The 142,579-nt window shown below is 37.5% G+C and overlaps 5 protein-coding genes and 1 long non-coding RNA gene across 11 annotated transcripts; all 6 read left to right on the top strand.

Moving 5' to 3' along the window:
* Positions 1–26,523: 26,523 nt before the first annotated feature.
* Positions 26,524–28,141, top strand: LOC113115548 (uncharacterized). Its single transcript, XR_003293904.1, has 5 exons — positions 26,524–26,705; positions 26,789–27,070; positions 27,143–27,235; positions 27,364–27,417; positions 27,851–28,141. It is a non-coding gene; the product is annotated as an uncharacterized LOC113115548 (long non-coding RNA).
* A 2,269-nt stretch (positions 28,142–30,410) lies between these two features.
* On the top strand, positions 30,411–38,079 carry LOC113115186 (uncharacterized). Its single transcript, XM_026282586.1, has 10 exons — positions 30,411–30,635; positions 32,741–33,085; positions 33,419–33,514; positions 33,666–33,722; positions 33,813–33,869; positions 35,655–35,684; positions 35,831–35,893; positions 35,999–36,061; positions 36,147–36,206; positions 37,516–38,079. Exons 1-10 carry the CDS (start codon positions 30,572–30,574, stop codon positions 37,551–37,553), a joined length of 873 nt encoding a protein of 290 aa, XP_026138371.1. The 5' UTR covers positions 30,411–30,571; the 3' UTR covers positions 37,554–38,079.
* An 8,987-nt stretch (positions 38,080–47,066) lies between these two features.
* On the top strand, positions 47,067–77,548 carry LOC113115183 (clathrin heavy chain 1-like). Of its 4 annotated transcripts, XM_026282578.1 has the most exons (34): positions 47,067–47,594; positions 49,298–49,505; positions 49,949–49,951; positions 51,866–52,134; positions 52,260–52,421; positions 52,545–52,658; positions 53,206–53,379; positions 55,141–55,338; positions 55,429–55,629; positions 57,195–57,347; positions 58,387–58,509; positions 58,647–58,784; positions 58,878–59,042; positions 59,213–59,393; positions 63,189–63,352; positions 63,455–63,580; positions 63,692–63,834; positions 64,264–64,498; positions 64,611–64,733; positions 65,104–65,249; positions 65,338–65,521; positions 65,650–65,842; positions 65,958–66,115; positions 66,490–66,654; positions 66,799–66,906; positions 67,990–68,157; positions 68,449–68,598; positions 68,696–68,827; positions 68,908–69,018; positions 69,121–69,291; positions 69,881–70,102; positions 71,562–71,582; positions 75,376–75,451; positions 76,450–77,548. In XM_026282578.1, the coding sequence occupies exons 1-34, from the start codon at positions 47,553–47,555 to the stop codon at positions 76,578–76,580; spliced, it is 5,058 nt and encodes a 1,685-aa protein (XP_026138363.1). In that variant the 5' UTR covers positions 47,067–47,552; the 3' UTR covers positions 76,581–77,548. The 4 variants fall into 4 exon arrangements, with proteins under 4 accessions (XP_026138363.1, XP_026138364.1, XP_026138365.1 ...); XM_026282579.1 differs by lacking the exon at positions 49,949–49,951; XM_026282580.1 differs by lacking the exon at positions 71,562–71,582.
* A 688-nt stretch (positions 77,549–78,236) lies between these two features.
* LOC113115185 (vacuole membrane protein 1-like) lies at positions 78,237–88,776 on the top strand. 2 transcript variants are annotated; one of them, XM_026282584.1, is made up of 12 exons: positions 78,237–78,353; positions 79,040–79,141; positions 79,455–79,587; positions 80,006–80,096; positions 80,293–80,403; positions 82,336–82,503; positions 83,523–83,654; positions 84,432–84,512; positions 84,849–84,965; positions 85,335–85,396; positions 87,238–87,340; positions 87,888–88,776. In XM_026282584.1, the coding sequence occupies exons 2-12, from the start codon at positions 79,063–79,065 to the stop codon at positions 88,029–88,031; spliced, it is 1,221 nt and encodes a 406-aa protein (XP_026138369.1). In that variant the 5' UTR covers positions 78,237–78,353; positions 79,040–79,062; the 3' UTR covers positions 88,032–88,776. The 2 variants fall into 2 exon arrangements, with proteins under 2 accessions (XP_026138369.1, XP_026138370.1); XM_026282585.1 differs by lacking the exon at positions 78,237–78,353 and adding an exon at positions 78,368–78,602.
* Positions 88,777–94,837: 6,061 nt separating this feature from the next.
* LOC113115184 (ribosomal protein S6 kinase beta-1-like) lies at positions 94,838–103,620 on the top strand. The gene is made up of 15 exons (XM_026282583.1): positions 94,838–95,074; positions 95,766–95,809; positions 95,939–96,059; positions 96,660–96,728; positions 96,811–96,958; positions 97,290–97,347; positions 97,572–97,672; positions 97,769–97,859; positions 98,009–98,099; positions 99,617–99,724; positions 99,835–99,897; positions 102,188–102,265; positions 102,356–102,463; positions 102,557–102,669; positions 102,740–103,620. Exons 1-15 carry the CDS (start codon positions 95,006–95,008, stop codon positions 102,984–102,986), a joined length of 1,509 nt encoding a protein of 502 aa, XP_026138368.1. The 5' UTR covers positions 94,838–95,005; the 3' UTR covers positions 102,987–103,620.
* A 2,071-nt stretch (positions 103,621–105,691) lies between these two features.
* On the top strand, positions 105,692–137,743 carry LOC113115182 (sorting nexin-19-like). 2 transcript variants are annotated; one of them, XM_026282576.1, is made up of 12 exons: positions 105,692–105,809; positions 106,297–108,051; positions 108,913–109,051; positions 109,134–109,234; positions 109,338–109,457; positions 109,531–109,652; positions 109,737–109,830; positions 110,007–110,184; positions 111,472–111,601; positions 131,848–132,032; positions 134,015–134,102; positions 136,193–137,743. In XM_026282576.1, exons 2-12 carry the CDS (start codon positions 106,468–106,470, stop codon positions 136,314–136,316), a joined length of 2,865 nt encoding a protein of 954 aa, XP_026138361.1. In that variant the 5' UTR covers positions 105,692–105,809; positions 106,297–106,467; the 3' UTR covers positions 136,317–137,743. The 2 variants fall into 2 exon arrangements, with proteins under 2 accessions (XP_026138361.1, XP_026138362.1); XM_026282577.1 differs by lacking the exons at positions 131,848–132,032; positions 134,015–134,102; positions 136,193–137,743 and adding an exon at positions 122,372–123,891.
* The last annotated feature ends 4,836 nt before the right edge of the window (positions 137,744–142,579 follow it).

Here is a 142,579-nt window from a genome sequence, read left to right as displayed (position 1 = left end):
GCCTTCCTGGATCTCCTTGAGAAATCGGCAGAGGCTTGAGGATGGCCCCCCGGGGACTGGCCCATGCGACTTATCCCTCTTCTGTCAGGAGAAGTGCAGGTAGCCACCCACCAACTGCCAGTCCAAAACCTCCTAGTCTACCGGGACCTCAAGCGTGCCATCCTCCAGCGGGTCGGTTGGACCCTGGAGCAACATCGCCAGAGGTTCAGGACCCTGACCCTGGAAGAGTGATGGCACAGCAGCTTCGGGACTCCTGCCGCAAGTGGTTGATGGCCGACAGTACGTCATGGATATGATCAATCGTATGGTGCTGGAGCAGTTCGTGGCCAAGCTGCCAAGAAAGACGGAGCAGTGGGTCCAGTGCCACCGCCCGACATCGCTGAACCAGGCCATCCAGTTGGCAGAGGACCAAATGGTGGTGTGTCCAGGGGTCGGCAATCCCCTACCATCGGCATCTCTCTCTGTCTCTCTCTCTTCCCCTCCCCTCTCTCTTTCCAAACCTGTCCCTCTTCCTAGGTCCCGTGGAGGGCTTCCGCCTAAGCCAGCACCCAGGTGGAGGACAGGTTATGTGGCCGAACCAGCAGCGGCACCCCCGGCTCCTCCCAGGGGAGGGAGTTCACCCACGGGACCCTTCACACAACCCATGCCCTCTCCGCTCTCTCCACCCCAATCGCTTGACCCACTTCCTGCCGCCAGGGCGGCGGTAAAGTTTGGGCCGGTCTGTTGGCGCTGCGGGGATCCAGGACATTTCTTTGATAGATGTCCATTGATGGAGGTGGGGACAATGATTCGCGTCCCCGACGCCCCACATGTTGCCCTCGAACAAGCTGGCCTATACCAAATACCAGTGAGTATCAAGGGGGTTACATATCAGGCTTTGGTGGATTCAGGATGTAACCAGTCCTCCATCCATCAAAGTCTGATCCATCCGAGGGCATTGGATAATAGCCGCATGGTTAAGGTTCGGTGTGTACACGGGGAAGTGGTGAATTATCCTATTTTTCCGCACCTCCGGCATCCAATAATTTTGGCTACTAATTGGCCCTTATTTAATAAATTATTGGGGTATTTATGTTCAGATGCCTCTTGGGGAAAAAGAGGTTGCGCAGTTGGGAGAGGCTGAACCATAACCTCTGGAGCCTGTTTCAGGGGAACAGAGTGCTCTGGAGCGGAACATTCCCGGGATGAAACGCTGAAAAACGCCTTTGATCAGGTTCGTTCTATCGACGGGCACCTTCTTTACCCTGATCAACCGATATCCTATCCTTATTTTTCAATTTTAAATGATAAGTTGTATCGGGTGACCAAAGACGCCCAGACAAAGCAAGATCCAACAAGTTACTGATACCTAGAAGCCGTCGGGAAATGCTTTTCCAGGCGGCTCATTGTAATCCAATGGCCAGGCATTTAGGGCAAATGGCTACATTAAACCGTCTCATGGCCCGTTTCTTTTGGCTGGGCATTCACGAGAATGTGTGCAGGTGGTGCGCGTTTTGTCGTGAATGTCAGTTGGTGAATCCACCCGCCACCCAAAAAGCACCATTGTGCCCCTTACCTTTAATGCAGGTCCCCTTCTAACGAATTGGTATGGACCTCATCGGGCCATTAGAGCGGTCAGCGCGAGGACATCGCTTTGCATTAGTTCTGGTGGACTATGCAACGCGATATCCTGAAGCAGTGCCTCTCTGCACTATTTCCGCTAAAAGTGTTGCGAATGCACAAATTCTGGTGGGGATTCCAAAGGAGATCTTCACGGATCAGGGCACGGCGTTCATGTCACATACTATTCGCGAGCTCTACAAGTTATTGGGCATTAAATCGATTCGAACAAGCGTCTATCACCCACAAACAGATGGGCTGGTCAAACGATTTAACCGCATGTTAAAATCCATGATTCATAAGTTTGTACATGAGGACGCCAAAAATTGTCGAGCTTCTCTACGGACGTCCGCCCCGCAGGGACCTCGACGTCCTTAGAGAGACTTGGGAGGACGGACCTTCTGATAGCAAAAATGAAATTCAATACTTCATGGACCTGAGAACAAAACTCCACACGTTGGGGCGGCTGTCAATGGAGAATTTGTTACAGGCTCAAAACAAACAAAGTCAGTTGTACAATAGGGGGGCTAGAATACGTCAATTCGCACCGGGAGATAAAGTGCTTGTATTACTCCCTACGTCTAGTTCAAAATTACTCGCGAAGTGGCAAGGACCCTTCGAGGTCACACGGCGAGTTGGTGATCTCAACTATTGCTGCGTTTCCACCGAAATTACCTGGAACATTTGTACCAGGAACTTTTTTTCCCAGGAACTTTTTTCCCCTCAGACCTGTTGCTTTCTGCATTTCCAACGCGGTGTAAAGTACCAGGAAGATTAGGCAAATAGACTTGTGACGTAGGTCTGCGCGCATTTCTCAATACAAAGTACGCTGATTTTGGACGTGCATCCTCAGTAGTTCAGATTTTGCTTATTCGACTCGGGAGTGTGATGTCCTCGACGACGTGAATCCGATAATACAGCAAACAGCAGTGTACTTCATAACTTCAGTCAGCTCGTCTTGGTCACTGCAATTTTCCTCTCTGTATATTTACAATAAAACTAAATAGGATATCAAATACCACTGCCTCCTTTCGTTTTCATTTTAACATAAGAACAGCTGCAGAAATGTACTTAGTTCAGGGATATATATATATATATATATATATATATATATATATATATATATACAGCCATTATAATGAAATGAAATATTATATAAATTTGCCTTTTTTATTTTCATTTGTACATATAGATAAATTGAATACAGACCAAAGAAAACCTGTTAGATTTACCCCACAGCTAAATTATATTTTATGTTTAACCACTAAGGAGACATCAGAGCCAGCGGCACATATCAGAAGGTCTAGCCGAAGTGAGGCTGCTTCTCGGCGGATAGATGATCACTGAGCTCTCGCTGATTGTGTGGAGCTGACGGTCTCTGAGATCGGCGAAACACATTTTTAAATAGGCGCTGTCTTTATAAATATATAAATGCAGGCCGGATGGCTCCCTGGCCTGAGTCGGGTGGTGGGGGTATGTGGCGAGGGGGGCGTGGTTTGGCAGAGTCTGTAACGGGAGAGAGATGATGGAGCAGAGCAAGGCGTAAGTAGGTCAAGTGCAAATAATGAACATGTGTGTTTGATTTCAGTAATTGGCGTGGAGAGACCGGATATACATTTACATTAACACATAAGTGCTATAACAAGTCTCAGTAAACACAGTAAACGTAGCATGGGATTTTAAATAATATAATAAATAAAAAGAAAACAGATAGAATAAAAAAAAAAAAAAATAGAGCAAGCTAGTTAGAGGTCTTTGCACATACACACACACATACATATACAATTGAATAATAAATGAAAAGAAAATAGAATACAAAAAGATTAGAAAGGTAGTTAGATTTTTTTAAGAATAGAATTAGAATAGTGAGTTTTAAAGTTAGAGGGTCAAATAAAGATGGGAGAGATGTGTTTTAAGCCGATTCTTGAAGATGGCTAAGGACTGAGTTGGGGAGTTCATTCCACCAGAAGGGAACATTTAACTTAAAAGTCTGTAAAAGTGACTTAGTGCTTCTTTGGGATGGCACAATCAAGCGACGTTCACTTGCAGAACGCAAGCTTCTAGAGGGCACATATTTCTGAAGTAACAAATTTAGGTAAATGGGTGCAGAGCCAGTGGTAGTTTTGTAGGCAAACATCAATGCCTTGAATTTTATGCGAGCAGCTATTGGAAGCCAGTGCAAATTGATAAACAGAGGTGTGACGTGTATTCTTTTTGGCTCATTAAAAATTAATCTTGCTGCCGCGTTCTGAATTAATTGTAAAGGTTTGATAGAATTGGCTGGAAGACCTGCCAAGAGGGCATTGCAATAGTCCAGCCTGGACAGAACAAGAGCTTGAACAAGGAGTTGTGCAGCATGATCCGAAAGAAAGGGCTTGATCTTCTCGATGTTGAATAAAGCAAATCTGCAGGATCTGACAGTTTTAGCAATGTGGCCTGAGAAAGTCAGCTGATCATCAATCATAACTCCAAGGCTTCTAGCTGTTTTTGAAGGAGTTATGGTTGATGTGCCTAACTTGATGGTGAAATTGTGATGGATCGATGGGTTTGCTGGAATCACAAGCAGTTCTGTCTTGGCAAGGTTGAGTTGAAGGTGATGGTCCATCATCCAGGAAGAAATGTCTGTTAGACAAGCTGAGATGCGAATAGCTACCGTCGGATCATCAATGATATCATATATTATTATATTATATATATAATATATATATTATATTATATCGTCGGATATAAGCCGGAGCACGACACAGAGAGAGAGAGAGAGACAAGCTGGTACCTCGTGGCAATGCTGGGGAGTGACAACGACCAGAAGTCTGAGTTATTTGAGTAATATTGTGCAAAGGGCACACTGATCGCGCTTGATGTGCATTATTGTTTATTATTGGAAATAAAACGTGCATACCAGCCTCAAGCCAACCCCTGTCTTCTTCCTTCCTGATCATAACTGTGTCGAACCTCATCACAAACAGCCAGTTTGAAGGTTTTGGGTACATATCCTAATGTCAATGAGGAATTAATAATAGTCAGAAGAGGATCTATGACTTCTGAAGCACAACTTTTAGGAGCTTAGATGGTATAGGGTCTAACATACATGTTGTTGGTTTAGATGATTTAACAAGTTTATACAATTCTTCCTCTCCTATAGTAGAGAATGAGTGGAACTGTTCCTCAGGGGATCTATAGTCCACTGTCTGATGCGATACTGCAGCTGACGGCTGAATGGTTGCAATTTTATCTCTAATAGTATCGATTTTAGAAGTAAAGTAGTTCATAAAGGGATTACTGCTGTGGTGTTGAGAAAAGTCAACTCTTGTTGAGGCTTTATTTATCATTAATTTAGCCAGTATTAAATCTAGAGTATGATTTTCGACAATGATTAGGTCCTGAAACGTGTTGTCTAACCCCAATAGAGTTCAGAATGTCTATAAATGCTGGTCCCAATGCATCTTTTTCATTATCAACATGGATATTAAAATCACCACACTGTAATGAATTGCTGTAAAAATTACAGCATTATTTTACAGCCGCGGACTGTTTTTTAATAATACAGCATATTGCTGTAAACTGCAATGCATTCTGGGGTCACGTATAGGTCTGACTGAAATTTACAGAATTTTCCTGTAAATTTCAAATCTTCGGAGCCGCATCGTCAACGGTCGAGGAGATAAACGTTAAAGACAAGAGGAGTGATTCACAATTGTGGTAAGTGACTTCAGTTTTTTATATTTATTGTTTGGTAGTTTATAGTATATGAATGTATCTACATTCGCGGATTATATTGGTAACCCCAGATTCAAGCATCATCCGTCCGCGGGGCGCGAGGCAGAATTGCGCGGGGTTTCAGTAGCGCGGTCGCGGTAGGATTTCACACATCCCCCGGCGCTATAGCAGCCATGGACAGACAATCTCTGGAATCCTTCGTTATGAATGACATGTTTCAGTGCTAATAGTTTATATTCACTGTAACTTAGTGTTTATCAGCACACTTCGTCGTGATTATTTTATGATGTAAAACAACTTTGCACATGCAGTCATCTGTTAACACGGGCGCCGAAATAAAACGCGTTTCTAAAGCCTCGCGGTCAGTCAGGGTCGCTCACGGAGGATGTGTGTGTCATATAAATTCTCAGTGGTGCTTTTCTAAGAGGTTAACATAACCAGTGAGATGTAGATTTTTTTTGAGCATTTGCTAACTTCAGGTAACATTAATGTGAAAACTTTAACAAATCTGTTTGATATAAAGTCTGCTTTGTATAGTTAGCCTAATTTATTACCTTAGGGCGACCAAATACGTTTTCCTTGAAATTATTAAATATGCTATTTATATATATGTGTCTATATTTATGTCGGCCGGCAAATCTTGTGTGTATTTTGGCACAGGGTGCACAAATGCTCCTTATCAGTGCGGTGACACTTGAACAAATGAACTGATCATGCGCGACACTGACCAATAAACAAACGAGTTGTTTTATTGCGTCTATGACTTGAATCTTATCATCAGTTGTAGTGATGGGAAGTTCGGATCATTTTACCGAATCGGACTTTTGAGTCTCGTTCAGCAAAATGAACGAATCTTTTTTCGAGTCATTTCAAATGAACGAACAACCAGAAGGTTCAGGAAGAAAAAAACAAAGTGCTTGCAGTCTGTTTCACATTAGGAGGCATTTTGCTGCATAATCGATCCACCACAAACCATATGCAACTATGGAAGCTCAACTTCCATTAAATGGACTGAAAACGCTCAAGTAACGTTATAGGTCTCAAAACGCTTGCTCTGCGCCAGTGGATACACACCATAGACAGTAAAAGAAATATGTGCATGTCACAGACTGTCTGGGCATGCACTTCCGCGTTTCAGAGATCCGCCTTTTACTTTCCGTCAACATTACATTAATTAACGTTTAGAAAATTTATTTTTGACATTTGTGAATCAGTTCAGAATCGTCTGCTTATGCATTGCGATACATTTAAGAATCACATTTTTATCCCACCCCTACTAAATATAGTATGTAATGTAAATGTAAAAATCTGAAATACAAAAAAAAAAAAAAAAAATGGTATAGGTATTAATTACTATTGTGATATTGATTGTTTTAGGAGACACTTTGACAAGTGGGCACTGGATGCTGAGTATTGAAGGCGAGGTGGTGTGTGAGGGCACTCAGCCCAGTTTCCTGTCCGGCCTTGCCACTCTGTTTGCTGCTTATTACTAGTTTAATCTTGAGTATCAGGAGGAAGCAGTGTGTACCTTGGAGTTCATTCAAAGGTAATGGTTGAATTCTAACAACTTCAGAACCAGCATTTTATAGATAAGTTATATCAGAACATTCCTTTTAATAATGTTATGTAATAAGTGTTATTTCTGTTGAGGCCTTTAAAACAATGTGTCTTAACTCGAGAAGAGAATATATTTGTCTCCCTATTTAACACCAGCAAGCTATTGGGTTAAATATGTTTTTTTTTTATTATTAGTGGACATCTCCAACTTTCTTGGAGGTCCTAAAACCGCTCTTAATTACATATTGTCTGTTTCATGACCCTTTAGGTGCTTTGTGGGCATAAATCCAGAGAGAGGATCCAAAGCCAAGGGAAAAGTGACATCGAAATAAAAGCAGGACAAGTGATACAGAAGAAAATGTGTGGCAGTCAACCCACATGTTGCCACTCTTCTGTGCAAATTCCAATGGAATTTCTGAAATGTAAGGATACACACACACCAAGATTTCGTCTTCCTTTAATTGTTCTCTATCTGCCTTTGACTGTACCTCTCATCCCTCTGTCTCTCTCTGACTGTACCTCTCATCCCTGTATCTGTCTCTGACTGTATCTGTCCTCCCCCTATTTGTTTCTGAAAGTATTATTATGTTTTGTAATATATCTAATGTATTGTCCTCTTTACTCTTTTCAATATTTCTAGTCACACTTTGAATCCTGGGATGGAACTTCATCTGGAGCATAATTGTTATTTGGTTGATTTTTATCTGTTTGATGGAAAGTTTGTATGACTTCTGCAAGTGCGCGGCTCCTTCCGGTCAGTCATGCATCACTTTTTTTTGTATGACTTGTTTGGCAATATTGGTCTATTCCTTAATGATGATAGCTATCTGAAAATGTCTTTGTGGTTTTTAAAGGATTAGTTCACCCAAAAATGAAAATTAAGTCAATAATTACTTATGTCGTTTCACACCCGTAAGATCTTCGTTCATCCTCACAACACATAATAAGATGTGGCTCAGTGAAGCGTGCATTTCTAGCAAGATCATTTCTTTTTTTCAATGCCCAGAAAGCCTCTAAAACATTTAAAACAATTCATGTGACTACAGTTGTTCAACCTAAATATTATAAAGCGACGAGAATACTTTTTTTGCCAAACCCCCCCCCCCCCCCACCCCCATCTCCCAAAACAACGATTTTATTCAACTATATCTAGTGATGGGCGATCTCAAAACACTGCTTCATGAAGCTTACAAGCTTTACGAATCTTTTGTTTCAAATCATTTGCTCAGAACGTGTATCAAACTGCAAAAGTCACACGAACCATTGAAATTTCAAAACACTTATGACGTAACGAAGCCTCATTTACTGAAATCATGTGACTTTGGCAGTTTGATATGCTCTGATTTGAACTGAAAGATTAATAAAGCTTTGAAGCTTCATGAAGCAGTGTCATCCATCACGAGATACTGTTGAATAGTCATTATTTAGTTTTTTGGCACACAAAAAGTATTTTCATTGCTTCATTACACTAAGGTTGAACCACTGTAGTCACATAAACTGTTTTAAATATGTTTTTAGTACCTTTCTGGGCATTGGAAAGGGAAATGATCTTGCTAGCAATGTAGGCATCACTGGGCCATCAGGTTTTATAAAAAATATCTTAATGTGTGTTGTGAAGATGAACAAAGGTTTTAAGGGTGTGGAATGACATGAGGGTGAGAAATGACAGAATTTTCACTTTTGGGTGAACTGTTTTAATATGACCATGTTGGTCATGTTTCGGTTATAACGCAGTTTGAATATTTCTTTGTGTCAAGGTCCATGATGGCCATTATGTTCCAAGTAATAAAAAAGAAATCATGCCAAAATTTCATATCCATTTAAAAAAAAATGAAATAATTTTAAAATAAATAAAAATGAGTTCAAAATAATATACTTTTTATGTCATTTTTTTATGTAAATTTGAAAGTGATATATAACATTTTGACCTGTTTTTTTTTAGATTTTAAAAATGTTATTTTTTTATATTTTTTTGGTGAATTAAGTTATGCATTATATAACACTTTATGCAGTTAAAGTTAAGTCAGCAATAGGGAAAATATATTGTATGCTATCATTTTACATACTTTAAATATAGCAAATACACATATGCTTTTTTTCAAAGAATTGCTTTGCACAGTAAACTACTTGAAAGTGTGCATTTGCTATTTAAATAATTGTTAAATGCCATATACAATGTATTAAAATGCAGTACATAATATATTTTTTTGTAAAAATGCAGTATACAAAATATAAAAAAATTACTGTAAATTTTACAGTAAAATACTGGCAGCAGGGTTGCCAGCCAGTTACTGTAAATTTTACAGTAGTCTTACTGTAATTTAATTTACAGAATTTTACTGTTATTGAGAATACAGGAAAAATCTGTAAATTAAATTACAGTACGACTACTGTAAAATTTACAGTACCTGGCTGGCAACCCTGCTTCCAGTATTTTACTGTAAAATTTACAGTAATTTTTTAACAGTGCAGCTATTAAAACTTTATCTGCAGCCAGACTAACTCAGATGTAAAATCACCAAACTCTTTAATAAAGTCTGTATGGTGCCCTGGTGGCCTGTATACAGTAGCCAGTACAAACATAACAGGGGATTTATCATTAACATTTGTTTCTCTGGATAATGTTATATGAAGCACCATTACTTCAAACGAGTTATACTTGAAGCCTGCCCTCTGAGAAATCCTGAAAACGTTATAAATTGAAGCAACACCTCCCCCTTTGCCTTTTAGACGCGGCTCATGTTTATAACAGTAATCTTGGGGTTGGACTCATTTTAAATAATGTAATCATCAGGTTTTAGCCAGGTTTCTGTCAAACAGAGCACATCTATATTATGATTAGTGATCATATTATTTACAAAAAGTGTTTTCGTAGAAAGGGATCTGATATTCAATAAGCCAAGCTTTATCTTTTGTTTATCCATATTGCATCTGTTTTTTTATTTGTTGAACCTCAGTTAAATTGTTAATCTTAACTTGGTTTGAAAATTTTTTTATTTTCTAGTTCGGGGAACAGACACAGTCTCTATAGTGTGATATCTAGGTGAAAGATTCTCTATGTGCTGAGAATTAGCTGACCTCTGTGACGTGAGGGAGCTAGTACACGTCGGTTTAGCCAGTCTGTCTGCTTCCTGACCTGGGCCCCAGTTAGTCAAGTATAAACACTAAGACTATTTGCCATATTTCTAGAGAGAAGAATGGCGCCACTCCAGGAGGGCAATGATATACATAGCAATGATAAAAAAAACCTTAAGATCATTAAAATTTGAAGGGCACTTTAGAGGAAAAGGGAGTTTTAGTTGCAAAATTACAGGATCCTGGTATTGTTGTCAGTGAAGTAGAAGCTAAAAGAGATGGCGTTACGAAAACAAGAGTTAGATCTGGAGGTAGAGAAGTGTCGTCCAGAACATGAGTTGAAAAGGAGTTGGAAAGAGAACTAGAGCTGAGGAAACTTGAGGGACAGGAAAGAGAGTATGAGCGTGCTTTTGTCCTTAAAAAATGGAGTTGATTTGGCAGGCAGGACACCTGAGGGACAGCCGCCTGTTTCACCATTTGTGGTACCCTCGGAGTCTTCTCAAAGGGTAGAGCAAGTTTTTGATAATGGTAAGCATATTAACATGGTTCCGCCTTTCTCTGAAAAAGAAGTAGAGAAGAATTTTTCCCACTTTGAGAGAGTCGCTACGTCATTGAAGTGGCTAAAAGACGTTTGGATGTTGCTTTTACAGTGTGTACTTACAGGTAACACTCAAGAGGTTTATTAGTCACTTAGTTTAGAACAGTGCTGTGTATGATACAGTTAAAACTTCTATCTTTCATGCATATGAGATAGTACCTGAAGCATATCGTCAACGCTTTTAAAATCACACCAAAAGTGACAAGCAGACGTTTGTAGAGTTTGCTCTGGAAAAGGAGATCATGTTTGTTACGTGGTGTGCTTCCAAGCAAGTGATTCTCTTAGAGGACTTGATTTACTTAGAGGAGTTTAAAAATTGTTTCCCAGCAGTTCTGGCTACTTAAATGAACAAAAGGTTTCCAAATTGGCTGATGAGTTTGCTTCAACCCATAAAGGGTTATATGGAAACCGTGACCTAGGAAGAAATTATCAGGGTCATAGTAAACCTGTGGTAGCAGGATCTGACTCTGTTCCAATTCCCTCTAGCAAGCTTAGTGCTGTTTCTCCAAAGACAAATATCATCTGATTTTATTGTAAGAAACCAGGGCATAAGATATCTGATTGTTTTGTTCTTGGTAATAAAGCTAAATCAACCAAGCCAGTAGGATTGATTGCTGCATGCCATTTTCCTGTACAAAAAAGTGATGAGTGTTTTGAGTTCAAGTAATCTTTGGAGTCAAGACTTGGGAGATTGTGATTATGCTACTGCAGATTATGCTACTTTTCTTACAACAGGAGTTGTGTCTCTACCAGGGCAAGAAAGTGGTGTTCCTGTTAGTATCCTTAGGGAGACTGGTGCCCCGCAGTCATTACTACTAAAGGGAATTTTATCTCACTCTGACAAGACTAGTACAGGAGCTCAGGTGCTGGCAAGAGGAGTTGAAATGGGTTGTGCTGTGGTTCCCCTACATAGCATTGAGATAAAATCACCTTTAGTGTCTGGTAGTAGTAGTGGTAGGTGTGCGGCCCTATTTGCCAATTGAAGGGGTTTCTTTCATTTTAGGCAATGATTTGGCTGGTGTCAGAGTCATTCCTAATCCTCAAGTTATTGAGGTGCCTGTCTCAAGCGGGAGCTCTGATCTGTCTCATTCTTTTCCTGATGTTTTCCCAGTATGTGCTGTGACCCATGCCAGGTCTAAACAGACTTGTAAATCCTGGGATAGGATTTGAAGAGTCTTCAATTACCAGAGATCAACTCATTTTAGAGCAGAGTAAAGAGTCTTCTTTGATTTCTCTGTTTGAGGAAGTGAGTAGCGAACAAGCGGTAAATGAGCTGTCATCTGGTTATTTTCAGAATGATGGGGTCCTAATGCGAAAATGGCACCCAGAATCATTATGTAGACAAGAAAAGTGGAGCAATGTCTTTCAGATTGTGGAACCTCAGGTTTTTCGTGAAGAGATTCTCAAGCTAGCGCATGGCAGAACATCTTGGTGTGAATAAGACGTATAATCGTATATTGCAACATTTATATTGGCCTGGTCTAAAAAAAGATGTAGTAGCTTATTGCAGGACCTGTCATGTTTGTCAGGTAGCTGGTAAACCAAACCAGACAATACCCATTGCTCCTTTGCATCCTATCCCAGCTTTTGAGGAGCCATTTGGTAGAGTTTTAGTAGATTGTGTTGGTCCTTTGCCTAAAACCAAAATGGCAACCAATATTTACTGACAGTTATGTGTGCTTCTACTCGCTTTCCAGAGGCCATTCCATTAAGGAAGATAACAGCTTCTGTTGTAGTGCAAACCTTGCTGAAGTTTTTTCAATTTTCGGGCTTCCTAAGACCGTTCAGTCCGATCAAGGATCCAAATATGTCTAGGATTTTTAAGCAGGTGCTGGATCAGTTAGGAATTTTGCAATGCCATTCTAGTGCTTACCACCCAGAGTCCCAATGGGCTCTCAAGAGGTTTCAGCAAACCTCGAAAGCAATAAAAACATTGAGTCTTGAGTTTCAGCGGGACTGGGATGGAGTATATCTCATGCTTTTTGCAGCCAGAGAAGCTGTGCAGGATTCTCTGAGGTTTAGTACTGCTCAATTGGTCTTTGGACATAATGTCCGTGGTCCACTGAAGTTGTTGAATGAGAAGTGGCTGGCTGAAGCAACATATTCTACCAACTTGCTGGACTATTTTAGCCACTTTTTATATCGGCTTAGTAGAGCCTGTGAAATTGCTCATTCTTATCTGACTGGCTCACAGAAAAAGATGAAGGCCTGGTATGAGGAGTTCCAATTTAACCAAGAAGATGGTATTACCTTGTGCTTCAGTCACTTCAGAAGAACTCAGTGAAGTCGTGGTTCCTGAACCTCAATTCAATAATTCTAAAATTCATTTTAATCTTGAGGCTCATCTTTCTTATTTGCCTGAGGTTGAAAGTTCTGTTATTGAGGTGCTGATTAGTTCCTATGTTCCATTGTTTCCAGATGTACCTAACCAAACTAATCATGTTGTGCATGGTATTGATGTTTCAGGAGCTGCTCCCGTGAAGTAACATCCCTACCGGGTTGGTCCTGAAAAGTGTGCACTGTTGAGTAAGGAAGTTTCATATATGGTTGAACATGGAATTGCTGTTCCAAGCCAAAGTGCCTGGAGTTTTCCTTATATTTTGGTGCCGAAGTCTGATGGATCTATGAGGTTCTGTACAGATTTTCATAAGGTTAATGCTCTAACCAAAGTAGATTCTTATCCTTAGCATCGATTGGTTGACTGCATTGGCCATGTGGGGTCTGCCATGTATGTAACCAAGTTAGACCTTTTAAAAGGTTACTGGCAGGTTCCCCTTTCTGACAGAGCCCAAGAGATTTCAGCGTTTGTGACTCCAGATGGGTTATGGGAATACCAGGTTATGGCTTTTGGAATGCAAAATGCCGATTCTACCTTTCAGAGGTTAGTTTACCAAGTGATATCCGGGTTAGACAATTACGAAGCATATCTACTCGATGACACCCCTTGGCTGCTTCAGTGCTTGGCTCTCCAGTGTTTGTACTGTTTTTGTTCGTTTTTCCTGTTTTTTGTTTAACAAACACGATCGGTTTCACCAGGGATGAACTGCTGAACATTCGGCAGAACACACCACAAGATCTTTTACTGGATTTAAATTCAGACGTTTTACTGAACGTTGTTATTGGAGGAGCGGCGGCGCTGATCAAACGCTTCAGGACGCGCAGATGGGGGAAGCGAGCAGGAGCGCTCATCAGACTCAGGAAGTGCGGATTTCGAACGCCGTTGCCTAGCATCCATCTGGCAAATCTCCGCTCTCTACCCAACAAAACAGACGAACTCCTTCTGCTCTCTCGGACAAATAAGGATTTCTCACACTCTGCTGTTCTGTGTTTCACGGAAACCTGGCTGAATGACGCCATACCGGACAGCGCGCTCCATCTAGAAAGGCAATTTGTCAACTGCAAGCCGTTCTATTCGCCGCGGGAGTTTCACTCGTTCATTCTGGTTAGTGTTTACATCCCTACACAAGTAAACCTGGCTTTACAGAAACTCACTGATCAGATCACAGAGACAGAACAACAACACCCGGACTCTGTTTTAATCATTCTTGGGGACTTTAATAAAGCCAATCTTTCCTGTGAACTACCAAAATACAGACAGCATGTTACATGTCCCATCAGAGACAGTAATATACTGGATCACTGTTACACCACAATAAAGGATGCATATCACTCTGTTCCACAAGCAGCTTTGGGACGTTCTGATCACTGTCTGATTCATCTTATACTGTCCTACAAGCAAAAACTTAAATCTGCTAAACCTGTTGTAAGGACTGTGAAGAGATGGACCAGCGAAACAGAGCATGATTTACAATCTTGTTTTGACATCACTGATTGGAGTGTTTTTGAAGCTGCTACCACCAATCTGGACGAACTCACAGAGACTGTAACATCCTATATTAGTTTCTGTGAGGATGTATGCATTCCTACCAGGACTTTTTTAACATTCAACAATGATAATCCATGGTTTACATTAAAACTCAGACATCTTCGTCAGGCCAAAGAGGATGCCTACAGAAATGGGGACAGGGTCTTGTACAATCAGGCCAGGAACACACTGAACAAACAGATCAGAGTGGCTAAAAAGACCTACGCTAAAAAGTTGGAAGACCAGTTTACTTCCAGCGACTCAACTTAATTATGGAGAGGACTGAGGGCCATCACAAACTACAAGACAGCATCCCCTTGCACTAATCAACGGCTTGCTAACGACCTGAATGAGTTTTATTGTAGATTTGAAACCCCCAACACCCATTGTGACCATCTCCCTACACAACCATTAACACCTCCTGCAATCCCCCTCTCCACACCTCCTGCTCTTCAAATCTGTGAAGATGATGTGCGCCAGGTCTTCAAGAAGAACAAAAGAAGAAAATCACCAGGCCCAGATGGCGTTACACCAGCCTGTATGAAATTCTATGCTGACCAGCTGGCCCCCATCTTTTCATCTGGCTCTAACGTCTGTCGTCATGAAGTCGTTTGAAAAACTGGTTCTGGCTTATCTGAAGGACATCACTGGACCCTTACTGGACCCCCTGCAGTTTGCTTACTGAGCAAACAGGTCTGTGGATGATGCAATCAACATAGGATTGCACTTCATCCTGCAACATCTGGACAAAACAGGGACTTATGTGGGGATCCTGTTTGTGGACTTTAGTTAGGCTTTCAACACCATCATCCCAACAACCCAGCTCTCTGTTCCTAGCTCTATCTGTCAGTGGATCACCAGCTTTCTGACAAATAGGCAACAGTTAGTGAGACTGGGGAAATTCATGTCAAACAGCTGCACCACCAACACTGGCGCACCTCAGGGATGTGTTCTCTCCCCTCTGCTCTTCTCCCTGTACACCAACGACTGCACCTCTAAAGACCCCTCTGTCAAGCTCCAGAAGTTTGCAGATGACACTACAGTCATCGGCCTCATCCAGGACGGTGATGAGTCTGCTTACAGACAAGAGGTTGAGCAGCTGGCTGTCTGGTGCAGTCTTAACAACCTGGAGCTAAACACGCTCAGCGGAGATGATCGTGGACTTTAGGAGAAACCCCCCTGCACTTTCCCCACTCACCATCATGAACAGCACTGTGACTGCAGTGGAGTCATTCAGATTCCTGGGAACCACCATCTCTCAGGACCTGAAGTGGGACAATCACATTGACTCCATTGTGAAAAAGGCCCAGCAGAGGTTGTATTTCCTTCGCCAGCTGAGGAAGTTTAACTTGCCACAGGAGCTGCTGAAACAGTTCTACTCAGCCGTCATTGAGTCTGTACTGTGTACTTATATAACTGTCTGGTTTGGCTCAGCAACAAAATCAGACATCAGAAGACTACAGAGAACTGTTCGGACTGCTGAAAGGATTATTGGTGCTCCCCTGCCCACCCTTCAAGAACTGTATACATCCAGAGTGAGGAAAAGGGCTCATAAAATCACTCTGGATCCCTCACATCCAAGTCACCCCATTTTTGAACTTTTGCCATCTGGCCTCAGAGCCGCAAATACCAGAACAGTAAGGCACAAAAACAGCTTCTTCCCCCAGGCAATCTACCTCATGAACAGTTAAATGTTCCCCACTTATGCTTATGCAAAAAAAGTGCAATATCTTTATATTTATTTGTTACCCCTCCATCCTAGAACATCCCTGCATCTTATTCAATCCTATTCCATTATCTTTCCATTCCATTATCTTTCTGTGTGTTGGTGTCTCTGTGTACTGGAAGCTTATGTCACTAAAACAAATTCCTTGTATGCGCAAGCATACTTAGCAATAAAGCTCTTTCTGATTCTGATTCTGATCTAGATGATATTGTGGTGTATAGTACTGACTGGAGTAGTCATGTAGCTCAGCTTAAAGCTCTTTTACACCATTTGTTGGCTGCTAACCTGACTGTTAACCTAGCCAAGTGTGAGTTGACCAAGGCTACCATTACCTATTTGGGCAAAATTGTGGGGCATGGTCAAGTTTGAACTGTGATGGCTAAAGTTGAAGCTATGGATCGTTTCCTTGTTCCTCAGTCTTGTAAGGATCTGAGGAGATTTTTTTTTAAGTCCAAAAACTGTCTTTGTGTGGACAAATAGTTGCCAGCAGGCATTTGATAATGCCAAGGCCCTGTTGGTCAATCTTGGCTGCGCACATTTTGAAAAGGCTTTCAAACTGGCAGTAGATACAAGTGAAACTGGTACAGGAGCCGTTCTTCTGCAGGGTGATGATCAAGGTATTGAACATCCAGTTTGCTTTTCTAAAAAGTATTTAAACTGGCATTTTGGCCACACCTCAAATGCTCAATGACCAATTAGATATTGTCTTTGCTCGAGTTATCATAAATCATATGTTATCTTATCAAGCACGTGGTCTGAATTTTCCCGCTCTTGCATGGTATAATTTTGGACATGATTCCTATCATAAGAATATGATACATTTGACAAATAACTGCTGGTCAGGAATGTTTCAAGCAAACAGATTCAAACACATACATACTAAACATGAATATGTTTCCTTTAAGCTATCCAATAGTTAATAAAAAGACATACACAATAAGTGATTATAAACATGATAGTCAAATGTGTGGGTTACATACAAATTAATATGGAGTTAAGCAATGGACTGATATTCATTTAGAATTCTTTTTGAGTTCACTTTGGTGAATCTCCATCTATCAAAAACAGTTTCTGTGCAATTCTCTGACATAAAGATTACAGGTTAAAAGGTCCCCTTAGGAATTTCAGTCTGGTTCTGCTAGGTGGGGGGAAGTCAATCCAATGTTCTTGTTTATTACTCTCATGGGTTTTCTTGTGAGGGTCGGCTGCGCATTTCTTTGACCATCCATTTTGATTACTTTCCCCAAATTTGACTATCACTCTTCTTCAAACTGAAATGGTCAATAATCGCTCTAATGGTGTTAATGTTTAAAGCTGTTTTGTGAAGTTGGTTGGTTGGTTATCTTGCATCTGACTTGTGGTAATAGGAATTGATTTACAACATCCTGTTGACCTTCTGAGGAATTCAGCTCATGTTTCATCCATGGTCCTGATCGACTCTTTAATTTGTCTGGTCCGGGTCTGATACGCTATATTTTTCTTTAACAACAAAGAACGGAAACCCACGCTTCTTGCCTCAGCATGTCATGTTTCTTGTTTTTTTTTCCCTGTTATTTCGGGGTGGAGTAGTCACAACAAATGAACTACTTGTCACACATGGAATGCAAGACTCAAGCATGCAGAGGTTAATGGGCTTTTTATTAGACTTTTATAAAAAAATAAAAAAATAAAAACATGCAAGGGGGATAATCACAGTCCAAACGGCTGTGGCAGGACTGGAACTCAGACACCTGCGAGTGAGCTAATGCTCATCCATTTGCTCACAATGGAAGAAAAACACATGGAGCATGAACATCTAAAGCCTGACTGTGAAACAAAACCAGTTCAGAAACAGATTTCACGTTCATGGACAGAAAAGAGCACAGCCCAAGCGTATGAAACAGCACACACAGCTCATTGCTCAATGAGTACACTCATAAATGTTTTGCTGGAGTTAGGGGGTTAAATATGACATATGTGACCCTGAACCACAAAACCAGTCTGAAGTCGCTGGGGTATATTTTAGCAATAGCCCAAAAGACATTGTTTGGGTCAAAATGAACAATTAATCTTTTATGCCAAAAACCATTAGGATATTGAGTAAAGATCATGTTCCATGAAGATATTTTGTAAAATTCTTACCATAAATACATCAAAACCTAATGTTTGATCAGTAATATGCATTGCTAAGAACTTAATTTGGACAACTTTAGAGGTGATTTTCTCTATATTTAGATTTTTTTCACCCTCAGATTCCAGATTTTCAAATAGTTATATAGCAGCCTACCTAATATTGTCCGATCCTAACAAACCATGCATCAAGGTAAAGCTTATTTATTCAGCTTTCAGAAGATGTATGAATCTTAATTAAAAAAATATTGACACTTAAGAAACTTAGTTTTGGGGTCAGGGTCACATATATGTAATATAACATATATTGTGTATTGCTATATAATGTTTGACAATTATATTTAAAGTGAAAAGACATTGAAAAGTTTCTGCTATGTTGACGTTTTTGTGGTTACCATAGTAGTGCTGTCTATGGGAAATAACTGCACCACTAACAAGTATTATCACACTTCTTCTTTACATCCACACGCTACATAAGTTGCATTGAACATGTGTTATACTAGCTGTTTAACTGCAAAATATAAGATGAATTGGTTCTAGGCCTACAAATCTATTAGTTTGAGCAACTACTTGAATATCTTAATAATCAACTTACAAATATATGTTTATGCTACAGATTACGTCTTTCTAAAGCAGTATAGTTTGTTGTTTGAATAATTTAATTAATTTATATTATTATTATTATTATGAGTAACTAGTTTTGCAAAGGGACTTGTTTATAACCATCTAAGATGCTGACTCTTTCGCAGGATGTGGTGAATATGTCTAACACTGCCTTTTTTACTGTTTATGTGGAACCGGTTTGTCTGTGTTTGTGTGTTTTACCATAGTTTAGCAGTGTCCATTTCTGAAGCTTAGCCAGTTATGCAACTAGGTCACTTCTAATGGTGATTTAATGGCACTAATATGGAAGTAGAAATTAGTATACACTACATGAACAAACGTGAGTGCTCTCTGTCCCCAGCAGACAGACAGGCACCAGTGACCTGAGAAATGAACAGGAGAGAGTTGGGCATCAGAACTGTTGGTTATTAATACTGACCTTCTCTCTTTAGATCATGAGATGGCTTTTGATTGGGTTGAACACCTTTACCTGTGTCATACCTAACATTGCTCTTGGTTTCACTCTTGGTTTTAGATATGATCAATGTATTGTAAAATTGAGGGGTGCATAATAAAATTGTGTTTTGAGAGCCCCATTTAAAGTACAGAGAGTAAACTCTGTACAATGTTAGTAAAAACTGTCCTTTTGAAATGAAAGTGAGAATGTGTTTCATTGTTTTAACTGACTTTTCATTCTATTTGAATCTGTTTCACTGTAAAGCTGCTTTGACACAGTCTCCATTGTTAAAATATAGGTGAATGGACATAATTTGAAAGATGGATTTTCTTTGCACTCTATTATTAATGTCATTTTGTTTTTATCATTAAACATTAGCTTCATGTTTCATCATGTTTCTTCAAACAGCCAGTTATATGCAAATAAATAAATTTTGGTCCAAAAATAGCAAAAACTACGACTTTATTCAGCATTGTCTTCTCTTCCGTGTCTGTTGTGAGATTTCAAAACAAAGAAGTCTGTGATGTCCGGTTCGCGATCGAATCACTCGATGTAACCGGATCTTCTTGAACCAGAACTTATTTAATGTGGCTGACACTCCCTCTGAGTTCAAACAAACCAATATCCCGGAGTAATTCATGTACTCAAACACTACACTGACTGAACTGCTGTGTAGAGAGAACTGAAGATGAACACCGAGCCGAGCCAGATAATGAACAAAACACTGACTCATTCACTTAGTTTTTTTTTGTAATCTTCATCCTTGCCCACTGATTGCTATATTTGGGATTCCTGACCCCTCACTTGCACTTAACCCTGCACAAAAGGACATCATAGCTTTCCCATCCTTGCTAGCAAGACGCTTATTAATGTTACATTGGAAGTCTGTTAAATATCCTTCTATCTCCCGTTGGCTCAGAGACGTCATGTATTTTTTAAAACTTGAGAAAATTAAATACACGGTTAGATGATGTTCAGCCAAATTTCTCCATAAATGGCAACCCTTTATTTCCTATTTCACTAATATAGTGGTACTACCCAATTGAATGTGTGCCTGTTTTTGATGTTCTGTTTGTGTTGCATAAATAACCAGTAATATGTGTGTTGGTCGTGGTGAGCTGAGTCAGGGAGTGGGTGGGGGGTTGTTCATTGTTTAATACACGGTACTCTGTAATCTAATTTAATTATTTTCACCTACTTTCTTATCTGTGTTTTTATTTTATTCTTTATTTTTTATGTATAGGCTATATGTATCCCTGTACATATATGTTCAAAAGAAAAAGAAAGAAGGGGGGAAAGAGAAAAAGGGATAACTTGTTTTATGAATTAAGATAGTTTTTTTTCTTTTTCTTCTATCAAAAAAAAAAAAAAAAAAAAAAAAAAAAAAATATATATATATATATATATATATATATATACATATATATATATATATACATATATACATTCATATATATTTAAATATATATATGTGTGTGTGTAAATGCACAGACACTATTTAAACAGAACAGAGATGACATAACTGGATTCAATGATGAACTGCCTTTAACTTTTTGCATTATTGAGACACTGTTTTCCAAATGAATGTTGGCTTTGACTATATATATATTTAATGTGTGTTAGACCAGGGGTTCCCAAAATTTTCAGTCCATGACCCCCAAAAGTGGTAGTACCCCAGTGGTTCAAGTATACAAACATTTGCACAATGGCACATATGCACTTAAAGCATATGAAAACACAATGGAACACAACAGTCTATCAACAACAATATTATTTTATTGTAATTTAGTCATTACTTACTTTCAACATTAATCTTACATAATTAATTGGGTGGGCACAGAGCCAATCCTCCCTATAGGCAAAATACGCAAGCTGCGTAGGGCCCCTGAAACACTAGGGGGCTCCCTTTGCTCTCAAAGACGATTTAATTATTATTATTTTTTTTTTGACCAGCTGTTATGAAAACATGAATGATCATTTCTTTTTATGCGGTGTGCTTTTCATTTCAATGTAAAAATTAGTCAAATCATGTAGAGTAAATGTAGTACATTCTTACACCAGACTAAAAAATGAGTTGAAAGCATACCAAGCTGTAGAAGGGACACTGTTTCTATAGTGCTTTCCAAGAGCGCAATTCAAGACAGAGTGAAGCACAGACAAATGCATTTCATTCATTCTTTCATAACCACTCATACACCATTTCACTGCCCAACCTCTGCTGACACAGTTATGCAAAAGGCCCTCAGAAGTCTAGTATAGGCACTGGGTGGACAACATGAAATGAACACCACCACATGAAACACAAAATTTGTGTCACTATCAATACTATTTGCCACAACTGTATTTATTAACTTTTTGTTAATTTTAAATTTATGTTAGTACTTATCAATTATGTGATGTGATGTGGTGTTGTTGTGTTATGTTATGTTATGTTATTGCATTTTCAGAATTGTTAAAGTTCAAAAAACACATTATTTTCCACATAATGTACATCATTGTTTCTCATATATGCCCCACCTTCTGAAATGCATCGATTTCTACAAAGCTCATCCGTCTGAAAATGTCACGTTCGGCGTTGCAGGAATGAAGCGAGAGAACCATGTGCAGGTATGGATCTTTATTATGGGTAATCCAATCAGGTAAACAAGCCAAGCAGGGTCAAAACCAGTAAATCCAAAACCAAACATAAACAGGACACGAACACAGGGCAAGGCAAGACAAGGCAAGAGTTGACGGACATGTAACGCTCAGACAATTAACAAGGACTCCGTAACAAAGACAGAAACAAACCAGGTATTTATAGACAGGGACAAACGATGAAAGTGGAAACAGCTGAAAACAATGAACAGTGACGATAAGGGTAAGTGAGACCTCTAGGACCTCTGGACACCCAGGGATACACAAACCAGACACACTGTGACATTACCCCCTCTCTAAGGAGCAGCTACCAGATGCTCATCAGACACACCAAACAGAACAAAAAGTACCAGGAGGGAGGAGGACCGGAGGAGGTACAGGGGGAGGGACGGAGGGCCGGAAAAGAAAACTAGGGGAACAGACACCAGAAGTGGAAACACAAAACAGGAAGACCAGGAGAGAGGAGGACCGGAGGAGGTTCAGGGGGAGGGATGGAGGGCCAGACTTACTGAGGGGAACAGACAGAAACATAACAGAAACCAAAACATCAAACAGAAGTCCATGAAGGGCATGATGAGGCGCCCACCAGGGCGGAGCAGAGGACCACCACAGCCGTGTGGTCAGGGCGGAAGCTCCCCAGGATGGAGCAGACGACCCCCACAGCCATGTGGTCAAAGCCAGAGCCCTCCAGGGCGGAGCGAAAGACCACCACAACTGTGTGGTCAGGGCGGAAGCCCCCCAGGGTGGAGCAGAAGACCACCACGTTCTCGAGTTCGCCGCCAGAGTCCCCCAGGGTGGAGCAGATGACCACCACATCCTCGTGGTCAAGGCCAGAGCCCTCCAGGGCGGAGCGGACGACCACCACGGCCTTGTGGTCAAAGCCAGAGCCCTCCAGGGCGGAGCGGAAGACCACCACATCCACATGGTCGCCGCCAGAGTCCCCCAGGGTGGAGTGTACGACCACCACGTCCTCGTGGTCAATGTCCGAGTCCCCCAGGGGGGAGTGTACGACCACCACGTCCTCGTGGTCAACGTCGGAGTCCCCCAGGATGGAGCAGATGACCAACACGCCCCCGTGGTTGAGGCTGGAGTCCCCCAGAACGGAGCAGCAGACCACCCAGTGACTTGACTTGGCTCTGGAAGGTAATCGGTGACTGGCCCTGGCTCTGGAGGGTCATCGGTGACTGGTCCTGGGTCTGGAGGGTCCACAAACACCTGACTCGACTCTGGAGAGTCCACCGGAACCTGACTCGACTCCTGAGAGTCCCCCGGAACATGACTCGACTCCGGAGAGTCCACCGGAACCTGACTCGACTCCGGAGAGTCCCCGGAACCTGACTCGACTCCGGAGAGTCCACCGGAACCTGACTCGACTCCTGAGAGTCCACCGGAGCCTGACTCGACTCCTGAGAGTCCACCGGAGCCTGACTCGACTCCTGAGAGTCCACCGGAACCTGACTCGACTCCTGAGAGACCACCGGGACCTGACCTGACTCCTGAGAGTCCACTGGGACCTGACCCGACTCCTGAGAGTCCACCGGGACCTGACCCGACTCCTGAGAGTCCACCGGGACCTGACCCGACTCCTGAGAGTCCACAGGGACCTGACTCGACTCCTGAGAGTCCACCGGGACCTGACTCGACTCCTGAGAGTCCACCGGAACCTGACTCGACTCCTGAGAGTCCACCGGAACCTGACTCGACTCCTGAGAGTCCACCGGAACCTGACCTGACTCCGGAGAGTCCACCGGAGCCTGACCCGACTACGGAGAGTCCACGGGGATCTGACTAGACTCTGGACTGTCTGTGAAGACCTGAGGCACCTTGGCTTCGGGCACTGTCTCTGGAACGGTCTCGGGCACCGCCTCGGTCAAGGCATCGGGAGCGGCCTCGGGCACCGCCTCAGCCTCCAGAAACGCCTCGGGCACCGCCTCGGCCACCGCCTCGACATTGGGCACCGCGTCGGCCTCTGGAACAGCATCGGTCACCATCTCGGCCTCCAGAACAGCATCGGGCACCGCATCGGGCACCGCATCGGGCACCGCATCGGGCACCGCATCGGGCACCACCTCGACCTTTGGAACAGCATTGGGTACCGCCTCAGCATCGAGCACCACCTCGGCCTCGGGTACTGTCCTCCTGGACAGAAGCGGCCCGCTCGGGAACGTCCTCCTGGACGGCAGCGACCCACTCGGGAACGTCCCCCTGGACGGCAGTGGCCCGCTCGAGAACGTTCTCCAGGCCTTGAGGAACGGTAGACGCCTGTCTCCTCGTCCTCCGCCCTCTATGACGGCGAGTCGGTGGCACCTTGACTGGCGACTCAAGCGTTGAGTCGGCCATCTTGTGCTGTGGTGCTGGGTTGGCGGCCATCCTGTGCTGTGGGACTAGGCTGGCGGCCATCTTGGGTTGTGGCGCTGGACTGGCGGTCATCTTGTACTGTGGCGCTGGACTTGTGGCCAATTTGGGAATTGGGCATCCTTCTCACCTCTCCGTCCGCCATGGTGAGACGGTGGCTCTGACCCATTCCAACGAAGCCCCGGATCGAAGGGAGGCCATGGTTGAGAGCGATGCCGAGTCTCCTCTCGACCACTCCCTCCTCGGCGACCTCCCCTGGTCCCCCGGAAAATCACCAGGCGAGTTCCCTCAAAACCGCCTCTGTCCCGCTCTGTGGCTAGGGATGAGGCATGAGTAGACATACCGCTGGTTCTCTGTTTGTGACGGAGTCCTTCTGTCACGTTCGGCGTTGCAGGAATGAAGTGAGAGAACCATGTGCAGGTATGTATCTTTATTATGGGTAATCCAGTCGGGTAAACAAGCCAAGCAGGGTCAAAACCAGTAAATCCAAAACCAAACATAAACACGACACGAACACAGGGCAAGGCAAGACAAGGCAAGAGTTGACGGACATGTAACGCTCAGACAATAAACAAGGACTCTGTAACAAAGACAGAAACAAACCAGGTATTTATAGACAGGGACAAACGATGAAAGTGGAAACAGCTGAAAACAATGAACAGTGACGATAAGGGGAAGATAGACCTCTAGTGGACCCCCAGGGATACACAGACCAGACACACTGTGACAGAAAAGTGAGGTGTGCTCTGATTGTCCAGCGTTCCAGTGCGTGGTGATTGGCCGAATACCTCAAGCGTGTTACAGAAATGTTACGCCCCTTAACATACTGTGATGCATGTCCCGGTATGACCAAACAAAAACAATAAAACCCATTACAAACGAAGTGTTCAATGCATCCAGTGGGGACATAATTAAGAATTAGAATGACTTAGACTGTGTATTTACGCATTGCGTTGCGTATCGCGCTGCGTAAACTTAAAACTATGTCTGCATTTGTTATCTGAGAAAAAAACAAACAACAAGAGCTACTCTACACTGCTCAAAACTTGTGTTCGAATCATCAGTGCAATGTTGGACAATTGAATCACGTAAACATACTAACAGACTGTGAGTCAAAACAGCCGACATTGTAGTCTACTGTCCCAGGATCAGGAAACAGTCCTCCATAAAATGGGCTGCACAGATCTGAATATTTGGGTTGAACTGTTCTGGAACAGTGTTATAAATACAACTTAACCACTTGTTTCTAGTCATATCCTCTTTTGGAAGTCCAAACAAAGTTCATTCATGGTGGAAGCCGATCAGGCACTGGTGGCAACAGTCAGAAGAAAAGTTACGCCTTCTTTCTTTGTGTGAACATTTGGGCGGCGTTATGCAAATCTTCCCACATTGTAACGTAGACATGGGAGTGTGTTAGAACGAGCCGTTTTAGGGGGGCGTGGTTGTCTCTTAATTTTATAAAGAATATCTCTTTGGGTTTGAGACTTTATTCTTTGCAACTTTACAGATCTTCTTTATGCACCAAGAGCTTGTAACACTCCAAAGAGCAAGGAAAGAATTTAATTGCATCATATGACCCCTTTAACAGAAAAAGTTGGCAGTCGGCTTGAAGAGTCCATTGCAAACAGTTTTTATTCATAGACTATTTAGCTCCCAGCAATTAAAATAATAATTTTATTAGAGGAAGGGGAGGAGGAAAATATTAATAAACTTTTAAAAAGGTCCATTTTGATTACTACTTTTGTACATGCATAGTTTTGGTGGTTTTGAGACCCCAAACGAGGAAGTTCATCTCAACATCGGTTAGAGGAAATTCTGCTGTCAGCCTAGTTTCAGAGCTGTCACATGCTTTGTGTAGACCGGCAAATAAATAAATTAATTAATGAAAACAGCACTTGAGAAGGACTATTGTGACTATTCCGAGCACTATTGGATCAAATAAATTTGCATGTCTTATGTTGCTTATTTTATTTTTCCACTTATGGGAAACTAATGGGAAAATTTCCCCCAAAATGAAATTGTCATCATTTCCTTACTCTCATGTTGTTCCAAACCTGTATGACTTTATTTCTTCGGTGGAACATATTTTGCGCTCGGCACAGGTTTGGAAAAATATGAGGGAGAATGCAATGTTAACAGATAACCATACTTCTTTTAAAGGCTTAAGGAGTTGTGTGTGAAATCAAAACTAGATGGCCTTATGAAGAGCAGTGTGTGTGTGTGTGTGTGTGTGTGTGGTGGGGGGGGCACTTGTACAGGAAATAACAAGTGACTATTTGACTTAAAAGGATCCTTTGAATTAGTCGCCCATAAGTCCTTGATGATTGGCACTGACAGTCTTGCTTGACCAATATGGTGTACGTTTCACAGTTTTGGATATTTTTTGGTGCACTGTTGTCTTCAAATGGTAAGATAGAAGCGTCTATTTTGTTTCAATGTGAGAGACGAAGTGCTGGATAAGTAAGATTTTGATGCTGTTCTTCATTTTAGCTCAGTACCACAGGAAAACAAGATGCACAGAGGTCGCCGTAAACGCTTCTCTGAATTCTGAAGTCTTTCTCCCATGTCATTTTAATATAAGCCATCTCAATGAAACCCAGGAAGTGATGTGGAGACACTATTACAGTTTTGTAAGGATCATGATTAATGGGAGAATGTTCTTTGACAATCCTACTGAAGGACGAGTGAATGTTTATCCGCTTCTGTCTAAACATGGAAACTTCTCCATCCTCATCCATGATCTGCAGCTTTCAGACCTCGGCACCTACGAATGTAAGCTCAACAGTGAATGCTGGAGGGTGAAGATCACTGAACTGCCAGATAATAAGATCAGTTCTTTTTCAGAAACGGAAGAAAACCCTAATCACAACTCCTGGTCATTCTTTTTTGCTGGAGTTGGAGTATTTCTTCTTCTTTTTATTATATTCAGTCGCACTGGTAAGTATTACTTTTCAATAATTATCCACAGTAAATTCCATGACCCACTATTAGCCAAATAATAAATACTCCTGTTTATTTATTTAAACAATATTCAGGCTTACAAAAACGTTTGATATCTTTGACAGAAAAATGCATGAGATCATCCAAATGCACCTCTACTAATGAAGAACACCACGAAGGTAAGTTCAGTAAAACAATAAAAGAATAAACAGGTTTATTATTGGCATTGAATGGCAGTTGATATATTTTTGTAAGTAAATGAATATTTAATTAAATTAGATTGCTGTTTGAAAGCAATAAATACCTGCTCATATTATTTGTATTTTTTATTCTTTAATTATGTGTTTTTTGTTGTGTCTCCGTCATTCTGTTGCACTGCGGAGCTTCTGTCAAGAAAACATATTCCTCCTATGTGTAAACATACCTGGCAATAAAGCTCAATCTGATTCTGATTCTAATAGTTTATTTATATTATGTGATATCAAAATATATTATATATATTCATAGTAAACTTTTTTCTCAGTGTGGTAAGGCACAGTATTTGTTTTAAATTATAAAGTTTAGAATATTATAATAACAAAAGAATAACAAAATATCTGCTTGATGTTTCAGTCTTTTTCAGGCAATAGTTCAGTTGAGAAGGTGCTGGCAGGAGGGGGAAATGAAATCACGATTTCCTATTTTAGATAACAATTCTGTAAGGCTTGTCTCATACTTTTTTATATACTCAATCATATGTCATCTGTTTTTTTTCATTTATTGTATAATTATTTTTAGTTTTTAAAATATTTTTATTTTCAGATAACTGAATACTTTTGTAAACCACATAGCCTATGGAAATGTAAGTGCAAATTGTCATTGTGGATTGTCATTGACCTTTCCTTTTGAAATTATTTGTTATTATGTGTAAGATTTTGTGCACAAATCATTTGAGTATAAATAAATAAAAAGACTCAAATGATGAACAATATTTACTGTATCTATCTTAGTCATTCTCGTACCATTTCTGAAAAAGATTATATTTTAATTCCATTTTTTATTTGACAGTTGATGAAAGCTGTGAAATGATATATATTTTTTAATAATGATGGCATGTCATCGCCTACAACAAGCTTGGAAAACGAGAGTAAACTTGTTCAAACCGGTTAGCGTCAGAAGAATCTTGCTAGACTTTCCAATAGATGGCGCTAATGAAATTTAGTTAGCTTTGAAAAGAAATCCTTTTTTTTTTCAACTGTTTACACACATTTCAAAACGTTGTCTCTTTTTCCAAAACTTTACACATAATTCCAAATATTGCACGCGCAAACTGTAAAATGCCTCACATCTCTTGAAAAATGATGCACTTCATTCAAAATATCACAAAAGCAAACATTTGTCTTATGTTGCAAACACCTTTGCCATAATATTTTTGGATAGCCTATATCATACGCACAGTTATTAAAAACAAGAAGCTCTTCTTTCATGAGCTGAACAAGATAGAAAGTAATCGGCAGAGAGATGTTGAAAAATTAATGGTAAACTTTAAAGCAAGATTGGAACTAATCAAGGACTAATGGAAGACAAATTCAAAGAAAGTCAAATAGTCACTTGCTATTTCTTGTAGTGGGCACGCACGCACACACACACACACAGACACTGCTCTTCATATGGCAATCTAGGTGTGAGTTCACACCCAACTCTTTAACCTTTAAAAGAAGCAGAGTTGGCAACCCTGAATAAGTATGGTTATCTGTTTTTTTTTTTTTTTTTTTTTTACTGTAAGAATTTGTGATTGTGAATACAGTATTACATAGTACGAAGGAAACTAAATAAATAAACCATATGTAGTGTAGATGTGAATTTATAGGCCTATTCTAAGCCACAATTGCTTGGTGTTAAGTAAAGCCACCAGAGTGTTCCACATGTGACTTAGTGTGAGGCACTGACAAATTATTCTGCCACTTTGATTGGTTGTGTTTGAAAAAGCAAATCAAGATACTTCCCAAAAGATTTGTGTGTGTGTGTGTGTGTGTGTGTGTGTTACATAGAGAACTGTGTGTTGTATTTTGCACACAAACAGTTTTATGAAATTGAAAACTTGAGTCAAAGGCAAAAGATTAGTGTATGGTTTTGGAAATTTGGCGTTTGTTTCTGGTGTTTGGGTGCCAGCTTTCAGAAACTGTGTGGCAAGTAAAGTTTTTTTTTTGTTCAAGCAGTTTGTGTAAGCAGTAACTGTAACCAGTAAATGTTAATAAATATTTATAAAGTGTACATGTAAGATTTTATAATATATTATTATGAAACAGTTTAATAATTTTTTATATTAATTTATGTATTTAAAATATTGTTAGTTTACACACATATGTTGCTAAACCTTTAAAAACAAATGTAACCTTATTTATTTTTATTTTTTTTTAAATCTGCTTAAAGACAAACGTGTGATCAAACTTTGTGTGTGTGTGTGTGTGTGTGTGTACATTTTTTTTAAAGGTACCACCCCAGTATCAGCTTTTGGACCTTTTTTTCTGAAAGTGAACCTGTAGTTTTACTTTAAGGCCATTTAGGGGAAACAATGTGGTTTGCTATTCTCAACATTTACAGATGCTTGTGTTGTGGTTGTCGCAAGCAGATCTTAAAATAAACGATGCAGTGAGCAAATATATAGGCTATACCTGCAGCCTCAGAACTGGGGAAAACCTGCTGCTTTGGCCTGAACAAAATCTTGATTTCAGTCAATGTGCAGGTTTGATGAAATAGTGGACCCAAAATTGTTTATAATCAAGAACTTGATTTTCAGTGTATTTTTGCAACAACTTTGCAAAATATGCTAATTAAGGCAGAGATTGGTTAGCAGTTTTCCAACAATATATCAGTGCTGTCATAAGAAGAAACTGCATGACATCAGTAGCCTCATTAAATACTTAATAAGTAAGTTGGACAAGAGTCATTTATGTCAGTTATTTTCTAACAGTCACATGCATAATAATCTGAGGTGCTCTCGCTTTGCTACAGGATGTGGTAAAAATGGAAACCTGTTGCTTGAACTGAAGTAAGAAAGTAGTCCATCATTTGACTCAAAAAACACATAACACTCCCATGCAAAAGAGCTTTAAATGTTATCAAAAGCATCACAAATCACTTTTTTTCACAGTTTGGTCACAACTGTTTGATCACTAATCTGCCAGTAGAAAATCATATGTCAGTTATAAGTGACGAGGTACTGATGCTGTGAGATCGCAGCCCCAGACCACCACATGTAAGAGTCTGTGCGTGTGTGTTTACAGGAAATTTCACGTGAAGGACATCAGCCTACACATTCTCTGTCTTGGTCTTGCAGCTTTGACACCTTGGATGTCATGCATCATGCACATTTCACGTCTTTGGATATTTTTTGTTGCTTTGGTGTCTTCAAATGGTAGGTTCAAAATAGCAGTATTTAATAGTTATTGTCAGTTATAATGTGGTTTATATGGTATAAAATGTTTATCATTTTGACTATATTTTAATTAGTGCTGTCAAACTATTTTTTGCTTCCAAAAGAAGTGTTTTGATTACATAATATATGTGTGTGTACTGTGTATATTGATTATGTATATATAAATACACACACATGTATATATACAGTCATGGGCATGGCCATAAATATCGGCACCCTTGGTAAATATGATCAAAGAAGGCTGTGAAAATTAATCTGCATTGTTGATCCTTTTGATCTTTTATTTAAAAAAAATCACAAAAAAGTATACTTTCATTGGATAATAAGAATTTAAAAGGAGGGGGGGGGGTATCATTATTAAATAAATTTTTTTCTCTAATACACATTGGCCACAATTAACGGCACCCTCTTATTCAATACTTTTCAAAACATTAATTTGCCATTTAACAGCTAACAGTTTGACAAATTTTCTCCTGTAATGCCTAATGAGGTTAGAGAACACCTGACAAGAGATCAGAGACCATTCCTTCATCCAGAATCACTCCAGATCCTTTAGATTCCCAGCTCCATGTTAGCATTCTTCTCTTCAGTTCACTTCTCTCACTTTCCATATGCTTCAGGTCAGAGGACTGGAATGGCTATAGCAGAAGCTTGGTTTTGTGCTCAGTGACCCATTTCGGTGTTGTTTTTGTGGTTTGTGTTTGGATTATTGTACGGTTGGAAGAGCCAAACATGCCCCATTATAAGATTTCTAACAGAGTCAGTCGCTTACTGATTTTTATCTGTTGGTATTTAATAGAATCCATGATGGCATGTGTCTAAACAATATGTCCAGGACCTCCAGCAGAAATATAGGCCCATGACATCAAAAATACAGATGTATATTTCATCGTACACATGGGGTACTTTTAAATCTCTGTGTTACCAAACCCATCTTGAGTGATTGCTGCTAAAAAGCTCATTTTTTAGTTTCATCTGACCATAGAAGCCAGTCCCATTTGAAGTTCCTATCGTAGCTCATAACTGAATATGCATTAGTTTGTTTTTGGATGAGGTAGGAGAATTTTTCTTGAAACCCTCCCAAACAACATGTGGTGATTTAGGTTCTGTTTGACAATTATTTTAAGGTTTTCTGATCCTGAGACTCAACTATTCTCTGCCAGCTCCAGCTGTGATCCTTCTGTGCCTCTTCCAGGCAGTTTTATAACTTTTTCTGTTGATGTGGAATTCTAAATTATTGCCCTGATGGTGGAAATAGGAATTTTGACTGCTCTAGTTTTTTTCTTAAGACACTTCACTAATTTGTGAAGCTCAATTGTCTTTTGCTGCAGATCAGAAATATATTCTTAGTTTTTTCTCATTGTGATGGATGATTAAGGGAATTTGGGCTTTGTTTTCAGCTAGCCATGGCTGGATAATTTCATTTTTATAATCACGCTGGAGTGCTCAAAATTGTGAATATGAATGGGAATATACTTCAGTGATATTTTCCTCATAATAATTTCTAGGGGTGCCAACAAATGTGTCCCACGAGTCTTTGAGAAAAACCTTTATTTAATAATGATATTTCTTATTATCCAATGAAAGTATACATCGTTGTGAAGTTTTTAAATAAAAGATCAAAAGGATTAACAATGCAGATTAATTTTCACAGTCTTTTTTAATAATATTTACCAAGGGTGCCGATGTTTTGGGCCATGACTGTATATTTAAGAAAAAATGTTATGTTTATATTTTAAATATATTTATTTTAATATAAATATATACATGTGAAAATTTTCTAAATATATACTGTATGTGTGTGTGTTTATTAATATATACATAGTAAATGTACACAGTACACACACATAGTTTATGTAAAAAAAAAACATTTATTTTGGATGCGATTCATCATTTGACAGCACTCCTTTTGATTTACAATAGTATTAATAAAAGAATGCTTAATAATAAAAAAAAAAATGTTTTCCATACATTTATTTATTCCCATTGTTGTGTTTAAACGATACATGTCTTCAATATCATGTATGTTATGTTTGGTAGCAAATTAATCTTAATTAATCTTAATTAATCTTTCTTCATTTTAGCTCAGTACCGCAGGAAAACAAGATGCACAGAGGTCACCGCAAACGCTTCTCTCAATTCTGAAGTCTTTCTCCCATGTCATTTTAATATAAGCCATCTCAATGAAACCCAGGAAGTGAAGTGGAGCTACTATTCTGCTAGTCTTGTAAGGATCATGATTAATGGGAGAATCTTCTTTGACAATCCTACTGGACGAGTGAATGTTTATCCACTTCTGACTAAACATGGAAACTTCTCCATCCTCATCCATGATCTGCAGTCTTCAGACCTCGGCACCTACGATTGTAAGCTTAAAAGTGAATGCTGGATGGTGAAGATCACTGAACGTCCGCACAGTGAGATCAGAGGTGCTATATATAACTACACTAGCATACATACAGACAAATGTTAATACAATTTATTTTAAAAAATCAGTGGTTTAAATATTTTGTCACATTTTACATTCTTGCAGATTCGTGACTTTTTTGTGATTAACTGCATTTTTTTTCGCAGAGATATGCCATTTGAAAGCATGTTCCATGTGACAACATGCCAGGCTGTCAAAAGCGTCAAGTTTAGCTCATGTGCAGAAATAGTGTTCATTAATATTTGTGTATAGACACATATATGGTTAATGGTCAAAACGGTGTGATTTTGTTACACTGTTACATTATAACTGTAATGTTTGTATTTCTTTGTAGAAATCAATGAGACAAACCCCTGGATCTACTTTGCAGCTGGAGCTGGATTGTTTACTCTCCTTTTTATTGCATTCGGCCTGTTATCAATATTCTATGGTGAGCATTGTTTCTTTACATTATTTAGATAGTATAATTTAAATAGGATATTATCTGTATATTTATTATGTAAAATAAATAAAAAGTAATAATGTATGGATTTACTCAAATAGATCTTAGATCTTACTTAAATAAATCTTCCCTTGGACAGGAAAGTGTGTGAATACATCATCCAAATCTGATCTCATTAATGGTGTACAGAGTGAAGGTGAGCGGTATAACACACCTGACCAGTGTTTGACGTTCAGTGACATTCTCTGGAGTTTCCTGACCTCTGTGTAAATCACATGACTTTTAGGTATTTCCCCCCAAGAAACACAGAATACAGGAAACAGTGGACATGGAGACATGAGGGGTAAGAAACATGCTTTACTTATCAGGATGTGGTTTTAAAAAGCACACTATTGCACTTACAAATCAATGCATGTCATTGAACTATACAAAATATTAAACCATGTTTGCTTGGAGCATTTGAGAGAGAAAAAATCTAGATGTGCATTTTGTTTTCTTGGACAAATTGCATTGATTTGATAAAAAATATGGTAAAACAGTAATATTGTGAAATATTAATAATTATAAATATTATTGCTTATATTATAAGTGTTTTCTGTTTTAAAATGTCATTTATTACTATGATAGCAAAGCTTTTCATTAGCCATTATTCAAGTATTCAGTGTCAGAGTAAGACTGAAAAATAACAAAAAGAAAGAAATGAAATTATTTTTTTTGTTGCATATAATGTATCAAAAGCAATAAATACATAACACTACACAAGTTTTGTTTATGATTATTTTGTGTTTCAAATAAATGCTAAATTACTTTTTTTCAGTTACATTTATTCATTTAGCAGATGCTTTTATCCAAAGTGACTTACAAATGAAGAATACAACTAGAAATTCATCATAAAGAAGCAAAATGAACACAAGAAGTGTTTGTAAAACACAGTTTCAGACATGGTTTAGAATAGTACAAGCTAGACCAGGGGCCTGTACCATGATGGTAGCTGAACAAATTCAGAGTTACAGGATTAGTTTTGAGTTGACAAAACCAAACCTCTCCAATCCAGCTTTGTTGGTACCATGATGCTGTTCATCAACTTTCTTTGTCAATTCAGGCTTTGATTCTGAGTTTGTGGAGCGCGTGCACATGAATGTGTGACATCACTGGTGAACAGCCAATCACAAGCCTTGCAACACAAAGCATGTTTGATTTACTTCTCGCGAGAGACCCAGCGAGATTCAAAACTGAAGGTTAAAGGTTTTGCTAAAGGTTAAGAGATTGAAGAACATGACAAATTTAAATGTCATATGTAAAATGAAGGAGGACTAATAAAATAAATGATCTTGCTCCATCAGTGTAGTCACAAGTGGAACTTGTTAACTTAGTTTAGACATTTGAAAATATATAGTGATAGAGACTTGAACATGTAAGTTCAGATTTGTAATTAAAATTGTAATTTAAAATAGTTAAATCTTTTGATACTACAGCTTATTTATATTACATGATCTGTATACATTAATATTTATTTAAAATAATTTATATAATTATATATAACTGTTAAACTAAAATTGCTAGTGTGTAAGAGATAAATAATAATATGAATCACAATAATTATATAAATCATAAAATGACTCCGTTATTATCATTAAAGCCAGACTTCTATTTTTTTTTTTTTTTATAAGCGTAAGTGACCTTTAATTTGGAGCAAGATAAACTGGAGTGACTTTGTGTCGACATGTGTCACTTCTCTCACTTCTGATTGGTTCACCTTCAGTTTGAGATCTCTAACCCAGAACACAACCTGCCCCGGAGCAGGTTAACCGTGCAGCGTAAGATACCATGGCAACGAACACCGATTAAAGCCGAGCTACTTTCATAGTACCTATAACCCAGGCTTGGCGGAAACTAAGCTGAAACATAGCTGGCTAGCCACCTAATCCAGCTTCATGGTACAGGCCCCAGGGAGGGACTGAGGACAGGTGAATCACATAAATCATTATTCCTGCACTATGGGATGTATTTTGCGATTTCAGCAGACCAAAATGTTTCTGGTCAAAGAATATTATGTTACAATATGGTATTATTGATAAGATTACCATTAAATAAAAATGTTGTTTGTCTGTTGATCTTATTCCTGAAGGTGTGAGGAGGAACCCCACAACTGTTTATGGTATGAATTATGTATCATATATGTACTGTTTTCACTGTGTGAACATTGGAGTTCAAGTTGGTTTTAATAATTTTTTTTTTTTTTTTTTGCATTATTTGGGGTAAAATATATATATGTATATATATTTTTTGTTTTGTTTTGTCCAGAAAATGACATACATGCTCCACATCCAAGTTCTGCTGCACGGCAGGGGCAACATCCTCAGAGAGGTAAATCATAATTTTTGGTTCTTGATTTATTGTTTTACTTTACAAGATAAATGATGCAAATCTAATTTTGAATTATTTTTTAAAATAATAATAATAATAAAACAGCATTCCGACCTGCTCCTGAGCCAACTACAAGTCATCCTTCAATTGAGATATTACCATATTATGGTAAGGCAATATTTGTGCTTAGAAAAGAGATTCGCTGTATGTGCTACAACTGAAGTAAACCAAAAATTTGTTTGAAACATTTCAGTCAACCAGGCGGAGCTCTCCATTCCAACGAATGCTGGCAAAAAACGAAGAAGAAAAAAACGTAATTACTTTTCATTGTTCTTAAATGTCATTTATTTTTATATTAAAGGGGGGTGAAATGCTCGTTTTCACTCAATATCCTGTTAATCTTGAGTACCTATAGAATAGTACTGCATCCTTCATAACTCCAAAAAGTATTTCGTTTTATTATATTCATAAGAGAAAGATAGTCTGTACCGTTTCTTCCTGGAAAAACACGACCGGCTGGAGGCGTGACGTGTGGGCGGAGCTAAAGAATCACGAGCGCCAGTAGGCTTTTGCGTTGAGAGCGTTTGGAAGCGATGACATTATCGTGAGGAAAAATACATCATCCAAAATAAACCATGGCTAACAGTCAGATTCAGCCGTTTATTTATGATCCAGAATCAGATCCCGACGCTGAAATGTAAGTGATCAGTCAGTTATAAGTGATCAGTCTTTAAGAGAAGGACTACGTGAGAACCACTATGGATGATAAATTCGCTCTGCTGCCTTGTTATTATTTTGTCTTTAATTAATTTGTAATGCCAAGAAAGAGTTAATCTCTCACGTTTGAGAAGAGCCTATGCCGTGTAGCAGCCATTAAATGTGTTGGACACCAACTCCATTTCTCTTTCATTTCATGGATTTAATGAGTTATCGAGTCAAAGCGGACCACTTCAACGACTACAGGCTCTAATCCTCCTGCGCTCGCGTGCGCGGTGGGTGTAAGGTGTACATGTGGAAAGTGCAGTTTGATGACGACATCGCATGTTGTTTACTTGATGTGATTACGCGCCAATAGCTAAGTTAACAACACAGAGATATTTTAAGCAGTTTTACTCACCGCCTGCGGTTACAACACACGATTGTGACCTTTTTTCGTTGGGACTGCATTATCCTTAAGAAATAAAGGATGTGCAAATCCGGCGTCAAACTGGGACTTGTTTGTAAAACAAGCATCTTTGAAATGCAGGGAACAAACAAAAACACTTGAACAACTCCGTTGATGCTCTGTAAAATAAACTCCATCCACTGGTCCCTTAATGCTGTTTTTTTTTTGGTAATCTGTGCAGGGTTGTCTTGCCCTGGCAACCAAAAACACACTTCTCTTTTTTTTTTCTCTCGCTCTGATCAGTGAATGTCTCTGCTCTCAGTGCTCCGCGCTCTTCCGGCAGACGTGCCCTCAGGATCCATTTAAGGAAATTAAATTGAATCCAACTCTTTAACAGTGTAAAAAACTAATTATGCATGAAATAGCATTTCACCCCCCCCCCCCCTCCTTAATGACGTTTTACTATGACAGCCAAGAAAAAAAAACTTCATTGTGATGTTTTCCTTCATTTCTCCAGAAAATTATCAGTTTAAAAATCCAATATACAGTGACTGAAGTGATCAGAAGTCAACGACAGAATCCAGCTCCACAGAATCCAGAATTTCAGACGGTTCAATATCTCAATAAATGCTGATGTTTAACATAGCTCATGGAAATCACATTCATTTCATTAAAATAAAATCTGTTAAGTGAAATACACAAATCCCCCACAAATCTACTTTAATGTATTTATTTTGAACATACAAAATATGATGCACACACATTTTTAACTAACAGCTGCTAGTGAACAGCATTGAAAACCTGCAGTGAACGCAGCAGTGCTATGTAAAGCAAAATAAATATGATCTGCATTCTTCTGACTTCCATTTTTCCACGCTTACACTTCCATGTTGTTTTCTCTAAAAGCACTGCAAGCCTGTGAACTGTGATTTGCAAGTGAAAACATCAGCTTAAAGAACTGCAAAACGGATCTACTGCATAGAACCAGCCTGTATGTGTGAAAAAAAAAACTGTTGCAAATGTCTAAATGACTTGTTGTGCATGTGGGGCAAAGAAATCCCGAAATAAACCGATATGTCCAGCTCCGTCTTTCTATTTTTTGCGCTTGCAATTTTGGGGGAGGGCGGGTCCACCTTCTTGTAGCCAATCACATGAGACTCTTTTTGACGCTTCATTTACTCTTATTTGGTTCAATAAACACAACATATGCCAAAACATTAATCTTAATTTAGTTCATTCAATTCATTTAGTAAAAAATAAATAACAGCTTGATTAAAACATGACTTTATTTGTGAAAGTCGTGACATTTGCCAAGTATGGTAATCCATACTCTGAATTGGTGCTCTGCATTTAACCCATCCAAGTGCACACACACAGCAGCGAGAAGTGAACACCATGAACACACACCCGGAGCAGTGGGCAGCTATATATCCAGCACCCGGGGATTCAGTGCTTTACTCAAGGGCACTTCAGTCAGGGGTATTGAGAGAGTACTGTTCATTCACTCCCTCCCATCTACAGCTCCTGCCAGCACCGAGACTCGAACCTTTGACCTTCAGATAACTAGTCCAAGTCTTTTACCATTAGGCCACAGCTGCCCCACCTAATGTAATGTACCATTAGGCTACTCGCATGTTCATACTGAAGTGGGTTAGTGTAAACATTATTGAATTGGTTTGGCTTTACATTGAATTTTCATATAATCTTCATACACCATTGAGCTGTTAAACTTACAATCAAAATGATGTTAATGTGAGAATGCTCAGCACTAAAGTATCAGAGTGCTATACTGTGTAAAACCTTTTTACTAAACCAATAAAGCTACATAAATCTGAATTAGTCAGCTTTTCAAACCTTGTCTATGTTTACGGTATTTAACACTCAATTGTATAATTTTTACATTTTGATAATTCTAATTACTTTCATATGACTGATCAAGCTATTATAGGAAGCAAGTATGATCAACAAAATAGTTTATTTGTGTCCAGATTTGACTAGCGCAAAAACTAACACTTCAAATCAAAAATTGTAATTTTGGTAAAAATTTATTTAATGATGTATAAATATATATATATATATATATATATATATATATATATATATATATATATATATATATATATATATATATATATATATATATATCCAAATTAAAGTAACCAATTATTTGGGAATCCAACGTTCCCAGCCACTAGGGAACGCACACAGCCATGTTTATATGTTTATTTATAGAGCTAAACAGCCATCTAGTGGTTACAAAATGGTGTTACAGATGAAGGTGAATAAGTTCCCAATAAGTAAGAGATAATAAATATTTTAGTAATATTTAGTCAAATCCCCTTAAATGACAACATGTTAAAGTAAAACCCAAAAAAGTATAATAATAATAATATGTAGTTCTGAGAGCATGAGGTGCATATTTAGATTTTTTTCAGATACATCAAGACTCTACAATTTTCATAGTCATGAAAATAAAGAAAACTCTTTGAATAAGAAGGTGTGTCCAAACACTAAAGAGACATCAGAGATGTCATAAGGACTAGCCGAGTTGAGTGCTCTCATCGGTAACATGAGCAGTGAGCTTCCTCTGATCGTGTGGAGCTAACCGCCTCCGAAATCTGTGAAACACACTTTTAAACTGTATTTATAAATAAAACGCAGATTTGAGTTTAAAACAACTACATTCTCGCCTGAAATACTTTTAAAGACACATTTCATGACACAATAACAGTAACATTTAGAAAATTTTACGAATAAATGGGGGTTGAAATTACAATGCTGCGTGAACTCAACTTGCAGATGCCCCTCCCAAATTCGCGTCTGTTGTGAAGTGAGTTTGAGGCGCGAATGAAGCAAATTTCACAAGCAAATTAAGCGCGTAAACTGAAAATGTTCAAGCATCCAACTACGCGCCAATAGCATGATTTATCCGTGCAAGTCGCATCTGGTGTGAATGCCCCGTCAAGCTCGCAAAACTCAGTTAGTGAGAGAATTGAAAAAATTGTAAGCGAAGAGAAAAGAAAGACGGAGCTGTACTTATCGGTTTATTTCGGGAACTTTTTGACCCACATGCACAAGTCAATTAAACATTTTGTTTTTCTATTCAAAAGAATGCAGATCATATTTATTTTGCTTTAGCATGAAGCTACAGTTTCACAAAACTTAAATTTCACTTATGAGTAACAGTAAAATGCTGCAAATATTTTTTTCTTAAGATTTACGTAAGATTTACACCTTTACAAAGCTTCTCTTGTGCATGCAAATTTAAGTTATGCTAACAGTTTTATGTACACTTCCACAACCAATAGCCAGCATATATGCAAGTCTTCTTGACATTAAATTACCTCCATACAAGGTCCTCTGTGCCAAAATAACGTGTGATTATGACTTAGGCCGGGTTCACACCGCAAGTTTCAGCAGAGCAGAAGCAGCGCGTTAGCAGCAGGTAGGCAGAGCAGAAGCAGCGCGCGCCTATTTTGCTTTCACACCGGCAGCGGAGGCAGCGCGCAACTGAACAGCAGATTTTGGTCAGAGTGCTCTATAATGGGTACGTTCGCATTGCTTTATTTCCCATTTAAAATACATTTAAATAAAAAGACTAGGCAAGAAGCTTTTTTAATTAATAATTTAATTGTTACTTTTGTTGGATCTTTGTTTTGCTGTCTTTGTTTTCCGTGCAGTACGTGTTGTTGATAGAAGAAAGGTCATCGCGCTATATTTGTTATTAAGGAGACTAAAAAGACCCAGACTTTGGGTTCATCCCATTAACCAACGTAGGAGAGAACATGGTGCATATTACCATCTTGTCACTGGGTTTGTTTGCAATCAAATTTACCAAAAAACACCCTGAAAACCAATTTAATAAACGGTTTTAAATTATGTGTATTGTAAATGGTTCACAGCCTTGACTTCCTGCTCATCTTGAAATCAGCATTTACTTGTTTATTATATATGCATGTATCACCTGCTTTTGGTATTTGTGTGCTTATGTGTAATTTAGAAATTGTAAATAAATGGTTCCAATTGAATCAATTTTGAATCAAATATTGAGTTGTTTGCTCGTGTGCCAGCAAAAACACTATAAAATTAATTACCATCTGCAATAAGAGCCGCTGCAACTTCATCCCATGCTTTTTCCTTCTCCTGCAAGTCTTTATAAAGTACATTGTGTGGATCATAAAGAACTTGATATTTCTCAACTTCCACAATGAGACGAGTGTCGTCCATTATTGTCTTTCCAGGTGCACTCTGAAGACCACCGCCTGTGACACCACGTGCTGTTGTTTATGATTGTTAGCATGACATCCGTTCTTCTGCCAATACATAGTCCTAGTTAAAAGAATAGGACAACTACTAATAATAAAACAATCTCCAAGGCTAAGCTAGCACTATAAATTATTTAAAGTTGTTTTTGTATTTCGGCAAAAAAGTCTATTTTTGGATAGAACTGTAAGTAGCCTACTTTAACAGATTTTGTAAAAAAAAAAAAAAAAAAATTAAAAAAAAATTATAATAAAAAATAGAAAAATATGTGGTTTTAAATATCATACATTTTTATGTAATTCGCTAAGAACACAGTAGATATCATTAATGCAAATTTTGGACAAATTTTCGTTTAAGTACATGTGTATTTTGGCCATGATCATGATCATTTTGGCCATGGTCACTTTATCTTCTATACATATTTTTTTATATTAATTTCCTTTTCGTAACATAGGCTACTCTAGTTCTTGTTAAAACACCCTAGATGTGCTTTTTGTGCAGTTAGAGCACTTTTTGTGTGAAATCGTATTTATTTTGTCCATCAAAGGTGTACTTTCACTTTAACTGAGCGTCAGCAGCGCTGCAAAAATAGACCCAGCGCCGAAACGATCGCGGCACTGCTGCTTCTGCTCTGCTTCTGCTACGCTCTGCCGCGCAGCCTCTGCGTGCGGTGTGAACGCTCTCATCTGTTAACATAGGCACCGAAAAAAATACGCGCTGCTTCTGCTCTGCTGCAGCTTGCGGTGTGAACCCGGCCTTAATATTCTACTGAGCTTTTAGTAAACACATGAGGTGAACTATAAAGCTAAGCAATGTTTAGGAAGTGGATAAACGGCGCATGAATGGTCAAAGACATGTCAAAATTGGAGTAGAGCAGAGAAAGGAAGGAAAAGTTTTGTGAAGGAAAACACCTTCCTGATTGTAACAGGTGAAGCTGGCATCGAAAAGACCACTCAATGGCCTCAGTGCTTGTGTAAAGCAGGTATTGTTATGTAAGTACATGACCATTGAACTGGAGTTGACAGGCAGGTTTGACTCAGCCAAGGAGGGTTGCAGCCAGAGGGTGTCCCATGAGATGGGGGTCAGGCTCGGTGAGGAGGTGGGATACCAAGTCCTCTTTGATGGCTGCTCTACAAAGGTACGAGATTACACTCTTATTTAACACTTCAACATTTGTATCTCAGAAACAAAGGTACAAAAGCTGCAACTGGGGCTTTTCCTTTTTAAAAGTTATGGTTTTGTAAATGTAGTTTTTACTTTTAAAGTGTGACTATAAGCCAAAGTAGGCTACCTAAAGCATAAGAACCTTAAATATCCATATTAGTACCTAAATATTAAAGAATATAAAGAAATCTGGGAAATCTCAGCAGCTGAATAAACAGAAGATATGCTTTATCTGAGTTCTTATTATAATTTTCATCATAATAAAGTATATCTATAGTGAAATGCTAATCGGCATAGCCACTGCTTAGAATACAATGGAATATTTTGTGCCTTAATTATTCTGTTTAAGAAGCCATATCATCTCACAGAAGGATTTATTTTAAACACTCGACTTTACTTTACTTTATACTTTATTGTCAGACTGTGTCTGAAATTTTTCTTGCATAACAGTATTTATGTTTACAACATTTAACATACATTCTACATTGACATTCAGTCTAGCACGTACAATTATACATTTCATTCAACATTTATACATCTGCAACACCGTCCCAATACTCTTGATCTCTGATTAGGTGTTTTTGTTCAGTGCAAGGATTGCCTGGTGCACAAAATAATTTTTCAGCTTCACTTTCTTAAATTTGGGAACTCTATACCTCCGTTGTGACGGTAATAATTCAAAGTCTTTATGCAGTATATGTGTAGGATTTAGAGACTATATTGTTAGCAAGCCTAAGCATCTTCTTATGATAGGATGAATCGTAAAGCTTCTCAAGCGGCTGACCTACTATCTTTGAACAGATTTTTAATTGATTGCAGTAAGCTCATTATCACAGACCTATAGAACAACAAAAGAATCTGCCTTCTTACTCCAAATGACCTAAGACGGCGAAGAAAATAGATTCTCTGCTTTGTTTTTTTACATAGAGTATCAATGTGATCTTTCCAGGACAACATGTCATCTGTAATTACTCCCAAATATTTATAGGTCTTAACAAATCTATGTTTCTTGTCTCGTTATGAATAGAAACAGGAGTTATATCCGCCGTAGACCCGAATACAATCTCCTCAGTTTTACTTGTATTAATGATAAGGGCAATATTGTCACACCACTCTATCAATTTAGTTACACCTTGTTGATGAACCTCAGAACTGTCTGAGTCATTCAACACAGATATTAAGACAGTGTCATCAGAGTACTTCAGAATATACTGATTAAACATGTCTGTTCTACAGTCGTCAGTATATAAGGTAAAAATTATAGCAGAGCTAACGCAACCTTGCGGTACTCCGACATTTGTAATGATTTCAGACGACACGGTTTTATTCACCATGACTCTCTGAACTCTATCAGTGAGAAATGATCTATACCACCAAATCAGATAAGGATTTACCCCCAGCTGTGCAAGTTTTAACACCAGTCTGTCAATCTGTATTGTGTTGAAGGCGGAAGAGAAATCCAAAAACAAAGTTCTTACAATTGTTTTGGGTTTGTCTACATTTTTTGAGATAATGTGCACTAAAGAAGCAACTGCATCTTCAGTACTACAGCCTTTCTTATAGGCGAACTGCCAGGGATCTAATTTATCTTTAACTACCATAACCAAATGATGGAGTAACAGTCTCTCTAGACATTTCGCAATTACAGAGGTAAGAGCTATTGGTCTGTAGTCTTTACATTTTTTGGGACATGATATTTTTGGTAGTGGTTTTATTTATGCAGTCTTCCATATCACAGGAACAACATGTGTGTCGACTGAAGATTGAAATATTGGTTGCCACATAGGTGCTAATTCATGAGCAAAACTTTTTAAAAGGCCTGCACTACAACCATCAGGACCCACAGCCTTTTTTGTATTGATAGATTGAAACATTTTCCTAACATCTTCAACCTCAATGACAATTCTCTCTGATGATGCTAGAACTACATCTGTTGTTTCTATAAATTTGTCTTGTTTGCCTATTAGTTCAAACCGGGTAAAAAAGGTGTTTAATTCATTCCCAAAACTAAGTTCATCATCAGTTACAATGGATTTTTTTGAAGATGACAATCCAGACATAGTTTTCACAATGTCCCAAACATTTTTAGTATTATTAGTTTTGAAGGCTTTTTCCAGACACTTCTTATGAGCTTCTTTTGTTTCCTTTAGTTTAATTTTTAATTCTCTTTCCGTTTGTTTAAATACCTTAATATCTTTATCCTTGAACGCTACTTTGCTCACATTTATCATTTCTTTAATATCTTTAGTCACATATGGTTTATTATTTGGAAAAACTTTAATCTCTTTAGTAGGTATGTTCAGCTCCACACAGAAATTGATATAGTCATTTAACACTGTAGTTATTTTGTCCAGTGAGCCTTCATCAACGTTATGAAGTGAATTTGGTGTTGAAACATGCTGTGGTATTTTCACTTGCTCTCAAATGGAGCAGTATTTAATACACAGAGCCATACTTCAATGAGAAGATACCCAAACAGCTGACATTATCACGAATGATTTTGTTGATTTCATAATCCTACGATTAAATCGTCTGCAATTATGAACGCGATTCTGCATAGCTTGTCAGAGAACCACGGCTCTGTGTAGTAAATGCCGCTCCACCTGAAAGCAGATTTACTCCTAATCACTGAATCACTAATAAAAAAAAGGAGAAATCACAGATGATAATCGAAATTAATCGTGTTTGATTAATCGTGCAACTCTAGTAAGTTTGTATATTTTGGAAGTCGTACCTATATCAAAGTGAATGACCTTGGAAATTCCAGAATTTATCAAATTTTTAAATTAATTTTTATTTATTTATATTGCCTTTATTTTAAAGGTAAACCAGAAGAAAAAAATGAAGCAGAGATCATAATAGTTTTAGTCAAACACTTGCTTAAACTTCTTTTATTCAGCTCTTTGGTCAAGAATTGCTTCTGGACTGGATCATCATCCATGATGTTTTGGTCACCTCACGGGGGTGTATGTCAGAACAGTCAGTCCCAACCATTACGAGTGGGTAAAAGACCTGTTGTCGAAGCTGCATGAAATCGATGTCTATGAGTTGAGTAGTGTTATAGGGAAGAGGTAACCGATGAAGAGATGGCGGAGTGGAAGAAGAAAGTGGCAGCAAAAAGACAAGCAGGTGCGTTTGTAGAGGTTGAGCATTTTAATGTTGTGAAATTGTTTCATATTTTTGTAACACATTTAAACAGAAGTCACAAAGAAGCTGGAAATGCAAAACAATGAAAGTTCAATCGCAGAGGCTTGTGCTCGCTATTTGGAGCGAAAACAGATTCATTTGCAAAGAAATGGGCACATGAGAGGATCAAATATTCACCACAGATACTGCAGCTGCTGAATACAAATATGAAAGACTTCATAATCTGAGATTTTCAGAACATAATCCTCATTTACTGCCACAGCACTCTGGTCCCTGTGGATTCTGAATATGGCTCCAGTCATAACATCTAATAAATATTTGATATCTTTTATGTAAATAGATTGTTCATTTTTGTTTTTACTTTTGATACAGTGTGTTCTTTTTTTCCACATCCAGTGCATTTATGAAAAAATATGAATATTTTTTTTCTGTTGAACACAATATTTGAAGAATGTTGATAACCAAACAGCGTATGGTAGCCATCGATTTCTGTAGTAAGTTTTTTTTTTCAATACTGTGGAAGTCAGTGGCTACCGTCAACTGTTTGGTTAGTTACCAACAGTTTTTATAAATATCTTCTTTTGTGCTAAACAGAAGAAAGAAACTCATACAGTTATTGGACAACTCTCCATACTAGCATGTGGCAGTAGTCTTTATGTGTCATTAAAAAATTGAAACCTAAAACTAGGACTGCAGATATACAAACTATTAACAGAGAATTGCTAGATACCTTTTTCTTGCTAACCACAGATGGACTCACTGCTTCAGATATGTCTGATGACTTGCAAATGGCACTGTCTTCGTCAGTCTTTTGGGCCAAAAAGGAAAGAACTGAAAGTGAAAAATAAGTGGAAATAGATTTATCACTTTAGTTGTTTTTTTTATTGTGCAGTGGTTCGTTAACATCCAGTCAGACTGGTCTCTCTTACTGATGGGCTCAGTTGCTGATCCAACATGCACATTTGGCCAAAAAGCTACAGACACGGTCTGACTAGTGCCAAGGGTGCAGAGCACAACGCAAAAACTGAGCCAACAGGCATTCAACACTGGCTCAACATTGACAGGCAATTGGATTGGTGTGTCCCTCAGCCCTAAAAAACACCCAGTTTTTTTTATGACCCATGATTAAAGGAACAACATAAAATTTACAAACAATATGTTGACTAATTTCATTCACTAACAAGATGTTCATCTTAGGTTATTCAGTGCTGTTCTCTTGTTCAGACTTAAAAAATATGAATTTTACCGAAAAATACAGAGGACCGAATAATGTTATCTTGTTCTGCAAATTTATCATCATTTCAAAAAGTTAAAATGTTGTATTTTCAATAGCTAAATTCCCCAGGCATCATCCAACCAATTCATTATGCTCTTAACAACCAGAATCTACTATTTTAAACGCTTAGCCAGAAAACGATTCAGCGAACGACTCAAGATTCATTCAAAAACAACGATTCGTTCCCGAAAGAACCACCACCAAGAGCGCAGTCGGAAATGACGTACATAGAATATGAAGAACTGAATGATGTGGCAAAAATGAAACGAATTATTTAATACTGACTAGACTACTCATACCGGCACTAATAAATCAAATCTAAAATTTGAACAGCCCGAACGCTCACATACACCAAATCAGAATCTCGCGCATCTCCTGCTTGATTAACAAAATCGCGAATGTTCTTCCGCCGCAAAGTCCGCGCTGCTGCTTCCGGATTGTCAGTCTGAGCTGTTTCCGCCGCCATTGCGGGTCTGAGCGAGTCCCATCCGTGCAGAGAGGGGAGAAAAAACATCAACCATCTGGCGGATTGGCTTGACACGACCGAAACGTGACACTTGCATTCTCTGTCTAATAAGCCAACAGTCCTGTATCTGATCTTTTGCTCGGGGGTGTCCGCGGAGAGGAGGTCGTCGCTCGCTAAAGCTAGCCAGAAATTTTGCGAGGAGTCCGGCCGGGAGGATTGAGAACAGAAAGCCCAAACCATGGCTCAAATCCTGCCTATCCGCTTCCAGGAGCACCTGCAGGTGGGTTTTTATCACGGCTAAACCGTACGATTCTCTTTCACAGCATTAATAATTATTGGCTGTGCTGTTACAGAGGTGACAGTGCTCGTTAGCTTTAGCGCTAGCTCAATGAATGACCTCCCATCCATTTCAATGGCTGTGTTTCAAAACCTCAGCATCTTTGAACGGTGGAATTCACTGCTTGTGGAATTCTGAAAACTGACGGATGTTCGAATTTAAAAGTTCGAAACCACCGTTTAGACGGAAAATACTAGATGTTCATGAACGAGTTTATAGTGCAGTCTGGGTAACGTAAGGCATGTCACTAGGTTTTTGGAAATAATCTATGCAGGTGGATGCAGCGATCGGTGGAGGATTAAACCAGCTTTATCAAGCTGCATACCTGATGCGATTGATTTTATCGCAAATGTGTCCCTTAGATAAAACGTGACTTGGATGGTCCACGTTACCATAGGGAAAATCTCTTCTCTTGCTGATTTAAAGGGATTGTTAACCCGAGAATGTATAAAAATAATAATGATCGTGATCTCGATTGGATTTCCATTATTTTCTAATTCGATTCGCTTGTAGATATGTCAAATACAGAACTCGTTAATTTTTCTTAAGGGAAAAATCGCGCTATGTTGTGAACTACGTTACAGAAATCCAAATTACATTGCTATCTATTTTTAGATCTAGCAGTCAGAACTCAAATAAAAATAGTTTTATCCTAACATTGAAAATAATAATTTATGTAAAGTGATATGTTTTTTCACCCGTAGATTTTTATTCCCAAACTTATATTAAATGAGAACACTAACAGGTCAAGTAAATTACGATGTAATTTGGTGCATAGACTGTTTTTAGGAGAATGCTCCTCAGTAGAGTTAGTTTTTCTCTCTAACAAACATGATAGGGACATAAAATAGCTTTCATGAGGTAAATGCTATTTGACATTGTTCACAAGCTGTTTTATTGACATCTTTTCAGACTGAAACGTGTGAAACAGATTATGGTACGGTTTACATACCTTCTGATGTTCATTCATTTTTTTTCATGCTATAACTAGTAGTAAAGAATACTATGTGTTGCCACATTAAAGGGCATCAAAATGACATTTAGTACTTGAATTTCATGATAAAATGGACAGAATCTGAGTTGAGACTTTTTCATATAAATAAAGCACAAAGCTTATTGTTTTGATCACGCATCAATTGAAAACAGAGGAAATTATAGGTTTTGGAACTTAAGAATAAACATCAGTTCATCAATATAAAGGTGGAGTAAAATCAATTATTTGATATTGTCAGCCCATCCCTAGTAAAAAAAAAAAAAAAGTTAGTCAATGCTGACTGATGCTGCTACTCTGCCTAACATTTTACATGAACTGTCCCTTTAAATAATCTCTTAAGATTTTGGATAGTGTATATATGTATAGAATCGGATGGTGTTTATCAACATAGGTTCCAGTTATTGGCATGTAATGACTTAAGTCTTTACAGTGTATTGTGTTATTGCGCAGGTGTATCACATTGGGGGAGGATGCTGGGACTTGTACCTATAGATCCCTATTTACATCTCAAAACATTCTATAAACATTGAAATAAACTTGCAGCAGACACATTTATGACCTCCAAACAGTGTATTAAAAAATCAAGCAAAGCTATACCGCATTTTGATGCTGTATTTAACAATGGTAAATAATGCCTGTCCACCACTTACAGCTCCAAAACCTGGGCATAAACCCAGCGAACATTGGGTTTAGCACCCTGACGATGGAGTCGGATAAGTTCATCTGCATCCGGGAGAAGGTGGGCGAACAGGCGCAGGTGGTGATCATCGACATGAGTGATCCTAATACGCCCATCCGCAGACCCATCTCTGCAGACAGTGCCATCATGAACCCAGCCAGCAAAGTCATTGCTCTTAAAGGTAAGACATGGGGACATTAGACATGTGAAAAGTGGGGGGAAACATTAAGGCATAGATTTTTGAAGTGTAATGATAATATTTGGCATGAATATAGAAATTTCCATGAGGATGAGTGTTCCTGCAACCCCCTCCCACCCCCTCAATATATAACATGACTACAATATCTTTAGCTGACTGTGTTTCCATCGAGACAGTTTAATGTAACAATGTATGACTTTTGTGATGTCAAATGACATAATTATTATTATTATTACAAGTTTATGTTCATATTCCCAGCCATCTCTGTCTCGTTACGTAATAAAGCTTCTTGCTGTAATATTTGGGTTAAGAATAGCTTTTAAAATGCTCATTGGAAATGTCTTGCCGTCATAAATGCTTTGTCTGTTCTTGCTTGTTTTTGTTCTTTTTTATTTTTGTTTCTTACTGCTTTCTTATGTTTGCAGACGGTGAGTTCAATTTCATCTATCCTGAGTTGTTGGATTTGAATTGTGAAATGTGGGGTCAATCTGAATGCCTTTGTTGAATGATAGGTTAGCCATGTAAGGAGGGGGTTGGGATCGTCTAACATGCATGTAACATGTTTTTTTTTTCTTGTTTAGTGTAAAATTAAATACATTTTGTTGTTAGATGAAAATACAAAATTCAGCTCTTTATTTGATTTCAGTTTTTGGTTTGGCACTTGGCAGTACACTGTTAATGCAATGCAAAGGTGTAATATGTCTGTAAACAGATAGATTCTAGATATATTTCACTCTGCAACTCAACTGTAAGAATGAGAAGGTGAATTATGACCTTGAAAGTAATGAGATTGATTGAATTTTGTCTTATTTTGCAGTGATGATTTGTATATGATTATAGTCATTTTGGAAATAAGCATTCAAGAGTTTGGGGTCAGTAGGATATATATATATATATATATATATATATATATATATATATATATATATATATATATATATATATATATATATATATATATATATATATATATAATTTTTCTTTTTTTTTTTTCTTTTCAGCATTTATGTTACTAACATGTTTCTTGAGCAGCAGATTAACATTAGAATGATTTCTGATACTGTAGACTGGAGCAATGATGATGAAAATTCAGCTTTGCATCACAGGAATAAATAAAATGTCAAAATACGTTACAATACGTAGAAAACAGCTATTTTAAATTCTTTACAGTTTTTATTGTATTTTAAATAAATAAATGCAGCATTGGTAAGTGTAAGAAACATCTTTGGAAAAACATCAAACTATTTTTGCTGACCCCAAACTTTGAATGGTAATGTATTTTTACTGAGTGCAGAAATGTATCATGTATGTTGTTTTAAACCCTTGAATTTCAATAAAATATGATTTTTTTTAGTTATATTCAGAATTGTTAGGCTTTTTCGCCCTCATTAAATTGTGGCATTGATTTTTTTTTTATTATATAAAATCAATTACTAACAGTGATTAACAGAAAGTAAATCAAATATACATTGACCCCCATAAATATTTGGACACTTAAAAAGTCAGAATCCTGTCACATTAGAGAAAATTATCAAATCGAGTGCAAACCAATCATAATTCAGCTTTTCTCAAAACTAATTTGTTTTTAATGGTTGTTTGAAATCTGCTTTCCACAGTATTAACTAACATTTGATAAATATAAAGTGTCCAAATACTTTTTCTTAATTTGATTTAAATTAACTGATTTGTTTTGTGCTTCTGCTAATTTTCTGTAATACATATGCTACTATTTTGTTTTTATCGCAGTGATTGTCATACATTAAGTGTGGCTTTAAGTGTCTCAATGCATTTTGGGGCCACTGTATTTTGATTAAAAAATAATAAATCTGCAGATTTTGCCAGTTGCAGTTTGCATTTTAGGCTAAAACTTTTAAACATGTTTATACATGTTTTAGCAAATTGTATTCCCACATACGGTAAGGTGATAATTAATGTGATTGCAGGTGAGAATAATAGTTTTTTTTAACTACATTAAACAGTCTGCATTGCATTTTTTGTAGTTCAGAGTAGAGATATATGAGTTCCTAACTAACTAATAATTGATAAGCTTGCTAGATTAAGAACTTCACTAAAAATTGTCCAACTAAATGCAGATTAAAACTCGGCTTGATGTTTGTAAATGTTTGCAGTGTTTGTCCAATAGCTGTTCCTTCTGCATTGTATCTGCTTTGTCATGTTGTCCATATCTTTGTTGTTTCTTTACACTTACGATTTAACATACCATTGTTAGCATTATGCTTGATGTCTGAATGCTAACTAATTTAAATCACACCATTCATGAACTAGACAAGAAAGAAAAATGTCGCTGTTTTATTCAAGTGACCTCTGTTCCTGAATTTCAGCGGCAAAAACCCTTCAGATTTTCAACATTGAAATGAAGAGCAAGATGAAGGCCCACACCATGACCGAGGACGTTACATTTTGGAAGTGGATCTCTCTCAATACCGTAGCACTTGTGACAGACAATGCGGTCTATCACTGGAGTATGGAAGGAGACTCGCAGCCCATCAAAGTCTTTGACCGGCATTCCAGTTTAGCAGGCTGCCAAATTATTAATTACCGCACTGACGCCAAACAGAAATGGCTGCTTCTGATTGGAATTTCTGCACAGGTACAAAGAACGATTTGATTTGCGATGTTTAATGCACAAAAAAAATTACCTGATCGTTTCTCATTAACCTGCATGTCACAGTTGTTGGTATTTTTCTGCTGAAATTCCATTTTTTTTCCTGTCAGCAAAACCGCGTTGTGGGCGCAATGCAACTTTACTCCGTGGATAGAAAGGTGTCGCAGCCGATCGAAGGCCATGCTGCTGGCTTTGCTCAGTTTAAAATGGAGGGGAATGCTGAGGAGTCCACACTTTTCTGCTTTGCTGTTCGGGGGCAAGCTGGAGGAAAGGTCTGGTTATTTAAAATTAAAAATTTAATGAACGTCCGTGTGGAAGAAAATAGTAATTATGTCTTTGCATTGAAACAGTTGTGAACTTAATGTCGCTTGTGTATTTTTTTGTCCCTGCTGTAGTTGCACATTATTGAGGTTGGAACACCTCCGTCAGGAAATCAACCCTTCCCAAAGAAAGCAGTCGACGTGTTTTTCCCACCAGAGGCACAGAACGATTTCCCGGTTGCAATGCAGGTATTCATAGTTTTGAATATTTAATGAATATTATTAAAATTTTTCTTGTGGAGGAGTTTAACCACAGAATTTTCATGACCATCAGAACAGAAAAACAGCTTTTTTTTTAAATATATAAGAATAAATTAAATAATGTATAATCTGAATAATAAATTAAATGTAATTAATTATAATTTATAATGATAATAAATTAAATGTTACTATAATTATATATTGGAGTGTGTGTGTGTGTATATATATATGTATGTATGTGTATATATATATGTATGTATATGTATGTGTGTGTGTGTGTGTTTTGAGAAATCGACCCTTATGACTGGTTTTGTGGTCCAGGGTCACATTTATTTAATACATTTTGGCTAGTGTTCCTCTAGCAATGTGCTATCAAGCGCAAGGTTGGGGGTTCGATTCCCCGGGAACACAAAAATTGATAGCTTGAATGCACTGTAAGTTGCTTTGGTTAAAAGTGTCTGCTAAATGCATAAATTTAATTAAATTTATCATTAATTTAATGTAGAAGACACTCTCTTGTCCTGTCTTCTTCTAGATAAGCTCCAAGCATGATGTTGTCTTTCTCATCACCAAATACGGCTACATCCACCTGTATGACCTTGAGATGGGCACCTGCATCTACATGAACCGGATCAGTGGAGAGACCATTTTTGTCACCGCTCCTCATGAAGCCACATCTGGCATTATTGGTGTGAACCGGAAGGGACAGGTACCGACCGCTTTACCTGCTGTCTTTGCAGACAGAAAGAAGAAAGTGGTGCATTGGCTTTGTTTTAGCTTGAACATTTAGGCTTGCTTGGTCAGCACATTTGAATAGAGCAGCTGAGCTTGTTCCAGACAGACACCAGGGGTTTGTTTCCTTATAGTTAGTCTGTGCAACTATTAAAGTCTGCTGTAACAGGATGCTATCAGTTGATGAATTATTTTGGAGCTCAGACCCAAGAGTGATTAAATATGCAGAGAGAGAGAGAGCACAGAAATATGATTCCTGCTCATTGTTACTCTTCGTTTGTTTCCCCCTCCTCATTAAATAAACCGCCCTTATCAAACCACAAAACTGTCAGTCCACTCTTGGGTGGGATGATATATTGAATGTTCATAGTGTATTTGTCTTGATTTAGCTGGCAATATAAAATGAAGCAACACAATTTACGATGTGTTTCCCATCCATCCATCCATCGGAAAAAATAGGTTATAGGATATAGGTTTTTGCCAGGAAAATAACCTTAAAGGCTGGCATGACGTTAATAATCAAACAAACAATCCTTTTCTCATGATTCATAAGTTAAGCAGTGTTTTAATAGCATTTCATACTGCTGTATGTGTTAGAGTTGATAAGTTTGAATCATTTCCATGAAAAGATTCAAAACGGAATTATTCAAAATTGCTCATTGCAGGTCATGTCATATTACTATATTATTTACATTTTTAAATGAAATGAAAGGTAGGTAATGTAAATGTAGGTGATGCTTTATATGTATTATTATATTGTTGAATATAATGAAAATGTGAAATATATAAGTTTCGTTAATTTGGCAAAAAAGAAAAGAAGAACACCTGGAAGTGGCTATATTTGTTTGAAATGTTTTTTCTATAAATCTGAAAATTCAGTTTTAGTGCAAATACAATATTGAGCTGCCAGTGTATGAATATTCATGAATTAATATATATATATATATATATATAATTTTTTTTTATTGTGGATATGGAAATATTAAGGAGTTTTCACTCTGCGTTAACCAAACCTGTAGAAAATATGAATATTATTTTGGTTTACAAATTTGATTATTTTTTCTTTTTTTCCCCTTTTTTATTATATATTTTTTATATATTATTTACTTAATTACCTATAATTACCTATAATTATCTAATCTAGCCTGTGAACCATAATGCATTAGGATGCTGTAGCTGAAGGAATCCCTGTAAATAACCGCGTTAGTTGACCTCTCGACACGTTTAGTGAGAACAGCGTGTGCCGCTCAGGAGGAGGTAGAGACAGCTGCTGTAATCCTCTTACTGTTATGGTGCGTGTGTTCACTCTGCTTCACTCACTGACTGATCATCGGCTCTGTCACAGACTTGTGCCCTGCTGCATACTTGAATAAGTGTATAATGGGATACCGGCCCATTCATTTATGTATTACCCTGAGGGTCGCTTTAGGTGCTTCATGGGGCCAGATCAGCATCATTTGGAGCCAATCAGTGCATTATTAGGGACTTATGAATAGAGATAAGCCAGATTTAGCACTAATGTGGAAATGGAGCAGATTATGGGTTGGTACACAGAGATTTATTTTTTTGAGAAAGACAAATGAACTTCACAACAAGCATTACTGATGCTAAAAGCAGTTATTTTTATATATATAAAAAAAGAAATGATGAATCCCAAAGTGTAATTCTGTTTATTTTGTAGCATGAATTATGCTGTTAGTGTCTACATTCTGTGTCTGACACTATCATTGTTTCTCAGGTGCTTTCTGTGTGCGTGGAGGAAGAAAACATCATCCCTTACATCACTAACGTGCTGCAGAACCCTGATCTGGCCCTCAGGATGGCCGTCCGCAATAACTTGGCAGGTGCCGAGGAGCTCTTCGCCCGCAAATTCAACAACCTATTTGCTGGTGGCAACTACTCTGAAGCTGCCAAAGTGGCTGCCAATGCACCAAAGGTACAGCAGACTGCGGCACATGACCTGGCGCCTTATTAGTCATTGTCAGGCAAATGTTGGGGTTTCTGATTGGCTGTTGGCTTCTTGCAGGGCATCTTGCGCACCCCAGACACCATCCGTCGGTTCCAGAGTGTTCCTGCCCAGCCCGGTCAGACGTCTCCTCTGCTGCAGTACTTTGGGATTCTGCTGGATCAGGGCCAGCTGAACAAGTTTGAGTCATTGGAGCTTTGCAGGCCCGTCCTGCAGCAAGGCCGCAAACAGCTCCTGGAGAAATGGCTAAAGGAAGACAAGGTATATCCTCTTCTGAATAAATATGTGACCCAAAGTTGAATTAAATTCAAATGAATTTATTGGCAGTTGGCGATTAACAAAGCATCAATATAACACAAGCGATAGATTTTGTAAAGCCATGTAAACTTCAAAATTATAATATTGTGTTTTTCATGCATAAAAAAAAGGAAATGAACTGAGATGCACAGATTGCAATTTTCCAGGCCGAATCAGATTTCAGTTTTTTTTTTGTTTGCTGATACCGATTTTCGACAATTCTGGTTTTCTATGAAGAACTATAATTGACAGCATATACAAATCAAAATCTATACTTTTTTTCAATGCTTAAAAAGAAATTACGTAATAAAAGACATTATTAAATGTTGCAATTCCCCAACTCTGGACTAAGTTGCAGATGTTCTCTCACTTTAACAACTATTAAAATAAAGTGCTCTGTGACTGGAAAGCGGAAGAAATAAAACCACCGGTAGAGTCATTTAGTCATTCGTTCAACTGATTCATTCAAACAGCTGATTCATTCAGAAACGAGGCCAGTGACTGTCTTTATTGAATGGGTTACTGAATCATTGACTTTACTCAATTTGTGAAATTTTTTTTATCATTCGCTATTTACACGGAATGCAATAAAATCTTAGACGTTCTCTTGAAAAGCTTCAGTGCTTCCGTAGTTATTTTTCTTTATTGACATTTTAATCAGACTTCTTGTCCGATCGGGGAAGTAAAATTCTCTCTGGCTTGCTCTTTTAAAAAATCTGCTTGTCCCAAACTAGCGTAAATCGAGCCCTGTGATTCCTCCACAGTTTACTTGGGCCCTACACATATTACAGATTGCAAACTTTGTGTCTTCTTCACTCACAGAAGAACTTCCATGCCAATGACAAGCAGATGTGAGCATAAGTGACTGGTCCAGGCCTATCATGGAGAAATTCTGGTCCCTGGCCGGTTGATCAGTGCATATCTAGAAATTAATACAATTATGGAAAAGCCATGGAAATTGCTTTGAAGAATTGACATTTTCTAGCTATGCTGTGTGGTAAAATATTTAACCTGTTGAATATTTATTTGTTTTGAGTAAAAGTGACGCCTTTTTTAATTTCTTTTTTTAGGGATTAGTTCACCAAAAAATGAAAATTGTGTCATGTACTAACCCTCATGTTGTTCTGTGGGACATAAAATTAAATATTTTGATGAATGTTGATAGCCAAACAGTTTTGATTCCTGTTGACTTCCATTATATAAATAAAAATCTTATGTTAATTAAGTGTACCCGAAATTGTTTCAGTCGTAAAGCTTTGGATTAGAAAAATATGAGAGTAAAAATTCTGATAGGTTTTAATTTTTTGCTGGACTGTCACTTTAACAAAGCACATAGGCTGATTCATTAGCTAATCAGTCTTAATCTAAATTATTTGTAATATCGTATTCTTTTATCAAAAACAACTGGAAAGGTCATAGAAATTAATTTGTCAAAGTGTGGAACCCTCTTATATCTTTCCGACTAATGTAAATTTTGTTATTCAGTATTATGTTACATAATGAAAATCATCTGTTTTTGGTTCCTACAGCTGGAGTGCTCTGAAGAGTTGGGTGATCTGGTGAAGTCTGTGGATCCAACTCTTGCTCTTAGTGTTTATCTAAGGGCCAACGTTCCTAACAAAGTGATCCAGTGTTTCGCAGAGACCGGGCAGTTCCAGAAGATTGTACTGTATGCCAAAAAGGTGAGTTTAAATGTGTTTCCTGGAACTAAACATGTCAGTATTCGGTAATGTGATGGGGCACTTCAAATACAGTGAAATAAACAAGCAGGTGTTAGAAGCGCATGATTAAAGTTCTGGATGAAAGCACACTTTCACTCTCTGACAGCAGATGGCGCTAAACAGCAGAAATGCAGCCGTTACCCTGAAAACCCCATAAATAAAGCAGCTGTACTACTTTCTATTTCTGAAACGTGCTTAAATTATTTAAACATCATTCAGATTTGTGTATGCGATATTGCGTTCATCACAGCACCAAATACTTAAATATTTAAACTTAATATGCTATTTATTTTCAAACTTTTTTACATTTTAATCTGGACTTTCAACATGCCCTTGATATTGTTTGAAAGTGTTTTGATTTCTTTATTGTTCCGTCACACTTTATATTAGGGCTTCATTAGTTGACGTTAGTTATTCATTAGTTAACAAACTGCCAATGAAAGGTTCTTCTGAACATTGGTTAATCTAAGGTAATTCCAATATTTAATAACATGTTGTTAAAATTTGCAAACTAAGTGCAATGGTGCTATTTAATGAGCTAACATGAACTAAGAGGTTTTTTTTTTAAACAAAGAATTATAACTTCTGTAACAAATGTAGCTATTGCTCATTGTGAATGTTAATGCATTTACTAAGGTTAATTAATGAGATCTTTATTGTAAAGTGATACTTATTGGTCTTTAGAATTATATCTTTAATCCGTGTCAAATATTTTACTTTGTTTTTTTATGTATTGCATTATTATATTTAAATGTTCAGTAATTTTTGTTCTAAGAAACAGGTAATAAACCTGTTATACTGTATTGACAACCCTTTTTTTTGCTACTAAAATTCAATATCATGATGATAAAAGTATTAGCAATTAATTGCAGCATGAAAATTTAATACTGACATACCCCTACCGGACTCTAAATTTCACACTGCTCTGTAAGCTGCTCTGTTTGTGTGAGAGATTTAATATTTGAGCTCCATCCTCTAATGCGTGGCCATCTGTGTGCAGGTTGGCTACACTCCAGACTGGATCTTCCTGTTGAGGAACGTCATGCGGATCAGTCCAGAACAAGGCCTGCAGTTCTCCCAAATGCTCGTTCAGGATGAGGAACCTCTGGCTGACATCACTCAGGTCTAATAGCATTTTGTATTTCCTCAGTTGTATATCTTGTATTTCTTGTACTGTATACAAATTTGGACTGGATGTAAGCATTTCTGATGATAAAGTAGGTGAAGTTTTAATAACAATTTTTTTTGCTTATTCTACAGATTGTGGATGTGTTTATGGAGTATAACCTGATCCAGCAGTGCACTTCTTTTCTGTTGGATGCCCTGAAGAACAACCGCCCCACTGAAGGTCCTTTGCAGACTCGTCTGTTGGAGATGAACTTGATGCATGCCCCACAGGTGCTCACTACAAACATCAGCACCACGCACCTCACTTACTTTCCTATTTTGCAAAGTTTTGTATAATGCCATGGTATTTCTTGCCCTGTTTAGGTTGCAGATGCCATCCTGGGGAACCAGATGTTCACCCACTATGACCGGGCCCATGTGGCTCAGCTGTGTGAGAAGGCAGGTCTTCTACAGAGAGCTCTGGAGCACTACACTGACCTGTATGACATCAAACGGGCCGTGGTCCACACCCATCTGCTCAATCCAGAGGTATGTCCCACAATTTGCTTCGACTTTTGCACCCAATGTTACTGTATCATTAATTTGCCTTTATTTGAATGGAATAAGACTCTTAAATGTTGATAGTTGTGTTGATGGCCGTCAGTGTTTTGGTGCTTCTTCTCTGATTGATGTGGTAATATGTTGTGCTCTGGTCGCAGTGGCTGGTGAACTTCTTCGGTGCTCTGTCGGTGGAGGACTCTCTGGAGTGTCTGAGAGCCATGCTTTCTGCTAACATCAGGCAGAACCTCCAGATCTGCGTCCAGGTGGCCTCCAAGTATCACGAGCAGCTCTCCACCCAGTCGCTCACAGAGCTCTTTGAGTCCTTCAAGAGCTTTGAGGGTAAGAATGCTGAAACACTTTCAATGCACTGTAACCGGTTTTCCTGAAATTAGGGCAGGACAATGTAGCTTAAAGGGATACATCACCTTCAGCTGCTCCTCTTTGACTTGAATAGTTTTTTTTCCCCATTCTATGGAACTCAGTGGGGACCGGCAACAGAAGATGAACTATCCCTTTAGATTAGTTTTGTTTTAACCACATTCATTGTGTACCTCCATATTTGTATATTTGGTCTGACTTGTCCAAGTAATTTTAATAACAGTGCATTACTGTATTTACATTAAAGTGCTAGAGTTGTTCCGATACTGATGCTAGTATCGGAAATATCACCGATACCACAACAAATTCTGGCATCGGCGAGTACATGAACCCATATACCGATCCGATACCATTTTCTTAAACAAGACCTAGTTATTACCGCTAGCTTTGCCTAACCGCTGCACGGTTCTTCTTCGCTGCTCAGAATGCGAAGCGAAGAAGAAATGAAAACGCGTTAGCAGTATGTCCACTGTTTAGCAGTATTTCATACTGGACCAACCAGACAGTAAAACGGCGACTAGGGATGCCACAAGTACTGGCACTTCACTACCAAGTCGGTGCTGAAAATTAAAAAATGTGATTATACCAGCGTCTCTGTAGTAACGGTAGTAAGTTACAGACTCCCGAGTATATTTGGTACCAGCAGCTGCGTTCAGTCGCTTCCGTGATAGTCTAAGCGCAGGGCTCCTTTAATATTCGCAGAGTGTCTGTGAATATTAAACTGCAAAATAATATTTAAATATTACTCCTGCAAATTCTACATCTCTGTGGGTGACGGGCGCAGATGTGTGGGAGCTCGCTGTTTTGCAGCCTCTGCCATGTGTCACTATGTGAGGACAGGAACGCATAAACCGTCACTTCATGAGAATTTACCGTTTCATTTCAGAAAACAGTTATATCATAAACACAGACAAGACACTCAAAGATCTTCATGGCAGCCCATCAAAATAAATGTTCGGTTTAACGTGGGTAAATTGACAATATATTAAGCTACTGTTATAGCTTACAGTAGATTTAGCTATGTCTATATGTAGTAATAATAATACCAGTGTTGTAGTCGAGACCAGCTCATTCGAGTCCGAGTCCAGATCGAGTCCAGAGAGGGTCGAGTCCGAGTCAAGACCGAGTTCAGAAAGGGTCGAGTCCGAGTCAAGACCGAGTTCAGAAAGGGTCGAGTCCGAGTCAAGACCGAGACCAGAGAGATTGGGTCTGAGACAAGACCTAAAGAAATCTTCAAGAGTATGTCAAATGTTTGGTGGAAACAATAAAGGTTAAAAGGGCCACATAGTATGTGGTGTAAAGGTAATTTTATTAGTATTATGAAGTGTTACTTGTCAATATTAAGTGCTCATTTTCACATAACACCGTTGTACCACTATACACATCCATATAACCTTTCTAGTACACATAATATTACTGTACCACTATACCTGTAAATGTTCAACTGTAACAGCTTTTACATAACTTTTAACCTTGAAGCTTAACTAATCACTGCTAATATCCTTACAATGTCTTGGATTATGTGCACTTTAGATGTTGTGAAGATTACAGATGGGCATAATTACTTTTCAAAAAAATAAGTGAGGAGACCATCCTGCTACCCAACCAAGCACGATGTGGTCTCATGATCAATCCACCCCAACTAAAAACACTCTCTACTGGTGCAGAGGAAGCGGGGACTGACAACAGTTACCATTTCATCACTTTCTGTAACAGCAACGGATAATCTAATGCTAATTTCACTGGATGGTGCGTTTTAATGCAGGGTAAAATACACACTAGTCGAAGTTTTTTTAGTTACGGAGGGCATACACACAAAGTGTGTATGTGCCAGGGGAAGAAAGCTGGATCAAATGCCATATAAATTCAATGCATTCTGTCAGACATTTTTGGGGGGGAGATGTTTAGTGTTGAGACAGTTAGTCTGTGTCTGTATTCATTATATAGTTTAATTAAACAATATTTGTTTTTTTTCTGTGACCATTTTGTCCTACTTTGTAAAAATAACACAGTTGAGAGAAATAATGTAGCAATGTGGCTTTCTGGAAAGCGGGATCACTACAGGCGGATGGCAGGAGGGTAACTTAAGGCCGGTGACTGGCTGCGTGGCATCTCTACTGCGTGCCAGAAGCGTGGTGGCTGCTTTGCGTTTTCTGTGTCTTTACACACCAGAAGCGTGCCTGCACGCGGCGCTTGGCGCGCTGCTGCGGCTGTAGGTGACATAGAGGGAGGCCGCCGAAAAACCAGGATCTTGTCTTCATGACAACAATATCAACTTTTTTTTTTTTTTTTTTTACACACCTACTGACAGGACACCGTCAACAGTATTGACGGCAAAATAGAGTATGTTTGACAGGTGCAATATTTGACAATCGATCATTATTAATTTATTTTTAAAATTACATTTATATCTGAATTTATGTCAACCTATAGACTTTCAAATATCTAAATGTCATGAATTAACATGTATTTGTGTACAAAATGACATATAAACATATTTTCCTAGTATATTTTGCCTGGAAACGCTTCCAACATGCACGCGTGTGGCGTGAAAAATAGGCGCCGGTTCTATTTCTAGCATGCACGGGTTTTCCGCACGTCTCACGCAGGCAGTCTGCAAGATCTAACCTGTTAACATGTGAGCCGAATTAAAAACAGACACGCCACGCATTGTGTTGCTGGCCTAACGTCTCACGACAAAAGAAAATCACCAGTCATTGGATGTGTCAATCATACATCAATTTAAATAAACATTAACATACAGTAGAATAATCATGAAATATTTTGATTGGGACTCGAGTGGACTCGGGCATAAGTCCGATTCCTAATATGTTCGAGTCCGAGTCAATACCGAGTCAAAATGCACACGAGTCCATGACAAGACCGAGACCATTAAAATACGGTCTCGAGACCGAGTCCAAGACCGAGTCCGAGTCTCGAGTACTCAACACTGAATAATACGTCTCTATTAATAATAATAATTATGCCTAGACGGTTGCTTGTTTTTTGCTTGTTTTATGTAAAGAGATTATCTGATTAATATATCATTTTTTATATTCCTAAACTTATTTGTTGCATTTTTCTATGCTTCGGTATCGGGAAGAGAAAAAGGATATCTGAACAACTCTATAAAGCGCCACATGGTCACTTACCTGAAAAAAAGTTCAAACTAGGGATGCATCTATACCACTTTTTTTCCCAGAACGAGTCTTTCAGTGCTTTAATTTTTTGGTACTCCCAGATACGATACCTTTTATTTGCATTTGTAATTTAAAAAAAATATTGGATACCCTATAATTTTAGTTTGTTTTATATTTACAATTTAGTTTTAATCCAGATGATGCATGTGCTAAGGGAGCAAACAGAAGTCAAGATCAAGCAACAGAAGTGCACACTCTCTTTCTCTTTAACAACCAATAACTCTAGTAACTTGTTTTTTTGCATTCGTTTACTCACTTGCTTTTTTTGACGCATCTGATGAACTGTAAATTTTCCAGTGATGTCTGTCAGAAAGGGATATTCCGTTCTACTCTCAGTTTGTTCTGTTGTTAGTGATGCTTTATCTGGACACAGCTCTGTTCACACGCTGTGTGGTATCAGTTAATTTTTACCAATATGAGTACTGGAGTGCAATATCAGGCCTGATACCAATATAGTTTAATACAGTTGTTTTAAATTGGTTACTTGATTTCCGTTTGAACTAAATGATGGAAATGAATCCGATCTCACGAGCATGTGTGTTCGGTTGTCCTGCAGGTCTATTCTACTTCCTGGGCTCCATTGTAAACTTCAGCCAGGATCCAGAGGTTCACTTCAAATATATCCAGGCTGCTTGTAAAACTGGTCAGATCAAAGAAGTGGAGAGAATCTGCAGAGAGAGCAACTGTTACGATCCTGATCGTGTGAAGAATTTCCTCAAGGTATGACTCCTGAAGGGCTCTTGAATTTGTTTAGGCTTTTAATAAGCATCTTGAAATGAAGTTAATTGTGCCCTTAAGAACAGTATATCTTGTCTTTAACAGGAAGCCAAACTGACCGACCAGCTGCCCCTCATCATTGTGTGTGACCGCTTTGACTTTGTCCATGACCTTGTGCTCTACTTATACCGCAACAACCTCCAGAAGTACATCGAGATCTATGTTCAGAAGGTACTCGAGACATGATTGCAGCGACTCTTGTGATTGTCACGTGATCTCCTCGGCTCTCGGTGTGGTGTTTCTGTGGCAGTGGCTGATTGAGCGATTAACTGGTTTTGTCAGGTGAACCCCAGCCGTTTACCCGTGGTGATTGGAGGCCTGCTGGATGTGGACTGCTCTGAAGACGTCATTAAGAACCTCATTCTGGTGGTCAGGGGCCAGTTCTCTACTGATGAGCTTGTGGCCGAGGTGGAGAAAAGAAACAGGTGTGTTCTGTTGGCCAGTATTACTCCGCTAAACTGAGTCATGCTGTAGTTTTAATTGTACTAAATAAGTAAAATATTTAACACTGTTCATGTTAATATAGAAAGTGTTTTATTGCTGTGATCCATTGACAAGTAACAGTTCACACCGTTTAGACTTGATACATAATATTTAAGAAATGATTAATAAATATGAATCAAATCATAATATTAGGATGTTCATCAGCTTAAGAATGAACACTTTTAGATGGTGGTCTAAATGTATAAATCTGCTAAATCAGGCACAGTTACACACAATTCAAATATTGCCAAATTTCTATAATCATATTGGCCAGTAATAGTGTTTTATATTGTTGTGGGCTGATTTGACTAAAATTAGTCTGGTTCTGGTTTGCATTGGTCTAAAATTGACTATTTTGATCTCTTTGACAGACTGAAGCTGCTTCTGCCGTGGTTGGAGGCCCGTATCCACGAGGGCTGTGAGGAACCTGCTACCCATAATGCCCTGGCTAAGATCTACATTGACAGCAACAACAACCCTGAGCGCTTCCTCCGAGAGAACCCCTACTATGACAGCCGTGTGGTGGGCAAGTACTGCGAGAAGAGGGATCCTCATCTGGCCTGTGTGGCTTATGAGAGAGGACAGTGTGACCAAGAGCTCATCCATGTAAGGAACAGGGGTGCAGAATATTTGAAGAGATTTTTTTGAGTGTTTATTGATAAAGCCAGTTCCTAAAATGGAGGGAAATTGCTATTTTGCTTTTCTTTGACCTTTACAGGTTTGCAATGAGAACTCGCTCTTCAAGAGTCTGTCCCGATACCTTGTGCGTCGTAAGGACCCCGAGCTGTGGGCTAGTGTGCTTCTGGAAAGCAACCCTTACAGGCGACCCCTAATCGACCAGGTGCAAATTAGAAGATATCATAAAAGTCAATATGAAGATTTATTTGCAGCCCATTTTAGTTTCTTCATTTTACATCTCCCAGCAGAATGGCATAACTTTGAAAAAAAATCAATTGATAATTGGAGTTACATACTAGAATGTAACCAAATGGTTGAAGGGGAGGAGCTTCACAATTGGTTAATGGTGATGTCATCAGAAAAGGAACATTGTTCCAACCTGTTGTTTTGAAGGCTAGATATACCATGCCAATGCTTTAGGAAAGAAAATCGGGCAATTTCATGTTGACTTCAAGTAGGTTGATGAGTTATATTATGAAAAAGTGCTTCAAAACTTTAGAATTAAATACAGCTTATGTTCCCGCCCACCACAGGTTGTTCAAACTGCCCTTTCTGAGACCCAGGACCCCGAGGAAGTGTCCGTTACTGTCAAAGCGTTCATGACTGCTGACCTACCCAATGAACTCATTGAACTTCTAGAGAAGATTGTTTTGGACAACTCCGTTTTCAGCGAACACCGGTAATTTCATCCAAGCTGTGACGGAACATAATTTCCATAAATGAATTTAGGTTGTTAAACCTTTGCTTTTCCATTATTCGTGTCCCAGGAACCTGCAGAACCTCCTGATCCTGACGGCCATCAAAGCTGACCGCACTCGTGTCATGGAGTACATCAACCGCCTCGACAACTATGACGCCCCAGACATCGCTAACATCGCCATTAGCAATGAGCTCTTCGAGGAGGCTTTTGCGATCTTCAGGAAGTTTGATGTGAACACGTCAGCAGTGCAGGTGAATCTTATCTCTCAAATATCATCTTAATATATTCTATATATGTTATGTATAACATGTTTCTTGCCCTTAGTTTATTTTTCCTGTTTTTGCGATCTCAAATAATTAGTTGTCTTTCTTGACTGTAGGTTCTTATTGAGCACATTGGAAATCTTGACCGGGCCTATGAGTTTGCGGAGCGCTGTAATGAACCGGCTGTGTGGAGTCAGCTGGCTAAAGCACAGCTGCAGAAGGGGCTGGTGAAAGAGGCCATCGACTCTTACATCAAAGCTGACGACCCCTCGGCCTACATGGAAGTGGGACAAGCTGCAGCCCAAAGCGGTAAGAACCAATAAAAAGTGGCTGGTTCTTGACTAAATCCAAAACGTTCCAAGTTGAGATGTTCTTAAATATGGGAAATGGTCTAGAAGTGAGATTATCGTTGTCTTCTCCTCAGGAAACTGGGAGGATCTGGTCAAGTTTCTGCAGATGGCTCGTAAGAAGGCCCGTGAATCGTATGTAGAGACCGAGCTGATCTTTGCCCTGGCCAAGACTAACCGTCTGGCTGAACTGGAGGAGTTTATCAATGGACCAAACAACGCACACATTCAACAAGTATGAGTCTCCTACTTTGGCTAAATGTATTACACTGCTGGATTAGAAATTAATGGGCCAAAATTTGCTACCGAAAATACAGATTTTCAAGAAAAAAGAAAATAGATGACAATTCTTTAAATTTTCATAAATGTATTTTTGTCAGTTTCAATATTTGCTGTATTTGGATATATTTAGATGTAAAATAAACTTATAAACTTTAGTATTTTACATAAACTGAAAATTTGGAAAATTAAATACAAAAAAGTTTAATTAAATCAGTTATAAGCTATTAAATAATTCCATTTAGTTAAAAATTGACAAATTCCTGCAGTGTTTTTTTGTAAATGTCTGATCGATTAATGTCTGAACTTATGTTGCTTTTTTCTGTCTAGGTTGGTGACCGATGCTATGATGAGAAGATGTACGAGGCAGCTAAACTACTTTATAACAATGTATCCAACTTCGGCCGTCTGGCCTCCACTCTTGTGCATCTTGGCGAGTATCAGGCTGCTGTCGATGGGGCCCGCAAAGCCAACAGCACAAGGACCTGGAAAGAGGTCTGGTTATACATTCTTGTTCTTTTCTTTAGTTGCAGAAACCATTTTAAGTTGCAGATTAAATGGTGTTTATGTGAATGGCTTTGATCCCATTTGTTTTGCCTCTATATATTCTGTTTACATTGGGATGTTGCCTGCTTGTAGGTTTGCTTTGCCTGTGTTGATGGGAAGGAGTTTCGTCTGGCTCAGATGTGTGGATTGCATATTGTCGTTCATGCTGATGAACTTGAGGAGCTCATCAACTACTACCAGGTGAGAATGATTTAATTTAATTTCGGTTTGATGACATTTTCATAGCCTGAGATATAAAGTGTTCCCACAGTCATGAAAAGTTGGGAAAATATCCATAATCCTTATAATTCTATAGTAAATTAAGATGTAATATTTAATATAGGGCTGTCACAATTCCTCGATTCAATTCGAGTACTCAATTAAAAAAGAAAAAAAACATTTGACTGCAATTTGCCTGAGTAGAATTGTGAAATTCACAGACGAAAATCCATGAAATGCATTATCAGACAGTTTTCCATGGCTGCCTGATATATTTAACCCATTTAAAAATCAAAGCTTAATGCTATTCGTGAATTCACATATGCTGCGATTCATTTAAATAGGTAAATGCAATTCAGGTTTAAGATGTGTTTAATTATTTACATGGTAGGGTAGGTACATCTGTGTCAGTGCAGCTCAGTAAATGCTGCTCCACACAAACTGTCATCATCTCAGTAAAGTGAAAAAACAGTCGTCAAGAGTATTGCCATCTTCTGCAGGCATTTGTTATAATGCATAGTGTACATTAGTTCTATTGTTTATAATACATTATGTATTTAAAGTTTTCTTCAAAAATTCTTTGATTACTTGCTTTTGGTACTTTATTGGAACTAATTATTGCCTCATTGCTATTATATCTGTATTAGAAGTCATTTTTAAAGTATATTGTTAATTTTTATTACCACTAAGAATTAATTATAATTATCCGATTACTCGATTAATAGTCAGAATAATCGACCGATTACTCAATTACCAAAATAATTGTTAGTGACGGCCCTAATTTACTATAAAATACTAGTTAATAGTGTGATATAACGACACTAAATTTTACAATATTTCTTTGACTAGAAATTGTTCTTTGTGAATTTAATAATTACTGCTTTTATAAACAAAATCCTACTACAGGATTACAAACAAAACAGAGTAAAGTATATGGAAAATAGTAATTGTTGTCCAAATTGGACTCTATTAAAATGATCCAATTCAAAGTTTAAGAAGAACCTCCTTAGTGTGTCTGGCCATCTAAGAGTCCAGCAGCACTGATATTTGCGGTTTCTCCATCAGGACCGCGGCTATTTCGAGGAGCTGATCACCATGCTGGAGGCGGCGCTGGGGCTGGAGCGCGCTCACATGGGCATGTTCACAGAACTGGCCATCCTCTACTCCAAATTCAAACCACAGAAGATGAAGGAGCACCTGGAGCTCTTCTGGTCCAGAGTCAACATTCCCAAGGTCTGTCTGCTTCAAATCAAATGTTGATTGATAAAAATGGAGTTCTTATACATTGCATTCACAGTGTGAGTGCATCACTGTGCGCTCTCATTCTCTTAAAATGCGCAAATGGCTTCAAATCACATCACGTTTGCACAATAAGTGAGCTGCACACTGCACAGTTGACTCCTGATCGGAGCGCCCCTATTATATTTTTTCCAAACTAATTAGCATTAAAATAGCAAACAGTGGTTCATCTCCATGTATTGGCTGATGGAGCAAATTGATGAAACAGTTCATGCGTCTGTTCAGGTTTTGAGGGCAGCAGAGCAGGCTCACCTGTGGGGAGAGCTAGTCTTCCTGTATGATAAGTATGAGGAGTATGACAACGCCATCATCACCATGATGAACCATCCTTCAGATGCCTGGAAGGAGAGCCAGTTCAAGGACATCATAACCAAGGTATTGTCACATACTTTGGGTTTAGGACTTTGTCCAACTTTTTTCACTCGTTTGGACTGAAAAGGTAGTATTTATTTTCTGTTGAATCTTGTTTTAGGTTGCGAACGTTGAGCTGTATTACAAAGCCACCCACTTCTACCTGGAGTTCAAACCGCTGTTACTGAATGACCTGTTGATTGTACTGTCCCCGCGTCTTGACCACACTCGTGCTGTCAACTTCTTCAGCAAGGTACTGTGTGTGACTTCTCTTAACCCTTACAGCCACCGTTTGGCAATATTTAACCAAATGTTTTGATTTGTTGTTTTCAGGTCAAACAGTTGTCGTTGGTGAAACCCTACCTGAGGTCTGTACAGAACCACAACAACAAGGCTGTAAATGAGGCACTAAATAATCTCTTCATCATGGAGGAGGATTATCAGGTTTATATCAGATGCACCATTTTGGAACCAGCCTGTAATTTTAAAAGCAATATCTTGGTTGGCAGCTTTGTGATCTATTGTCTTTTGTGTTTTTCTCCACAGGCTCTGCGCACATCCATCGATGCCTACGATAACTTTGATAACATATCTCTGGCTCAGAGCCTAGAGAAGCACGAACTCATCGAGTTCAGGCGAATCGCCGCCTACCTGTTCAAAGGCAACAACCGCTGGAAACAGAGCGTGGAGCTCTGCAAGAAAGACAAACTTTACAAGGTCTCACCTTCAGCCAACCGTCTCTTATACCAGGGCTTTTAAGTATTTTATGTACCCTTATGTGAGGGACTCGTATGCCAAAGCTTAAAAGGTGTTAATATAGATTATATATATATATATATATATATATATATATACACAGTATAATATTTTTTTTTTTTCAAATTTTAGCTTTACATTTTATAAGAATTATTTATTTAATCTTATTGTATATTTATTTTGATTTAAACAAATTTTACTCATTTACTTATTGATCTAATGTATTTTTGTCTTATTGTATTTTTTTTACTCCTATTATTACTTGCATTATCAAGTTTTATTTTTATCCAATTCTTATTTTAATTGAATTTATTTAGTCTTATTTGCTTATTAATAAAATTTATTTATAAAACTTAATTTAATGTAATTTAACTTATATTAATATACACACACAGTTTTTCTTTAAACCTTTCTATGGACCCCCTAGTACTTAAATTCCTTCAGTTTGAAAAGCCCTGTCCCAACCTCATGGGATGTCATACTGAGAATGTTGCCCAGTTTTTGGCAGGACCTTGTTCACTGAATCTTTGTTCTTGTATCTCTTCTGCAGGACGCAATGCAGTATGCTTCAGAGTCAAAGGACACAGAGTTGGCTGAGGAACTGCTGCAGTGGTTCTTGCAGGAAGACAAGAAAGAGTGTTTTGCTGCCTGCCTGTTCACCTGCTACGACCTGCTGAGGCCCGACGTGGTCATGGAGACCGCCTGGAGGCACAACCTCATGGACTTCTCCATGCCCTACTTCATCCAGGTCATGAGGGAATACCTCAGCAAGGTGAGCCTCCATCCATCCTCTGGGTCTGATGGTGAACACAGTTTGGGATGGTAGATGCTTTAAGCCCATAACACACTGTATGATTTTAGCAATCCAATAAGATCACTACATGTCAAATTGTGCGACATGGATCTTATAAACCTGTCTACGACGTGTGTGTAAACCAAAGATCCTCAGATCTGGCCCATGAGATCCACTTTCCTGCAGAGTTTAGCTTTAACCCTAATCAAACACACCTGAGCATGCTAATCAATGTCTTCAGGATCATTATAAAATCACAGGAAGGTGAGTTTGATTAAGGCCGGGCATACACTGTGTGATTTTCATCCGATTTTGAGCTGAATTCTGACTCGTGCAACTTTTTTTTTTTTTTTCTCGGGTCGGGCCGATTTTCAGCATTTTAGTGCGTCATTTGTCGTGCAGTATTCGTGCAGTGTGCAAGGGGAAACGAGAGGCGATTAACTTCTCCCGACCGGCAATCGGTTGGTCGGATGGTTTTCTGACATATCAGAAATTTTGGTCCCCTCTCGTGAGGTATCGCACTATTGAAGCAGGGCTACGAAATATAAAAAAAAAGAGGTTCACGTTGCAAAATGGATAAACCATATTGGCCACAGCCTCCGAGCCACCTGCGTGTCTAGATATGTCTATGCCTTTTTTTTGGGGGGACGTTTCAGCACACAGAATTGCGCATATCACCAAAGCAGTGCGTTTATCCTGGGAAAGCATGTTTATTCAGAAACCGCCACAAACATCCGGGTTCTGAGGGATCCTACGTGTTGATTCGGTTGATTCCTCATGTACAGTGTGAGCAGTCATATCGCAACTCGACGATCGGACCGTACAATGAGCGCATAAAAATCGTGAGCTTTGGCTTTACATCGCAAGCGATCTACTCGTACAGTGTGAGTTGGTACCTTGCCAAAATCACAAAGAAATCGCACAGTGTTTGCCTGCCTTAAGGTTGGAGCTAAACTCTACAGTGCATTGGCCGTCCAGGACCAGATTTGAGGAGCCTTGACCTAAGGTTCTGTATACACCTGGTCACTTAATGCATTTTTTCTGATCGGCGAGCTAGATTTTCTAAAGATCCTGAAGACATTGACTAGCATGCTCAGTTGTGATTGATTGAGGCTAGAGCTAAACTCTGCGGGGAAAGTGGATCTTGTGGGCCGGTTTTTAGGATTTTTATAATGTAACTATATCACTTTCAAAAGTTTAGATTTATAGTCACCCTGTGTAATATTAAATAATTTGAACAAAAAGTGACAAAAAACAAAAAAAAACAAATGCTAGTGGATTAACAGAGGACATTTGATTTGTATCTTCTCTGATTTCCCGCGGTTCATTTCTTTGAACACTTCTGGTGATTGCTGCTTTTGTTCTCTACCTGCTTTTTGCAATGCTGCACTGTTAAGTTTGCTTTTTCTTAAGCTGCCACTCTTAAATTCCCTTTCAGGTTGATGCAATTACGGAAAAGGTGAAGGTTCACTCTTATTCCATCTTTAACCCTTGTAGTTTGGAAGACTGAAACCTTGAAGAATCTGCATGAGTTTTTCCCTCCCATGTCACTCTGCTGCTTTTAAATAGATACCTTAACTAGACTTTCCTTGAGTTTCTTCTAGATTACTGATCATCCGTTTGCCAGACGCTGTGGTTGGCCTCTTCAGAAAGCTGGAATTTGCTGATGAATGCAATGAAACTGGAATTGCATTTATTGCCAACTAGACTATTTGAATAAAAAAAAAACGAATTGTTAAAGTTCATCAGCCAATTCTGTTGTAGACTGATTTTTAGGTAATTAGGTTCAAAATGAGATAACGGCAAAATGAAGTGACCACATTTTCATACTTAATACTAGCATTAAACTAAGAGTTGCATGGTTGCTTGATCTGTTTTCAAGCTGCAATCTATCGACAGCAATGAGAAAGTGTGGTCCTTCACAGAACTAAAACCATTGTATGCTGTAGATACTTCACAAGCATGTGTTTTAACGTGTTAGTAGCAACCTTAAAAGGTCAGGGATCGTAGCTGTTTGTTTTGCCTGCCTCTGGAAGCCGTGAATGGCTGTTTAACCCATCTCTCACCCCGTCACACCTTCACTCTTACTTTCTCTCATGCACTCTTTTTAACATGGGAATAACAAACTACACCTGTGGCATGATTTCTTCCTCTCAACGAAACTTCGATCCTTCCAATCTCTTTAAGCCTGCTCAACAGAATAATACTCGAATGTTTAAAAGTTGACATCTGGGGCCCGTTCTTCGTACGTCGCTTATTACATCTGAGATCAAATGACACATACAAGATGATATCATCGTGCTAATCATGATCCGGCTAACTGGGTTCTTCGAACACACCTGTCGTGTATGATTAGTATCGCTGGATTGCGTTATCTGAGATATTTGCTCGTTCATGTGTTGTCTTAAAAGGGGATATGTATCGATACTCGAAACCATGATCAGCAGTGCAGCGATTGCAAGACGGCAAGGTAATGACGTCATATAATTTAAAACGACACCCGACGAAAAATTTGACAAATTTCTGTACTTTTATAAGGAAACAGCCGAGCGAACAAAACTACATAAATGTTATAATAGATACATGAAACAGATAATAGATGCATGTTTTTATTTTATTAGAATTTTTTTCATGATTCCCAATTATTTAGATTAGCAATTTATGATAGTTGTGCAGTCTTTACATTTTTATTTCAATGTAGAAATTATCTATTCATTTCATTTTATATTTGGACAGATTTGTTACATGACAGCATTAATGAAAGTTTCTTAAGGGTCAATATCATGTTATCTGCATCTCCTGCGCTCTTATAATAGCAGTCATCACTCAAAATAATGCACAACTCTATTATCTGTATAGCATGTGTGTAAGACTCTAATACAATTATGAAGTAATAATTTTATGACAAATAAATATTTCAGTGAGTAAAACTGGCTGTTTCTATAGTAGGCTGTTATCGACTACACAGCATTTTTATATTATTTTTAAGTATTTTTTTAATGATTATTATTTTAAATTATTGTCCCTGGATCAGTACGATACCCTTGTAATAAAGTAGCGGTGGTAGCAGACACATTTTGAGTATCAGTTCTGGTTAAAAAGAAGCGATCTAATCCTGTTTACGTGACATAAGTCTGGTCCTCAGCAGGTTTAAGCTTACGGACCTGTTGCTATGACAGCAGCTCCGGGATGAGCTTCGAAGAACCAAACGATCCAAGATCATGCCAAATCGTCAACAATCAAATCCAGCTAACTGAGTTAGCGACGTACGAAGAACTGGCCCCAGGGCTCTGTTCTTCGAAGGCACCTGTTGTTGATGATTAGTCTGGCTGGATTGAATTATCTGAGATAATTGTGCGTTCATGGTTTGGTTTAAAGGGGGTTGTGTGTCGATACTCGAAACCACGATCAGCAGTTCAGCGATTGGCTGGCGGCAAGACAGCAACGTAATGACATCATATAATTAAAAAAGACACCTGACGAAAAACTTGACAAATTTCTGGACTTTTATAAGGAAACAGCCAAAAGAACAAAACTACATAAAAGTTATAATAGATCAATGAAAATGTTATTTAAAAAATTGTACGATTCCCAATTATTTAGATTCACGACTTCTATTATTTGTACAGGCTTTACTAGGCTTTACATTTTTATTTCAATGTGGTAATTAGCAATTCATATTTCAAATAAATGTTATATTTGAACAGATTTGTTACGTGACCGCATTAATTATGGTTTCTTAAGGGTCACGATCATGTTATCTGCATCTCCTGCAATCCATCAAGTCATTCCCATGATAGCTGTTATTGTTCAAATTAATGCATGTAATTATTTTATGATGAATAAATCTTTCAGTGACTAAAATTCTCTATAGTATTAAAGACTACACAACATTATTATATTATCTTTAAATACAATTTTAAATGATTATTATTTTAAATTGTCACTGTATCAGTAGGATGCTCTACTAATAAAGTAGTGATGGTAGCGGAGAGATTTTAAGTATCAATTCTGCATAAAAAGATGCGATCTATTCCTGTTTACATGACATAAGCCTGCTCCCGAGCAGGTTTAATCTTACAGACCTGTCGGTATGACAGCAACTCAGGGATAAGCTTCGAAGACCAATCCAAGATCTTGCCAAATCATCAACAATCAAATCCAGCTAACGGAGTTGGCGATGTACGAAGAACGAGACCCAGCTCTATGTAGAGAACGGAAATCAAATACAACATTTAAAGGGATCGTTCACACAAAAATGACAATTCCTTAATCATTTATTTACCCTCAGGATGTCCCAAACCTGTATGACTGACTTTCTTCTGTGAAACACAAATGGAGAAATTTTGAAGAATTTCAAAGGTGCTCTTTTCCATATATATGAAAACGACAAAACTAATGGTGCCATGTTCCAAAAATGACCAGACAGTTCAGAAGTTATCATAGAAGACTTGAAAATCACATTGATGGAACTTTTAGGCATTTTCAGAGATCAACAACTCCAGAACCCATTCACTTTCATTACATGTTTTGAATATTCTTCAAAATGACTACTTTTGTGTTCCACCTGAAGTAAAAAAAAAAAAAATAGATTTGGAATGACACGAGGGTGAGTAATTGATAACAGAACTGTACTTTTTATTTGCATTATTGCTTTAAATCATAATTAAAATCATTCAAGGATGGGTAAGACACCCAGAACAGTCTAACCTTTGTAACTTGTCTTTTAGTTGCTTATTTGTCATCTATATCAGATTATGGTTTTGGTTGTTTTATGGTGGTAAGGCATCTATTGGTCTTTTGTAAGTTATTCGCACAGTGACTTCTTTTTCTCGCAGGAGCATCTTTCACGGAACCTATCAAGTGAGCAGTGTCCTCTGACCATAAATTGATAATTAATAGGATGCTGACTGACTGTATGGGGGACCATCTTTGTAGTACCAAGTCTTTATCGATTGAACTGACAAAGCCATAGTGACCATGATTACATGTGAAATGCATAGACCAGTAGTACATACATGATAGGATGCTTATTTCAATGGGAAGTGTTTGTCACTGGGTATGGAGTGCCTTGTCAAGAAGCTTGTGCCCCAAGACCTGCTTTGAAAGCGTTTGCACATTGTATTAAGCTTGGCTTTATGCATCTCCCATGAATGGTCCCATCCATCAGTCATTGCCCCATTCTTCTTCAAAGTATTTATCTCTCCTCATTGTTCCTCTCTTCTCCTCCTTTCTCGCTCTCCTTCATTCAGGTTGACAAGTTGGATGCTTCAGAGTCTTTGAGGAAAGAGGAAGAACAGCTCACAGAGGCACAACCCATTGTCTACGGTATGACCAAGATAGAAAAACTTTTTATAGCTCCGCTTCAAATTATTGATCAAGCAATATGTTATTTATTTGGCTAATAAAGATATTTAGAAGGCACTTATTTGTTTTTTTTTATATATTAGATTTTATTTTTAGGTTTTATTTAAAATAATTATTCTTTTAACAATTTCTTATTGTTTTGTCTTTGTGTTTATTTTTGTTGTTATTTTGTGTTTTTGGTTTTTTTTGTTTGTTTGGTTTAATACTAGCAAGCATGAATGAAATGTATATTTAATTCACATAAATAATTAATGTAATATTTTCACTCAAATTTTTGCTGTAACCTCAAAATACGTAATATGCCACAATATATTAGTTTATCATGTTACATGTTTTGTACATTTTATGTAGATTTTTTTTCCTGTTGTTTAACGCTATGAAATAGCAAAATATAAGAGAGTAATTTTTATTTAATTTGCATTTATAAAAATAGTTGCAGTAACCTTAAAATACAAAATATGGCAAAATATAAATTCATTGTTTCACATTTAAAAATAAATGTTTTTTTTTATGCTAACAAGTATGAGTCAAATTTATATTTAATGCACATGTATAATTTATGTAATTTCCACATTTGCAGTAACCTTAAAGTACCAGATATACCAGATATTTGCTCATTATATAAAATGTTTTGGTTTTGTTATTGTTTTATTTTTTGTTTAGTGCTAGCAAGTATACGAGTATGAGTATATGTGCAGTAACCTTTTGGGTATTTTTTTTTATGTTAGCAAGTATAAATTAAATTGATATTTCATTATATTATATACATATACAATTAATGTAATATTTTCACTCAAAAATATTAAAAAGTAACCTCAAAATAACGAATATGCCTAATATATTGGTCTATCACCATAACAAATGCGGAGTAGTCTGGTGTAAAATAATTTACAGTCCCAAACTAAACCTGTGGTAGGTGGTTTTTGTATTAATGCTCCGTGTTTGCTCATTTTTCCCAGGCACACCCCAGCTGATGCTCACTGCAGGCCCCAACGTCGCAGTCCCCCCACAGCAGCCTTACGGCTACGGCTACCCCACGGCGACTGGCTACGGCCAACCAGCACAGCCAGGCTTCGGCTACGGCATGTAAAGCCCTCCTGCCCTCAGCTGTCCATCCATCGCTCCTTAAGTTCCTTACTGGCTTATTGTGGTCTACTCACAAGGTTATATAAAGTAAAAAAAAAAAAAAAAAAAAGTTTTAAATTATTTTCCTTAAAATGCAATGAAGGACTTCATTTTTATTTGTGTTGTCAAAGAAAATAATCTGACCACATTTTTGTTATTTCACATTCCATATTTAAGGCTACTTACATCACTAGCATTTCTTTACTTTTTTTTGTTTGTTTGTGAGCTGATTTTTTTTTTTTAAGGGGGCATGGGTTGTGTATGTAAGTGGAGTGTCGAGAAGAGCAATTAACCTTAAAATATGTCGTGAAGCATCTGATTTGCACCCTGCTGTGAGACGAAACTAATGTAGAATCTCTTAATTTTGATGTATTGTATGTGAAGAGCTTACACTGTCAGTCTGTTTAATGCATTTCATTACTGTATATTCTGAAAAAGGTTCAACGATATTTGAACATGAACGTATGCATCCATGGGTACATTTAGCTAACACTAAGTAATAATCTGATATTCTACACAAATATGTAGCTGTATGGAAATTTTAATCGCATACAGACATGAATATAGTAAATGATTTTATGTCCCTTAGCCTAAACCTGTTTCCCCGATCGACCTCGTAGTTGTTAACATCTCATTCACTCCATGTGTAACAGGTGACCTTTCCTTGTATTGAATACAGTGCTCTTTCTTGTGTGAATCCATTTCCATAAATGAGCAAGGGATACATTGATTCTTCTGACTTCTGTGTTTACTCATCCGATTCTTTGTATTGAGGTTTGTGTGTTTCCAGGTGTCGTGCTGTTTTAGCTCTCTATTCGTAGTGTACAGAAGAATGAATATGCAAACGGATGCCAATGCTTTGTCCACCTGTAAGGTTTGTGTGCGATCTGCAGATTCAGAAAACTGGGGAATAAATTCACAGGATTGTGATTATTTTGGTGGCTTGATTGTAAATTGGCAAAGATTAAAATGAAACCCATCCATTCTCCATCATAGAAAGCTTGCCACTTTATTTTCTACAAAGCAGACACACAAGCTATTAAAAGTGCACATGGTCTTTTTTTATTTAGATTTGCTAATTTATATGATGGTCATATTGGAAGGAACTGAAAAACAATTGTGCAGTTAGCCATAAATTAAAAAAATAAATAGGGCTACTGCTGTAATGTAACATTTTACACACATTTAATCTAAAACTTTAAAATGTGGAAGAATCAGAAATGTATATTTGTAAACATGTTCACTTGTATCAGTCTATAAGAGAAAAGGCTGGATTTATTATTATTATTTTTTTTTATTCTACATATTTTAGACGTGTATAAATGTGGACACGGGAAAGGTCATGAATTTCCTTCAGTCATTCGATAGTACGCAAGAAATTCTGGAGAAGTCAGATATTCTGATCCCGGATACGCATGTGGCAGAATAAATGTCCGCCTGGTTCATCCTAAAATAGCTTTTCTATTTTTTGTCATCGACAGTCCCCAAGCCATATGGCGAAGCTGCTGTGCGACTTCCTAAATTAAAATTCACAAACGTTATATAATATTGAGAGCATGGTGAAAATGTTTTCAAGCCAAACTAAAGCTCGCTTAATTTTAGCGACAGATGCCAGTTAGCAGGCAGTAGGTCTCTCCGAGTCTTTTATTTTGAAAAGACGTCACCGTTCTCGCTAAACGTGAGTCATTTCCGGTGGCTGTTGTCGCTTATTGCTGCTGTCAGAACGGAAGAGTTAAAGGTATGACTGTGTCGCTTCACTTTACATTACCTCTGTTAGGTCTATTCTCTCTCTTTTTAGTCTTAAAGTATGTGAATATCATTATATAATCGACGCTGGGTCTGAAATCTAATATAAACCGCGATAGTGGACACGAAGCTAATATAGACAGCTAATTCTTGCCGGTTCATCACACACATGGACGGTTTGAATTAAATGTAACCTGTAAATAGAATCTGGAAATGGGATTTTGTTAATTTATAATAACTGGTAATTACCCAACATGTGTTAAAAATGTCCATATACTATAATCCTATTTGATCAGATGGTTAATGTTCTGCTATGAAGTTATAGCTCAGTTGGTGCTAGTGCTAGTTAAGGTCATAGTTCAACCTATACTGACATCAAGAGTCCTGTGATGGAAACAAATGAATATACTTGTACTAGATACATCAAAATTTGTTAGCTTTAATGATTGTAATGGTCTTTGTGATCATCAGATAAAAAAAAAAATGTTAATTATTTATTTTTAATCAACATTTATTCCCTAAAGACTAACTATTAGCACACTCAAGGTTTTCTTAAGAGGACAAACCACCATCAAAACTTGTTTTTCAGCCTTCAGCAAACTTCCCAAGAGCTCAGTGAGTCATGTTTCAGCGGCTGTCATTTATGATGACTTTACAGAGTGTGTTTTCTGTGTGCAGGTGTCTGTGAACAGTAGTGGGAGATGGCTGCAAATGGAGCAGAATGTGAACAGCCACAGAAAAGACAAAACCCTAAAGACAAGCAGAACGGCAGTTCTACAGGTTCGTTAAGCTGATGGAAAGCTGATTTAATCAATTACCTGCTGGCAGTCACAGCGTCACCCTCAGCTGAGCTGATCAAGGGTCAGGACCAGAGATAAAACGTCCCGTGGAGATAAACGGACATAACCTGGTCACTGATAGATTGATCTGTCATCACTGATCTTAAAGAAATAGTTCACCTTAAAATGTGAACTCACCCTAACCCTCAGGCCAATTTAGCATCACTTGCTCACCAATAGATGTTTTGCATGTTTTAAAAAAATAATAATAATAATTTAATCGTATTATAAAAGCATGTGTATTGTACCCACAGATTCATCTCTGAGAGAGAGAAAGCAGCTGGACCGGGAAGAGCGTCTCTCTTTAGTGCTGTGGAAGAGGCCTTTTACCACACTACAGTATTTCTGCATAGAAACCCTCATTACCCTGAAAGAGTGGACGTGGAAGTAAGAAATTTAGTGTGCACTCAATTTTTAAGTGTCTTTTATATATGGTTTGTGGGAAGTTTAACAAAATTATTTGTCCTTGTGTCTGTCCTTGTATGGTAAATTGATTTCCTATCTTGGCTATATATATATATATATATATATATATATATATATATATATATATATATATATATATATATATATATATATATATATATATATATATATATCACAATCAAATAAATGCATACTTGATGAGCACAAGACTTTAAAATGGAAATAAAAAATCTTTTGACTCAAAACTTTTGAACTGTAGGGCTCATTTAAGGTCATACATATAATCAGATCCACCTTTTAGTAATGCAATCAAATCTACTTGTAATAGTACAGATCAGTATACAGTGGCTATTTGTTTATTTATTAATTTATTTTGCAGGCTTTGGCAGAGAAGAGGTGTGGTATTTTTGACTGTAGTCCTTTTTTCACTTTTCTCAGTGGCTTACTCAGTAGAAGGAGAACATCAAGAGGTGAGCTCAGGGGCTTCTACAGCATTTTTGTTGTCATCAGAATTGCTGTATTGTTAATGTCATTGAATTATTGTAACACTTCTTTAAGATTAGTTTCTTGCTAAAGAAGGTAGCCTCTGGAAGGTAGCCTTTAAGAGAATTCATTACTCTGAAGTGTCTTGATTCTTTATGAACTTAGTGTTTGTGTTGTTTGTAGTATGTACAGTACCTGGAGAAGAAGTTCCTGTGGTGTGCCTACTGGGTAGGCCTGGGTATTTTGTCTTCGGTTGGTCTTGGCACTGGACTGCACACTTTCCTTTTGTACCTGGTAAGGATTCTTATACTGGACCACTCTATATATGTAAATACATACATTTATATGACCTCGATGGTTACAAACATGGTCTGAAACACATCTCATGGCGTCTTACTTATGGTACAGTCACCTTAATTAACTGTCAGGGGCCTTGTGGGACCCTCTGTCAAAAGCGAAGTGTATGTGTGCTCTGTTCCACTGGAGTATATTAATAGTGTGACAGAGCATGTGCTCCTCTGCTTCTCTGATTTTTAATTTAAAATCTCGTAATCAGATCTTTCAGCAGTTTCAGACTGAACTGCGAGACCGTGGTCGGTGTGTCCACTTCCACTGGCTCTGGTGAAAGTCAAACCCCTTCTCTGTCACCAGAGAACTCTAGTACTTTGTGCTCCGTTTGTTTTGCATGGGCGGCATTGTGAAAGAATGGGATGTGAAAGTGCAAATATGTGCAACGTTTCACCTCAAGACTTTTGTACAAAGATTAACATTTTTCCACACTTCAAATTATTATTTTTTAAATCTTTTTGAATTTGTAAAGAACAAAAACTATAGAGAGAAAAAAGCGCACACAAAATAATTATAATTATTTTTATTTTTTTTAGGGCAGTCACGGTCAGTCATAATGATAAAGACTTCTTTTTAGGTTTATACACCTATCTTTAGGAAGAATGTATTTTTTATATAGTACTTTATTATTTTTTCCTCTTGGGGTTGGTAAAATTATCAATTATTCAATTTTAAAATAACATTTCTATTTAAATTTTCTTTTAAGTGTAATTTATTCCTGTGTTGCAAAGCTGAATTTTCAGCATCACTCCTCCAGTCTTTAGTGTCACATGTTCCTTCAGAAATCATTGTAATTGGCTGATTTACTGCACAAGAAACATTTCATATTAGTATCAGTGTCAAAAACTGTTAAGCTGGTTCATAATTTTGTGGAAACTAGTTTTTTTCAGGATTCTTAATTAAGGGAAAGTTAAACAGAACAGTGTTTATTTGAAATAATTTATTGTAACATTATAAAGTCCTGTTACTTTTGATCACTTTGATGCATGCTTGCTGAATAAAAACTTCATTTTTGGTGGGTCTTTGGCACCAGAAGCCCTGTTTTAAACCTTAATATAAGGAAACCAGCCTGTCAAAACAAGCAGGTTCTCATCGTCTGCATCTAATGATTGAGTTTGGGAAGTGGCTTGTGTCAGGTTTCAGTGCCTGGGAAATAAACTCAGTTGCAGTGAGTAACCAGATAAAACAGTTGCTGTATTAGGCTCTTTGCATTGACACCGTCATGAGCTAATTCCCTTGAAAATGACTAAAAAAATGTTCCTGACTCTGGCTCGCATCACCTCTGCCTGTAAAGATCCCAACAGTCAGCAGAGTGACATAAGACTAACATCAGTATTTAGACTGGGTTTAGGTTTAACAGACATGGTCATCATAAAGCACCGTTTGAAGTGAGAAAATAAAAGTTTCTGTATCACTTGCTGCATCTGCATGGTATTTTCTGTTGGGTTAAGGTTGATTCGGATGGATCTGTCCACTGAATGGTACCACCTGAGTCATTCTTGCCTCCTTTGGTTATGCAAGATTAATCAGAGGTTAAAAATGCTAGACATGGTATATCGTCCAGTCTCCTCTCCCACGTATCGTCTCCCACGAACAGACCGACTGTGGGAATGAATGACATCAATGTCTGTTTTCACTTAGCAAATGAATTGTCATTCAGTAGGTGTTGCGGTTTTTCCGTCGTGCTGCATTGATGTCACAAGTCTTTTGCTGTTGCATTTGAACCACAAGTGAACAATTGTTTATTTTAATTGTGAGGTACTAGCCTTAGAAATGTATCAAGCTGTGCATGTGACAGCGCTCATGGAAAAGAAATGTTCATGCTCATGTGAAGTATTATTTCAGTCTGTAAACATGTGACTGCATCATTTCCTCCAGGGTCCGCACATAGCTTCTGTCACCCTGGCTGCATATGAATGTGGCTCTGTGAGTTTCCCCGAGCCGCCCTACCCAGCCCAGATAGTTTGTCCAGAGGAGGAGGTCCTACAGGAGAGCATCTCATTATGGACCATCATGTCGAAGGTTCGCCTGGAGGCCTGCATGTGGGTGAGTGTTTTCACAGCGCAGTCTTCCCTCAAGTACTAAAGCTGCTCACTGAAGGCACTCTTGAAAGTCCAAACTCCTGCCAAGTGTAAAAAGCGATCACACTAAATGTTGTGGACTTATTTCAAACCATGGAACGAGTATGATGTCACTACCTCTGTTTAAAAAAAAAAAAATATATATATATATATATATATATATACACACATTGTAAAACATTAAGTAGAATGTTTAGAATTAGTAAGGATATTTAATTATTTTAATATTGAAATGTAAATCTAGTTTATATATTTACATTTATATATTACAATAATTTATAATATTTTGTAAATGTAGATTTATAATTGATAATATACATTTTTAAAATATAAATATACTAAGTTATTATATAATATTTGTAATTTAAATATAGTAAGTGTGTGTATAATTTAATTAAAATAAATACATGTGCATACCTTGTATATGTGTAAACCTTTTATTTTGAATGTGATTAATCATGACTATATATAATATTTATTTATTTTTCAATGTGTATATAAGAGTAATGTAAATTTATATATTCTAAATTACTAATTTACATTACAAGTAAATATTAATGCAATTTGGAAGTATAATATTAATAATTTGGAACATTCATAATTATTGTATTTCTTATATACTTTAATAATGAATTATACCTCCTCATTTAAATGTTAAATGTTTATCCTCATTTAAATGTTAAATGTTTATCCTCATTTAAATGTTAAGTAATTATTAGAAACATTTGCTAACAATGCTTTGCATCAACTTTTCAATTTAAGTTTGCACTATTTAAAACGTTGGTTTCTGCAAATCCTTTGCGTTTGATTATCAGAGTCAATCTCATGTTTTGATCCTTTTTGACATCATTTTACATAAATTCATATTTCAAGTTTAAACTATAAACTGTGAAAGTCTATTACATGTATGCCTATGTTCTCAGAAACCTTCGATGAATCCCATGTTGTCCCCATTAGGCTCATCATTTGTGACTGTGTTTGCAGGGTGCGGGCACGGCTATTGGAGAGCTGCCCCCTTACTTCATGGCACGGGCGGCACGGCTGTCTGGAGCAGATCCTGATGATGAAGACTATGAGGAATTTGAGGAGATGCTGGAGCAGGCACAGAGCGCACAGGTCAGGATTTCATCTCATACTGGACCCGCATGTCTGAACCTCCACCTTCACACAGGCAGCAGCTCCTTTTGATCATCATTAGGAGCTCCGGTCGATGTTCAGAGCTTAACTAACCATTTCCTTCCATTGCTCATGCCTTGATGAAGCCGACAGTGATGCCCCCCATGATGCAGCTGATACTGTATCCTGTTAGTGGCAGGTGTCCCAGTGTCTTATTCCCATGAGCCCTCACTATTGTGGTTCACTTATGGGTCACATGATTTCTTGGAAGGGCTCTCCCCTGATTTCCAGTAAACCCTTTGAGCAGCGGGTGACTCAGAAGTAGAGCTTCTCTTTAATCACAGCCTCTTAGTGTCTAAGTGGACCCCACATGGTCTACCTTTTAGAATTTGTTTTTTAATTGGAGTGCTTTAATATGGTGCATTTTAGCCCAGAGTTTAGTGATTAATCAGCAAAATGGCAGAATTTTTTATTTATTTTGCATAATTATACACAAGTTATTATATATATAAATATATATATATATATATATATATATATATATATATATATATATATATATATATATATATATATATATATATAAAAATACAAATAGTTCCTAATCATTTAATATTTTTGATGATTTTAGTTTTAAAATAAACTGTTTCAAATAATATAAAGTAAATTGTAAATAGCAGTTGTAAGAAGTCATGTAGATTGGTGAATCCTACAATCAATTGTCCATGTCAAGCCCAGATATCTAAGGTTTTTTTTTCTTTGTCAAATTTCTTACAGGATTTTGCGACGAGAGCCAAACTTGCAGTGCAAAACATGGTGCAGAAAGTGGGATTTTTTGGAATTCTAGCTTGTGCCTCTGTAAGTAACTTTCTTGAAAAAAAAAATTGTTTCCAGGTTTTTTGTTTGTTTTAAGTTTTATTTTATTTTTGAGATATTATGAATGGAGTATGTCTCTTCATTTACTTACCTCTATCCTTATATATATATATATAAAAACCTCTTTATTTTTGCGTATTTCATAATTACAGATTTCCAGTGTAAATGGTTTACAGTAACACATCCACTGTGAATAAGCAGTTAATGTAGTGTGTTCACTGAGTTTAATGTAATACTTGAATACTTGGTTCTGAGTTTCACATTGATTTTCCAGTATATTATCTTCCAGTGTTCACCAATGCTTCCAATGTTTCTCAGATCCCAAATCCCTTGTTTGACCTGGCTGGAATCACCTGTGGTCATTTCCTGATTCCATTCTGGACCTTCTTTGGAGCGACTCTCATTGGAAAGGCCATTATTAAGATGCACATTCAGGTATGAAAACCAATGTTACATATTTATTAAACACTTTTGCTTTATGCTTTTTGAGTGAGTCATAAAACAGACTGCAGGCACTAGATCATCAAAGACACACCTTTGCATGTAGCTCCTATTGACTAAGCAGATTCTACACAGCGGTGCATTTGATGTCTTCTGGTCTGCTTATTTCATCCAAATGATTGAATCATGAGCATGAGCGAGTCTGTGATCTCACCGGGTGTCATGTGTCTCATCACAGCGTTATTGTCTCACTGTCTCCTAAAGACACATAACACTCGATCTGCTGCATGCAGCCGCCGCCTTGAGGAACGTGCCGTTGATTCATTGTCTGACCATGTTTATCTGCTTTTTGCTTCTCTACAGAAACTATTTGTTATCATAACATTCAGCAAGCACATAGTGGAGCAGATGGTCTCTCTGATCGGGTGAGTAACGACACCAGCGTGAGATGAATATGGACACCCTGTGTAAACAACAGTAAACATTTATAGCGAATAAACAGTAGCTTCATGAATCAAGAATGCATGAAATTATACTAGTTGTCCACATTCTGAAGAATGATTTGTTTGCTTTTGGCTTCATCAAAGCAAATTTAATCATAAAATTTTGCACTATATATATTATTTATATATGTATATATCTCCTAAACTAACGTCAAGTTTTGAGGTCAGCAAGATTTCTTTTTTTTTTTTAAGAATTTAATTAGCGCTGTCAAATGATTAATAGCGATTACTTGCAGCCAAAAATAGTGTGTACTATGTATATTTATTATGTATATATAAATACACATGCATGTGTATATATTTAAGAAAAATTATTATATTAGACTGATTTCTGAAGAATCGTGTGACACTGAAGACTGGAGTAATGATGCTAAAAATTCAGCTTTGCCACACAGATATAAATTACTTTTTAAAATATATTCAAATATAAAACAGCTTTTTAAAATTGTAATAATATTTCAGAATATTATTGCATTTTATCATCTAATGAATCCAGCCTTGGTGTGCATAAGCACTTTTTTTTTGTTTTGTTTTAAAAACATAAAAAATAAAAATAAAATTATGAATGGTAGTGTATAGATGGAAATACAAGATGAATTTCTTTGTGAATGTCATTGTGACATGTAAATGCAAAAAAAAGGAAACAAAAAAAGGATCTAGCAGGGTTCAAAGAACTTTCATGAGCTGTGGCCAGCTTTTTTTAATGCTTGCCTACGAACCCCTTTCACACAGTCTCATTCTTAGCATTGTTTAGTCTGAATCATCTATAGAAATGCTTAAAGTTTCTGTTCCTCTAGACTGCTCAATCCGTCCAGGTCACATTTTACCTAAAAATCAGAAAGAGAGGAAATGATGTTGTGTAAATCGATCCTATTTTAAAACCATTACTATTTATGTGTCAAGCCTTGGGCGAGGGAAAATGTGCTTAATTGCCATTTAAAAAAATAAACCTGTAGTTGACTATTAAAATGGTTCCTGATCATCTTTTGTAATGCTTTTCATTTGATTGTAGGTTGAATTGAGACCTTGAGATACACCAACACTACATTTGCATCACACACTAAAGCCACTTATTAGTAAGCATGAGGAATCTTCACCATTTATGGTGATGTCTGTGAGTTTAGCAGGGGATGCAGTCAGAATTGAGATGATGTAGCAGAGTGACTCAAAAGTGGAGATGTGGTCTCCATGTTGGAAATCTACTATTCATCTCTGAATGAGGCCTGACAATTGTAGCTTTATAATCAAGCCACATCGAAAGCACTTCATAATTACCATTTAAGAATGCAGTCAGCATGTTTCATCATGATTTGGGCGAGATGCCGCTCAAACTTGAGGTTGTTAATCACCAACCAGGAGTTTTCTTGTGGTGAGGTCATGTGACCAAGACCAGCAACGTTCAGACTTTATATTGTGGTTCCTTTCAATAGTATTCGATGTAATAAAGATATGAGAATTGCATCTGAAACTGAAGATATGTGGTGCAGAAGTATTATAATTGATCTTACATGATGGCTTGGTTTCAGTGACATTCACACCCACCCAGAACTGGGCGGTTCGCAGTGATGACACGATATTGAGTCACTTCCTCATTAATTGCATTCGAGCAGTTCCTACAGAAGCCTGGCTGCTATAAGTGAGGGTTCAGAGAGCTTCGGTCTCATTGTACTGGGGGCTTCAGTGAAGGAAGGCTGATGTGGACTGCTGGCGGTTTCGGTTACTGGTAAGGCTTTGCTAATCATAACTTTGTTTTTTTCTGACAGCATTATCCCTGGAATCGGAGCATCTCTTCAGAAACCTTTTAGGGAGTACTTGGAGGCCCAGAGAGCCAAGCTTCATAACCCAGCGGGCGATGGAGCACCAGCAGTAAGAATGGTTTATTACTCTAATAAATTCTCACAATTTATTTAGAAACCTTTATGTAATTCTAGAAACATTAAAGGCTAATTTAATTTGGCCCAAAAATCGTAAGGAATTGTGATTTGATTTAATGATTTCATTTCTTATCTTAACTATCGATCTATATCTTATGTATTTTTTCTAATTATGTGTTTTTTTATTCTAAAAATGTAATCTTCATTAATTATGATTCATTAAGTAATGTTTTCAAATGAGAAATATAATAAAAATAGAAATATAATGTAGCCCCAAACCTTAATTTAGTAAATCTGATCTTTTTTTTTTTTTTTTTTTTTTACAAAATCTTAAATTTCTTGATTAAAAATGTATGAACATATGAAAGACACATTTAATTTGGCCACAAAATCTGTAAGTTATTCTCTTTATTAATTTTTTTTTTTTGAGAAATTCCTTGCTTCTAAAAATATGAAAGAAATTTAATGTGGCCCAAAAGTCTTTTTTATAATGATGTATTATTTATATATAATTTGTATAATTTTTTTTCTTTCTGCAGGGTGAAAGCTGGCTCTCGTGGGTGTTTGAAAAAGTGGTGCTGGTCATGGTGTTCTATTTTATTCTGTCCATCATTAACTCCATGGCGCAGAGCTACGCCAAGCGTCTCCAGCAGAAGAAGTACTCGGAAGAGAAAACGAAATGACGGACTCGCAGAAAACCATCTCACGCTCCCGTTTGGAACCTATGAAATATTTAAGCTAAAACTGCTACATGAGCACTGATTTATGTGCGCTTCTGTATGTTAACGTTCATTGAGATCCCTTTAGTCGTGTGGAGTCCCTCTTCCTTTGTCCGTAGTGTGCTCGGCTATTTAAAACCAGATTTAACATGTACAGAACCAAGGCAGTCTAACTAACAGGCTGTGTGGAGTCCGACTTTGTTGCAATGCCTTATGCAACATTTGGAGGTCATGCTTCCATTGAAGTGTATAAAGTTCTTAATCAATAGATTGATTTATTTAATTTCTAACATACAGGTATGGATGGGGGAGTCTGTTTTGTGATTGGAATTTCAGGGATAGTTTTTTTTTTAATCGATATTGATGTCATTTTGTATTTCTTTAAATGTTTAAAGAGGATAGCAATATCAACTCCGATCATCGTGGGATCATCTAAATGGTTTGCACATCTTGTAAAATAATGTTTTTACTATACGCACACGATGTTTATTCTCTGGTCTTAAACCAAGATGTCTCAAACTAGTGGATGTGAATTTTAACCCAAGAAAATTAAGACGTAATATTTGCATATGTTTGTGCATTTTGAACTAAAACTATAAGTTGATCCATACTTTCCTCTTATTTTGGGCTGAAGCATTTGTGTAGTTAATTATGATTTCCCACAGAACTATTGTCACATAATTTGTTTGACATTAAATTCATTAATACATCTGTTGTGTTATATTTGCATTTTACATTTAAAAAGAAAAATACATAATGAATAATCGGTTCTCTGGGTTCAGACCGATGGATGACAGAAGTTGGAGGATGCGGTCTTAAAAAAAGGTATGTGGAAGCTATCTATCTGTCTGTCTATTATTATAAGTGTCTGTCTATCATCCATCTATTTTTCTGTCTATTCACATGTATATAACTTATAAGAAGTGTCCTTTTTCAGTGTGTTGTGCACATTGAGTCATAAGTGTCCCATTCTGTCAGGTAGCTTATCAGACTGGTGTTGGCTGGAAGTCATATGGCAATATCAGTCTAATAGGCTGCCTGAAATTTTGGGCTTTGTCATCATCATCTGCATTTTTTTTTTAGGCTGAATTGTGTGATGTTAATATTTACATGAACTATTTAGGCTACTGACTAATGTTTGTGTTCTGCAGTGTTCAGTGGATCTGAATAGCTAATGATTTTTTTTCTAGTTTATTAAGTAGATAGACATGTTTAGGCTGAAGCGTTTTGCTTTTTTCCTTTTAACTTTTTTTTTGTGTGTCTATTAATCTGTAATAGGTAATATCTGGTTGCCATTTTCTCATTAGATTAAGTTGTTTATTTAAGCGAAAAAATGTTATTTCCATAGTTCAGTTGGTTTTTTAAAACGCTGCTGTTCACAATAAACTCTGGTTCCTTCTTGCATGCGTTTTGCTATGTTAAATGTTAAACATTTAGGCATAATTAGATTTAGTTTAAGAGAATATATTGTAAGGTAAAACTTTAGGCAGCAAAGCATGACGGTTAGATGCGGTGCTTTATAAACAACACTTGTTGAGTGCACACTCAATTGCATCATTGTTTTGAGGGGTTTTCTGAGGCTTTCAAACGGAGCTTTTGTTGTGGGCAATTATTGTAACATGAATCGTCCTTCATTTTCTAGCTGTATGCGCAGATTCCATTTTCTGTATTTGCTAAAAACCCAATTGATAATTATAACATAGACTGTTAAAAGTAAAACACAATAACTTCTTAAAGGGACAGTTCACCCACAAACGAAAATACTGTGATTACCCTCATGTCGTTCCAAACCCCTAAGACCTTCGTTTATTTTCATAACACAAATATTTTTGATGAAATCCGAGAGCTTTCTGATCCTGCATCACCAGCACAACAGAAAAATAAAATGCCCAGAAAGGTGGTAAGCACATCTGTAAAATAGTCCATGTAACATCTGTGGTTCAAATGTCATTTTATGAAGCTCTGACAATGCATTTTGTACACAAGGAAAGAAAAGGAACAATTTCTTCTTGTCCCTGTATGTCTTCGACACATGTTCATGGGAGTATTTGTTTTCTTCACACACAAAAAAATAGCTTCATAAAATTAAGGTTGGACCAATGGTGAAGTAGTGTAGGTAGAAACAAAAACGCAAAAAGATTGACATGCATCCAATCATGTTAGCAGTCCTTACCAAACCTAACATCTGCAGACATTTATATATTTAATTCACAGTTCAGAGATTGTTTTGGTGGGGTCTGTGCTTACTTGAGATATGTACAATGATCTAATAAAGTGAATAGTTTTTTTCTTGGCATCTCTGATGATATGTCTTCGTATTCACATTCAGTATTTGCCCTGATGGTCATAATTAAATTTAAAATGTCTGAAACAGATGAAAGGAGAAGAAATGACGATTACTTTATATAGCGAGATTACAAACCTTTATTTCATTATCATTTCCAAAGCATACAGAAAATATATATATATTAACAGATTTGAAAGACAAAAATAAATAACTGTATGCCAAAATGGTGCATTTAACTGCCCTATTTTAACAAATATCTCCAGTGGCAGGAAAGGCACATCATATGAAATCAATATTGTCACTTTATGATGAGCGGTGTGTGATCCGGTAAATCAGAGGTGTGTGTGGCTGTTCTAGTGCTGTAAAACTGTCCAGAAAATCCTCTTCAGAGATTCCAAACATGGAATTGTTTAAAAATAATTAAACAATACAAAAAAATGTCCAATATTTATGTTACTGTATTTCCTACCCCGATGCAAGCTTATTCCAAGGGGGAGGGGGAGGGGGAGGGGGAGGGGGGGGGGGTGAAATGCTCGTTTTCACTCAATATCCTGTTAATCTTGAGTACCTATAGAGTAGTACTGCATCCTTCATAACTCCAAAAAGTATTTAGTTTGTTTTATTATATTCATAAGAGAAAGATAGTCTTTACCGATTCTTCCCGGAAAAACACGAGCGCCTGGAGGCGTGACGTGTGGGCGGAGCTAAAGAATCACGAGCGCGAGTATGCTTTCACGTTGAGAGCGTTTGGAAGCTGTGACAGTTGTGAAGGCTGAAACTGAACGAGAGCAGCAGCAGCAACGACTCGCTCCGAGCGGGGCTCGAACCCGGGTCTCTGATGGGAGGCGGACGCACTTACAAGGAGGCAGAGATATTTTAAGCAGTTTTACTCACCCCCTGTGGTTCCAACACACAATCGTGACCCTTTTTCGTTGGGATTGCATCATCCTTAAGAAATAAACCATACGCAAATCAGTTGTCAAACTGGGCTTTGTTTGTAAAACAAGCATTTTAGAAATGCAGGGAACAAACACAAACACTTGCACAACTCCGTTGATGCTCTGTAAAAATAAACTCCATCCACTGGTCCCTTAATGCTGTTTTTTCTTTGGTAATCTGTGCAGGGTTGTCTTGCCCTGGCAACCAAAAACACACTTCTTTAGTGACATTTCGCGACGCTCTCACTCTGATCAGTGAATGTATCTGCTCTCAGTGCTCTGCTCTATGGGAGCACGCGCTCTTCCGGCAGAAGTGTCCTTAGGACCCATATAAGGAAATCCCGCTCCATCTAACGTCACACAGAGCCACACTCGAAAAAAACTTTCCGAAACTTGTGACAAACCAGAAGGAGTATTTTTGGAACAGAAATACTCCTTCAAAGGTACAACTTGATTTTTGAAACTTTGTCCATGTTTAGCATGGGAATCCAACTCTTTAACAGTGTAAAAAACTCAGTATGCATGAAATAGCATTTCACCCCCCCTTTAAAGCCATCTGTTGATTGAAGTAATCTGCATGTCAGTTTTCTAAAAAATATGTATTAAAATCCTGTTCCAAATTGCAAGAACATGCTTTCTTATAAAACCCTGCATGTACTTCATGTCTCTAGTGTGCTATAAATATATTTACAAATTGGCAGAGGATGAAAAAGAGACCGGCACCATTTAACACAATCCCTTCAATGTAACAAAGACGTACAGCAGCTTATATCAACGGTGTGTGTACACACACACAAACACACACACACACACACACACACACACTGTTCGGTTACACAGAATCTTCAAAATATCTTCGAAAATAAAGTGATAAAATCTTCAAAATAAAGTGATAAAAATTTTTTTAAAGCACATGCACCAAGTTCGTATAGGAATGCACTCTTTGTATTCATGTGGTTTTAAAACTTATTCCACTAAATGTACATCACTGGTGAAATATGGTAAAACAAACAAACAAACTAACAGATATCACCATACTTCACCAGTTGATTAATCATAGCACAATAAGAGGTTTTTGTATTTGTATTACAAGAGTGTTGTTTATATATTTAAACGTGGAATTCTTTCATTTAATATGCACTCATTTGCATTAAAATCCATAACAGAAATCTGAACATTGGATAAAGCCACTTTCTTTTAATCACTCCATAAATCAGAAAAATCATGACAACAGACCCCAACCCCCCGAAAAAAAAAAAATAATAATAACCTGGTTTTAGAAATAAAAACTATAAAACTAAGGCGAATGATCTATGAATGATACAGACCCCTCTGTAAAAACTTGCAAAATATAAATAGGGATTCACCTGCTAACTTTGTTGCAAACAAACAAACAAAAAAAAAAAAAGATTAATTTATGTGTATTTTGGAAGTTTTCTTTCCACTAGTCTGAAAAAGCACATGCTGTGAAAACAAAATAGCCCGAAAAATATCAAAATTGTATACCAGTGCATGGAAAAACAAAAAGTTTACATTTAATAAAATTTTTATAGCATTTAAGGAAACCAAATTATATGGAACAAGTAATGTTAGTCATTATGGTAAAAAAAAAAAAAAAGTTTAAATAGGTAGATTATTCTTATGACAAATAGCATGCTTTGTAAATGTATAAATATTAAGTTTTTGAGTCACACCACATGCCTTTTTACAAAATGAATTAAACTTGCATTGTCATAAAAAGGTCAAATTATGAAGGTCTGCAGAGGTTTGAGATTTATTTCTGCATGTTTTGCACCACATGAGTTTGTTGATTATTTTATTATTAAGCAGTGAAGCTGCTAAACTATTTAAAAAGGTTTACTTGTCGTGATTTTTATTATTTGAATCAGCGGTAGCACTTTATTTTACAGCCCTGTTCCTCATGTACGTACTTATTATAGTAATTACAATAACTATGTAATAACTAGGTACTAACCCTGAACCTACCCCATAAACCTAACCCTAACCCATGTAGTTAGTTACCTTGTATTACCAGAACTTTCTTAGATAAACACACTGTAAGTACACTATAAGTACATGTTAGAACACGTACTGTAAAATAAAGTGCAACCGAATTAGCTCTTTTCTTCATTGTGATGTAATGACTGTGATGTTGTTTGACCCTGACATTTTTTACTTTATGAGCGAAAATTCATCCAGAAATTACAAATATGTTCATATAAAAGAGGTGTATTCAGATGATTGTATGTATTAATTTTATTTGAAGCCATTTTCCATTAAGTTACCAGATCCACACACACACACACACACACAAAACATGTCATATCATTGACCCAACTGCCTCTGTGCCATTTATACTTAAAAATACAAAAATCTCACTACCTCACCAGCTCCATATGGCCATGTTACTTGAGTGAGGATGAAGGAATTGGGATACAAGCCCCTCAAACATCGAGTGATGTAATGTTAGGTTACTCATGCACTCATCATGGTGAAGATCCCAGCCAGATGATCACAGCACTCCATCTCCATCTGAAGCAGATCCTCCACACTCTCTTCATGATGAGGACCATGAACACCGAACCTTCAGAGAACAACAAACAAGGCAAACGCACATTTAAAGCTCCAACCAATCTCTCACATCCACCCAGTTGTTTCCATTTCTCCATCTTCCAGATTCTGAAGCCTTGGCTATTGCTTGAGAGATAACTTTGGGCTCCATATCAAAAATTAAGAACCTAATAAATATAAAATATTTCAGTGGTATTAGCACATATGAGGGAGCTGAACCTCTCTCCAGTATATCTCTCATAGAAGAATCTCTCATCACTGCGTTGCTCGAACCTCTTTCTGCTTGGTCCACTGGAATCATTGCTTAAATAACATTAAGTCACCACTTTTGAAAACGTTTACAAAGTAAAAGGAGAGCATCTGTGTGCACAGTTGAAGGCAGGAGCAGGTTTGTAAGTGTCGGAACTGATGCATGATGGGAACTAAAGGTCAGAAAATCTGTCCAACTATCAGATTATCAGTGCACAAAACATATATTTTGGGGGCTACCTTGCTCTACGAATATCACAAAAACATGCATAGATCCTCCCAAATAAAGAAAGAATGATAAATAAATAAATATATATTAAAAAAATCATTAATGTATTTAAATTTGAAGAAATATTGGAAAAAAACTGGCTGATAGAATGGTTGATTTTGAGGAAAATCAATTAATCAATCAATAACACTAATAACAATTTATTTCCTTCAAGTGCACAAAGAAAGCATGTTATTCGTTGTGATAAAGTCATTTTCAAGTTCTATTGCACAACACAATAGATCACATTTAGAATTAATTTTTTAAAATGTATTTATTGCTATGATTTGTCATTGTTTTGTATTCTGATATTATTTGGATTATATGTAGGCTACAACATGTAAATTGTAAAATACAAATACATATATATTTAACATAAAACAACACACACACAAAGTAATGTTATAATTTATTCTATAATTATTTATGGCTTTTGTATCCTGATAGAATTTTCTTGACAGTTACACGGATGAAAACAGTCTCGCGCGAGTATTTCCCGGATTCCTCCGCGCGGGGGCGTCAGATCGCGTCATGCCGGTCATGGCGACGCTGCGTTCATGTCCATGAGGCGGGAAGCGCGAGCTCTTCACGCGGTTTGAAGTGATCCCAGACAGCGAAATCAACGATGGCTGGCGTTTTCGACATCGACCTGGACCAGCCAGAGGAAAATGTCTCCGATGATGAGCTGGAGGAGGTAAGGGACGGTCGCTGTAAGTGAACGGCACGCGGGAGTGTACCACCCCGAGCAGAGTGCAGGCCTGAGGCCCGAGGAACTGCTTTATGTTATGCTAACAGGCTAACACGATTAACCTACAGTGTGTTTTATATACGTTACTGAATGACTGGTATTCTGTCTGTCAGCACATGTCAGAGATATTGGAGTTTTACATGTTGAAATGTGTTTTATGTGCAGTAGACAATGATACGAGCTGAATATAATGGGGTTGGTTGTATGTGAGCTTGCTACTTGACAGTACAGTACTGTACAGTTGTGGCAATTTAAAGGGCTGGCTGGATGTATGCGTTTCCTTTAGCATCGAAACTTGCAATGCAGCATGCTTAAGATATACACATTTTTGCATGCATATTGCTTAAAATAATTTATTAACTTCGCTAATATACTTTATTTATTTATTTCTTTTTTACGAGGATCAGTCAATTATCAAAACCATAGATGGGGCATGTCACCTTATGGAATCTGGGAATAGTATTGCGAAATCTGACCCCTTACGCTTTCATGTTCAGACTAGAAGTGCTGCCAACAGTTGCCTTGTAACGTTATCTGCTCGTGCACTGATCATCTCTCTCCACCCGACATAACGCTGTTCACTGCTGCAGGGAATTGAGCCTTTATTGATTATAAATTTCATACTTCTCTTCTGCAGGCTCAGATCAATGACCTCATGGATCAGTGCAGTGGCTTTGAGTTGTAAGTATGTGTAGAGTTTGCAATAATAATAATACTAATAAAAAAAAAAACGGCCTAGAAATAAACAGCACAACAGTATTCTATTGTAGATGAGAGTAATAATGCACTTTATTGCTTTATTTCTTACAGTAACATGGACGACTGTGAGAAGATCGAGATATCAGAGGACAATGTGAACCAAGGCACTGAGAACATCCGTCCGGAGTGCTTTGAGCTTCTCCGTGTGTTGGGAAAAGGAGGTTATGGAAAGGTATTTTTTTATTTAATGTAACACATTCTTATATTATCTATTTTTTTAATTTCTTTTATTTTTAAGCACTTTTCACACTATACCGTACCCCCAAAGTGCTTAACATTGTACTGAACACGATAATTGTTATATACACAACCTTACAGTGCATTACATAATCAGTAATAATAAATCTGTTAAAAGATTAAAGGGCACAAATTGGACACAACATTGGACAAGTTCTAATATCAGTGGGTATAATGATAATATACAATATCAGTGTTGTAATATCAAATAAATGGAACAGAGGGGTTACTGTCGTAAAATAAAACTTTAAAAAATGTTTGTGGATTGAAATACAGTATAAATCAAATGAAATATGTAAATATAAAAACTCAGAGCATTAAAATTACTACTTATAACACTATTTAGAGCAATGTTACTATTTAGATTAAATGTATTATTTATGCTCCCTAAAATCAAAATTAAATGAAATAAACCTTAATAGTAATATTTAACAATAACAAAAATTCATATTACTAAAATAACACTGTGACGTATTCCATTTGAACCTGTCTGGGCTTGAATTTAACCTTTTTATTTTATTAAATTTTTTTGCAGGTTTTCCAGGTTCGGAAAGTATCTGGTGCAGGATCAGGGAAAATATTTGCAATGAAAGTTTTAAAAAAGGTTAAGCAAATTCCTTCAATTTGAATGCGTTCATTTACATTTGTGCCAATGTCTCAATGTCCCTCTGTTCTGCTGCTTGTAGGCTATGATTGTACGCAACGCCAAGGACACAGCGCATACTAAAGCAGAGAGGAACATCTTAGAGGAAGTCAAACATCCTTTTATCGTTGATCTAATCTATGCCTTTCAGACGGGCGGCAAGCTTTACCTCATCCTTGAATACCTAAGTGGTTCGTGACTCAAGAACAAGCTTTGTCTCAGAGATGGATAACTACTCATTCTTTCAGCTGTCCTCCTGTTGTTGCGGAGTTGCTAAGGAATACATTCTTCCCTTGGAGGCATTTTTGTTTTGCATAGAGGGAATTTAAACATTTTACTAAATGCATAATAAGCTAAATTGTGCAATGCATAAAAAAAAGAAAAAAAAGGTTTGAAACGCTTTTTTTCATTTTGTGGCTGAAATTGTACATTTGCAGTATGTGATGTTTGAGATATGATGTGGTGAAGCTTTACTATGAGTCCATCTGGGTTTTCTCTTAAAACTGCTTTTTTCTTTTGCAGGTGGGGAGCTTTTCATGCAGCTTGAGCGAGAGGGGATTTTCATGGAGGATACGGCCTGGTAAGAAAGGGCGATTTGATCAGTTTTGCGACTTTTAAAGCATAATCTTGCTATGTTAAAACTTAATTTTGATTAGTCCTTTTAATGGAGTGTTTCATTGAAATGTCAACGTTTTAAACCATTTTCGGACACACGAACACAGACACGTGCATAAAATAAGCCTTACATTCAATATGAGATGAACAGAGAAAATCAGAATGATGCTCAGGGCTTTTTACACGCAGCTTTTACTTGGCTGAAATCTCTATGGCTCTCGGACACCTGCATCAGAAAGGCATCATCTACAGAGATCTCAAACCGGAGAACATCATGCTCAATAACCAAGGTTTGGCCGCTGCTTTTTGTAATTCAGAAAGGAGTAAATCTGAAAATGAGTGGAGAAGTCTTTAATTCTAATAATCCGTTTTTCGTTTTATCACAGGACATGTAAAACTGACTGATTTCGGGCTGTGTAAGGAGTCGATTCATGACGGCACGGTGACACACACTTTCTGTGGCACTATTGAATACATGTGAGACGTTTAAAGAAACCTTTACATCCTTGTGATGTCCAAGGAGCTAATTTCCTGTTCTGCAAATGCCTCTCTTCATTGCCTGCCGTGGCCGTGTGACATGCATTTAGATGAATTCTACAGTAGTGTGAGACGTTTCTTTATTTCAGGGCTCCAGAGATCCTCATGAGAAGCGGACACAATCGGGCTGTTGACTGGTGGAGTCTGGGGGCTTTGATGTATGACATGTTAACTGGAGCAGTGAGTATAAACGTCTTGGGAATTTGTCATTGTGCAGCGATCTATAGCCTGCGATAGTTCAGTTTGGGTTTTGTATTTAAATTTATGTTTTAGAATTAATGTCAACAACCAGTTACTGAACTTGGCAAATTAAAAAATCTTTTTCTTTTGTATATATTTTTCTTAATTTAATTAATTCGTTATTTTTGTCATTTTTTTTTTACTGATTACTTAAATCAGCTAGAATTTTTTTTCAACAATAATGTGTTCTCTTAAAGTGTTAAGGATTTTGTTTTGTGATTCAAATTCCCTCAAAATGTAATATAATTTAATTCTGATTTCTAAAAACTGGTCCAGACATAATTTTTTTTTTTAATTTGTCAGAATTTGGTTTTATTTATTTATTTATTTATTTTATACATTTCTACAGTTAATTTTCAATCCAATGAAAAAATATTTTCAGTATTTTAGTGTAATGACAATGTATAAGCCAGTTTAATTTTGAAATGAATAGTTGTCAAAACTATTGCACTTAACAGTTTTTTAGGCATAATAAAATCGTTAACTTTATGTTTGTCAGGAAGGTCTCTCACAATGGTGTTACTGTATTTGTGATTCTTAGCATCAGAAAGTTTGTTAAAGGGGTCACTGGATGCAACATGCACTTTTACAAGTTGTTTGAACTGAAATGTGTGTTGGCAGTGTGTGTACGCAACCACCCTATAATGATAAAAAGTGTTTTTTTTAATATATATATATATTTTAAATCATTTCCCCTTTCTCAAATTGAGCTGATCTCACATGTGATGTCATAGAGACAGGCCCCTCCCACAATAGTTTGATTGATTGGTAGCGTTTCAGCACAGACTGGACTAGTGTCTTACTTTAGACCCGCCCTGAGTGAGTTGTCATCAGTCCACCATTGTTTCACCACCGGAGCAGATGTAGACAAGAATGGCTGCTAAGTGATTGAGGTGTTCTGTTGTTGGATGTAGTAATGAACACCGAAGTCGTTATTTACTTCTGACATCTGATCCGCTGAAGACGCAGAGGATTACTTTTGTTTTGGAAGGAAATGCCTCGATCTACTAATTGCGTCTATCTTCATAATTGAATATGAATAATTCGGTATCAAGCTTCACGTCCGTGAGTGTAAGGCTTTTTTGAATGAATCTTTGCAAATTGCCTTTACTAATAACATGCTAATTAGCGAGTTTCACGATGAATGCGGCTAAAGTTGACAATCTCTCAGAGAGCGGCTTGGAAGAGAGGGGTGGTGTCAGTAGAGCTCATTAACATTTCAAGGAAAATGCTGCAAAATGTCTTGATCTGAAAAGAACTGTTTTTGACAGGGTAAAAAGGTGTTTTCAACTACTGTTGAGAAATTTTAACCAAACCATCTTAAAGACTTTTCATTAAGACCCTAAAGAATCAGGTCAACCTGTGGAAAATGGGCATCCAATGATCCCTTTAACCCTTGATCTAGTCAATTTAGAAGTTTTTTTTTTTTTTTTTTTTTACATTTTCGTCCATTCTAGCCCCCATTTACAGGAGAGAACCGGAAAAAAACCATTGACAAAATTCTTAAATGCAAACTCAACCTCCCACCCTACCTCACACAAGAAGCCAGGGACCTTCTCAAAAGGGTAGGTGTACACCCATTAGATTTTTCCCTGTATTACACTTATTGTGTGTTATGTAATTGTTTTAATAAGTATTTTTCTGTCATTTTGTAATAAAAATATACTGTGTTAAGCTACTGAAAAGAAATGCCTCATCTCGGCTTGGGGCTGGACCTGGAGATGCAACAGAAGTACAGGTCTGTTTTCATCAACATTAATGTCAACATCTTAACCTTGTAAAGCCTGACATTAAATAATGATAATAGTCAAAAAATATATAGATTTTGATATTTAGAAAATATATTGCTGTTGCTGTAAACCCAAGTTGCTTCCATCTGGTAACTGTTCATCTTGAAGTATTGCTAAGAATATAATCTATTCTTATATTTATCGTTTAAAAACCATTAAAGATTCCAAAGCATAAAGACATGCATCCCAGGACCTGAAAAGAGTTTTTCAAGTTATACTTGAAAACCTTTTACTAGTCAAAAACAAATTAAACTGTCAATCAGATGAAAGAAGGCATGTAGTAGAATGTGTACAACAGGTTTTTCAGCAAGATTTGATCTTTTTGATAATTTCCAGGCCTTAAAAACTTGTGTATCAAATGAAAAAAAAAAATGCTCTATAGGGTGAAGATTGTCTTTCACTATTGATTTTCTGTTGATTTTAAAGGTCCCGTTTTACGCGCTTTTTGAAGCTTTGATTGTGTTTACAATGAGCAATATAACATGTGTTCATGTTTCGCGTGTAAAAAAACACAGTATTTTTCACACAATTCACCTATCTGTTTACTGCTGTTTTCACTGTCACAAAAACGGGCTGATGTCTTCCTTGTTCTATGAAGCCTCTCCTTCAGAAATACGTAACGAGTTCTGATTGGGCCAGTGGTACCTGTGTTGTGATTCGACAGCAGCTGAGAGCAGGCTGCCCTCCTGGTAACGTGATTGGACTAGAACGAACGTGCTGGAGATGTATTTATAGTCACAGGAGGAGTGTTTTTACTGACGAGATGCGCATGAAAACCGCATTTGTTTTTTTGCACAGCCCTAACATCTAGTTAACAAAGCTAAACAGCGTTGCTCTTTGTGTAATAAGTTACAGAAACTGTTAAACGCACCAACTTAAAGAATAAAATACACTTACCGGTTGTGGCCCATAAACAACGCCTTCTCCAGACAAAGACTGGAACTGCTCCATCTTTCAAGAATAATCTTTGTGCAAATCCAGCATTAAACTGATTGAGATTGAGAAAGTTGTCCTCAGCAAGCTGAGCAAAATTCGCTGCACATAGTTTTACATGTGCATTATAATTTTCGGGAACCGAGTTAAACATAAATTGTAACCATTAATCTCAAAGTACAGTGTTCCTGGGAAGCCCAAACAAAGATGATTGGACTCTGAGATGAAAAAAAACCCCAGCGTTTCAACAACATGGCGACAAACAAAAACAGCTCTTCCTTCTTCTCCGTCGGAGCGCAACAAGGCCACGCCCCCTTATTTTTGAATTCATGTGGGCGGTGGTTAGTCAAAAAAACTGTTTTAGTGATGTTATTACTGAAGGAACTAGAGGGCTGTAGTCCAAACGGGTTGTTTTTTGTAGGCGAATTCTGTTAAAGATCTCACTTGGCATTGAACTGTGAGCTTTAGAATTTTACAGATATTATTTATACTCTAACAACAACATTACACTAACTAAAGTTTAAAACATGGAATCACGAAGAAGGGGACCTTTAAAGGTCCCGTTTTTCGTGCTTTTTTTTTAAGCTTTGATTGTGTTTACAGTGTGCAATATAACGTGTTCATGTTTCGCGTGTAAAAAAAAAAAACAGTATTTTTCACACTTCACCTATCTGTTTACTGCTGTTTCCACTGTCATAAAAACGGGCTGATGACTTCCTTGCTCCATCTTTCAAGAATAATCTTTGTGTGAATCCGGCATTAAACTGATTGAGATTGAGGAAGCTGTCCTCAGCAAATAGCACATAGTTTTACATGTGGATTATAATTTTCGGGAACAGAGTTAAACATAAACTGTAACCATTGATCTCTAAGTACAGCGTCCCTGGGAAGCCCAGACAAAGGTGATTGGACTCCGAGATGAAAATAACAGCGTTTCGACGACATGGCGACAAACACAAACGCAGCTCTTCCTCCTCCTCCGTCGGAGCGCAACAAGACCACGCCCCCCTTTTTTGTGTATTCATGTGGGCGGAAGTTAGTCAAAAAATTGTTTTAGTGATGTCATTACTGGATTTAGTCCAAACGGGTCGTTTTTTGTAGGCGAATTCTGTTAAAATATCTCGCTTGGCATTGAACTTTGAGCTTTATAATTTTACAGATATTATTTATAACAACAACATAAAACACTAACTAAAGTTTAGAACATGGGATCACGAAAAACGGGACCTTTAATGTTTAACCAGACTTCAGAATTCAGAAAGAAGTGCTGGGTTTAGTTTTAATTAGCTTGAGTTTGTCTTCTAGACTCATCCCTTCTTCCGACATGTTAATTGGGATGACCTTCTTGTGCGTAAAGTGGAACCACCATTCAAGCCTTTCTTGGTAACTATAGTCACTTCTTATGGTGTTCCATCATCTTATGTGATAATTGAGTATATTTGAATTACGTGACCCGATGTCTAATTTCGATAGCAATCTGCTGACGATGTGAGCCAGTTTGATTCAAAGTTCACCAGCCAGACTCCCGTTGACAGTCCTGATGACTCAACACTGAGTGAAAGTGCAAATCAGGTCTTTTTGGTAAGGCAGTCAAGTCATGATTCAACCGTCCTGCTTATCTGTTTAGAGAAATTGTCTTGAGCTTTCCTTTATCTTTTCTTCTAATTCTTGCAGGGTTTCACCTATGTAGCTCCATCTGTGTTGGAAAATTTAAAGGAAAAGTTCTCATTTGAGCCAAAAATCCGTTCACCTCGCCGGTTTTTGGGAAGCCCTCGCACGCCTGTCAGGTAATCACGGTTTCTGACTTGTAAATGTCCCAAAATTCAAATTAAAAACCATTCTTCTCTCGTCTTTCAGCCCGGTTAAGTTCTCAGGAGATTGTTGGCCACGAGGTCCCACTTTGCCCGGACCCTCCACCCTACAGTCCCCCACAGAGCTCGCTATGGAAGTGTCCACCGTGGATCAGATGGAGATCCAGGCTAGTTCCGAGGCCACTGCCCCTCTTCCCATCAGGCAACCCGCTGGCTCCAATGTGGGCCAGTTTAAGCAGCAGACCTACCCCGTGATCTCCAAAAGGCCAGAGCATCTACGAATGAACCTATGACCATTAGTCCAACTTAGAGTTTTCCTTTACTTTCTCTATTTCTTTTATATGGACACTTGGGGAGATGAAAGGTCCCCACCGTCACTACCATCTGCTATATACTGTCCTTCACATCTGATGAGCATGTGTCTTTCACTGAGTCTGAGAAACTGCTACAGTTCCTCGCATCCCAAAACCTCAGAGCACATCCTTAGATGATTCCTGTTATTACATATCAAATGGATTATCAGGATCTGGCCTTTTTTTGGATTATCAACTTTTTTTTTTTTTTTTTTTTTTACATGATTTTACCATAAAAGGAACATTAAACAAACAAACAAAAAAGATATTAAAAAAAGACACTATTTGCAAATGTGCAGATGAGTTGATGATCCCTGCAAGATGATCAAGTGATGTTGAGGAATTTCTTCCAGTGGGATGCTTTGAGTTTTTACAGTATTTCCAAGGAAAGCTGAATTGCTTTCCAGCTGTTAAACAATTGTACAAATCATTACGGACTGCAGAATGAGTTTCACTCAGCGGAGGTTCGCTACCTGACCTAAGTCTTAGACATTTTTACACAAGTGTATCCCACAATGCTGTATAGATGATGGATAAATACACGAGCCTCAATAAAAACAAATACGTGACCTTTCTAGTTTCTTTTTATCCAAGTTGTTTAATCCAACAATTGATAAAATACATCAGTGCTGGACTTGACTAGAAAATGTTATTTTTAATATAAAGTGCCCATGGAGTTGAATAGCTTGTGAGTTTTCAAGGTCTATAAATAACACCTTTATAATTCTCATATCCAGTTTTTCCAAGACTTTTGGGAATCTTTATTTTTCCACTTGGCCTAATTTAATGCTTGTTTTGTCTTACTCAAGTCATTTTGAGAGAAAAAAACTTTAAAATCATCTGTTTTATCTGGTGGAAACATTGTGTTTATAAGGATGTATTTCTACATCCCTTCTGTGCTCTTCTCTTGCTAGCATAAGCAGCTTGTATGAGCCAATCAGAATTATCAGCACTGTCTAGCTGGACTAAGTCCAAATGGCATTGACTGGCTTGATCGATGATTTCTGGAAGAAAAGTGTCTGTTCACCTGAATTCACCCTGTCCATGTCAAGTCTAGTAATATTTATGCTTTTTCAGCAACAGCCTTGTTGTTGCTTTAAATGCTTTCTTCAAGGATCATGTGGATGGCTGATGGGGAATTCTTGGCTGCAATGAAATGTGTATTTAAATCTTGAACGTTGTTTGCACTGTCTATTACAGGAAGTACAATCTCGGGAGAACATTAATGATATTTGCATATGACAAACAATATGGTCCTCTCATCTGTTGTCCAGGGGATTCCCTCAAATTTACAGCTTAACGGAAATAACAGTCTGTCTCTGAGGAAACAGATGTTGAACATCAGTTGTAGCAGGACTAAGTTTTAACTGCACTAGATGATTCATCCATGTTAAGAACAGGCAGCTGGGGCCGCTTTTGCTTTTAAACTTGTGATGTGGTACGGCAGCATGAGGTCTTACAGCTTGTAGGTTTTTTTTTTACAATTTAATTGCTTTTTTGTTGACTTTTTATAATTAGTGGTAATAAAGATTCTTTATTGACACCAGTGGTTCTGAAGAATGAAGAACCTTGAACTTCCATGGAAGCTTTCAAATGCAGAAAAGATTCTTTAGATTTTTTAAATGTTCTTTAGAATTGAACTTTTAGGAACTGTTCACTGATAGGGTCTTTGGGAACCGAAAGTTGTTCTTCCAAGCCATCGTATGTGCATGTACTGTATGTATATATATATATATGTGTGTGTGTGTGTGTGTGTGTGTGTGTGTGTGTGTGTGTGTCTGTGTCTGTGTCTGTGTGTATATAACTCTTTCTCTCTATACTAATTCAATTCTTTAAAAAAATGACCTTTCTAATCTTTTTGTATTCTATTTTCTTTTCATTTATTATACAATTATTTATATATATATATATATATATAAGACCTCTAACACTAAAATAAATAAATAGAATACAGCTAGCTAGAATACTAGCTAGCTGTATTCTTTTTCTACTCTATTGGTTTTCTTTTTCTTTTTCTTTTTATTACTTAAAAGCCTTTGCTAAAGTATGTGTACTGCGTTAAGCTAACCGAGACTTGTTATAGCACTTACCGGTATATATCATTGTTCTTTTGTTGTTTTTGATTGCTTCCATTGTCCTCATTTGTAAGTCTCTTTGGATAAAAGCGTCTGCTAAATGACTAAGTGTGTGTGTGTGTGTATGTATATATATACACACATATACATACATACATACATGCATACTGTACACACACATTATTTATTTTATTTTTATTTTTTTTCCAACTCAAGTTTGGAATCAAGGTTTTTTGACACAAGATTTGAGACACTGAAGATACTAAAAATATATTCAAACGGAAAACAGAAATTGCAATAATATTTCACAGTAAATGCAGCCAAAAACGTAATTATACATCACCCCCATGTCTTTTAGTAAAATGTTTTACTTTTTCTGTAAAACATAAAAGGAGATACGAGCCAGAACGACCTTTTTTTTTTTACTTTTACCTTTTACTTTCATTGTGTGGAAAAGTAGGATGAAAGTGAACGTTGTCTGAGGCTGTCATCTGTGCTGTAGCAGAGCGCTGCAGGGTTCAGTGTGACCTCTAGAGGGCGACAGAACAATGAATGCACTTCCTTATCTGAGGCGGAGACGCCGAGGAAGAAGCTGTCAAAACACTGCAAGGCCCTCTGAGTGGGCATTTAAACATGACTTGGATATTGTCCAAATTTGCAACTTACATTAATTTAATATGCTGTTAAGGTAAGTTCATTTTAATTCAGTAATGTTTACCGTGACGACGTTTTTTTTTAATTACGAAACGCCAGCTTAATACCGATCAAAACGTACGCACAGCAACGTCATTATATATAGTTGAAGTCACGATGCCTAGATTAGTCAAACTAGTCTTTTTTATTAAGCTTGGTGTTTTTTTGTGTATTAATAATGCGCATAATATCATAGTATTCAAGTTAAATTTATAGCAAATCGATATTTACACACTGATTTTTTTTTTCTAAAGTAGGTACTCTAGTGCGATATTCTATTTTAATATTTACATAATTGTTTAATTTCTTAGTTTAATGTCAGTGGTGGCTGGCTACTGTCAAGCTACCAAAGTTTTAATTCAGTATAGAAAAATTGTTCAAACAAACAATAGTCCATCTATTTGGTTTCTCATGATCCGTTTCTTAAAGAAACCCAAAAATGAACAATCAGTTATCCTCACTGATACGTATCTCATTTATAGATCAGTGGTCATCCCAGATGTTATACCAAAAACCAAATGACTTGCTTTCTTCTGTGGAAAATGGACGAAGATATCTGAGAAATGTCCATGTAATGGAAGTCAATGGGAACCACAATTATTTGGTTGGTGTGTCGCTCCATTTTCCTTCACGGGAGTACTTAAACATCTGCAATGACTCCGCCTGAGCATCTCAATGTGAGCCCCTGGGGCTTGTCTGAGTTTTTGGTCCAGAGGAGGTTGCTTGGTTTTGGGGCTCTGCTGGCCTGGATGGTCTTGTTCCACCTGCTGATCAACGTTTGGCTCTTGTGTTTCTTCACAAGCCTCTTAGTGGTCATAGGTGGTTGGCTTGGTTCCCAGGTTGTCCTGGACTCAGACAGCGTTGTTCACCTAGAGCACTTTGTTAGGCTGGAGGAGATCCCTCACAGTGCCGAGAGCGAGCAACAACTGGAAGATGAGATCCAGAAGACAGTTGGCAAGATCATACGTGACTTTGTCACCTCATGGCACAGCACCGTTTCCAAAGAAAAAGAGTTTGAGGATGAGGTGCACAATGCCATGATCTCAATGGCATTGGAGCTGAAGGGTCGAGTGGCAAGAGTTGACAGGAAAGCTTTATCTCAGAGGGTTTTAGACCTATGTGGATGTCACCTTCAGTGTTATTTGAGTGCCAAGGAAGTCGTTAAACATCAAGAGGTGGAAAAAGGGGAAGATCTCTGGGAGGCGTACAGCAAACTCTGCCCTCCTCATCCCGCTCTTCAGAGCTCTGCTGTCGAGGTGAATTACGTACGGGCAATTGTAGATCTGCTTCTCCATGCTCTTGTACCTCCTCCACATTTAGAAACCCGAACAGGTCGATTTGTGGTTGGCGAACTTATAATGTGCAATGTTCTGCTGCCTTTAATTGCAAAACTGTCCGACCCGGACTGGCTAAACATGTTGATTGTAAGCATCTTCACAAAATCCAGCGAACCAGCACCAGAACCAGCAGAAGTTCACGCTTCACCACAAGTTCTATCTCCTCAAGAAAACACACCGCAAGAGCTTGAAATTCCTTGCGTTCTGTCCCTAAAAGTCACCCCAGAGACCCCTACAGCAACGGAGGCCCCAACACCAGAACTTGCAGCTTATGATGTCTTTGACTCCGCTGATCTTTATTCTCCACACAACCTGGAGGAAGACGAACCACGGTCGACCAAACCGTTTCCATTGGGTTTTAGCCCCAGGGATTATCTGAGACTCGGTAAACCCAATCCGTTCTATCAAGAAACCGACTCCGATTTGGATTCTCCGCTAACAGATTTCAAGCCGAGCACCCTAGAAACGCTGGCTCTGATTGGTTCAGAGGAGACCCTTTCTGAAAGTCTTGCAGAATACACCACTCCGGCTGATGCTGGGTTAGACCTCGAGGATGAACTTCCAACTTACACCAATAATACGACAGAGAAGGAGCTATTGGTACGTTCCACAGGTGTGCCTGAGGAAGAGCCATCAAGGTTTTGCACTCTCCAGCCGCTGGAGAAGAGCAACTCGAGTGCAGACCAGCCAGGCCTGGTGTACCCCAGTGAGCTGGCTTTGACTGCACCCGTCCAGGCTTCTTCACCAGCTGGGATGGCATCCCTGGCACCTTTTAACTTCGAGCCCCTCAGCAGCCCAGAGGGTCCGGTCATTATCCAGAACCTCCGCATCACTGGCACCATTACTGCTAAGGAGCACCGAGGCACTGGCTCACATCCCTACACTCTCTACAGCATAAAGGTTCTCACTTTTCTCTGTTAAATCATGTTGGTAAAGTTATCAAGTTCGTTAAATCTAGGTTGAAGTTTACCAGAATTGGCTGATATTTGATATTTAATAGTTCTCACTCATTTCTGCTAATTTTACATTTAGATCCCCTTTGCCATCATCTAACGCACAGTTAACATTCATCTTTTAAATATGACTAATTTCACTGTTAAATAAAATCTCGGACAAATTTTTTAATGAATATATTGCCTACCTTTTTCATATTAATATTGATATATTATTATGTTAATATATTCGGAATATAATGTTTTAATAAATTTTCACAATACTGTATAGAATTACTTATTGTATGTTGGCTATATTATTATTATTTTAATATATAATTATTATTTTACTTAATATTTGAAAATGTTGTTTAAATAATAACTTTTTTTTTTTTGTTTCAATTTCAGTTTTTTTTTTTATCAAAATATTTGTAATTTTTTTTTTCCCTCCAATTTTTCAGTAAGAAGTAATTTATTATATCTTATAGAATTGTATTATCAGTCCATCTCTGGAGTGCCTTGACTATAATTTTAGTCACTACCCTTTTTAGTCTGGTTTGTCTAATTCAAAAGTTGCTTTAGAAGAAAAATGGTTGATAAAAATTATTTACAATGTCACATTTTATTTTAGCCCACACAAGAGTCATATTTAATAAATTCTAGCCCTTTATCCACACGTTACAGGGGGAAAAAAATGCTATTCATGAAACTCTGTAGTCTATTCTTGAAGGATATTCTGTAAAGCTTTAGTAATCGTAACCAAAAGGACGAAGTGTTGCAAAATGTCATCATAATATGATTGGTTGATAAAGATGTGTTTTTCTTGCAGTATGAGACAGCCATTGACTCTGAGAATCCTGAATCCTTGCAGCCCATGGCCTATCACACCGTCAGCCGACGCTACAGCGAATTCCTCAACCTTCAGACCCGTTTAGAGGAGAAACCCGAATTACGCAAGATTCTTAAAAGTGAGCAGAGCATATTAGTCCTGTCAGTTTTAAAGCTTTCCAAAACTCTGTTTTATTGGTTGTCTTGTTCTGTTAACTGTAGATGTGAAAGGACCAAAGAAAATATTTCCTGAGCTTCCATTTGGAAACATGGACTGTGACAAAGTCGAGGCCAGGAAAGGTCTTTTGGAAACATTCCTTAGAGTACGTTTTTTGAATATATAAATTACATGAACCGGACTATATTTAATGTTAGTATTCCCTTCCAGGCAACTTCTTTCAAATGTTTATTCATCTTTTATTACAGCAACTTTGTGCCATTCCTGAAACGGCCAACAGTGAGGAAATGCAAGAATTTCTCGCTCTTAACACTGATGCAAGAATTGCCTTTGTGAAGAAACCCTTCATTGTTTCACGCATAGACAAGGTACTTTACAGATTGCACATTGTATGTTTTGACCGCAACTCTTTATATAAAATTTTGTTTTATGACTCGGCAGATTGTGGTGAATGCTATAGTGGACACCCTGAAGACGGCCTTCCCTCGCTCAGATCCACAGAGTCCTACTGATGAAATTGACGCAGAGCCTGATGGGAAACCATCCACTGACAAGAAATCCAAGTATAGGAGGAGAACAGCTTGTTTCCTGAATAGTTTATAGCTGTCAGTATATTCCTGGATGACTCATACATGTTTCATTTCTAGGTCTCGAATGAGGTTCTCTAGTAAAACTGCCCCTGCTCTCAACGTGTCTGACATGAAACCCAAAGTGCTTTACTGCTTTGATGAAAGCAGCTCTGTAAGTAGCAGTCATCGGAGTCTTTTTCAGCGAACCATAAGAAGGAAGTGAATGAGAAATAGAAAATCGCTTTTGCTAATTTCCACTCTGCAGTAGTTATTGTGTCCCTGAAAGTTGTTTTCTGCTCATTAGCAGCACGGTGAATATGCATTGATTTGTTTTTGTTGTTGTTACAGGTTTTCAATGGCTTCTCTTTGAACGAGCTGGAGAGCTTCATCTCCGAGAAGGAGCGTTGTGAAGCTAAAACAGGGTTTGATGCTGATGCAGAGAGAAGTGGAGCATCTAAATGGGAAATAAAAACATGCGCATGTGCCAAAGCACAGCTACAGAATGCACCCGCCTTCAGTGATTCTGGTAATGACTCTTGTATAAGAGAAATAATGATAATAATATTATTTCTAGTAGGGCTGGGCGATATATCTAACGATATGATCATGCGCATCTAATCAGTAAAGCTGCTTCCTTGATCACTGCTAAAAGCGCCATCACCAATGCTACAGTGGCATTTAATTGACAGAGCCGTAGATCGTTGACAAGCTACTCAATATTGCGTTCATTATCGCAGATGAATCGCTTTCGATAATGAACGCGATATTGCGTAGCTTGTCAGTGATCCATGGCTCTGTCTATTAAATGCCACTCCTATTATAAGCAGATTTTAGCGGTGATCACGGAAGCAGCTTTACTGATTAGATGCGCATGATCATATCGTTAGATATATCGCCCAGCCCCAATTTCTAGACTTCAACTCAGTGTAATTATCAACTCACACAAGGGAAAGGTTTCTCAAACAGGGACTTTTAATATAGTAGGGGTGTTTATGTGTTCAGTACGTATCGCAGTTTTGACTCCGTTTAAATGAGTTGTGTAATGTAAATTAAATATTTAGTTTAGACGTTTTTTTGTGGTTGAAACAGTGATTGAGCGATTGCACGAGGCATGATATGTTCATGCGTTCATGTTTATTTTGCTTTAAAACTAGCTAGTGGTAAAGAGGAAGGGATGATCATGCTCACTCGTGCTCTGCGATGCCATTTGAACCGAGGCATTCATACAGCGACATTTATTGTTTGAATTTCCTGAAAAACAAATGGACATCATTTGAATCGATGTTGTATAAACACAATGCTGTATTTCCGTGCACATATGTACCAAACCAAAAGATCCACACAGAAAATTTTCAGTACAAAAACATGACTTTTACACTCTTATTGTATAGTAAACTCATGAAAACCTTTTTCCACTATAAAGAAAAATGTTTGAGGATTTCAGAGGACCCTAGGTGCCATGTTGGCTAGGTCTTTAATATTATGTAAGTTACCTCTAGAGGGCAGCATTGTACTTTCAGAATGTTTTCAAGCATCTCTCGCCCTGACGAAAACCAGCTCTCATAGTTCTGTGCAAGAAAAAATAAACAAAGTCATTCCATGTTCCATATTATAAAAACATGTCAGTGATTGGATCTGTGTGTGTTCATATTTTGTGTTTTAGTTGTACTCGTGGACTGAACATGCTGTGCTCTTATTCAGTCATTCTGGGAATCACTTGACAAACACGTTTTCAAAGATTGTGACCAGTGTCTCTTTTTCAGCGGTGACTGATGGCTTTATATTTTGTGTGTACCTGTGTGTTTGTGTACAGCTAGTAAGATGGCTCTATCCGACCAGGCCTTGAATATCCTGTGTGTGCTCATGAAGGATCAGTGGAGCTGGCTCTGCACAGAGAACATCCAGAGGGCCATCAGACTGCTGTTTGGGACCCTCATTGAAAGGTGGGTGTCCACCCCAATGATAGGAGCAGATCGCAGTGTAATCAGTCTTAGGTAGCTTCTTGTATTCAATCCAGAATTTTGATTAGATCTCAAAGCTGAACCAACTGTTTGGCATTTCTACAATTACTCTAATGATGTCTCTTTGTTGATGGAGAACGGATCAGACACGTTTTAGTGGTATTAGTGAACAGACCATTCATCCCTGCCGAGTAAAAGCTTAAAATGCATTCATTTGTCTCCCTCTCTTTAATCAGAGGCTGAGATATTTGAGAGATGTCCAACATATCTCTCATCTCCGATGTGGAAAGAAGTGTTTTCTACTTAGTTAATGCCATAAATCTGGACCACATCTATACATTTAAAATAGATAATAGCATGAAGTGAAAAGTGGGACATTTCTTAAAGGTTTGTTTGTGCAGATTTAGTGCAGATTTATAAGCTGAAGTCTACTTTTTTATCATTTGTTTCTTTGCATTTCTCTACATTCAAAGATGGAGGAAGATTGACCTCTTTAGTCGACTGTAGAGTTTTACATTTTTGGTTCGTTAATATTTGTTGTATGTTGATTTTTTTTAATTTTTTTTTTAAAGTTTCTGTAGAGCATTTATTTCACTTTCCCCATAACTTTGTATGTTCTAGATTTTTTTAGAAAGACTAGTGTGACTTTAGTCTTCAGTAATTCAACTTTAACGTTCAAAAGTTTGGGGTTAGTAAGATTAATATTTTCCTTCAGCAAGAATGCATTCGTTTAATGAAAAGCACAGTATTTTTTATGATTGCAATAGTTAATGAATAATTGTATTGATTAAATTATAATTTATAATATAATAATAAATTATAGTGTCTTTATAATTCCACAAAATATTTCTATTTTAAATAAATGCAGTTTTTATCTTTCTATTCATCAAGGAATTATGCTTTTCTCAAACATTTTAAGCAGCATAATTTGTTTTCAACATTAATAATAATGTTTCTTTAGCAGACAATCACTATATTAGATTGATTTCTGAAGGATCGTGTGACACTAAAGACTGGAGTAATGAAGCAGAAAATTCAGCTTTGCAAATTTACAGGAAGGAAATGCATTTCACATAGTAAAATAATTTCACAATATTACATTTTTGCAAGATTTTTGATTAAATAAATGCAGCTTTGTTAAGACTTTGAGAAAAACATAGAGAAATCCTAACAAACCTCAAAGTCTTGAATAGAAGTGTATAAATAATACACCGAGGCTCAAAAGGGCCTAAAGAGAGACACGGCCGACAGATGGATCGCCTCAATGAGGTGTCACTGAAGGCATCACTCATTTCCCTTCCCAAACTGCTGGACAATTGCGTGATCATTCTTATTTTTAACCATGAATTAAAATACTTTATTAAACAAGTTCTGCCGAGGGGGTCGATGACAACTTGATGTAGGAAGTGAGAACTGTGTGTTTTAAAGCTGTCAACAGGCGGCTTTCCCCCATCCTTTGTGAGTTAATAACAGTCATGGGACGTCCCACAGAGGCACCATCAGTTTCAGCATGTTGTTGAAGCGTTCTTCTCTGCTTTAATTAAAGTGCTTGTTGTTTTTCTACCATGTTTAGCGATGACCGCACGTCTGTGGAGTGCATATTTATCCTGTGGCACAGTAATGCCTTTCTAAGGCAGAGAGTTACCGAAACATCGTGCTATAAAGGAGAGTTTTTTTTCTTAGTTTCTTTGAAACCATCCCATCTGTCCTTGAGGATTCGAGCTGAAAGGTCAGGCCTCACATTAAATAGCACACGCAAGCCCTCAGCTCCATACGCATCTGTTTTACAGATCCTCGTGTTGTGATGTCTAGCCATTTCAAATGACTCGTTTGTGAGGCGGTGTATTAAACACCTGCTAGCTGAGCGGCTTCCTGCCATGGCCTAGGCTTTTCTTAAACAGTTTTGAGAGAGCCAGTGTCTCAAAAGTGTGTCTTTTGTGGGTTCAAGCAGATCAGTACAATAGTTGTTTGTTCTCTGTATGAAATAAATGTTTGCAATGGCACTTTTTCCACCATATTCTGAAGCATGCACAGTATTATAAAACCCATTAGTAGAAGTATTGTTGGTCTTGCACATTTAGTCACTTAGGTTACTGTAGATTGTAAATAATGTAAATTGTATACACTGTGGTCTAAAAAATAAATGATGTCTTAGTTTTATCATTATAATCAGTCAGGATTAATTATAATATGCTTGAATGTGGGATATAATGTTGAGAAATTAATACATGCTATAGGCTAATTATTTAAAAACTCAAAAGAATATTATGTGATCCCGACAGAATAGAACAAGGAAACCAATACATTATGTAAATTACAGCTTCACACAAAGACTAGAATAAAACTAAAATTAAAACAGGCCACCAAAAACAATATGCAGCTGCTCGGCCATTGAAACCCATTCTATGATGCTCATGCTGCACAGTTTTTGTACTGATATTATTATTAATGCCTGTGGAAGTTTGACTATCTTCAGTTATGGAATCAGCAGAGCTTTGGCGACTTTTTGGGCGACTCTGTGACTTCATGTGGTCTTCTCCTTTTGGCTGAGTGACTGCTATTTCTAAATGATTCCACTTTCCCATAATCCGTGTAGCAAAATCAGGTGGAAAGCATTGGTATCACGATCGGACCAAACTGTAATGTTTATTGAACTCTGAAGTCAATCCATGAAGTCTGAACTTTTCTTGATACACTAGATGACTGCCTGTTTAGTTTTACCAATGACATTTGTTATGGGGTGGGATTTGCGCTTCAAAAATTTCGGGCAAAACATCACGCAGACGTTCTGGATTGACTAACTTTGTCTTATGTTGTGTTTTTGACAAAATATAAAACAAATTACTTTGAGAACAATGTTACTTTGAGATCATGCAGTACCAGCACAGAAACCCCTACGAGTCACCACATCGCATTGGCATCATTGCCTCACATTTGTTTCTGTTTAGTCGCTACGGCTTAAGAACGATATTGAGCTCAAAATAGACATTTAAACATTTAGACTGAGTGGGGCATTTTGATTGAGAAAACGTTTTGTTATGTATTGCATTGTTGGGTTATCTCAGGAGAGCATTAAAAGGAGAGCGTTTGAGAATGTCTACACAATGTTTCAAACCACCAAGCTGTTGCCATCTTCAGTTTTGTGGAGAGGTTCTTTGGATAAAACAAAGCTCCCTTTTGTTACGATCAATAAAGTTCAGTGGAGGTTTAGTCAATGTCAGTTCATAAGCCAAGGACAAACTTCTCTAGTGGGACATTTCTCTTTGTAGAGCTTGTTTTCTATAACTGATATTTGAACAAAGTAATTATCCTTTTAAAGTTGGATTGATCAGGCGAGAGTAGATTTGGACTGAGTGCAATATTTAAGAAATTTTAGAATATGTTAAGTTAAATTTCATTACAATAACTCTGTGAGAAACAACATCTCTGTCAAAAAATCTGGGTCTACAGTTGCTTAGAAAATCACTACTAATTCACTTGAACACTATCACCGTTTGGCATGTGAAAAGGTTTGGTCCTTCAAGAATGTGTAGTTACTAACAAACTGGAGACATAAGTGTGTTGACCTTCAGTATGTAATCACAGTCACTTTGTAGAGCTTATGAAAGCTTATTTAAGTAAGGATTTAGTTTGGTTTTTGGTAAGATTAACGCTGCTGCCAATTTGTGTGGTAAAAATTGCACACATCTGCGTTGTGTTTACAGGCTTTACTCGTTACACACATTATTTTCAAAAACTGGAATATTATTGGGCTATTCCCTGTTATTGTTTCCTGGAAGAATGTACAAGAAAACATGTTTTTATTCTGTTCATTTAAATACAAATTATTGGCACATGTTGGTATAGCCTTTACAGAGAAGCAATTAGAATTTTAGTAAATACTGAATTATGGCACAATTAAATAGAATTAAACATTAAACATTTTCTTATAATCTGTCAAAATCACCAAGACTCAGGGTAAAAAAAAGTAATGCTTGTTTTTACCAGCATTTGATACATATCTTAACCCTGTTGTTATTGTAAGAAAGTATTAGCAATTATTAATTAACAACTTATAAGCTTCTCTGTGTTTTTTGTGACTTTTTGTATACACAGTGGTGCTAGAAAATTTGTGAACCCTTGAAAATGTTCTGTATTTTTCTAAATGTCCCAAAAGATCATCAGATTTTCACAAAAGTCCTGAAAGCTGACAGAGAAATACATTTAAACCAATTAGACAAAAATATGGACTTTGTCATTTATTAATTTGGGAAAATGATCCAATATTATATATGTGAGTGGCAAAAGTATGTGAATCTCTTGGATTAGCAGTTATTTTGAAGGAAAAATCTATCAGAGTCTATCTGTTCAGAGAGGTTTTCAATCAACGGGATGACTATCAGGTGTCAGTGTATGTGTGCCCTGTTTTATTTAAAGAACATTCACTCAATCATGTTTGTGGAAGTGTATCAAGGCACAAACAGAGGATCTCTGAAGGACCTCAGAAAAAGAGTTGTTGTTGCTCATCAGGCTGGAAAAGTTTACAAAACCATTTCTACGCTGCAGAAAATGCTTATCTTTCTTGTTAATGAGTCCACCATCAGGAGTGCACCGATCAACCATGGTGTGCGTGACAGAGTTGCAAGAAGCAGGGGCGTAGCCATCTTTTCAGAAGTGAGGGGGACAGAATTTTTTTTATATATATATATATATATATATATATATATATATATATATATATATATATATAGATAGATAGATAGATAGATAGATAGATAGATAGATATATATATAGATCATGTGGACAAGCTAGAGGGCTATTGGAGAAATATTTTTTGGTAATGGATGAGACCAAAATAAAACTTTTTGGTTTAAATGAGAAACACTGTGTTTGGAGTAAAGAACACTGCTCAGCAGTTCGGACTGATCAGCAGTTACAAGAAGCGTTTAGCTGCAGTTATTGCTGCTCATTTTTCTCAATAAATAAATGACAAAGTATATATTTTTTTGCTCACTTGTTTGATTGGATTCTCTTTAGTCCCTTTCACACTGAGATTCTGGATAATACATGGGTAATGTGTGCTGGCAATTGTTCCCAGATTGTTTGATTTTGGTTCTGGGGCGGCAGTGGCTCAGTGGTTCATGTAGCTGGTCTACAAACCGGAAGGTTGGTGGTTCAATCCCCGGCTCCACCTGACCAAGTGTCGAGGTGTCCTTGAGGAAGACACCAAACCCCAGCTGCTCCCGACGAGCTGGATGGCGACTAGAATGGCTGACACCGCAGTGGGTGTATGAATGACTGTGTAAATGGGTGAATGTGAGGCAAATTGTAAAGCGCTTTGGATGGCCATGTGGTCTGTTGAAAGAGCTATATAAATGCAGTCCATTTACCATTTACCATTTCTTTCACACTGCTAGTGATTTCCCGGAATCTATTCACATACAATCCGTAAAGGTGCCATAATGACACATGACATCAGGATGTTACGTGTAATGTACGAGTAGAAAATGCTGGGCACGTTAACCTTCACTTAAACTGGCACTTAAACTTTGATCTGCCTTCAAAACACCCGGTAAAAGAGTCGCACGATAACGTGGGTCATCACTACAACACATCCTTTACAGCATTGGTTCTGGCTTTTGTTCAAACATCTCGACTGATATATATATATATATATATATATATATATATATATATATATATATATATATATATATATATATATATTTTTTTTTTTTTTTTCGCTGGGGTACCCTATTGTCATGTAGCAGATGTGACATACCATTGTTTTTTTTTATCCACCACTCTCTTGACATCACCGTGATAGCTTACAGGGAAACCAAAGTGCACCCAAACACCAGACCTGTTGGTTATTGGAGGATCTTCTATTTCTGGTCTGTTAAATGCATTAGACATTTTGCAACAAGCCCTCAGCACGTGCTGAGTGAGCGAGCGCCTTAGGGGCCGTTCACATATCGCGCCTAAAACGCGTGGAAAACGCTAGGCGCGTCTTTCTCCTCCTTTCCAAAGCGCTTGGGCAGAAGCGCCCCTGAGGCATCTGCCTTTGCTAAGCAACAATGACGTGCTCTCTCCATGAAGACGCGGAAATTTCAGCAAAGGATAAATGGATTTGCAGCTCTAAAAATCGCTTGCAGTAGGCTAGCTCTGCTACTAAATTTATTTCAAAATTGCAATCCATATACAACTATGATCAGCTGTTCCTTCATCTTGGCTGAGCTTTCAACATTGTTACGGGAAAGGATGAAGCTGATTGGTTAGTTCTTGTCACATGACCCGCGGTGCGCTTGCGGCATTCTGAAAAGTTGAGATGTTTTTACATTTTGCTGTATCTAAAACGTACCGAACCGATCCGTTACATCAGTGTATCGTATCGAACCGAACCGTGAATTTTGTGAACCGTTACACCCCTAATATATATATATATAACTTCAAATTCGGTCTATTAAGACAGTACACCTGCCACATGTGAATGTTCTCACACACTGGATGACAGAATGAGTGTAATGGCACTCCAAATAGAAACATGCCGGACAGGTCCTGTTGAAATGTCAGTGTGTGATTGTGTGGAAGCAAGCGAGACAGAAACATGAGCCAGCTGCTGCTCATGCCTCGCTGCAAACAGACACATCAGACATCATCTGAGGTAAAGAATTAGTTTACTTAACCGATGTCTGCGGTTCTTCTAGCACCGGACCGGATGTCTATGTTTGCCTAATTATTCAGAGGGAAAAGCCATTTCCAAATGGAAATTTGCACATTCTCCTGCACAATCCTCAGGCATGCCTTTTTACAAAGTGGCTCAGAGGGAAAACCAAAGGGTCTAGATTAAATATTGTTGCTTTTTAAGCAATAAATCAATCATCACTTCAGGGCATTCAGACTTATTCTTATACAGCCACGAGACATAAAGATGGTTACGGTTAAATCACATGAGAATTATTTTTAAACCTAAGTGCCCTTGTGCCTTGTGCCTGTGCCCTTGATAACAGCAGTGGAATGGTAGCTATGATTGGATTTTATCTACTATATTGATCCCTAACTTTAGCCCACTGCTGGGAAATGACTGCAGTACCTGGGCCGGCTTTGACTCTAAGTAACTCCTGAGACAAACAGGCAAACCTTCTGTTCTTCTATAACTTGTGGGATTGATTCTTGCTCCAGCACTAACACACCTGTCTGTGATTTTCGAGGGGATTTAAAGACCTTGATTATCCGGCTCAGTTGTGTTTGATTAGAGTTGGATCTGAACCTTGAAGGTAGATCTCCACAAACAGAATCGAGCAACGCATGCTCTACATTAGTGATTGCGTGGAAAACCACTTGATGGCGGTGTCTACTGTCAAATGCTATGTGAAGATGTCAAGAAGTGGAAATATGTTTCATGTTTTGATTGGCTGTTCTCAAATGTTCTTTTCTAAATTAGATTAATGCCTTCTTATGGAGTCTTGATTTATGGCATGTTGTGATGGACATGTTTACAATACATGTTCATGATGTTCCATTGTTAAAAGAAAGGGTTCACTTCACACAAAAATGCAAATACTATGATCATTTACACTACTCTCCAAAGGTACTTTTGCACTGCCTAGTCAAAGAATTGTTGTATATCAAATTGTGAATTAAAAACATAGTAAGTGCGCCGCAATACAGTGCTACTACGCTCGCGGCGACCCGAGTTCGAATCCCGTCTCGTGGTCCTTTGCCAATCCCAACCCTCTCTCTCCACCCAATTCTTACCTGTCAACTCTATACTGTCCTGTCCAAACAGTGGCATAAAAAGCCCTAAAAATATTGTCATTCTGCAGAAGAAAGTAAATAATTCAATTTTAGAAAAACACCATTTAATTTAAGTGAACTGTCATTTATATGTGCCCTCAGAAATTAAAATTCTTTTACTCACCCTTGTCATTTTAAACTGATTTTAGACCATTTTTATGGGAGCTCTTAGTGTTCGTTTTTATCCTTAAAGGGGGGGTGAAATGTTATTTCATGCATACTGAGTTTTTTACACTGTTAAAGAGTTGGATTCCCATGCTTAACATGGACAAAGTTTCAAAAATTAAGTTGTACGTTTGAAGGAGTATTTCTGTTCCAAAAATACTCCTTCCGGTTTGTCGAGTATGGCTCTGTGTGACGTTAGATGGAGCGGAATTTCCTTATATGGGTCCTAAGGGCACTTCTGCCGGAAGAGCGCGCGCTCCCGTATAGCAGAGCACTGAGAGCACAACAGACGTTCAATGATCAGAGCGAGAGCGTCGCGAAATGTCACAAAAGAAGTGTGTTTTTGGTTGCCAGGTCAAGACAACCCTGCACAGATTACCAAAAGAGAAACAGCATTAAGGGACCAGTGGATGGAGTTTATTTTTACAGAGCATCAACAGAGTTGTGCAAGTGTTTGTTCCCCTGCATTTCGAAGATGCTTGTTTTACAAACAAGTCCCAGTTTGACGCCGGATTTGCACATCGTTTATTTCTTAAGGATAATGCAGTCCCAACGAAAAAGGGTCACAATCGTGTGTTGTAACCTCATGCGGTGAGTAAAACTGCTTCAAATATCTCTGTGTTGTTAACTTAGCTATCAGCGCGTAAGCACATCAAGTAAACAACATGCGATGTTGTCATCAAACTGCACTTTCCACATGTACAGCTTAAAAAAAAAAAAAAAAGACGACAAAGTGGAACTTAGTCATTTTCCAAAACCGCATAGGCAAATATATACAGTTTCAGTACATACCACATAGAGACATCTTTGCTGATGCTGCTCTTGTTAAATTTCAGCCTCTGGATCTGATTCTGGATCATAAATATACGCTGAATCTGACTGTTAGCGGTCCGTGTACGTTTTGATAGTTTGTTTTTTCGATTGAAACACAAAACAAAATAACGAGAAACCACCTGTTTTTCGTTTGTCGTTTCAAACCAAAATCAAAGAAACGGTAAAAAAAGAGCCGTTCTCCCGTTTTTGGTTCTGAATCTAAAAACGAAAAATGACAAAACCAAAATCAAATAACGGTCCGATTTTGGTTTTTTGAAATTCCTTTTTCCATTTTTTCGTTTGAAGATCTACATTGAAATACAGACAGGTTGGCCACGTGACCCGGAAGTAATAGTAAATATGGCCTATCAAAATAAAAGCCAAGCTTTTTACAAACGTTTTATAAGTTGGTAATATAGGTTACCTAATAACTTATTGTGTGTGCAGAGTTGTTACTGTTAGCACTATATTATATAATTAAATTTATATTAAATGTGGTTTCCACCGTAATGGACAGCGATTCAACGTGAATTCCCACGTGACGTCATGCGCAGGCCTAACTAATAATGAGGGAGATTGGGATTCCGCCATCAAAATATCAGTCCCTATCTCGTCTTTGCCATTCGATTGACACCCTCGTAAAACTTGTGTTGGTCCTCAAATATAATTTTATCCTAATGCATCATATCTATTTTCAAAAAGCCCAAGGACACGCTGTTACCTCGCTCACGTTATAAAGTGGTAATATAAATGTATTGAACTGGCTAGTTAACTAATAGTGATAGTAGTTTGTTTATAATACAATAAAAAACGACATATGTGAAGGTTCTCAGTCCTCCATGTAACGTTAATAATCCAACGAAGTTTAAAATCAAGGGCAGTTCAAAACGATTACAGACACCAGTAGGTGTCGCACTGTGTCTGCTTTGTGCGAGCTACTGTCATGGAGATATTGCTTTATGTTCTGTAATTAAAACACTTTCCATTATTTTCATTACAACTGTGCTTTCACAAATCACGTTTCCTAGCACAGCTGCTTAAGGCATTAGCCTACTGAATAAAATGAGCTCTTTCTCCTCATGTTTGATTGTCTGATTTACATGTGCTATTATACTGCGTGAAGTTTTAGTTGACTGTAACACTCACAAATTTAAAAACATGTCTCACATATAGGCCTTCAGTCCAGTTGGGTGTGTGGTTCTACTGTGTTATAATAGACAACAAGCAGTATGTCATGAAAGTGAACATAATTTATTTTATTAAAATATTTATATTAATTTATTATTTGCATAAAATAACATAAAATGAATACAACAAAAGGAGTTCTGCAAGTGAGAGTAATAGAAAATAAAATTGAACAATTTATTAATTGCATAAAATAACATAACAGATGAACATAACCAAACTTAACCATTTGACTTAACTTAAAACCTAAACCTAAAATAAAAACTAACTAAAACAATCTCCTAACTAATAGTGTCTTTCAAAACATTCACAATCTCCCCCATCCCTGTAATTTAAATTTTTTTTTTCTTGGAACATCTCGTCCCTGCATTTTGGGCAGTGCGGCGAGGTAGTTGCCCACTGCTCAACGCAGACCCGGCATCCAACGAGGCTGCGGCAGCACGGTGCCACAACTGGGTTTTCCATCACATCTACAAGATTCATAATATTTTTCAACTAATATTTCAACAGTTGTCTCAAGCAATTTTCCTCTGTCTCATTTCACTTGTTAGTGTTACAGTGTGTTAATAGTTATATATTCCCATTGACTACAATAATTACATTTTAATAAAAATTGTAGTCATAGTAATAATATTTCTAAACATTCCCATGTATCCCCTATATATCTCTGTAGTTCTAAGCCTCTTTTTCTATATTGTATGACAGTAACATCCATATATATATATATTTTTTTTTGCTGGTTACATCTTCACTGAAGCTACATCACACTTATATTGATACAAATATTAAAATCCAATATGCCATTGCAACAGGACAGTACCCACCCAGCCACAGCCTGTTCATCCTGCTGCCTTCTGGGAAGAGATATAGAAGTTTCTGCTGCCGCACCAACTGCAGAGCAACATTTCCCCCCAAGCTATCAGACTCTTAAACTATAGTTCATCCTCAGCACTGCTCCACTGATCATAGTTTATTTATGTTTACCATTTTTATAATTGCTTCTATATTAGCCTGATAATGTCTGCTATGTACCAGAAGGGAGATACAAACTCAATTTATACTTTATACTATTATATATATTATATTGTGACAAAATATACCCACCTACCTTAAAGAAGAATAAAGTGAATGTTTTGGAAAGGCAGAGTCAAAAGTTATGACCTTAAAATGATTGAAATGTTGTGGAAGGATGAGGAAGCAAGCAGCTCATGTGAGGAAACCCACCAACATCCAAGAGTTGAAGCTGTTCTGTACAGAGGAATGGGCAAAGATTCGTCCAAGTCAATAAGCAGGACATATCAAAAGTTACTGGAAACGTTTTGTTGCAGTTATTCCTGATGTAATCAGCGTTGACAGCCTGTTTTTAGTAATGTAATTATGTTTTGGGGTTTTCTTTTGAGGACCTTGTAAAATGTTCTTACCTTAGGGCTTAACAAATGTTCTGCAGCCATTGATTGTACATGCATTGCCCTTGAAAGCATGTATGTGCTATATAAAGTTTCAAGACTTGTACGGATTCTCTTCACTTGCATGACAACATCGGAGTTTTGTATGTTATACAAACTGGAATGTGTATAGAGAAGAAAGATTCACACAGTATATAGCACACTGGTAAATCATTCTTTTGGCTAGATGGCCTACATTAGGATTAGGACATGTCTGATGTGAGTTTGTTGTCTGAGCTGCTATAAGAAGCTGATAGCAGTGCAGTGTTATAATCAGGTTAAAACAGAAGCAGGTTTAACTCTGGGCTGGGTGAATGATGATGATGATGATGATAACTAGGCAAATAAAAACAAAATACAATGAACAACAATAAATACATCTGTATCAGTAATCTTGATTTAAAACAGTTACCAAAGACACCATACAGTCAGTCATTTAAATACTGCCACCTGCTGGTAGAAAGGGGGAACAGTTATTCATTACGGTGGAAACCACATTAAATATAAATTTAATTATATAATATAGCGCTAACAGTAACAACTCTGCACACACAATAAGTTCTTAGGTTAACCTATATTACCAACTGTATTGAGCCAAACAATGCGCTCATTAAACGTGACTGGTGATGTCTGGATAGGCACGATATTAAATAGCTGTAATAAACTACTGTTGCTAACATATTTATTCCGGTCCAGGTTTATATAAGGCTATTTATTAATAGATTTTTCTTCTAACGTTACTCTGGTATAACGTTAGCGCTGCATAATATGACCGTTCTAAAAGCTTTTATTTTGATAGGCCATATTTACTATTACTTCCGGGTCACGTGGCCAACCTGTCTGTATTTCAATGTAGATCTTCAAACGAAAAAATGGAAAAAGGAATTTCAAAGAACCAAAATCGGACCGTTATTTGATTTTGGTTATGTCATTTTTCGTTTTTAGATTCAGAACCAAAAACGGGAGAACGGCTCTTTTTTTACCGTTTCTTTGATTTTGGTTTGAAACGACAAACGAAAAACAGGTGGTTTCTCGTTATTTTGTTTTGTGTTTCAATCGAAAAAACAAACTATCAAAACGTACACGGACCGTTAGCCATGGTTTGTTTTGGATGATGGTTTTTTCCTCATGATAATGTCACAGCTTCCAAACGCTCTCAAAGCAAAAGCCTACTGGCGCTCGTGATTCTTTAGCTCCGCCCACATGCCACGCCTCCAGCCGGTCGTGTTTTTCCGGGAAAAATCAGTACAAACTATCTTTCTCTTATGAATATAATAAAACTAAAGACTTTTTTGAGTTATGAAGGATGCAGTACTACTCTATAGGTACTCAAGATTAACAGGATATTGAGTGAAAACGAGCATTTCACGCCCCCTTTAACAGATGTGGTAACTTTAAACTGTATGAACTAAAAACATAATACAGATAAAAAGACAGACACATAGACAGAGAGACAGATTGATGAAGCGTGTGAAGATTCTCCATTTGTTTTCCAAGGAAAAATCTGCATAATTTTCTTGTCTTGCGTATGTGTTAAAATGCTATGCTGCTATGATAGATTGTTCTGCTGTGCCTGCCAATATTTCCTTCATAAACAGGAAGTTTGGGAAGGTTTGAGGTAAGGAAAGCCTGCCAACCCTGGTTTATTGCACCGCAAAACATTTGTCTTCCTATCTTCCATCATTCTGGAGCACTGTACCAGACTGTAGACTACCCACATTGCTGCAGCGGATCCATCCACGGGTTATATTTGATATAAAACAGCCAAGACTGTACGCAGAAAAACACAGTCTGCAAATCCATCTTGTTTTTTTGACCGCAGCCACTCAAAGTTCCAAAAAAATCCCTTGATGTGATTTATTTCCAACAACACTATGAACTTTGCACAAATTCAATATAGGCCATTGTAACAAATACAAATCAGTTTGTTATTTAACAAAAACGTGGTCACTTATTCATAACGTTGTGTGACATTATTTCATCCTGAACATGATAAAATGATTTATATATTATCTATAAGCAAAGTTAGAATGTGTTTAAAAGAAGGACTTTTTTCCATCTTGGTCTTCCTTAACAACACTGTTATGACGAAAACAGTGATAGTATTGTACTCTTTGTGTACATGCAACCTTAAAACCAGACATTCAAAAACATCTGATTGGAGATAAGCAAGTTTAGTCAGTGTCGAAAGAAACTTAACATCTTCCCTGCATTCTTACAGGATGAGGTTTATTGATTTTAAAGCCAGCATACATCATGCTCCATCATTACTAGACGCACACAGCACGGTATAGAAGGATCTGGATCCAGAGAATGAAAGATTATAAATACTGTTATGACAGAAGTTAAAGATTCAGCTGAAAATTCTCTATGAACCTATCAGCTGCCCTATGTGGAAAAAAGACCACACAGCCTATGGAAAATCTCTGTAATGATGCTTTAATCTCATATCGCAGTCACAGTTTGTGTAAATTGAACAAAGAGATGATTCCTTACAAACAAAGGTACCCGTACAAGATTCTATCAGTGCCAAGAAACTATTTCTATCTTAGGATGTGGCCTCTGAGGTGAAAGTATGTGCTTGTTGTAGTCGTACATGGAGACGGATTAATCTGAGATAAACCAGTTAATTTGGATTTGGGAAAGACAATTTGTTTTGGTCCAACATTCCTCTGGGTTTTGAAACAGACTGCTAACTCGCAATGGCTTGTTTAAAAAAAGCTGGCACACAACCCAGAGCGTTTGATTATTTCACAGCACAAATTGATGCAATTCAGCTCTTGGCTGCCCATAAAGGTCATTATGTTCCATTTGGTAAGAAAGCAGGAGCAGAATCGCTTTATGTCTCTGTGGGCCATTTCATGCTCCTAGACTTTTATATTTTATTGCAATTAGTCCATGTTTTTATATTAAGTGAGACCAATTTTCATCTATCTGTCTGTCTGTCTGCCTTATATTATTGGATTTATATATTATAGTTAGTTAGTTAATTGATAGTTAGTTTGTTATAAGTAAAATAATTTAAAATAACGCACTCGAGAGAACGAGTCAGTCTTTTGTTCATTATGGCTCGGCTCGGTGTTCATCTTCAGCTCTCTCTTCACGACAGTTCAGTCAGTGTACTGTTTGAGTAAATAAATTACTCTGGGATATTGATTTGTTTTAACTCCGAGGGAGTGTCAGCCACATTAAAAAAAGTTAACAGCTTAAGTCATTTGTGGATTAATGCGTAATGGAGACGCGAACCATTTAAAAGGATTCAGTTCGATTTGGTGTACTGGTTCAAAAAGATCCAGTTACATCGAGTGATTCGTTCCTGAACCGGATATAACTAAACTGCTTTGATTTGAACTCTCTCACAACAGACACAGAAGAGAAGACAATGTTGAATAAAGTCGTAGTTTTTGCTATTTTTGGACAAAATGTATTTGCGATGCTTCAAAAAATTCTAGCTGACCCTCTGATGTCACATGGACTACTTTGATGATGTTTTTATTACCTTTCTGGACATGGACAGTAGACCATGCATACATTTTCAATGGAGGGACAGAAAGCTCTCGGACTTAATCAAAAATATCTTAAACTGTGTTCCAAAGATGAACAGAGGTCTTACGGATTTGGAACAACATGAGGGTGAATTATTAATAACATAATTATTTGGGTGAACTATCCCTTTAACTATTTTTATTTACTGCAGCATTTTTACAGGCTTTTACTCTTAAAATCACAATCATTTAAAAAGTTGTTTATTATTATTATAATGTGCAGGGTTTTCTGTTCATTGTAGTATAAATACACCTCTATCTGGAAGCTCCCAAACCCGGGTGACTCAGAATTATGGCAGAAATTGAACCATGAAAAAAATAAATCCAACAAGTCGATGGAAAAATGGAAAAGCACAGGGCATGGATACAAGATAATTTCGAAGTCATTGATTGACTATTCCTTGGAGTACAGTTAAGTCAGTGATTTAGAAATGGAAAGTGACTGTGTAAGAAGACTGCTGAGGGAGGCCATCAAGAGGCCCAAGACATCTCTGAAGAGTTACTGGCTTCAGTGGCTGAAATTAAAGAACCTCGTACAACTGCTCCTTCGCCAGTCACAGCTTAATGAGTGAGTGACAGAGTGGCAAAGAGAAAGCCACTGATAAAAATATTATATGACATGTTGGCTGCATTTGCAAGAATACATGTCGGAGACTCTGAAGCCAGCTGGATGAAGAATCAGATGAGACCAAAATTTAGTTTTTTGGCCATCAGACTAAATGGCATGCCTGGTGTAAGCCGAACATCATCAGAAAAACAGCTCCAGCTGTGAAGGGTGGTGAAAGCAGTGGCATCATGATGTGAGGATGCTTCCTTTCAGCAGACCCTAGGCCGATTGAGAGAGGAAAATAAACAGGGAAATCATGGAGGAAAACGTGATGGAGTCTGCTGGACACCTGTGATTTGGGAGATCCATCATTATAGTGCCTGCAAACATGAAGCCAAACCTAGAGGAATGCCTTCAAAACAGTGTTGATGTTTGGAGTGGCCAAGTCCATATCCAGATCTCAGTCCAGTTGAAAATTTATGGCGGTCCACTCATTATCTCCATGCAACCCGACTGAGCCAGCTGCCACATGTACAAATCTGATAGAGACACATCTATACAGATCTATCTATCTGTTTGTCTGTCTGTCTGTCTATTGTTCTGTCTCTTGTTTTGTCTATCCGTCCGTCTGTCTGTCATTCTATCTATTGTTCTGTTCGTCCATCTGTCTGTTTGTTGTTCGATCTATTGTTCTGTCTATCTATCTATTGGCACTTTTCCACTGCATGGTACGGCACGGCTCGACTCGGTTCGGCTTGGTTTGCGTTTCCACTGCAGTTTAGTAATGCTTTAGAGTGGGCGGGATTATTCACATGTCGTTATTGTTCCGCCGCCTCTACTGCCGCGACTTGTGAAAAAGTTTTTCATTCTGCGTCGCCCCATCAAGCTCTTGCTGGATCCACTTCTCTGCTATCAATGAGAGGAACGTCTGTACTTTCCCAACAGACAACGAAAGCCATTTTTGGGATGTTAAAAAAGGTGCACTCATTCAAAACAGTTGTGTTCGATGCTTCTCTGGTTCTGTTGTGTTTGAGTTGCAAGTGCAGTGATGCAGGTATTGGCGTCTCTCTCCTGCCAATCCATGATCAGCAGAGTTTGCACGTCACGTTTTGATAACAGTATGGTTCACTTGGATCCTCAACTGAAGTGGTACTGTACCCAGAGGAAAACCCCCCAAAAGTGTGCTGTACCATGCATTGGAAAAGCACCATATCTGTCTGTCTATCGTTCTGTCCATCTGTCCGTCCGTCTGTCTGTTCTATCTATTGGTCTGCCCATCCGTCTGTCCACATATATATTGTTTTATCTGTCATTCTGTCAGTTCTTTCTTTCTATATATTGTTCTCTCGATCTGTCAGTATTTTTGTTCAGTCTTTCTATTGTTCTGTCATTCTGTCTGTCTTTGAACAGGCTTTGCCAAGCCAGTGTTATCATTTCTAATTACAATTTTTTGGGGGTGACCTCAAGGTTATAATATGGTCTATCTTGATCTGCTGTAGCATGAAAGGGCTGTAGGGTGGCCATATGCACCGTTCATATGGGACACGTCCTGGCCAGCATTTTAATATTGCCTAAAACATCCAAAGCAGTTTGATCAATAACATGCAGGTATTGTACATAATCGACCAATCGTGGGGCTGCGTGTGAGAAGGTGAGACCTACAGGGAACGATCAAAGCGATACAAATGTGTACATGAGTTTGTTTGTTCTTTTGACTTGAAGCGTCGCTGTGCACCGATCAAAAAAGACACCAAAGTAGGTGTGAGAGCGATTCAAAAGCATAAGGAGCCGTCTGCTCTGCTCTCTATAGCTTTCATGAATGTCACACAACAATCGACCTGCACATTGCAAACAGCCTTAACCTGGATATTTTAGGGAATAATAAAATCCAACAGGGACGTGTCCCGTATGAACGGCGCATAAGGCCACCCTAAGGTGCTGTCTAACTTCAATTAAACTTTTCATTTATTGTCTCTGTATGACTGCAGATAGTTTTTACAACCTGAGGTCACTGTACTTTTATGCATCGTTCTCTGATAACAGACAGTCAGTTAATTGGATCATAATTAAAGCTCATGTAATTCAGTTCCTATTGGGATAAGTCTTCCAGCACATCAGTTTTTCCAAGTTTATATGAGATCCTGATCAGACGAGGCTCTAAATGGAATATACTTATCATGTTTATATTTTTTGGAGTGTCAGAAGAAATGAAGACTCGCATTAAAATCTGAAAAGGGTAGTTTAAACTTAATTGGCTCCAGTGAGCTCCAGGCCCCCTTGTTTTCCACTCATGTTGGCTTGAGAAACGTCTTCCCTCTCTAGTGCTGCACGTCTCTGTCAAAGGCTGTGCCAGTCCACATGAACTGCCCTTTATAATGGCAGAAATGCCATTAATGGAATAAAATGCTCCACTTGTTGTTTTGGAACAGCTAGTTTTTGTTCCATCACCTTACATCAGAGAATTACGTAGGCCCTCAGTCAGACCGGTGCAAGTCTTTTCAGAAGCTCCATTAGAACGGCAGGCTGACTTTAGTACTCTTGTTTGGGCAGCAAGCTAGAGTTTTGAATGACACATTTATAGAAATGCACTTTTACTGTCATCTACTATTAAAAAATACTGCAGGCTCTAAAAATAAAATTTTGTCATGGAACAGAAGAGCAATCCTGCGTGCAAACATTGCGTATTGATGTTTTTCTTCTATTGTAGACCTGTGTCGTCCACATAATCAGTAGAAAATCAGCCGTAGTAGACAGGCAATGCAAACGAGACTCTGTCATGTTACTGGATCATTGAAATTCAACCATGATTGTATAATGGCTACAAGGACATTTTGGACTGAAACCCCTACTAGGCACAGCTGTATGTCCAGATTCTCAGTATTTAAAATGAATTATTGTTAAACTGGTTTTATTGGAACTGAGAAATCATGACCATAAGAGGTTCTCTCTTGTCGTCATGGAGCATCTGTGGCATTTCAAAGGGTCGGGACCAAAATAAACCTGCTATGCAATCAAAGAACAGGACAGATTTAAATCAGTGACGCATGAAATTCCACATCACACAGTATTCCTGATACTAGTATTCAAAATCCTCAGGTGAAAACATTGTTTTCCCAGTTGATTATTAGAACCCTGATATCCCTGATTGGGTTATGTATTATAGCATTATGGATTTCCTGACTTTTCTTCACTTGTTTCAACCATAACTTTTCTTGATTACAGTTGCTCACAATTGCTTTTTAAATTATTATTAGAATAATAGCATTTCTAATGCATTAAATCACCTGCTTAAAAGACTCTCCATTTATTAATTGGGAATAGTTAGAAACAACAAATAAGGAAGATTTATGCTGTCTACTAAGGGGCCATTCACTCAGAATTCATTTTTACATTCCACTGCACTGCTTTTCCATAGTTTTTCCATGTAAACATGGACTAGATGAGTGTGACTGACCATTGTGTTTGTATCTTTTGCAGCATGTTGTGCATGACACAGTGTTTCAAAAATGGCTTAAGTTAAAGGGGTCATTTGATGTTGCTAAAAAGAACATTATTTTGTGTATTTGGTGTAATGCAATATGTTTATGCAGTTTAAGGTTAAAAAAACACATTATTTTCCACGTAATGTACATTATTGTTGCTCCTCTATGCCCCTTCTTTCTGAAACGCGTAGATTTTTGCAAAGCTCATCGTTCTGAAAAGCGAGATGTGCTCTGATTGGTCAGCTATCCAATGAGTATCCAATGTGTCTTTGCATGAACATTTGGGTGGCGTTATTCTTCCCACATACTCATGTAGACATGTGGGGTGTGTTAGAATGAGCTGTTTTAGGGAAGCATGGTTGACTCTTAACCTTTTATAAAGAATATCTCTTTGTATTTGAGACTTTAGTCTTTGCAACTTTACAGATCTTCTTTATGCACCTTCTTGTAACACCCCAAAGAGCAAGGAAAACTAAAACATAATAAAAAACAGACATATTACAAATAAAAAAGCAACAACAGAATGATCAAACTCAAAATGTATTAACTAATACTATAATATAACCAATGATACTAAAATAACAGTGGATTGATCATGTAATATTTTTATTAAAATGAATCAAATGGCAATCCTAGTTAAATATACCTGATCCTTTTCCATCTTACTGGTTTTCTTTTTTTTCTATCCTAATAATAGCCTCTCTCATAAAAATGGTAATGTTTTATAATACTTTTTCCACATCTTTTGTTCAGTTCCATTTGTTAAGATGACTGTCTGTCAAAATGGAAGTGATTATTATTAAGATTAAACGGTCTCATCCACAGTAATATTATGCAATCACTCAGTTATCCATCGTTTCTTCAGGGTAAGGTGGCCAAAAGTAATTTTGCAGAGTTGATTCTGTGAAATGAGATGCTGTTTTTTTTTAGGATAAACTATATCCATATGTGGCCCATCACAGATTTTAAATGGAATAGACAAAGTACATTACAGTGGGACATGTGAACTGCAACTTGCTGAAGGACATCCGTGAAATTCGAAGTCCAAACACATGAGGTTCTCTTAGACTTTTTTTCTTTCCATTTGGTAGACTTTCTTGAATATATTTGAATCCCACATGGTTTGTAGCGTGTTTTGCATGCAGCACATTATCACAGTCCAATTCACCAGCAATCCTGAATTGTATCCTGTCAAGTTTCTGTCAAAAACAGATGTTCTGAATGCTTCCGATCGCATCACATTAAACAGTTGTTGTGATTGGCCTGCAGGTGGCTGGAGGTGGGTGTTGTTAACCTGACCTGTACGCAGTATTGGGTGATTTATCTGCGGGTGCTGCAGGAGGCCATCTGGCCTGGAGGAAGTCTACCGGCTCAACCCAGACCCCAACGCAGCCAGCAGCAGAAAGACGAGAGCAGAGCACAGGCTCTGCAGTGCCTTATGAATCTACTACCAGGTGAGACGCCACATAATATGTACATATACCAGTTAAAAATTGGAATTTTATTTTAATGCTCATTAAATTGATACAAAAGTTGCAGCAAAGACATTTGTAATTTCTATTAATCAAAGAATCCTGAAAAAAAAAACTAAAAAAGATTAAGAATCACAACTGTTTTTAATATTGATTTATAATAATACATGCTTCTTGAGTGCCAAATCAGCATATTAGAATGATTTCTGAAGGATCATGTGACACTGAAGTCTGGAGTAATGATGCTGAAAATTCAGCTTGAAAATACAATTGCATTTGCAAATTTTATAAAATAGAGAACACTTTTTGTAAATTGTAATAATATTTTACAACATTACTATATTTATTGTATTTTAAAATGTATCCTTTATGAGCATAAGAGACTTCAAAAACAGAACAAAATCTGTACCGAGGTTATTTACAGTTAACTAAAACTGAGCTAAAACTAAAACCATAAAAATGTTTCTTAAAATAAAATAGAAAAACTTTTATTTCAGCTAATTGCCGAGGCAACATGATAGTTTAACTTGATGTACTAAAATAACCAAAATTAAACAAAAAATGAATAAAAAATATAGACATTTAAAACTACTAAACATGTACTACTATTACTACTATTAGAAATAAAAAGATTTCCACTGACACACAATTAAAAGGGTCATGTGTTGTTGCTAAAAACAACACTATTTTGTGTATTTGGTGTAATGCAATGTGTTTATGTGGTTTAAGGTTCAAAAAGCACATTATTTTTCACATACTGTTGCTCCTCTATGCCCCCCTTTCTGAAACATATTGATTTTTTACAAAGCTCATCGTTCTGAAAAGCAAGGTGTGCTCTGATTGGCCAGCTATCCAGTGCATTGTGATTGCCCGAATACCTTGAATACCGCTTTAACATACTGTGATGCCGTGTCCAAGCATGACAAGACAAAACCAATAAAACCCATTACAAACGAGGCATTGGTTGCATCCAGTGGTGACATAATTACTGATTATAATGACTTGTACTGTGACTTGTACTATGCTAAACAAAACCGTCTTCATTTTTGATTTGAGAAATGACAAACAACAACTGGTCAAAGCTCGCCGTTTGAATCATCAGTGGCAAATTCTTTAAATATAAAAAATGTACTTACAGGCTGTGAGTCAGAAGCGACAGACTTTCCGTTCAAAGTTGGAACTGCCCCACTTTATAGAACAGCCTTTGAGCACAGACCCATTTTAAGCTACTCTGGCGGCGGCAACAACAATACTACAACGAGAATAAAAGTTACACCACCTTTCTTTGCATGAACATTTGGGTGGTGTTATGCAAATCTTCCCATAAAGTGATGTAGACGTAATGTTTTAGGAGGGCGTGGACAAGTTGTAACTTTTATAGAGAATATCTCTTTGGATTTGAGAATTTAGTTTTTGCAACTTTATAGATCTGTTTTATGCACCAAGAGCTTGTTGCACTCAAAAGAGAAAGGGAAAACTGAAATTGCATCACAAGACCCCTTTAAAGGGTCATATGTAAATGGAATAATCTGACAATTTGTTCGCCTCTTTAAGTGACTGATAGATCACTGGTTGATTCAGAATAAAAATAAAAAAACAACTGAATGCATTGTTAACTATGAAGAAAATTAAGAGATCAATCATGCATAAATACTATAATCAATTGAATTTTAACTTCTCTTTAGCATTTGGTTTTGGATGGAATGAATAAAATTAGAGCTTGGAAAATCAAGCTTGCAAATTTTACAATCAGGCTTACCCTGGAAAATAGGACTTGCAAATAACTGTGTGATTCAGACAAACAGCTGTTCAGTAACACAACACCATTGCTCAGGAGATAAATCAATGAATCCGAAAAAACAAAAACAACAGAATTTAAAGGGAAGGACTGTTCTTCATCAGTAGTTCGGTGCAGATTTTGACCGGTTTTGCAGAGTTTATTGTGTGGTTTTGTGTTTTTACAGATCTGATCTCTGATATGCTGGGCTCTGAGAAGTACAAGACATCTTGGCTGACGGTTGTGGATTCTTTTCAGCACCCCACCATAAACAGGTGTGTTTGAGTACTAAATAGACGGAGATAAAATCAGCATCGCTGTCACTTATGGAAACTCCAACATTCCTGTTTACATATTTATGGGGTTAATAAATGTTGATTATAAGTTCCATACAGTTTGAAATATACAGCAAAAATAGTAGCATTTTGACTGTTTTTAACTGTATGTGGCAGTAAAAGCACATACATATTTCATGAGGCAAGCAGACAAGGCCTAGTGAACATGTGGCTTTAATGGTTAACGTGGTCAGGTTGTAATTTACTTGCATCATCTTGTTATGACACAGTAAGTAAGCGATGCCGATAAAAGAATGCAGAAATGTGGTTTCAATAGATGCATCGCTGTGCTCTGTTATCAGGCTGCCTCGTGACATCTTTGTAGACTGTTATCACAGTGGGATGCATGATTTATTCTCGTCAGCTTGGATTGCGAGAAAGCTGCTCTGTGATTTACAAGAACATGTTGTAGTCTGCTGTAAATGTCCAGATGAAGCAGATGCTGTTACAATCAGTTATACTTTGACTCAATATCTTTCGCTTTATGAGCTGTGTCCTTATACAGAGGGGGGAAGGCAACAAGACATGTCTAAATCCAGTGTCTGCGTAACATCCTGTCTGCTAAGAAACCTTAATCTGGTTGATTTTAAAGGTAGCCTAGATACACCATCCACTGCTTTTGATAAACCAAAACGCTGTGGGATTTTTGTTGTAAAGAATGAGGATGGCATCTAAATGAGAGCTTTAAAGAAGTTCATTTATTCGTAAATGTCAGTTTCTCCCTTCCCATTTTTATGAACTTATGTCTCTGGATAGTGAGACAGACTTAGAGGTTATTTTGAAAGACTTTACAAATTCTTAAAAATATATATTATTAATAATAAAGAAAAATAATTAAAACAGTAATTTAAGTCACGCTAGTCTTACTATTACTAATATAGTAGTAATAGTATTAGTAATAATTTAAATCATTTATAAATAATTGTCAAATATATTTATGAATAATTCATTCATTACTAATTATAGTATACTTATAATAGTATATTTTATATTCATTATAGTGTATTATAATTTAGTAGTTTATTTATTTATCATTAATTAAAATAAATGCATTAATTGAAAATGGGTTTTATTTATTCATGTATTCATTTAGGATTATACATTTATTTATTTATTTATGAATTGATAAAATGTTATATGTAATTAATGCATTATTTAATTATTAGATCATTTAATTCTGGTCATTTATTTATTATTAATTAATTAATTTTTATTTTATATTTGTGCTTTTGTACTGTTCATTTCTTTCTACGTTTCTACGTTTTCTGGAATTTACAACAGAAGGCATAATGCCCGATATTTCTTAGAAAGTGAACTTGAATCTGAATTCACATTTAGGGACAGATTTGCAAACAGCTTTCGGCAGTGCAGACTGTCTTTTGGCATATATATAAAACTGTCAGGATTTACTAAAGACGCACAGTGAAGAATTATCGCTGAAAATGCGTGGACAGCCTTTTTTGTGCCTGACATTTTTGAATGTGCATTTGTAGGAGTCAGGTGCGCCGTAAGGGGAGGAAGGTTAGGACGATTCTAAGGGTCTGTCGATGAAGGGGGGCCCCCCAAGGGGGAAATGCCTTTTCTACGAGACGAACACATTTGCGATTTCTACTGAGGATGATCCCCTCGGAACGCGATTTAGAATGTGGAACACGGAACACGATCTGTACGGAGGGTGAACCCACTGTATAACCCCAGATGTCGCTTTTGTTTCTTTTATTTGTGCATTGTCAGTATATAACCTGTGCCCATCTGCGCTGTTTTGGAACTGCGCTCTCGCACTAATTTGCCCTGTTTAGTAAATCTGTCCCTAAGTGTGATGTTTTGCATACATTTTTAATGAGGCAAATTAATTAGAGCTTGATATTCCACTGCGAACATTTATAAATTTGCTTCAAAACTGTGCTTTGAAGTTTTGTAATTGCAAAGTAATGCTATGAAAGTAAAATTCCCATGGGTCTTGATAATAAAGTACTGTGTGCAGGATGTTACTGTGCTTGTGACCTCCTGTGACTGTTTATTTTTTGCAGGCATCTTGTGTACTGCATCTGGGATCTGCTAATTGAGTTTCTCGTCCCCGAGGCGTCTGATGGAGACTTTCAGAAAACACTTCTACACAGCCTGTCCAAAAACGCTGAGAAGCTGCCACCATAGGAGTTCTTGGGGTGGACTGGAAACACTGAACTCACTTGCATATATACATGCATATATACATATCACATACAAACCTGTGATAAGTTAAAGTGTTAGGCAGGAAAATGTAATCAAGAAAGTGTGGATTTGGATTCATGACAGCCTGTGTCTGGCACTAATTTGGTCTCCCTGTTTCTGGGACACATGCGCACATCCGGGCAGACATTGATTAATGGCCACCTGTTTTGTGTTTTATCAAACCACAAGTCCAATCTCTAAAGCTCGACATACCGGATCTGAATTAGTCGCAGGTTCTCCAACTTTTATCCACCTTGTTCCTGCTTCAGCTTTGGGCAAAGCTCTTACAGATGGACTGCGCAGATCATTTCTGCACTATCCTATTATGTGTTTCCGGCCTTTCAGTCTTGATATACCTTGACTTTACACACATTCCATTCTTTTGCACATATGCACTTGATCATTTTGCTTCTAGCCTTTTTCAGAGATGATTTAAGAGGCTGTATCGACCTTATCTCTCGAAGTAAGAAAGCCTGTTCTTCAACAAGTTTCCTTTTTTAAGTATGCAATTCATCACATCTGTGTCTGTTGTCACAGTAATGCTGTATGTTCTTTGAGTGCTTTCAGCCAACCTGTGAAGCCTTTAAGTGTAATTTCTCTATTCACAACCTCTAATTAAGTGGTTGGATGCCTCTAAGGAAAAAGAAAAGGTCATGTTGATTCAGCAAAAATGGCCAGTTTTCAGCATTTGTCTTATTTACTCTGTTATTGAAGAATGCATGTACGTTTTCTTAAAGAGATAGTACACCCAAAAAGGACATTCCAATCCTTTATTACATATTTTATTTGTGGAATATAAAATATTTTTTTGAGATATGCATTTTTACCCTTATAATGGAAGTCAATAGTCACCAAAACTCTTTGGTTACCAACATAAAAACTAAGTCCTGTGTTTAGCAGCAAAAAAGGTTTGGAAATCAATTTTGGGTGAACTACTCCTTTAAATATGTTTATTTCTTTACAAAGCAGCTGAGATCTAAAAAATGATAGAATATGTATTGTGGTTAATTATTTTCTTAGAATTTTAGCAGAATGAAATGTCTTAATTGCCTTAATGGGCCCTATCATACACCAAGCGCAAGGTGCGGTGCAAGTGTTTTTGGTAGTTTCATACCGACGTAGTTCAGTTCTCATTTTCCTGTCCTGTGCCGTGTTGTTTAAATAGGAAATGTATTTGTGCCCATATTGGCACATTGCTATTTTGAGGAACTGAAAATAGCCTGCGCCATAGACCAACTCAAACCTAGTCTAAAGTCAATGGTGCAATATTGTTTTTATTTAAAGAATATGTGAGTACCAAATGCGCCTCTGGACGGGTCCACAACATGCGTTCACTTTGCTTATTACACAAAGGGATGCACAGCAGCACACAAAAAAAATGTAAATAGGAAAAACTAAAAGATTTAAATATAAATTAATATTATTGTGTACATAAATATAAAAATGCTTACATGTCATAATGGATAGTCATTGCATGTATTAGAATTAGGCTACCTTTTTGCTCGCGGACCAGTAACTCCGTTTCATTTTGCCGTGTAAATAGCAAATCCACAATGACGCGAGCGCAGCTGGAATGGGAGATGACACTCTGACTGGCTTATTTGCACGTTACGCCCAAAAAACACCTTCACCATGCACATTGATCGTTAAAATGGGGTCCAATGTGCATAACAAACAAAATTATCAAATGGATGCACATTAAAAAGTCTGAAAAAGTCTCATCATTCCTTAGAGATAATTCACCCAGAAATGAAAATTCTGTCATTAACAATAATGTCGTTCCAAACCAATAAAATCTTCATTCATCTTCAGAGCACAAATGAAAATATTTTTGAGGAAATCCGAGAGCAATGTAACTGAAATGTTTCCAGACCCAGAAAATTTTGTGTGCAAAGAAAACAAAAATAATGACTTTATTTTACAATTCTCCTCCTCCAAATAACATGCACCGCAATTATTGAAAGTACCTCTGCACGTAAACCGCACATGTGCGTGATGCTGCTGTTGTAGAACGCATGCTCTACACCTTGAACACACACCAATACATCATGGTGCTCTCGATAATAGCAGAATACATGATTTGGAGGAGAAGAATTGTTAAATACTGTTGTTATTTTAGTTTTCTTTGCACACAAAAAATATTCTGGTAACTTTGTAAGATTGGTTGAAACACTGATGTCACATTGACTGTTTTACTGATGTCCGTACTATGTTTTTGAGTTTGGAAACATTTCAGTTGTGTTGCTGTCTATGGAGGGTCAGAAAGCTCTTGGATTTCATCAAAAATACCTTAATTTTAGTTCTAAAGATGAACAAAGGCCTTATAGGTTCAGAACAACATTAGGGTAGTTCATTTTTGATGCCGTTTGTTTTTTAAATCTTACAATATTACGGTTAATTTTTTTTATTGCAATTAATATGTCATCTAGTCACCATTCTGCTTGCACAAACTACTTAGTAGTTGTATAAAATGGTTTTGTCTTTTTTTATGTGATGGCTTGAGCTCAATGCATGCAGAATTGAGGTTCTGCACTGTGAGCCCTGTTACCCAGTTTGCATTACAGTGGCTTAATGGCTTTGTTAAACTGTACTTGTGCTTAAAGAGCTAAATGTTGCACTATTTGTAATTTTGCAAGTGATTTGGTCCTATATGTTGAAGGCCTTATGTTTTTTGATTTATATAATTGAATTAAGAAGAAAAGCATTTTAAAATGTCACATTTTTTGAAGTGCTTTCAGTTTCAGTTAGCATGTTACACTCGTTTGTATTAACTTATTCAAACTTTAATGTGATTCGGTTAAAACAGGAAAACATACTAAGATTTATATTAAATGATGCAAAGAAATCTACCAAAATGTGAACAGAAACTGTTTCTGCTTCTTTTGGTCACATTTAGTCATGTTTAGTTCAAGTAGATTGTGTTTTGTTCAAACTTTTGCATTACATTTTTTTTTTCTGGCAATATGATTTATGGTTGTCAGTAATACACAAGCCTCATGCTTTTTCAAATAGCTTAAGTTGAGTGAGCTGTAATTTAAAACAACACTTCTCAGTTAAAATGATGTGATTAAAATCACAGAAAATAATGTAATGCTATTGGAAGCATTTTGAATGAACATAATTGGTAGCACTTCATAAGAAAACCAGATTTGAACATTCCATTAACATGCTGTTACCTTTAAGATACCTGTCAATCTTTTACTTTATTCCATCCAGTTAATAATTTTTTTCCACTATTGAAGTGAAAACATCAGTGCGTCATCATGTTAATTCACATGGTCAGCTGGAAACATGGGAAAGTGCTTGCCGAAACGCTTTGCATGCTAAATCCTCCTCATGCTAAATAATATTGCACTGCTGTTCCATGATATGAGATTACAAGCACAGACATCTTGGAGCTAAACATCCAGATTTCCTAGAATTTAGTGGAAAGCATTTCAAAAGCTTTGTTCAAAGTTCTTGCACTTGGAAAAAAGGTCTATCTCCAAAGTCAACAGAAATAGATTGACAAAGAGATGATGGATTATTGAGATCAGATCAAGTATCTGGGACTAATTTTGGAGGTCGCCAAAATTAGATTGGCAAGTTGGCGAGTTTTAAGAGCGAGTAGTCATCATGACCCTTCACCTTAGAGATCACTGATGTCTGTCACAACAGAATACAACCCAATAAACCCACCAGTCACTGATGAACAGAGAAACTTCTCCAGATCTATCTGTCTGTCTGTCTGTCTATCTGTCTGTAAATCTGCCTATCTGTCTGTCTGTAAATCTGCCTATCTGTCTGTTGATATCCGTCTGTCTGTCTGTTGATATCCGTCTGTCTGTCTGTTGATGTCTGTCTGTCTGTCTGTTGATGTCTGTCTGTCTGTCTGTTGATATCCGTATGTCTGTTGATATCTGTCTGCCTGTCTGTGTCTGTCTGTCCGTTGATATCCGTCTGTCTGTCCATTGATGTCTGTCTGTTGATGTCTGTCTGTCTGTGTCTGTCTGTTGATATCTGTCTGTCTGTTGATATCCGTCTGTCTGTCTGTGTCTGTCTGTTGATATCCGTCTGTCTGTTGATGTCTGTCTGTCTGTCTGTTGATATCTGTCTGTCTGTGTCTGTCTGTCTGTTGATATCTGTCTGTCTGTCTGTCTGTCTGTCTGTGTCTGTCTCTGTCTGTCTGTGTCTGTCTGTTGATATCCGTCTGTCTGTCTGTTGATATCTGTCTGTCTGTGTCTGTCTGTCTGTTGATATCCGTCTGTCTGTCTGTTGATATATATATGTCTGTCTGTCTGTCGACTATCGATCTATCTGTCTTTCTTTCTGTCTGTTGATTGTCTATCTGTCTGTTGACTATATATCTATCTATATATCTATCTTGAGTCTGTCTCTTCAGAAAACGGTCTAGTTTTATTTGTTAAACTGTTTATTAACATGCATAACTCTTAAATATATTGTGTATTACGTCTTTGAATGCAGATTCACTTTATGGCAGGATATGAAAAGGAAACCCTTAAAGTCGTCAACATGCATGACATCATTTGGTGTACAGGCACCAAATATCATTACACATTATGTAGCCCTCTCTTATACTAGCATAAGCATTCAAAATGTCTAACTGTCTAATCCTGAGTGCCACTGGCTCACTTACAGGCAGGCTGACATATAAACAGGTCAAGTGCTCTTAAAAGGGCACTGACACTTAGCTGGAAATAACAGAAATTTCCAAATGGAATTTTAAAAGATTAATGACCCTTAAATTATTGTGTTTTATTCAGGAACTAGTGATGTTGCTCTAATGGACAATAGGAAAAAAAAAAAAAAACTTTCAAACTCCCAATGCTTAAATACGACCAAATCAAATGAGCAGGCCCAGTGCTTGTTTATATATTGTATTAGTTTTGTGTGTATCGATTTAAAATAAACACATGTAACATGTAAATACAAACTAACATTTTCAATAGTATCCTAATTCTTTTGCTTACAAAAACCTTAAGCCATGTTCTTTTGACCCGTGCACTGTGAAATGTGTTTATATGCCAGTAAATCCACGCAAGCAGTTCCTACAAATATTAGGGAAACACTCAGCAGAGTAGTAATACCGTGATGTTAGACCAACAGAGCACAGGAATGTTTCCTGAGGTTCTACAGACCTGGAACTGCACGCTTTACACTTACTCATCATCAGTGATGTCTTGCTCAGTGGAAGAAACAGACATGTCATGAGGGCACTGTCAATATCCAGTGTTTACATTGACATATAAAACTGTTATGAACTAGTTTCTCATTGAATTTGTGTGGTAATGTGGCACGGTCGCTGAAAATCTGGCCCTGTTACTGATCACCACCTATAAGGTGTAAAACTCAAATGGTCCCAATTGTGTAAATAAGCTGTTCTTTTCCATACAAATAAAGTCAACGGTGAGCAAACATTACTTTGAGGTAAGAAAAGAAAAAATACACTACCATTTAAAGGTTTGTAGTTGGTATGTTTATTTATATATATATATATATATATATATATATATATATATATATAAATAATTGTGTATAATGTAGTATCTTGTGCTCACCAAGACTGAATCAAGACTGAGAATAATATTGTGAAATATTATTACAGTTTAAAATAAATGTTTTTTTTTTTTATTGTAATATTATTTACATTATATTCCTGTGAATTGTCGAGTAACATTCCTTATTATTATTAGTGCTGAAAACAGTTGTATATTTTTGTGGAAATATTGATAAATTTGAAACATTGCTTGTTTAATAAAATTATTTTTCAAACATAAATTAATTAATTACTTAAAAAAAAAAATAACTCAAACTTATAAGAAAGTCATACAGGTTTGAAAGCATAAGGTACATGACAGATTTTCCATTTTTGGGTGAACTCTTTACATTTTAGTCAAATCTTAAAACTACAGAATTGTCATATGACTTCAGGTGACTTGGAATATAGTGCATGAGTTGTATGGACTACTTTTATAATGCATTTTGAGGTGTTTTTGTCCTTTTCTAAAGCTTGTCTGCCATTGATCACCATCCACTTTCATTGTATGGAATAGAGTAGACTGGACTTTTCTAAATATCTCCTTTTTGTGTTCCACGGAATAAAGAAAGTCATACCATATTGGAACAACATAAGGGTGAGTAAAAGAGTAGAGAACTTTTCATTTTTACATTTTAAAACCTGTGTTCCATTTAAATGCATTGGAATA

Source organism: Carassius auratus, chromosome 15 (genome assembly GCF_003368295.1).
Source record: "Carassius auratus strain Wakin chromosome 15, ASM336829v1, whole genome shotgun sequence".
Taxonomy (NCBI): Eukaryota; Metazoa; Chordata; class Actinopteri; order Cypriniformes; family Cyprinidae; genus Carassius; species Carassius auratus.
Note: the sequence above shows the minus strand (reverse complement) of the source record. Positions and strands in the feature narration are given on the sequence as shown.

Excerpts from the sequence above, each read along its gene's own strand:
- LOC113115184 (XM_026282583.1), top strand. The coding sequence starts at position 95,006 with ATGGCTGGCGTTTTCGACATCGACCTGGACCAGCCAGAGGAAAATGTC. Across the intron at positions 97,860-98,008 it reads TGTGGCACTATTGAATACAT|GGCTCCAGAGATCCTCATGA; the intron begins GTGAGACGTTTA and ends TCTTTATTTCAG. Across the intron at positions 99,725-99,834 it reads CCAGGGACCTTCTCAAAAGG|CTACTGAAAAGAAATGCCTC; the intron begins GTAGGTGTACAC and ends TACTGTGTTAAG.
- LOC113115183 (XM_026282578.1), top strand. The coding sequence starts at position 47,553 with ATGGCTCAAATCCTGCCTATCCGCTTCCAGGAGCACCTGCAG. Across the intron at positions 52,135-52,259 it reads TGATTGGAATTTCTGCACAG|CAAAACCGCGTTGTGGGCGC; the intron begins GTACAAAGAACG and ends TTTTCCTGTCAG. Across the intron at positions 58,785-58,877 it reads ACTTGATGCATGCCCCACAG|GTTGCAGATGCCATCCTGGG; the intron begins GTGCTCACTACA and ends TGCCCTGTTTAG.
- LOC113115185 (XM_026282584.1), top strand. The coding sequence starts at position 79,063 with ATGGCTGCAAATGGAGCAGAATGTGAACAGCCACAGAAAAGACAAAAC. Across the intron at positions 84,513-84,848 it reads GAATTCTAGCTTGTGCCTCT|ATCCCAAATCCCTTGTTTGA; the intron begins GTAAGTAACTTT and ends AATGTTTCTCAG. Across the intron at positions 85,397-87,237 it reads CAGATGGTCTCTCTGATCGG|CATTATCCCTGGAATCGGAG; the intron begins GTGAGTAACGAC and ends TTTTTCTGACAG.
- LOC113115182 (XM_026282576.1), top strand. The coding sequence starts at position 106,468 with ATGACTCCGCCTGAGCATCTCAATGTGAGCCCCTGGGGCTTGTCTGAG. Across the intron at positions 109,052-109,133 it reads ATTACGCAAGATTCTTAAAA|ATGTGAAAGGACCAAAGAAA; the intron begins GTGAGCAGAGCA and ends TGTTAACTGTAG. Across the intron at positions 110,185-111,471 it reads ACCCGCCTTCAGTGATTCTG|CTAGTAAGATGGCTCTATCC; the intron begins GTAATGACTCTT and ends GTTTGTGTACAG.
- LOC113115186 (XM_026282586.1), top strand. The coding sequence starts at position 30,572 with ATGTCATGCATCATGCACATTTCACGTCTTTGGATATTTTTTGTTGCT. Across the intron at positions 33,723-33,812 it reads TAATGGTGTACAGAGTGAAG|GTATTTCCCCCCAAGAAACA; the intron begins GTGAGCGGTATA and ends CATGACTTTTAG. Across the intron at positions 33,870-35,654 it reads TGGACATGGAGACATGAGGG|GTGTGAGGAGGAACCCCACA; the intron begins GTAAGAAACATG and ends TTATTCCTGAAG.